This window comes from Manacus candei, unplaced genomic scaffold (assembly GCF_025592945.1).
Source record: "Manacus candei isolate 608988 ecotype Guabito, Panama unplaced genomic scaffold, ASM2559294v1 h1tg000073l, whole genome shotgun sequence".
NCBI lineage: Eukaryota > Metazoa > Chordata > Aves > Passeriformes > Pipridae > Manacus > Manacus candei.
Window position 1 is genome coordinate 3262140 of NW_026138121.1, and position 122884 is coordinate 3385023.

The 122884-nt window shown below is 50.7% G+C and overlaps 13 protein-coding genes across 22 annotated transcripts; 7 read left to right on the top strand and 6 right to left on the bottom strand.

The window, feature by feature from the left end:
- The first annotated feature begins 872 nt into the window (after positions 1–872).
- LOC127480462 (11-beta-hydroxysteroid dehydrogenase 1-like) lies at positions 873–6051 on the top strand. Its single transcript, XM_051808655.1, has 7 exons — positions 873–1004; positions 1124–1215; positions 1845–1975; positions 2535–2646; positions 3245–3430; positions 4039–4182; positions 5789–6051. Exons 2-7 carry the CDS (start codon positions 1128–1130, stop codon positions 6022–6024), a joined length of 897 nt encoding a protein of 298 aa, XP_051664615.1. The 5' UTR covers positions 873–1004; positions 1124–1127; the 3' UTR covers positions 6025–6051.
- Positions 6052–8120: 2069 nt separating this feature from the next.
- On the top strand, positions 8121–12035 carry LOC127480464 (11-beta-hydroxysteroid dehydrogenase 1-like). Its single transcript, XM_051808658.1, has 6 exons — positions 8121–8352; positions 9356–9486; positions 10027–10138; positions 10267–10452; positions 10855–10998; positions 11410–12035. Exons 1-6 carry the CDS (start codon positions 8265–8267, stop codon positions 11628–11630), a joined length of 882 nt encoding a protein of 293 aa, XP_051664618.1. The 5' UTR covers positions 8121–8264; the 3' UTR covers positions 11631–12035.
- Positions 12036–12166: 131 nt separating this feature from the next.
- Positions 12167–27350, top strand: TRAF3IP3 (TRAF3 interacting protein 3). The gene is made up of 18 exons (XM_051808579.1): positions 12167–12749; positions 12944–13073; positions 14711–15033; positions 16152–16263; positions 16955–17012; positions 17225–17249; positions 17881–17910; positions 18077–18172; positions 21167–21238; positions 21532–21672; positions 22988–23125; positions 23393–23528; positions 24400–24462; positions 24541–24594; positions 25132–25289; positions 26417–26497; positions 26594–26707; positions 27105–27350. The coding sequence occupies exons 3-18, from the start codon at positions 14752–14754 to the stop codon at positions 27186–27188; spliced, it is 1644 nt and encodes a 547-aa protein (XP_051664539.1). The 5' UTR covers positions 12167–12749; positions 12944–13073; positions 14711–14751; the 3' UTR covers positions 27189–27350.
- Positions 27351–27956: 606 nt separating this feature from the next.
- Positions 27957–29366, bottom strand: CUNH1orf74 (chromosome unknown C1orf74 homolog). Of its 4 annotated transcripts, none has more exons than XM_051808637.1 (2): positions 29258–29366; positions 27957–29185 (listed from the first exon to the last, which is right to left on the bottom strand). In XM_051808637.1, exons 1-2 carry the CDS (start codon positions 29338–29340, stop codon positions 28270–28272), a joined length of 999 nt encoding a protein of 332 aa, XP_051664597.1. In that variant the 5' UTR covers positions 29341–29366; the 3' UTR covers positions 27957–28269. The 4 variants fall into 4 exon arrangements, with proteins under 4 accessions (XP_051664597.1, XP_051664596.1, XP_051664595.1 ...); XM_051808636.1 differs by having other exon boundaries at positions 29240–29366; XM_051808635.1 differs by having other exon boundaries at positions 29222–29366.
- An 885-nt stretch (positions 29367–30251) lies between these two features.
- On the bottom strand, positions 30252–38401 carry IRF6 (interferon regulatory factor 6). 4 transcript variants are annotated; one of them, XM_051808613.1, is made up of 8 exons: positions 38229–38398; positions 34870–35046; positions 33792–33996; positions 33210–33332; positions 32951–33097; positions 31724–32116; positions 31222–31340; positions 30252–30841 (listed from the first exon to the last, which is right to left on the bottom strand). In XM_051808613.1, exons 2-8 carry the CDS (start codon positions 35041–35043, stop codon positions 30620–30622), a joined length of 1383 nt encoding a protein of 460 aa, XP_051664573.1. In that variant the 5' UTR covers positions 35044–35046; positions 38229–38398; the 3' UTR covers positions 30252–30619. The 4 variants fall into 4 exon arrangements, with proteins under 4 accessions (XP_051664573.1, XP_051664575.1, XP_051664576.1 ...); XM_051808615.1 differs by lacking the exon at positions 38229–38398 and adding an exon at positions 36719–37458; XM_051808616.1 differs by lacking the exon at positions 38229–38398 and adding an exon at positions 35501–35819.
- A 1599-nt stretch (positions 38402–40000) lies between these two features.
- Positions 40001–50964, top strand: GUCA1B (guanylate cyclase activator 1B). 2 transcript variants are annotated; one of them, XM_051808668.1, is made up of 6 exons: positions 40001–40141; positions 40523–40630; positions 43985–44176; positions 46302–46451; positions 48083–48197; positions 48789–50964. In XM_051808668.1, exons 2-6 carry the CDS (start codon positions 40523–40525, stop codon positions 48914–48916), a joined length of 693 nt encoding a protein of 230 aa, XP_051664628.1. In that variant the 5' UTR covers positions 40001–40141; the 3' UTR covers positions 48917–50964. The 2 variants fall into 2 exon arrangements, with proteins under 2 accessions (XP_051664628.1, XP_051664629.1); XM_051808669.1 differs by lacking the exons at positions 40001–40141; positions 40523–40630 and having other exon boundaries at positions 43137–44176.
- A 4658-nt stretch (positions 50965–55622) lies between these two features.
- On the bottom strand, positions 55623–59784 carry GUCA1A (guanylate cyclase activator 1A). Its single transcript, XM_051808678.1, has 4 exons — positions 59445–59784; positions 57219–57368; positions 56581–56671; positions 55623–56233 (listed from the first exon to the last, which is right to left on the bottom strand). The coding sequence occupies exons 1-4, from the start codon at positions 59640–59642 to the stop codon at positions 56076–56078; spliced, it is 597 nt and encodes a 198-aa protein (XP_051664638.1). The 5' UTR covers positions 59643–59784; the 3' UTR covers positions 55623–56075.
- Positions 59785–61972: 2188 nt separating this feature from the next.
- Positions 61973–62523, bottom strand: GUCA1ANB (GUCA1A neighbor). Its single transcript, XM_051808694.1, has one exon. It carries the CDS (start codon positions 62403–62405, stop codon positions 62091–62093), a length of 315 nt encoding a protein of 104 aa, XP_051664654.1. The 5' UTR covers positions 62406–62523; the 3' UTR covers positions 61973–62090.
- A 5203-nt stretch (positions 62524–67726) lies between these two features.
- CUNH6orf132 (chromosome unknown C6orf132 homolog) lies at positions 67727–86110 on the top strand. Of its 2 annotated transcripts, XM_051808538.1 has the most exons (5): positions 67728–68247; positions 72561–72676; positions 78087–78162; positions 78469–81331; positions 81678–86110. In XM_051808538.1, exons 1-5 carry the CDS (start codon positions 68097–68099, stop codon positions 81781–81783), a joined length of 3312 nt encoding a protein of 1103 aa, XP_051664498.1. In that variant the 5' UTR covers positions 67728–68096; the 3' UTR covers positions 81784–86110. The 2 variants fall into 2 exon arrangements, with proteins under 2 accessions (XP_051664497.1, XP_051664498.1); XM_051808537.1 differs by lacking the exon at positions 81678–86110 and having other exon boundaries at positions 67727–68247; positions 78469–81666.
- A 1567-nt stretch (positions 86111–87677) lies between these two features.
- WDR77 (WD repeat domain 77) lies at positions 87678–92386 on the bottom strand. Its single transcript, XM_051808633.1, has 10 exons — positions 92142–92386; positions 91853–92038; positions 91116–91257; positions 90975–91024; positions 89961–90031; positions 89543–89597; positions 89212–89283; positions 89013–89121; positions 88498–88566; positions 87678–88143 (listed from the first exon to the last, which is right to left on the bottom strand). The coding sequence occupies exons 1-10, from the start codon at positions 92329–92331 to the stop codon at positions 87984–87986; spliced, it is 1104 nt and encodes a 367-aa protein (XP_051664593.1). The 5' UTR covers positions 92332–92386; the 3' UTR covers positions 87678–87983.
- Positions 92387–92440: 54 nt separating this feature from the next.
- Positions 92441–96228, top strand: ATP5PB (ATP synthase peripheral stalk-membrane subunit b). The gene is made up of 7 exons (XM_051808663.1): positions 92441–92596; positions 92686–92731; positions 93216–93361; positions 93883–94046; positions 94522–94647; positions 95172–95351; positions 96073–96228. Exons 1-7 carry the CDS (start codon positions 92569–92571, stop codon positions 96142–96144), a joined length of 762 nt encoding a protein of 253 aa, XP_051664623.1. The 5' UTR covers positions 92441–92568; the 3' UTR covers positions 96145–96228.
- Positions 96229–98122: 1894 nt separating this feature from the next.
- LOC127480484 (transmembrane protein C1orf162 homolog) lies at positions 98123–100200 on the top strand. Of its 2 annotated transcripts, XM_051808684.1 has the most exons (5): positions 98123–98170; positions 98484–98616; positions 98898–98986; positions 99391–99473; positions 100025–100200. In XM_051808684.1, exons 1-5 carry the CDS (start codon positions 98146–98148, stop codon positions 100082–100084), a joined length of 390 nt encoding a protein of 129 aa, XP_051664644.1. In that variant the 5' UTR covers positions 98123–98145; the 3' UTR covers positions 100085–100200. The 2 variants fall into 2 exon arrangements, with proteins under 2 accessions (XP_051664644.1, XP_051664643.1); XM_051808683.1 differs by lacking the exon at positions 98123–98170 and having other exon boundaries at positions 98223–98616.
- Positions 100201–103123: 2923 nt separating this feature from the next.
- On the bottom strand, positions 103124–105356 carry ADORA3 (adenosine A3 receptor). Its single transcript, XM_051808651.1, has 2 exons — positions 104715–105356; positions 103124–103802 (listed from the first exon to the last, which is right to left on the bottom strand). The coding sequence occupies exons 1-2, from the start codon at positions 105062–105064 to the stop codon at positions 103205–103207; spliced, it is 948 nt and encodes a 315-aa protein (XP_051664611.1). The 5' UTR covers positions 105065–105356; the 3' UTR covers positions 103124–103204.
- Positions 105357–122884: the final 17528 nt, after the last annotated feature.

Consider the following 122884-nt stretch of genomic DNA (forward strand, 5'->3'; position numbering starts at 1 on the left):
ATCAAGTCCAACCTTTAAGTGATTTCCACCAAGAAATCAGGTGAGGCTCTTGCCCCAGCAAACACATCCTTCCCCTGGCAGAGAAGGCTGAGGCTCCAGCGAGGCAATTCCAGGAGCACAGGGAGCTCCCACATCATGTCCTCATCCCACAGCAGGTGCTGGGACTCTGCAGTGAAGATCCCAGCAGAAGACCAAAGCTGGAACATGGTTTATCCCTATTGCACAAGATCCATGGCGTTGAATTTGCTGCTACTGAGGCTCAGGGAGTTAAGAGGGTGCTTAGTGGGTTTTTCTCGAGGTTATATTCATCTAAAGTCAGAGCAGAGCTTGTACAAAACTCAAAGCAGGAACCACAGCAGAGAGGCCCCTTATTTCTGTGCAGAAAACACACACAGTGTTTCACTGCAAACCTCTCTGTGCTCACAGAACCCCTTGGAGCCAGGCTGGCTGCACCCTGGTGATGGGTTCTGCTCAGCCCCTGATCCCTCATCTGCTCCCAGAGGGAACAAAAAACGAGATGGAAATCTAAACCCTGCCCCAGCAAAGCACTTCTGGAGCTGTTTTGGAGCGTGACGTGCTGCTGGGCCCCTGCTGCCCAGCTTTGGGCACAGAGCAGTGGCACCCTGGGGAGCACAGGGACATTCTCTGGGTGTCCCCCCATGGCACAGCAGCCCCCCAGTCGCTCTCCCAGGGCCAGACCCGGGTCACATCCATGCACAGTGCCTGCAGGAATAAAGGAGGATGTTTAACCACCTGCACTGGGCTCCCTCTGATGTTCTCCAAGTGAAACTTGATGCTGCTCAGCAAAGACACACCTCTTCCAGGGTGTTGTGCAAAATTCTGCATTTTAACGTAGGACAGGAAATATGAAAAGAGCCGGGCAGAACCCAAACAGCCCCGCTGGCCAGGCCGAGCAGCGGGGAGCAAATCAAAGCCTTGGCTCCTCTCATCCAGCCACCCGTGATTTTCCAGGGCTTTGGAAGTCGCAGCTCCTCCGCTGACAGGTTTTTAAGGATTCTCATCGCTGCTTCCCTCTGGAGCAGCTCTCTGCAGAGAGCTTTTTCTTTTTTTTTTTTTTTTGGTTCCTTCCTTCTCTCTCATGCTGTATCTCCTCGCTCCACAGTGGCATGGGTCGGTTGCAAAAGATTCTCATTCCCTTGCTGGGATTGGTTTTGGCCTTCTGGTTTTATTCTGCGAGGGAGAATTTCAAACCGGGTGAGTATCCAAAGTGACTCTGCCTTTAAAGCAAAAATATGAAAAGCCACATTTGAATGCTTTGCGTGGAAACCATTCAGAGCTTGGACCAAGCCAAGCCCGAGCCTTTGTGTGGTGGCTGGTAGCAGAAAAAGTTGTTTTAATGAAGATTTGAAATCCAACCGAGCGAGGAATATGCAGAAATACTTCCCGGGGGGGAGCAGGTGAGGCAGGGGGCTGAGGGGGAGAGGGCTCTGAACGCTCCGTTTTCCAGCGTGCAACAACAGAGTTTATAAACATGACTTTTAAATAATGGATTTTAAGTTCAGAGAATGCACTTAGTGGGTGATTTTTACTACAGAATAGTTGGGGTGTTGGTAAGTTTTGTCCCGACTCGTGGAAAAAGCTGCTGAAAGAGTCAAGCGCTGTCCCTGTGTCGCTGCATTCCATGAGGAGCTGCAGCAACTCCATGGCTTTTTCCATGAGATGGGAGGCATGTCCTGGTGCTGGATGCTTTGCACTCACAGGCTCATTTACTTTCCAATTAAGTGCTTATTCTGTAGGGTGTTACGGGATTTTTTTGAGTTTTAGGGTTGTTTTTTCTTCTAGCAGCATTTGGATAAATTAAATGCCTGTGCCTCGGTCCCCAGAGATGCTGAAGGGGAAGCGGGTGATCGTGACTGGAGCCAGCACTGGGATTGGGGAGCAGATTGCCTATCACCTGGCACGGATGGGATCCCACATCCTCATCACGGCACGGACAGAGGCCAAGCTCCAGAAAGTAAATGGCAAACCGGGCATCCCCACATGCACCTCCACAGCAGGGCACACACAGGAAGGCCAATCTCACCCCACAGGTACACCCACCACGCAGGAATATCCCCACAGGTAATTCCCACAGCACAGATCCCAGCTGGGAACGGTGGTACTCACAGGCAGACACCCCTGTGCTGCCCTGTGCGTGCACAGAAACCCCCCTCTCCTGCAGACACACACACCCTGCAGAACACGTTATAGGATTTGAACTTATGTACACACATCCCCACGGACACAGGCTGCCTCAGCACACACACACACACACCCTCATTCCACTGCAGTGATAGCCAAGCCCCTGCTCTCCCCACACACACACACGTGCGATTCCAGACCGCACGGAGAAAGAGCCAGACCGCCTGGGGTGCAGGAATAACTTCCCGGGCTCCCTTTGAAGCTTAGAAGGCTCCAAACAGGCTCCCAACCCGCTGTTTTAAGGTGGGAGCACATCCCAGAGGGAGCACAGACCCCCCTTTTGGTCCCCCCCCGGGGAGGGGTGCGCTCCTGACGGGCTGTGTCGGTGGCAGGTGGTGCGGCGGTGCCTGGAGCTGGGAGCGGCCTCGGCGCGGTACGTCGGCGGCACCATGGAGGACATGGCCTTCGCCCAGCACGTGGTGAGCGAGGCACAGGCCTCGCTGGGTATGTCTACACATTGCTCTCCACGAGTGACAGCAGAGCAGGGCATCTCATCCTGGCCAGGCTTATTGCAAAAAAAAAAACAAAACCAAAAGACCAAACAGTGGGAGAAGCGGCGCGAGACGGGAGAAGTTTCCCCCTGGTTCTGCCCCCTGCCTGGCTTCACCACTGCCCCTCCAACTGAACTGCGCTCTCGTTTTCAGCCCCGTGCCCTCACGACATCCTGTTGCAGTGCCACGGTCCTGGATTTCATCACCCAGGGGCTGGAGCGGCCGGCGGCCCCTCGGCAGCGCCGGTATCGCGGTCACGGGTCACGGCTGTGGAAATGCACAGTCCCTTCTCCCTCACAGGGCCCACACGCAGCTGGGGGTGATCTCCCTTGTGCCATGGCATTTGTGTTTCGAACCAAAAAGCAGTATATCACAACGGAGTTTTTACTGGCAGCCACCATCTGCAGTATATCCCTACCCCAGAGATAACGGGCCACAGCTCTGACCCAAAAACCTGATTTCTTCTGATTACACTTCCCAAGAAAGGCTGTTTTGCTGGTTGTAGCCCTCTCCCTCCCCCCCAGCACTAACACCCTTTCCTCTGCTTGCAGGAGGCCTGGACATGCTCATTCTTAACCACGTTGGTGCCTCGTACTTTGGTTTTTTCGATGGGGACGTTGAGCACGTACGAAAGCTCCTGGAAATCAACTTCCTCAGCTACGTGGCCATGACCACGGCAGCCCTGCCCATGCTGAAGGAGAGTGAGGGCAGCATTGTCGTGGTTTCATCCATGGCAGGTGAGTGGGGAGCGAGGTGGGTGACATGAGATTCACCCAAAAGACACCGTGGGCTGATTTTCGTAAGTAGCACAGAGGCATCCTAAAAGAGCCACAACTGCTTAACACTCACAAAAAACCAAACCAAACCAACCAAACAAACAAAACCAAACACCAGAAACAACCCCAGCACCCAAATCCAGATTGTTTTGGGATTTTCTTGATGGAATTTGTTTTCTGCTCAATCCAATCACCTCAATTTGCTTTTTGACCAGCCCTGCAACTAAACCCCAGAGCTGGTGTGCTGGGCAGTGCTCTGGGCATCAGTTTAGCTCAGGATCCAGGGTCAGGAGTTTAAACTTTGCTCCACCTCTCCCCACTGAGGGTTTTGTGGTTACTTTGGGTTGCTCATACCCTCAGCAGAGGTACGAGCCATGGTGTTGGCCATAAGACCTTAAAAGAGCTAGAAGCCAACAGGAATATTTGTAATGCTGCTGTTCAGGTGCCAGGATGACAGTTCACTAACAGTGAAGTCCCCTTGGGGAAAATCCTCTCTCTGATGAAGGGCAAAACAGAGGTTCAGGCAGAGCAGCTTCCTGTGCTGTAACAGAACTTCACTCTGTGTCCAGGTAAAGTCGGGTTTCCCTTTACTGTTCCCTACTCTGCGACCAAGTTCGCCCTGGATGGATTTTTCAGCTCCCTGAGGCAGGAATTCAGCATTCAGAACATTAATGTTTCCATCACACTCTGCATCCTTGGCTTCATTGACACTGGTAAGAGTTGTGCTGTTGGATGCACTTGTCAGGAGCTGAGCAACACCATCCTGCTCCTCAACTCCCTCTGCCACCAACTCCTCCTCTCCCCTCCGCTGCTGCTCCTCCTCCAGCACCTCTGGGGTATCTCTGGGGGATTCCACCTCTCTGCCACCAAAACCAGTCTCAAAACTAATTTATTTTCCCCGTGTCATGTGAAACCAACCACTGCTTACAGGCTGGCACAGCCAAACATCCAGTTAATACAAATACCAGCCACCTCCCTCTCATCAATCCCACCTATTGATACAGGAGCAAAGAAGGGGAATGCAGTGCATGTGTTTTGCATTTTCTGGGTGGAATTTGTTTTGATACAACCCACTCACTGCAGTTTGCTTTTTGAGCAGCCCTGCCATTATACCCCAACTCTGCTGTCAGGCTCAGCTGAGACAAAGAGCTCACCTACTCCCAGTACGTTCTGTAGGGCAGCAGATCTGAGTCTTATCAATTTATTTATGCTTTGACATGCACACTGTCCAATTTTAGGAAACATTTTGTAAGCCCCACTCTCTGTTTCACATCAACAAAGTGGCCTTCCTCAGCTGCCCCCACGTGCTCCTTATCCCCTGTGTACCCTCTTCAGCCCCTCCATGTACTCCTTGACCCCCTGCTCCCCTTTCAGCCCCTCAGGTATCCCACTCGCCCTTCTATGTGTCCCTTGGACATTTTCTCATCCCTCTGTCTGCCCCTCAGCCCTGGGTGCTCCCCCACTTGCTCCTGTGTCCTCCTCAACTGTCCTGTGTGTCCCTCAAGGTCCTAACTTGCCCCTCAGCCCCTGCATGTTCTCCTCTGTGGACCCCTTGACCCCTGGCTCTCCCTGTAGCCCTCTGTGTGTCCCTTGGGGTCCCCACTCACCTCTCTATGTGCCCCTCAAGTCCTCTCCATGTGTACCCATCATCCCCTCTCTGTGTTCCCCCACTCTCCCCTCATCCCCCCCGTGTGCCCCACATGTCCCTACACACCCCTCTCTGTGCCCCCCGAGCCTCTCCCCACCCACCTCTCTGAACCCTTCTCTGTGCTCCCCCACTCTCCTCTCATCCCCTCTCTGAGACCCTTGGGTTCCACACTCACCCACTCCCCCCTCCTCCTCCCATGTCCCCCCTCGGGGTCCCCACCCACCCCTAAGCCTCCATGTGCCCCCTGGGGGTCCCCAGTCGCCCATCTCTGTGCCCCTCGAGCCCCACTCACCCCTTTATGCACCCCTCATCCCCTCTGCGTGCTCCCCCACTCTCCCCTCATCCCCCCCGTGTCTCCCACGGGTCCCCCCTCTCCCGTCATCGCCCCGGGTCCCCCTTTGTCTCTGAGCCCCTCGTGGTCCTCACTCTCACGTCATCCCCTCGGGTTCCACACTCACCCACTCGCCCCTCCTCCTCCCATGTCCCCCTCGGGGTCCCCCCCCACCCCTAAGCCTCCGTGTGCCCCCCGGGGGTCCCCACTCGCCCCTCTCTGTACCGCTCATCCCCTCTGCGTGCTCCCCCACTCTCCCCTCATCCCCCCCGTGTCTCCCACGGGTGTCCCCTCTCCCATCATCGCCCCGGCTGCCCCTTTGTGCCCCCCATGCCCGCAGACCGCGCCGTGCGCGCCGCCGCGGAGGTTCTGCGGGAGGTGCCGGCTCCGCGGGACGAGTGCGCGCTGGAGATCCTCAAAGGGGCCGCGCTGCGCCGCCGGGAGCTCTACTACCGCTACAGCTCCACCCGCCTGCCCCTGCTGCTCCGGGACTGCGCCGCGGACCTCCTCGACTACCTGGTGAGGAGCCGCTACCGCCTGCCCGCCGCCCCCGGCACCCCCCGGCCGGCCCTCTGAGCCGCGGGGCACCGGGGAGGGCTGGCCCGGGGACCCCCGCCCTGTGCCCGGGGAGGGCTGGCCCGGGTACCCCCGCCCCGTGCCCGGGGAGGGCTGGCCCGGGGACCCCCGCCCCGTGCCCGGGGAGGGCTGGCCCGGGGACCCCCGCCCCGTGCCCGGGGAGGGCTGGCCCGGGGACCCCCGCCCCGTGCCCGGGGAGGGCTGGCCCGGGGACCCCCGCCCCGTGCCCGGGGAGGGCTGGCCCGGGGACCCCCGCCCCGTGCCCGGGGAGGGCTGGCCCGGGGACCCCCGCCCCGTGCCCGGGGAGGGCTGGCCCGGGGACCCCCGCCCCGTGCCCGGGGAGGGCTGGCCCGGGGACCCCCGCCCCGTGCCCGGGGAGGGCTGGCCCGGGGACCCCCGCCCCGTGCCCGGGGAGGGCTGGCCCGGGGACCCCCGCCCCGTGCCCGGGGAGGGCTGGCCCGGGGACCCCCGCCCCGTGCCCGGGGAGGGCTGGCCCGGGGACCCCCGCCCCGTGCCGGGCATCGCCGCCGCTCCGTTCGCGATGCGCTGGCGGCACCCGGAGGGGCGAGGGAGGTCTCGCAGCCCTGCCTGTCCCCGCCCCCCCCCCGGCTCGCGGAAAAAAACCTAATTATTGAAGCTAATTGTTAAATAAAATGTACTAACAGGACGGCTTTGTGCGTTGTCGCTTTTCTCTGCTAAAAAGCTGGCGCGGCTCTCTGCCGGCTTGGCTCTCACAGGGAGGCTGAAATTGGGGCAATAATCCTTCATTGTTTCGTTTTTGGGAATATTTCAGCCTATTTGTTACTTTAATAGCCAAATTCATAGAATTATAAAATCACAGAATGGTTTGGGTTGGAAGGGACCTTAAAGATGAGATAGTTTCATCCCCCTGCCACAGGCAGGGACACCTTCCACCATCCCAGGTTGCTCCAAGCCCTGTCCAACCTATCCTTGGACACTTCCAGGGATGGGGCAGTCACAGCTTCTCTGGACAACCTGTGCCAGGGCCTCCCCACCCTCACAGGGAAGGATTTCTTCCTAATACCCAATCCAAATCTACCCTTCTTCGGCTTAAAGCCATTCGCTCCCCATTCCCCATCAAATGCAAGCTTTTACTCCAAGCAAAACTTCCCAAACTCCCAGGCAGTTTCCTATACAAACATTCTAACTGGAAAACACCTTCTAGATGTGGGACAGTGGGAACACATTCAGCACATGCTGAATGCAAACCCAAGCCCACAGCGAGCTCTACACCACTTCCCCAGCTTGATCCATTTACTCCTCCAATGGTTCTGGCCATTCCTGCACCAGCTGTTCCATGTCCTGGGACAAAACCTCCCCAGACTCTTCCCACTGAAGCACTCTTTGCTTCTATAAAGGAAATTAGGAACTGCCATTTCTCTTGTCCTTACCTCAAGATCTCCTACACAAACCAGCTCACACAGAGCAGGTTTTGCCCTTTAAACTTCCTCTTTCAGACAGTTACTTGCAAACCCATTTTCCATGTGCCCAGGTAGATGCTGAGCAGCGAGATTCACAAAGTTGTGAAAGCTGAGGGTCTTTCTTATTCATCCACTTAGCTCTTTTACTGCCTTTTACAATCCATGCATTCCTCAAGAGTGCAATTTTTTAGGTGTAAGGGCCACCCAACAAACTGTCAGCATTGCACCAATGGTGATATTATGGAGGATAAGCCAGAAACATCATAACTGATTGGAAAAGGCAAATTTGCCAGCCCTGCTCTCTCCAGATATTTCTGTGAACCTGTACCACAGTGATACCACTGATAAATAAATCCTTGTGGCAGCCAATGAGGAAGGGAAGTGTTGCTTCTGTTTTAGAAGTGCAGCGGAGGGAGAAGGATGTCCATCCATCCCCCCTCTGCTCTGGGGGGACACAGGTGTCCCAGCCCCAAAAGTAACCACCAGACAACACACCCACCACTCCATGGAGTGAGAAAATATTCAGTGCCTTCCCTTGAACGCTCTCAAAAAGCACACCTGAAACTCCTGGCAGGCCAAGGGTGTAAAGGGACAGCCTAAAGTCCAAAGCCACACTCTCCATTAGGTTAATGTTTGCTAAATCACTGGCAGAGCAACGAAAAGATCCAACAGATACCAGCAAACTTACGCAAGACAAGAACCAGCTCAAACCTTCCCAGCCCCATCTGCAGCCACCTCCACCTCCAGTGGCCAGAGCTGTGGGGTTTGTCTCACTCCTGCCTGTATTTTTGCAGAGGGATGGGTTTGCTCCTGAAGATTTTCATCCCCTTGCTGGGAGCAGCACTGGCCTTTTATTTTTATTCGGCACCTCCGAGTTTCAACGAAGGTAAGTCATGGGGAAAAAACAACCACAGGGAGGCTGTGCCAGCGTGGCAGAGCGTGCCATGCAGAGGGGCACAGGCCACTTGAAGGGCCTTTTGGAGCACAGCCAGGGAAGCCAGAGTGTGGGAGGGCTGAGGGTTGGGAGGGGAGGGCAGGCAGCCCCCGTGCAAGGGGTCAGAGCACAGGAATCACAGAATCAGCTGGGTTGGAAGGGACCTCTGAGAACAAGTCCAACCCTTGATCCACTACTGCTGTGGTTACTAGACCATGGCACTGATGCCACATCCAGTTTTATCTTAAAAACCTCCAGGGATGGAGAATCCACCCCTTCCCTGGGTAGCCCATTCCAATGGCTGAGCACCCTCTCTGGAAAGAAATTCTTCCTAATATCCAACCTAAACCTCCCCTGGCACAGCTTAAGACTGAGTCCTCTTGTCTTGCTGAGAGTTGCCTGGGAGAAGAGACCAACCCCTCCCCCCGGCTCCCCCCTCCTGTCAGGGAGTTGCAGAGAGTGAGGAGGTCTCCCCTGAGCCTCCTCTTCTCCAGGCTGACCAGCCCCAGCTCCCTCAGCCTCTCCTCACAGCACTTGTGCTCCAGTCCCTTCCCCAGCCTCGTTGCTCTTCTCTGGACCTGCTCCAGGACCTCAATATCCTTCCTGAGCTGAGGGGAAGAACTGCCGGGATTACACCGGCTCTGCTGGGACACGCAGCGTGCGACCTCTGTAAATGACTGACTTGGGAAATGCGCGCTTTTCTGCTTTAATCCTTTTATTAGCCGGCTCTCCCTGCTCCCAGGCCAGGCTGGGTGCAGAGCTCGAGCCTCGCACGGTCTCCCCACCGAGCCGGGATTAAGGATCGGGCTCCAGCGGGGGTCTGGAGAGGGGTGCCCGCAGCTCCCGCACCCGAAGGTGAGGGGCGGCAGGGCCAGAGAGGAGGCACAGTGCCCACGTGCGGATGGAGAGACAACAGGGGCTGTGCCGGCTCTGAGCTCCGCGCCCTCCCCTCCAGAGATGCTCCGGGGGAAGCGGGTGATCGTGACGGGAGCCAGCAGCGGCATCGGGGAGCAGATGGCCTATCACCTGGCACGCATGGAGACACACCTCCTGCTCACGGCACGGACTGAGGCCAAGCTGAACAAAGTAAATGGCGAGCAGAGCCAGGCTGGATGAGGATACCCACATGGGAACACCACAGACACCTTCCAGACCCACCCCAGTGTATCCCCAGCACGAGCCTGTTCTAACACACACACACACACACACACAACCCCCACTACAAAAATTGCATTTTCAATGCTGGCAGCACAGCATTTCCTTCTCTGCAGCCTCCAGCTGTGAATTCTGACCTCCACCAGCACAGACAAGGCCTGCTCAAGTCCTCGTCTGATCAACCCTTGCCCTTTCTCCAGTTCTGAACTGGTTTTGTATCCTGTATAAAACGGAATCAAAACACTAACATTAAGCAATCACATCCCTATTTATAAACACTAAATATTTGGCTCAGATGTGCTGTCATTCAACCCTGCAGACAGAATCAGTTTTCCAAGCAACATGTCTCGTCCCATAAAGGGAGCAGGGTTTCCAGCAGGACAGGGAGATGCCCTGAGACAGCAACAGCCTGGGATGGGGGTGCTCCGTGAAGGTGAGTCCATGTCAACACCATTCCCCCCGTCCCCACAGGTGGTGGAGCAATGCCTGGAGCTGGGAGCTGCCTCTGCCCGCTACATCAGCGGCTCCATGGAGGACCCCTCGTTCCCCGAGGTGGTGGTGAGGGAGGCTGAGAACACCTGGGGTAGGTGCTGTGGAGCTGCCCCTCCTCGCTGCCCAGCACATCCCCTGCCCCACTTTGGGGGTCATTTCAACCCCCAGGAAGCTGCTTTGCTCAGCCTGTTGCTAACAGCAAACGTGCTCTGCTTGCAGGTGGCCTGGATATGCTCATCCTAAACCACATCGGTCACTCCGCCTTCAACTACTTCGATGGGAACGTCGGGCACATACGAAAGCTCATGGAGACCAACTTCCTGAGCTACGTGGCCATGACCACGGCAGCCCTGCCCATGCTGAGGGAGAGCGAGGGCAGCATCGTGGTGGTCTCATCCCTGGCAGGTCAGCACACAAGGGAGTCAGGGTCAGCAAGACCTGGATCCTGGATACCCAATTCAAGTCCTCTGGGAGATTTATAGCTTATATTTTGTCCTTCTAGTCACCCACTAATCACCTTCAGGCATAGCACTGCAGTTGTTTTACGTGCATGGCCACATATTAAACATGGTTTGCTATCTGTGGGTCTCTCTTCCTGAATGCAGGAACAGTATCACCCCCAACAGAAGGTGTTTCGTGCCATATGTTACATTTTAAACATTCCTGCACTTGTTTATTTCCCTCAAGCATTCATGACAGTTTACTCCATCATCTAAATCACAATACTGCAGCTCCTTGAAGGGCAGGAGGAAGGGAGAGCTGGTGCCTGCCCAGCACATGAACCCCAATGTTGTGTCTCTGCTCCAGGTAAAGTTGGCTCCCCGTTTATTGCTCCCTATTCCGCAACCAAGTTCGCCTTGGATGGCTTTTTCAGCTCCTTGCGACACGAATTCATCATGGACAAGGTCAATGTTTCCATCACACTCTGCATCCTGGGCTACATCAACACAGGTAAGCTCAGCACTACCAGGGCCTCGGGACTCGGACCATTCCCAGGCAGAGCCAAGCTGGGCCCACCCTCTGGCTCCAGGCTGCTCTGCCACCACTGCTGGACCCTCTGCCTGCAGTGTCTGTCCAATGGTGGAAACAGGACCCCAACTCTTTAAAAAGAGTGGCCTGGGACTTTTAACTCTGCTACCCTTGCAGGGGAGGTGGGGATTCCACCCCGTGGTCACTCAAGAGCTGGAAAGGAACAGGAAGGGCATAGCTGTAATTGTTATTGTAACTGTTCCAAGCCTCCTTAAGCAGGTCTGATCCCCAGAATTTGTCAGTTTGAGAATTCTCCAGACACCCTGGCTGGTGCCTGTGGCAGCCCCTCCATCTGACACCACTCCTTCCCTCCCTGTGCTCCCCCCTTCCCAGAGAGCGCCGTGCGAGCGATCTCGCACGTTATCCGGGACAAACCGGCTCCAAAGGAGGAGTGTGCCCTGGAGATCATCAGGGCTGGATTCCTGCGCCAGCGGGAGCTGCACTACCCGCCCTGGGTGGTGGGCACTGCCGTCCTCCTCCGGGACATCGCCCCCGAATTCCTTGACTCCTCCATCAGGAGCAGCTACCGCGTGGAAAACCTCAAAAGAACGTAGTCAGCGAGACAGCCAGTGTGCCAGGACCCCTTGGGCCAGGCAGCAGAGGTTTGGGGGTTAACCCAGCTGCTTCCACACCTCCCGTGCTGACACATCCTGGCAACTCAAGACAGGATGCTCTAGAAGTGTGTAACATGGCAGGAGAACACCCTTTTTAGAAATGAACTCTTGCAACTGGCTTTTTCCACCCAAGAGGCACTTCAGAGAAGTCCTGCAGCAGGATCTGCTGCCACCATCCTGCTCAACCTCCAGAAACTGTTCCTCCATGGAAAGCCACCAAGGCAGAGGTACCAAGTACCACAGGACACAAGCTAGAACAGGGATTTGGGCCAAGCAGCACAAACCACCCAAAGCCACAAGAACCAGCAAACTTTTTCTATCCCTTCTAGGCTGGCCTTTGTAAAAATAAATCCTACATTACTACGAGATCTCTACGTTTCATTGTGTTCTTTTTCCACGTGCACAAGCACAGAGCCCTTATCAGGGCACAGAACCCTTACCAGGGCACTGAGCCCTTATCAGCAGCCAGCTGGCTAAACCCACCTCCTCTCAATTTGCATTAACAAAGCTTTCGCTTCTCTAAAGACCTTAATAAATTTCTGCCATTCCTGAGCTCTCCTCAGCTGCCAAAACACGTTTTTCCCCCCCTCTCCCTCCTTTCCAATCCGCAAAAAGCCCTTAAAATAATAGCATTACTGTGCTTCCCTAAGTCTGGATTTCTCTACCCCAAAGCAGCTTTGGGGAAACCCAGTCACCGAGTGCCACGAGCAGTTCCATGAGCCAGCACTCGACCTCTGCATGGTGGAGACCAGTAGATGGCCCAAAAGATAATTGTTAGGTCTGCTTAGAGAGAAGCTGGAGAGAGTTTGGGCTCCCAAGATAACCCAAGTGCCCGTGAGCCGGGGCCCTGTGTCCCACACCCGGGGCTGTGAGCAGAGACAGGAACCGGGGCTCGGCTGCAGCTGCAACGTTTCCTGTTTGACAGAGCGAGGAAGAAAAGAGAGTGAGAGCAGAAAACGAGGGGGTTGGCACGAAGATGGCAGTGGGAGCGTGTTCATGCCTGATAACACCCTGCTCCTGCACAGCAGTCCAGGGGTAGGACAGGACCTCTGGGGCCAGGTAAGTGCTGGAGCACCCACAGCACCGGGGCCAGTGAGGACTGGGGGGGAGCAGAGACTAAAAACAGCAACGTGCACCTTCTTTCCTCTTTTTTCACCCCACTTTCAGCCTACACAAAACTTGCACCGGGAAGCTGTAACATGAACCAGCAAGAAGCACTGTTGGTTTTTTTTTTTTTCTTGTTTCCCTTGAAGCAAGAAGTGTAACAGCTTGGAAAGCACAGATAAAGGACATGTTTAAGTAGAGAGGGTGATTTGGGGTAACAGAAGGAGGAAATAGAGTGTTAGCCTCTCAAGAAGGCCTCAACAGTTTGCTCAGCTCAGGGTGAGTAATGGACTGTGTGTTTCTTTAAGCTTTACCTTGCTTTAAAGTGCATTTTTGGTTAACTGGGGCTATTCCAGCCCTGGGACAGCGCAGGTGGGAGAGGGGCTGAGCTATTCCTGATGGGAGTGGATGGATGAGCACAGACTGGGCGGGACATTTAATGGGACCTTGTCTAAAACTCAGCAAAATCAGTTGAAAAACGCTCAGCATTCGGAGCAGTGCCCTGGCTGGGGCTTGTGGGCACCTGACCACCCAAAAAACACTGTGCTCCTTGCAAAGGGTGCCCCTACAGTGAAAGATGGCACCAGGAACGAGCTTTGAGCACTCCACAGCGAACACAAGGCTAATAAAAAGAATTACAGAGCAGATTTTAATGCAGACTCAAAGCATGGAAGTATTTCACGTGTAAATGAGACTTACTTGTTCCCATTTTTTTTTCCCATTAGACTCAATAACTTCCTAATTGCCTGAGACAGAATGAGACCAATGAAGTTTTGGTGGTTTTTGTTTCACACTGAAGAACATTTAACCTGAATTTTCAGAGACTAAAATTCCTCTTTTCCCCCCCCCCCCCCCTCCTTCCTACATTAACATGATTTACTGGATACAAGGAAATCTCACACCAGGCATGGCCACAGCAGCTCCCTGGCTGAGCCCCTCTGAGCAACATTTATGGGATGTAAATAGGGATGATGAGCTCTGCCACTGCTGATGGGGCCAGGGGACCAGAGAGGGGGAGGAATGAAAAGCAGTTTGGGTAGTTCTTGCTCAGCTTTCCCTTTAACTGATGCATAGGCAAAGGCTCAAATACACTTGATACCACTGAAATCCAGTAAGGAATAACACAGTGGTGACTTGCAACTGTGCAGAGAAGTCATGAGGAGGGAGGAGGTTCCATCCCTGCACCCTGTGCACACCTGTAGACAGTGCAACAGTGCTGGAATGGAGGATCTCCTCCTTTGGCCACGCCACTGCCTGGTTTGGGCCCCAAATTCCCAAGACATGGGGCAGAATTCACGCCTGAGGCAAACTAAGAGCCTGTGCCCCCAGTCCTAGAGCACAACTTAACAATTAATCAATCCCAAGGAATAATAATTGGTCTCTACACTAGTATGTGCAATGAAAGAAAGCCAGAGCTTGGCTAATCCCAGGTCAGGACCCACCCAACAGAGCAAGATCAGCAGGGTGTGTTTTAGACTTCATGGACAATGGATTTACAGGATCAACAAGGTTGGAAAAGCCCTCTGACATCACTGAGTCCAACCTCTGACCTAGCACCACCTTGTCTACCAGACTGTGGCACTGATGCCACATCCAGCCTCTTCCTAAACCCCTCCAGGGACAGTGACTCCACCACCTCCCTGGGCAGCCCCTTCCAGGGTCTGATCCCTCTCTCTGAAAATAATTTCTTCCTAATGTCCAACCCAAAGCACCCCTGGCAGAGCTTAGGACTGTGCCCTCTTGTCCTGCTGCTGGTTGCCTGGGAGGAGAGGCCGACCCTCCCCTGGCTACACCCTCCTGTCGGGGATCCCTGCAACATTTACACCCCCCGCCTGAGGACTCCAGGACCGAACACCTCACACTCACTAAACCTTAGAAACCATTAGTTCTGACCCAAACGGTGTCTTTTCCCTCAGTTCCACCAGGCCAGAGGAGCTCGGGGAGGTCACAGCCCAGGATGATCAGCCAGCCCGGGGTGGGGTCCCGGCCCCGGCGCTCGGGCGAGAGCTACGAGGAGAAGTGCGAGCGGCGGCAGGAGGGCAGGGAGAACCTGCGCAGGAGGAACAACGCGACCACCTGCCGGCACCTCCCGAGGGCAGCGGGGCAGCCACCCCACAGCCCGCGCCAGAGGGAGTTCCTGAGGAGGAGAAACCTGGCGGGCCAGGCGGGAAGGGCATCCCCGAGGCGGGAGCCGGAGGCGCGAACCCCACCGGGCTCCTCACCGACCGTCCTGCTCCAGGTAACCCCTGCCCCCGGGGCACAGCTCAGCACCCACCAGAACACCGGGATCCACGTCACAGCGCAGCCAAAACGTGGGATTTGCACAGACAAAAACACGTGTTCTCCTCACGCCCTGCAGAGTCAGGTGCAGGCACACACATTGTCACCCCCCCGAGTGCTCCTCTCCTGTTTTCCGAACCCTGAGCCAGGCATTTTCTGCCATTCCTCCAAGCACAACGCCACATCTCAGCTGCCAGGCTACAGGTTTGCACTTACACAGGTTATTTTAGCCTTGCTAAGCGAGCTCTGAGCACCTGGGTTCCCTCCAGCCACCTTTGCTGTTCGCAGGAAGGGTGGAGGGATCAGGAGACTCCCTGGCACCCACTGCCAGCCCTGTGCTGCACAGCTGACAGGAACCCAGAGGGCTTTCTGCCTTGAATAACATCTGTGGCAGGCTGCAAAACACCCCAGTCAGAACCAAAGAGATTTCCTCCTAAACTTCTACCTGTGTAAAATGAACCATTCCCTGAGTTCATCCTTGGGGCTTCACAAACTTGTGTGAGCACAGACAATCAGACATGAGGTGACTTACCCGGGCACACCCTCAAACTCCCTTTGCAGCACAAGACCGAGCAGAGCAATTACCAACCTCCTGCTGCCGTTTGGTTCACCAGGGTTAGTCACAGGAATCTGGAACAGGCATTTACACGCTCACAGGGCCTTCTCTATTTACTCCTGCAGAGATATGAAGGCTCCAGCCCCGGGGGAAGCCAGTGCAGAACTGGCACCTCTGCTCCAAGGCAGCCAAATGGCAGCAGAGACCTAAACCAGGACCTATTTCCCTGCCACTCAAAGTCCTCATCTTTCCCAAAAAGATGTCAAGACACTTAGAGGGGATTCCTTGACCTCTTCTGGTGTTGCCATTCCTCCCACCCCAGCAGCCAGCTGGTTTTTCCTCCACTTTCCCAAAAAAGCTCTGGAGCTGCTGCAGCCAAAGCAGCAGATCCTTGTGGACTTGCCATGGTTTCTTCAGGCTCTTCACCCAGTCACCACAGCTACCAAGCCTGACCAGGCCTTAACCCCTTTCCCTCAGCCTATTTTGGAGAGACACTGACTCAAGCTGCCCTCTCATTCCAGGACTTGTGGAGCAGCCCCAAATCACCCCCTGCACAGCCCCTGCTCTGCCTCAGCCCCCTTGGCATTCCAGCAGAAACCATTCCTGGGCAGAGTGACTCTGTGAACACCCAAGGTAGGTGAGGGATGCTCTGGTTTCCCAGCACAGCAGCATCCACAGCACCACTTTCTCACCTCCCTGTCTCCATCACCAAACTCTTTGGGATGAGCTGGTGGCTCCCCTCCAACCCCAGCTCCCCAGCCAGCTTTGACCAGCCCAGTCTGAGTTTCTCCTGAACACTGCAGGAATTAGGAATACTTTTTCCTGTGGAGGGATAAACCAGCCCACAGCTTCACCCCCAGTGCTGCCAAGCAGATGCTCTGCCCTACAGCTTCCCTGTCACTATCCCAGCATTATCCAGAGCTCTGGGGGCTTTTTGTTTTTCCCCCCTTCCTACATTAATATGATTTACTGGATACAAGGAAGTCTCACACCAGTCACAGCCACAGCAGCTCCCTGGCTGAGCCCTCCCAGGCTGGGACCCTCTGAGGGTGGGATGTAAATAGGGATGATGAGCTCTGACAGTGCTGGTGGAGCCAGGGGACAGGAGAGGGGGATCTCTGCAGGATTATTCAGCTTCTACTTCTCTGTCCATCAGAACAGGATATTTCTTTGTCTCTTGCCCCTATTAGTTGTCACTGGACACTAATTAAACTGCTGCCCATCCTAGGGGCCATCTGGGAGTGGAGATGGACACCCTAAAAGACAAAGTTCATGGTCCCTCAGGCAGGGGGATCATTCACATCCTTCCACTTTGCCTTCACAGGAACACAAACCCTCACAAATCCAAGAGAAGGAGTGAAAGACTCGAGCCAGCAGACAGAGTGAGTTGGTCCTGCCCTCCCTCCCTGGGCTGGGAATTCAGATCCCCCAGAGCAGCAGCTTCCCAAGCCCAAAATGTTCCCCCTCAAAAAGGCCCAAGCTTTTGCTGTACAAAACCTCCTCTTGGGGGGGGTGGCAGAGGGTGTCCAGCAGCACAGATAGTTGCAGACCCCCCATCACACACCTCACTAACACACTTTGGTTTTTATTTCAGCTGTGGAACAGCACTTTTTAATAAGGTAAGCAAAACACTGGGAACGACCAGCCTGGAATTCCTACAAATTAAATCAGTTTTTCAAGTGGCTTTCAGCTGAAGGAGAACAGATTTAGAGTGGATATGAGGAAGAAATTTTCTCCTTTAAGGGTGGGGAGGCCCTGGCACAGGTTGCCCAGAGAAGCTGTGGCTGCCCCATCCCTGGAAATGTCCAAGGCCAGGTTGGAAGGGGCTTGGAGCCACCTGGGCTGGTGGAAGGGGTGGAATTACATCATCTTTGAGGTCCTTTCCAACCTAAATCATCCCATGAATTTCTGACTGGGACACTGAGTGGTGCTAAATTGCTGTATTTTCCAAAGTTATGACACTCCTGCTATAGGAAAGGCACTGATTTCTTCTCACTCAGCACCTGCCCTGATGTCACACATTGCACGGCAAAAACACCCCAACTCCAACACAGTCAGTTGCTGTAAAAATATTTTCATTTCCCCGGAAAAAAACCCACCCAAACAAACCCCAGCAGGCTCTCCCCGACCATGCAAATATAGGCTGTTAATTCACTTTTATTTCAAAACATTCAGATGTTGTAGCCAGTTCGTTAAATGTTTATAAACTGACATAATCCTGTTTTTAAACATTTGCCCTTTCCCCTGCAGGAAATGATGCAGCTGTCCAACTACCTGAAGGTAGGTACCAAAACATTCTGAGCACCCACTGGGAAAGCTGGTTTTCATCAGGAATAATGCTTTAAAAATATTATTATTAAATAATAATTTGATATTTAAATATTTAAAATAATTAATAATAATAATAATGGTGTTACATGCCCAATTTTATCTCCCTTCCCCACAGGAGGCCCTGCACCGGGAGCTGCTGCTCAAGCAGAAGATGGTGATTTTGCAGGAGCTTTTCTCCACACTGCTGGAAGCCTCAGAGAAATCCTGGCAGGTACCAGAACACCCCAAAAGATTGTTATAAAAAATGTGCTTTGCTTTCCCCATCAACAGGAAGTCTAAAAATCCTTCCTTCTTTAAGGTTTTGGAGGTTTTTATACTTGTCTTTCCCATTTTTTCTTAAATATAAGCCAACAGCTGGGTGTAAATGAGGAAAAAATTGGAATAAACCCGAACAATAATCTTCCACCAAGTTATCTCTTCTAGTCAAAACAAGTTTCCAGCATTTTGAACCTCATTTTAATTTTTTTTTGCAAAAATAAATATTTTAGGGGTACCCAAGTCCTGGCAAACCCTGGACTGAAAATCCTCTGGGCATCACTGAACCCAGGCCCTTTTTTTTTTTCTTTTTGCTATCAAGACACAAAATTAAGGTGATTCATCTTGTGTAATACATCAAGCTTTTCTCTAGGATTATTAAATCAATTTATAGTTCATTGTGCCACTAAAAAAAAAAAAAAAGGGCTTTGAAAGTTCTGTCAGGGCAGAAAAACGAGCGATTATTGGGCGAGAAACCTTGTGTTAGACACATCCTGTGGTTTGAAACTTCCTCCTCCATTTGCTTCTTCAAATCTAATATGAGAAGAAAAAAACACCCTCTGCCACACTCTGCAGGAAGCAGCCATGAAACCTCAGACTAGAAACAGGTGGGTGCTCTTTGCTGCTCCTCTGTCTCTGCTGCTGCCTCTTGCATCCAACCTTTCAGCAGCCTAAAAAATTAACTGGGGGCTGGGGCCAGTGGTGCTGCTGGGAGGGGAATTCCTGGAGCCACAGGAGGTGCTGGCAAAGGGAGGGAGGGACAGGACAAGCTGAGGGTTGGCTGCCTTTTCCCGGGCCCAGGTGAGATGCCAAGTGCTTGTTGCGGCAGCTTTTTAATCTTTGCCGGTATTTTGAGTTTCAAGAACCTGCTGTTGAACACACATGGGTGATATTGGAGCTCCAGAAACCACTCTGTGCCCATTCCAGAGGTGCTGCTGGTGTTCCTGGCTCCATGGAGCAGGTGAACACTCTGCAGGAGGATGGGGGTGCCAAAGTGAAGGGATAAAGCATTTGGTGCCTCCTTCCCCCTCCCACGATTTCTCTTTTAGCTCAGAGAGCTCTTCCCACCCCAGCTCTGTGCCTTAAATCCCCCATCTGCTGCAAAACTCAACGCTGCCAGATGAGGGATGCTGAGAGAGCCTTGGTTATGATTATCAAGAGTAATTAATTTTAAGCTATTCTCCTCTTAAAGAAAATTGCTGCTTTAGTGTATTTTTCTCCTCTTCCTGGCATTTGAAGCTGAGCCTGATTTTTGGAAATACTTCAAACTGCTCTGCAGAGTTTAAGCTCTTTGCCATTTCCAGCACATCACTGCTGCTATATGGACTTATTTTTCTAGCACAAGCATCATGCTTGGGCAAACTGGAAGCTTTCCAGAAATGGCATTTATTATTATAACCCTACACCAGCTCTCTAAAATGACTAAGGGAGGCAGTATCAGAGAATTCCCCAATCACAGGACAACCAAAACACCGCAGCTGTCAGCCAAAAGCAGTTTAAAAGACTTACATGGCACTTAAATGACAGCAGTGAAAAAATGCAGGAGAGTTTGAGATTTGGAGCTGCTTGTTCAGGTCACCTCAGACTCTGAAAAACAGGGCTGTGGAAATGTAAAAAAATATGGTATTTGCCACAGGGGGTGTATTTTGAGCATATTAGCCCTAATCCTCACCCCTGCCTGGCTTATAGGAGGTGACTTGGGGCTCTCTTGATGATGGTGGCTGTAGGGTTTGGGGGGTTTTTTGCTGCTGTATTTATTTGTGTGTGTGTTTTTTGTTTGGTTGGACTTGAGGAGTTGTTTTGGGGTTTTTTTTTCCTCTGAAACAGCCCCTTTCACGTAGTTAATCTTCAACATAAGGGCTTGACCAAGGTTTGCTCACATCACTTTTCTGGGGAAAGCTTATTCCCTTTAGGGAATTTACATCTTTAAGGTCCCTTCCAACCCAAACCATTCTTTGATTCCATGATTTCTGCTCCAAAGTGTAGTTGCCTTGTCCACAGCACAGTCACATCTGTGCACAACAGCTGGAACAGCACCACCCTCCAACATGAACCTCTGCAGGCAAAGTAAGATAAACCACTGAGGAAAACTAGGCATAACATTTCACATCTGAAACTGCTTTTCAAAATTCCACTTACTTCCTGAGCCTTTAGCTCTTTGCACCAACAACTGAACTGGGGAGATTTAGTCTTTGGGGCTCTAAACGTGCTTCTGTGCAAATTTAAACAGTGCTAAGGCACGGGGGAATCTGCTTTTGCTTGGGTCTAACAGCTATTCCTGGAACATCAAGGAGTTTCTTCTCAGAGGTGTGACTTCAAACAGCAGTGAGCAGAGAGGGTACTGGTGTTCTCAGCACTGGTGGTGGAAAAAACAGCCTGTGTGAACTCTCTGCTGGAAATTTTATCTGAATTTGCAGCTCTCTGGTTTCACAGAGCCCAAGCAGCCTGACTAACACCGAGATGATGATAACAAGCAAAATGAATCATCACTGCTGCCCTCTGTCCCCCTGCCCAACTGCAAGACGTTGCAACACAGACCCGACCTATTTCCTAAGGAAACCAGCGAGTCAGGGCTGTCACACCAGAGGGAGCTTTAGGCAGGGAGGGACCACGAGCCAGGGAACAGGGCTGTGCTCAGGGACCCTTCCAGACTCAAACCCCCTGCCTCTTAACTCATAATTTCACTGCCAGCACCTGCACTCAGCAACCAGTGAAACTGCCTCAGCACAGTTTCTCAGTCCATAAAACTTTTGCTTCCCCCATATTCCACTTATCCAAAGTTCACAAAGGTTTACCTGAATTCAGCACTGAAGAGACTTTGATCCAATTTAGCCACAATATTACAGATGAAGGGAGAAAATGAATCAAAACACAAACTAACAAACCATTGGGGGCATATTGGGTGGTTCCTGGTTTCACACATCAGTTCAATTGGTTTTTTTCCCCCCAGGGTCAGCTGAACGAAGACAAACTGAAGTGCAAACTAAGGGCCCTTGAAAATCAGCTGCAGGCTTGCACCAAGGTAATGTCTGAGCCCCTGAGAAACACAGGGGGGCAAAAAAAAAGGCATGAAAAAACACCAAACCACATCATTGGGTCGGGTCTCAGTTTCCAGATCAAACCACATCATTGGGTCGGGTCTCAGTTTCCAGATCAATCCAGATTAGATACATATCCAAAAAGGATTTTTCCTCTCTGCTCCACAGCAAATAGGCAGCAGCATTTACACACTCTGGATTTGCTAATATTCAGGTTTAACAAGGTTAGGAATCTGTCAGGGAAGACCCTTCAAGCACTTCATTTCTCCCTTTAAAGAGTTACTCAAAGGAGTGTGTGAAGAAGATCCTGATAGAGATGGAGGACCAGAAGCAGACCTATGAGCAGAAGGCAAAAGAGGCCCTTCAGAAGATGCTGGAGGACAAGCTCCAAACAGAGCAGCAGCTGCAAAACTCTCAGGTGAGGAACATGTTTGACACCTGCCTTGGCTTCAGTTCAGTCCAATCGTGACAAACAAAACACATGTCAGGGGAAAGGTGATGACAGGCAACAAAGATACAAAAATATGACTTTTTTAAGCCACTGAGTAAAGCCCAAAGCAGCTTAATGCAACCTGTGCTCATGGTGGGAGCTGCACACCAAGTTATTAAAGCCAGCTTGCAGCTGGGGAAACGTGCTGCTCCTTGTCAGCTTAAATTGTAATCCCTTCTCCTCCACCCTCCCTTGGTCCCATTCTCTGCTCTGCACACTCAGGGAGCAACAAGCCACACACAGGGACATCCTGGGCACAAGGAGATGCTTTTTCTGGAGTTGCTCTTTTGTATGAAAATAGATGATTTTTTTTTCCCCTCAAGAGGCAGCAGTTTGCTTTAACCCACAGGATAACTGGTATCTGCAGAAAAACAAGTAAATCTTAGCCCAAGTTACTATCAGGCTTCTCAAGCCTGCTGGGAGCATGGGAATTAGTGTTCCACAGGGAACACTCTGCCCATGTTTGCTCTGTCCATCAGAGGGCATCAGCCCCACACGGGTTATCGTGTGTGTGTGTGTGTATATACATATATTAAAAATATATATATATTAAAAATATATATATATTAAAAATATATATATATTAAAAATATATATATATTAAAAATATATATATATTAAAAATATATATATATTAAAAATATATATATATTAAAAATATATATATATTAAAAATATATATATATTAAATATATATATATTAAATATATATATATTAAATATATATATATTAAAAATATATATATATTAAAAATATATATATTAAAAATATATATATTAAAAATATATATATATTAAATATATATATATTAAAAAATATATATTAAATATATATATATTAAAAATATATATTAAAAATATATATATTGAAAAATATATATTAAAAATATATATATTAAAATATATATTAAAATATATATTAAAATATATATTAAAATATATATTAAAATATATATTAAAATATATATATTAAAATATATATATTAAAAATGTATATATTAAAAATATGTGTAAATACACATATAAAATATAAGTATATAAAATATATAAATATATATAAATACATATGTATATAAAATATATATAAATACATATATAAATATATATACACACACACACACCCATCTCTGGTGCTGCAGGAGGCAGCAGTGCCCCAGCCCAGCCCAGCTGATGGTCTCCAGGCCAGCCTGCCATGGTCTCAGCAGGCTGTGGGTCCCAACCCACCCCTTGCTCTCTCCCCCAGAGAAGCCTGGCAGCCACGAGAGAGGACCTCGCCTTCTGGAAAGAGCACGACACTGCCCTCAAAGCCGAACTCACCAAGGTGACCACGGCCCACAGCGAGCTCAAAAACAGCTTCCACACTTTACAGAGTGAGCTGCAGGTAGGTTGGTTCCCCGCAGGAATGTTCATTCCCTGTAGGAATGTCGGTTCCCTGCAGGAACAGCCTCCACACAGGAGTTCACCCAGGGGAGCTGGGGCTGCCCCATCCCTGGAGTGCTCAAGGCCAGGTTGGATGGGGGTTGGAGCAACCTGGGCTAGTGGAAGGTGGCAGGGGGGTGGAACAAGATGAGGTTTAAGGTCTCTCCATCCCAACCCACCCGTGGTTCTCTCCATCCCAACCCACCCCGTGGTTCTCTCCTGGCCCCAGAGAGCAGAGGCACAGAACGAGGAGCTGCACCAGGCGCTGCAGAGCCTGCGGAGGGAACACGCCGTGCTCCACCTGAGAGCCACTGCCCTGAGCCAGGACATCGACCTCAAGGCCCAGCACATCACTGCCATCGAAGGTATTGTGTGCAGGGAAGTAGTGCCAGAGGATATAAGGGAAGTACTCTTGAAATTCTGGTCCTTGAAGCCACACACACACAAAAGACCCGCTGGCTTTCAGTGCGCTGCACACCTCAGCTTCTGATTTCCAAAGGGCCCCCAAAAGCCATTTCCAACTAGATTAAAGGACTTCAGAGAAGTCAGGTGACTTTCCTAGAAGAAAGCATGGCCTGGGAGACCTGAACAACAAAAGAAATAATAAATCAAAGCGGAGTCCTCAGCTTTGATGAGGGCTTTGCATCCTTCCAGACCCATCAAACACAGCAATGCAGTGCCTATAGAATCATAGAATAAATTGGGTTGGAAAAGACCTCCAAGATCATCAAGTCCAACCCTTGATCCAACTCCAATTACTATATCATGGCAGTAAGGGCCACATCCAATCTCTTTTTAAAAACCTCCAGGGATGCTGAATCCACCACCTGTTAATGTCTGAGGTGCTGCTTGTGGTGGGAATTACCAGCCTATAAATATGAGCTAATAGTGTCCTAGACCACTGCTTTGGATAGAGACAAGCAAACTTCATGTGGTTATTTTAAAACATGACTAAGGAACAGCAAATGGGTGGCAGTTCTAATTTCATAATAAGTCTCGCACAAACAGCTTTAAAATAAACCATAAATTAGTAGAACGTAAGGCACGCTGGAAAAAGCTGCCAAAACCAAAAGGGCAATGAACAGCTTAAAAATCACATCCCTTCAGAGAAGAAAGTCTGGTGTAGGCAACAATATCTGCTCCACTTTACACCTGTGGAGAAGGGGAAAGTTGCCATCCTTGCATAAAGATACAGAGATCTACACCAACCTTGATTTCCTTCTGTCGTTATTTCAGACAAACTGCAAAAAGAGCAAAAGCAGAGGGTAATGCTGGAGGCAACAGTCAGCCATTTGCACAGTGAGTACCACAGAGATGCACAAGGTAAGAGGCCTCTGTAGGTGCTGTGGACAATAATGTGCCTTTCTGGGTTCACAGACTTGATCCAGAACAACCAACAGAAGAGCCAGGAGGTGGCAGTGCAAAGGAAAGGTCAGCAAACTTTGTAACCCCCACTTAGCACTCCCTGGACACAAGAATGTTAGTCCTGACTCTAGGAGAAGTCTACACTGGTTTAGAATAAAGGATTATTTTAGAGCTGCACAAAACGAGTTATTACATTTTGCTAGTTAACATTAAAACAGAAATGTATTTATGATGGCAAACACTTTAAAAATAAATGGATTTCATTACAAATTCTACTTCAGTGGCTATGCCATTTTTTTTCCCCCAAACGAAACACATTCCAGTTTATAATTGCAATTACAGCTGTACTTGAAAAAAAAAAGGAATAAAATGCATTTTAAATCTCCCTCCCCTCCATTTCTGGCAACTACTGAGAAAGATTGCTCTAAATATGATTAACATGTAGGTACAGCAGAGACAGGCCTGTGATAATGAACTGAGCTCCTGTGCCTTCTGCTGTGTGTGTAACATGTAAATATTATCCTTAAACTCCTGAGTAAACAAGATCTAAAGCAAACCCAGAGCCTGGACCTGTTTCTCATCAGCAGCCTGACTGTTTTCTAGACCAGGTTTTCACCACCCAGACCCCACCTCTCATTCCTGCCAAGGAAAACCAAAACACTCTGTTAGAGCACCCTGAGGAGGAGGAGGAGGAGGGAGAAGAAAGTCGGAAGGATGAGATGCAGAAAAAGACATCCCAGCTCACAGCAAAGGAGAACGAGGTGAGGAAGCCACTGAATTGTTGCTGGTTTAAGAGCTCCAGCAGCAGCACAACACACCAAAGGTCCTGGAGGTAACTCAAACTTGGTGTCCCCTGTAAGGATTCTCTCTGCTGAATTTTTATCCTGATACCAGCCTTGCCTAAATCTCCAGTAAAGCACCTCCATGGAAGGACAAGGTACCAGCAGCCCTTGGCTGTAGCAGCAGAGCCCTCTCCACACAAACCCATTTCTGTTGGCACAGACAAGAGTCTCAAGAGCCTCACAGGGAAAAGCCACATTAAGAACCAAAACCCTGAGCACAAAGGAGAGAGAGAAGGGAAAAAAAGGCTTGCAATAATAACAGTAATATGAATAACAGGCAGAGTTTGCTAACAAAAGCACTGCCCTTGCCACTGGGCTGCAAAAAAAAAATCCAAGCCTTTCCAGCCTTTTACACATTCCTTTCCATCAATTTATCCTTCTGCCAACTAACAGCCCCACAAGCAGTGTTCAGACAGCAAGGATTTATCAAAAAAGGACTTATAAAAATGATTTATAACTTACTGTAGGAGAGCTGAGAGCCACACAGGAGAAGAGCTTGTCATGTTAATCCAAAAAAGAGAGAACAGCACCAACAGGTCTTACCCAGCACCCCCTGGGGGAGGGTTTATAAAGCACAATCACAGCAAGAGGGAACAGCTGGGGAGGGGGCCCAGCTGCCCCCTCTTTGGCTCCTGAAGCCTCTGGGCACAGGCAGCTCCTTCCACAGCTGCTGCCAATGATCTGCTCATCAGAATGGCAGCAGGGTCTTGTGCCCTTCATGGAAGGGCCCTCCCTGGGTTTTGGGGTTGTGCAGCACAACCAAGCTGCCTGTCCCATGTGTCCCATGCCTCAGAGGGTTTAAGGGACTCTGGGATTCCTGTCAGGGTCAGTGAAATGGAGGATGAATTTCAGAATGAGAGGCAAACCCTGACGGGAGTTTGCATTGCACGTCTTCTTCCCAGTCATAAAAATCGCTATCCCTCCTTTCTCCGGTGGGATGTGAAGGTTGGCAGCAAAGCCAGGCAGGCCATGGGGTGGTGACAGATTGGGCACTGCCTCCACCACCACATTCCCAGTAACCCCGAGATCTGCTCTGTTCCCTGCAGGCACATGTGGACACACAGGCACACGTGGACACCGGGGCAGCAGGAGCGAGACCCCCCGGTCCGGGCGGTGCCCGCGCGCGGGTGAAGCTCTGCGGCCTCTGCGGGGGCCCTGCCAGGCTGCCCGGGTACCAAAGGGAGGGGACCCCCCCCGGTAACCCCCCCTTGCTGTGCTTGCAGTGCTGGGAGCTGCGCTCGGAGCTGGAGGCCCTGAGCGAGGAGTACCGCTCGTGCCTGAGCAGGCTGCGCCAGTGCCGCGACGAGCTCAACCGCTCCCACAGCCAGCGGGCCAAGGTGGGAGTCCCAACCCCAAACCTGTGCTGCACATCGGCCTGGGAAAACCCCCCAGTGTGGAAAGATCAGTGACATGTCTGCTAGGGATGAGATGAGGAGTTTCTTCCCCAGCAAGGGGACCTGAGGGAATGGCCTGGAGTTGTGTCAGGGGAGGGGTAGGTTGGGTATTAGAAAAAGGTTCTTCCCCCAGAGGGTGGTTGGGCACTGAACAGGCTCCCCAGGGAAGTGGGCACAGCTCCAAGCCTGACAGAGCTCAAGGAGCATTTGGATGATACTCTCGGGCTCATGGTGTGACTCTTGGGGATGGTCCTGTGCAGGGCCAGGAGTTGGACTTGACGATCCCTGTGGTCCCTTCCAACTCTGTGAAATTCCCACTAACAATTGCTTCTCCCCCCAGAGGCAGCGAGGTCACTGGATCCCCCTCCTGGTGGCACTCACAGCAGTGGCCATTGCCACCTTCCTGGCAAGTTACAGGCCATGAAGGACCTCCCTGATGACTGACTTCACTGCAGGAACTGACTGTGTTTCCCCAAAAGTCCGTGACCTCGCCGCAGTGCACCCTCTGCTGTTTTGTACCTGCGTGTTTGGTTCACATCCTGAGCTGGTCTCACTCCAGACAAACTCCCAATAAATGCTGGAATATCACCCCTTCCCTCAGCTGCTTTGGTTACTCTGTTCCAGTGGAAGGTTGCACTGCCCTGTCCCCTGTGGCATTGAAGGACAAAGCCACTCTGGTCATCACTGACAGGTCTCACACAGGGAGGGAGGGACAGGGCATCCCTTGGGATCCTTGGGATCCAGCCTCCCTGGGTTTTTTGCCCCCCAGATTCCCTTCCTTTATTTACTGCCTCCCTCTATGGGACGTTTTTGACCTGCACCATCTCTACTTGTACCTGACAAAGAAACCTGGCTCAGGGAGGCTCTTTAGCACAGTCCCCTTGTTTTCCCCTCGTGCCTGTTCTGAGCAATTTTTCCACCTCCCATCTACCAGGCCTTGTTCTATCCTGCTTTTCTAGCCTGTCTTGTGGCCAAGCATTCCCTCAGCCACACCTGCTTCCCTTTCACTGCCAGCACCACATTAATCTGAGAGAGGCAGAGGTTTTAAGCCCCTTTTGAGCTGCACTGTGCAGGTTTTACAGAACTTGCCCCTCATTCATGCAGAGGCTCAGCTACGACCCAGTGCAAGACACCACCTCGTATGAGCAGTAAATACAACACAGAGCCTCCAACAAACTTCACAAATTCAAAGTACCGTGGTGTTCAAAGTTTTTATTCACCCTCAGCTGCTCACAGCAAATAAATACACCCTTACAGGGCACAATCTGCAGGCAGGACTGAGGCTGCAGAGCAGTTGTGAGCACACACATCCACATGCTTGTCTTCTTTAAAGCACATATATTTGTTGTGCCACTGGCCCGTGAGGTCAGGAGCATGAGACTGTCACAATTCAGCCTTTGGTGCTCAGGGGCCAAGAGATGCAGTGGGTCACACACAGGGGAACTGGATCTTTTGCCTCGGTCCTCGATGTAAGAAAGGCCAAAAAGTCCAAGTTTGCTCATGTTTTACAAGGCAACTGCTGGAAGAGACACGACCTCGCTGGAAATGCAGAGATCCACAAAGTCACTCTGTGCACTGAATGCCTCCTTCAGCTCGTCACGCCAGGCATCCAGCACCTCTCCCAGCTCCATGTGGAGGCTCTCCGGGATGCTGAAGGAGTAAATCTGGACCCTGAGACCGTCCTTTATCCTGGGGCAGGAGGCCTGGACCGTGAACACCCTCAGTGGTGTCAGTGCCAGGCAGTTTTCAGCGCCCTCCTCCCCGGAGAAGGTGTACACCGCGGGGTACCCCAGCAGCACCCCCACCACGGTGCACAGGTTCCAGTCTTCGGGCTCAACCTCGCTGCAGGACACCGGCCCGGCGCCGGCGGCCTCGGCATCCCGCAGGTGGTCCAGCAGGGAGGCGAGGTGGCCCTTGATGGCCTCGGCCTCCGGCTCCCCGCAGAGCGCGGGGCATCCCCTCCGGGCGGAGACATCCACGAAGGGCGCGGGGCGGGCGCGGAGCATCCCCTCCACCCTGCCGCGGGCCAGCCGCGGGTGCAGGAGCAGCGCCGAGCCCCCCATGCCCAGCACGTGGAGGTGGCTCGGGGCCAGCCCCGCGGCCCGCAGCCCGCGCAGGTACCGCCGCAGCTCGGCGGGTCCCGCGGCCCCGCAGTCCCAGAGCAGCGCCGGCTTCAGCCCCGCCGACACCGCCAGCACCTCCCCGGCAGCGTGCAGGGCACGGGCAGCCGGCAGCCGCCGCCTTGTCCTGCTCCCTGTGCCCTGAGCGTCCCGAAACCCCAGAGCATCCCGAGAGCCCAGAGCATCCCGGGACCCCAGAGCATCCCGGGACCCCAGAGCATCCCGGGACCCCAGAGCATCCCGAGAGCCCAGAGCATCCCGAGACCCCAGAGCATCCCGAGAGCCCAGAGCATCCCGAGTCCTCAGAGCATCCGGAGACCCCAGAGCATCCCGAGACCCCAGAGCATCCCGGGACCCCAGAGCATCCCGGGACCCCAGAGCATCCCGAGAGCCCAGAGCATCCCGAGCCGCCGCCACCAGCAGCGCAGGGGACAAGGCGCTGCCCCCGAGGGCCATGGACCTGGAGACACCGCAAGGCCCGCGGTTCCGGGGCGGATCTAACTAAGCACGGCCCCGATCCCGGGGCGGGTCTAACCAAGCACGGCCCCGATCCCGGGGCGGATCTAACCAAGCACGGCCCCGATCCCGGGGCGGGTCTAAGCAAGCACGGCCCCGGGCGGAGCGACCTTCCCGGGCGGAGCCGTGGATAAGGAAAAGGCTGTTTGGGAGCAGAAGTAGGGAGAAACCTCAGAGCTCGGGGAGGGAAGGGATGGGGGCACGGCCAGGGGCAGCGCCCAGCGCGCAGAGCTGTGATGTGACGTGACAGCTTCACAGAGTCGCAGAGTGGGTTGGGTTGGAAGGGATTTTAAGTATCATCCTCTCCTCACATCTCCCACTAGACCAAGTTGCTCCAAGCCCTGTCCAACCTGGCCTTGGACACTTCCAGGGATGGGGCAGCCACAGCTTCTCTGGGCAACCTATGCCACCGTCCTCAGAAAGCAGAATTTCTTCCCAATATCCAACCTAAATCTTCCCTCTTTTAGTTTAAAACCATTCCCCCTTGTCCTAACGCTCCATACTCTTGCAAAAAAATCCCTCTGCAGTTCTGTTGAAGCCCCTTTATGTACTGAAAGGTGCTCTACGTTCTTCCCAGAGTCTTCTCTTCTCCAGGTGGCTTCTCTGAGTTTGCAGAGCTGGTTTTTTTTAAAGACAAATTCCTGTGTCACCTGCTCCAGGTAACCCTGCCCTGGCAGGAGGGTTGGACTAGATGAGCTCCAGAGGTCCCTTCCAACCCCAGAAATTCTGTGATATATGCATTTACAGTGCCTGTGTATACACACCCCTATAAAAAAAGCACAGTAGAAGAAGCATCAGCATCCCAGCTTGCTGCTACAGCCCAGTTAAAGAGAAAAAACTAGACAAGGTGATATTCTCCAGGCAGTTTTAATAGAGCAGATTATTTTCTTTTTCCCCCTCTAATGATCAAGTGCTTATATACAATGTATCAATAGCAGATTAAAAAAAAATATTACAGAATCGAAAATCTGATTTATACACAGGGGTTGCTTAAGCAAACAGCTGAAAAAAATGAAGGAGTCAGAAGCATTCCTGTAATCCCCTCTGCTTTGAGGGCTTCCAAAACAAAAGCACCTATGAAATTATGGAATCGAGATGACCAGATTTACAGATTTTGTTTATTCAGGTGTAGGCAAGGCACTGGTGAAGAAACACTTTTCTATATGTACAACAGAAAGAAAACCCCCGGGGCAGGGGAGGAGGCAAAGCCGGGGGTCTGTCACTGCGCCGGGAGCGGCTGTGCCATGTGCAGGGGGGGGGCCTGCATGGGCCACCCCTCCTGGTGGTTCTGCAGCAGCCTGTAGAGCTGCTTCAGGTGGGCCACAATGTTGTCCTTGATGTCGGGGGTGGAGATCTGCAGCCTCACGCTGCCGCTGTCGAAGGAGCGCGTGAAGTCACCCGAGAACATCTCGTAGATCATCCGGGCCACGACTGGGATGACCTGTTTGAGAGGAAGGCATTTGTTTTAGGCCAGTGGCACACAGAATAGCCCCGTTATTTTGCAGGAATCCCCCGCTCTGGATGTTGGGGGTGGTTTCCACAATAATCTAAAGAGCACTCCCAGACTGATTCTATCCAACACGTGTAATGTTTGTATTTGCTCTCCCCAAACTCACCAGCCCTACTGGGGTTTTCCCAGTGTCAGAAGCCACAAGTCTCTGCTATCCTTGGGCACTCATCCAGAGACAACACACCAAACCCAACAAGGCTGGCACAGAATCACAGAATCAACTAGGCTGGAAGAGATCCTCTGAGATCCTCAAGTCCAACCTGTGACCAAACACCACCCTGTACGTGTCACCTCAGAGCCTCAGCTCCTACCTGCACCACAATCAGCTTCCTCTCCCTGGGCTTTCCATCGGGCCACTCTTCTCCAAAACAGAAGTAGATCTCATAGGGTGGCTGTTTCTCAATTTGTCCTTTCTGATGGGCAATCAGCTCTAGGAAGAAAAGCAGAATGATGCAGGGTTGTCCTCTGTCAGTCAGAAACACCCCACCCCACCTCACTGTATCATCCCAGGTCTTGCCTACACACTGTCCTTTGCCACCTCTGACACATGCACAATTACATATTTTTTCTTGCACCCAAAGAGCTTTTCTTCTAAAAGCAAGGCCCTCCAATGTCTTTCAGAGCATTAAATGAGCATTAAATGAGCATTAAATGAGCATTATGCCACACATCTGCTCCATGGAAGTCAGGAAAATGGTGGCCCCAACCCACACTCCACACACAAGCAAAATAAACAGTGCCCCCAGACCAACCCTTTCCAACAGTGCCCAGACCAGCACCCAAAGCTGTTTCCCAGAAGCAGCAGTTACCTACCGCTCAGGAATGTTTCCAGACAGAAGAGTTTGACTTTCTTCTGCCTCTCAATCAGGTTTGGTGTGGTGGAGGAAGGCGCACAGGGCCCGGACCAGTAGACCTTGCACTGGCAGAGCCGCACGGCGTAGATGGCGTGGCCGCTGACCTCCAGGATCAGCCCCCTGTCCATAACGTCCAGCAGCCGACTCGTGAAGATCTTCTGCTTCTCGTTGGTGATTTGCTCCGTTCCTGGGAACTTCACTTGCTCCAAACTGATGGGCCCAAAGAGCTCCTCCTGGTCTGGCATGGGGCCTAGCTCTCCGTAGAACAGTCTGCACCCCTGCGGGTTGCTCACGGTCGTCGTGGGTCCGGTCTCCTTCCCTCGGTACTCAAACTTGATTTCCAGGTCTGTCACTGAGAGAGAAACTGTCACTGTGGCAGAAACCGTCACTGTGGCTTTTCCTACGTGTTCAGCATCAGCAGCAGAGACACCCCATGGAACCATGGAATCACAGAAATCCTCAAATGGTTTGGGTTGGAAGGGACCTTAAAGCTCATCTTGTTCCACTCCCTGCCATGGGCAGGGACACCTTCCACTAGCCCAGGTTGCTCCAAGCCCTGTCCAACCTGGCCTTGGACACTTCCAGGGATGGGGCAGCCACAGCTTCTCTGGGCAACCTGTGCCACGGCCTCACCACCCTCATAGGGAAGAATTTCTTCCTAATATCCAATCTAAACCTACTCTGTGAGTTTGAAGCCATTCCCCTTGTCCTGCCACTCCATGTCCTTATGAAAAGTCCCTCTCTTTCTTGCAGGCTTCCTTCAGGTACTGGAAGGGCAAAATTAGTTCACCCCAAAGCCTTCTCTTCTCCAGGCTGAACCACCCCAATTCTCTCAGCCTCTCCTCACAGCAGAGCTGCTCCACCATCCCTCTCATCAACTTGGTGTCTCCTCTGGGCTCGCTCCAGCAGCTCCATGTCCTTGCTGTGCTGTTGTTCCCCAGAGTTGGAGGCAGCTCTGCAGGTGAGGTCTCACCTGAGGGGGCAGAGGGGCTGAATCCCCTCCTCCCCTGCTGCCCAGGACAGGGTTGGCTTTCTGGACTGCAGCAACCCACTCTACAGTCACAGGGACATTCAAACTCTACACAGTTGTTGCAAACAAGCAAACAGCCACAGGACAAAAAGTGAAAACACTGGGGGTTTTTTAAAGTACAAGGGCAGAAGCACTATTACAAACCCACACACATACTTGGCAGAGAGCTGATCCAGAGCTCAGGGCTGCTGAAGAAGTCGTGCTGCAGTGCAGTTGGGGGCATTTCCATATCCAGAGGTTCATTCTTTGGCCACACAGCTTCAGGGCTGCAGTTCTCTGCACTGCCTGGAGCCATTGGAGATTCTAAAAAAAAAAAAAAAAGGCAACAGTTCTTCAATAAACCAAGATCTTACTTCAAGCATGCACCAATTTACAAATAAATAGCCCCAACAGTACATTAGTCTGTGCCACCAACCATTGATATTAAGAAATGGAAATGTCTCCTGAATAGGGACATGCTGAGATTGATTCAATTCCTCCTCCTCTTCATCATCAAGATCATTATCCTTTTCATCCCACGGAGCTGAGCCAGTGGAACCTGAAAACAAGCACACTCTTGTGGGTGGATGGTCAGCGTGAAACACTGTGATGCATTTCTTGAAAAAAACCCAATAAAATCTTCATAGTGGTTGTGCACAGTATTGGATCATTATTTGTGTATTCTTCAAGTATAAGTAAAAGGATAAATGTGATCTGTACAACACAATATTTTCAGTTTAATAAGTAGTTCTAGAGAGCTAACGATAAAGTAAGACACAGATAAAGTAAGATACAGTATTGCCAATATGAGACTGTTGAGCAGAGAGCACACAACTGTGTGCACCTTTATTCATCTTAGTACTGCTATTAAAATATGGTTCAAGGTCCTCTTAGTTTAAGCCCAGGCTTACACATGGCAGCTGCTCTCTGCTGCACACCAAGGCAGCTCGAGAGTTAATGCACAGAGGGAAAGGAATTGTTGGACAAATGCCTGCTCAGGAAGCAGCAGGGCCCTCACCTGGATTAATGATTGATCCCTGGGACTGCGGGATGTCGCACACCTCATAAATTTTAATGGGGTTCATGGGCACCTCCTTGGTGCCATCGTACATCAAATTGAATTCCCGGCTTTTGTTGAGTGCACATCGGAGCTGGGCTTTCCACTTGGCAGGGTCTGGCTCATCCACTCCTTCCTGGTACTTCCCTGTTTCCACGGCCCATGCCTGGGGACAAAGTACACCGAGCTCAGGCCGCAGCCATCTGCACAGAGCAGCTTTTATCAGGCACCAGGGCTTCCAAACAAATCCACTGCAAAACCCTTCTCCTGCAGAAGCCTTAACCAGAGCTCCTCTGATAACCACAACAGAAATTCCTCCCCTTTAGTAGCTCTTCCCCGTTAAAAGAAGGGGAAAGAAAACAAAAAAAAAGGATGGAAACCAGAATTTCAGAAAATCATTAGCAATTCTGAACATGCAAAGTACAAACTGTAGAGGGTCATGCACAGAGTTTTTCTAGGTCTCTCAGGTTCAATAGCAGAAGTCATTTGGAGCCATACCAAGGAGGAAGGGACTTGGTTAAAATGGAGGGAAAGGGCAGCCACAGATGTCCAGTGGCTCTCTCACCTCAAAAAATCAGACTATCAGCCCAAGATGCCTCCAAGATAGAGGCCAGAAATTCCTCCAAGGAGTGCAGGGAGTTATAATCAATCCCTTGGGATAAGAATATTAGTGGCAGCAGCGATGAGTGCTTGTGATGAGCTTGTGGTGGGACCTCTTCAGATTTACGTAACAGCATTTACTGGTCTGGTGCCAAGAGCAAGGCAGCTCCCACATCCTAAACCCAGCAGATGAAACAAGGAGCAGCAATCTTCCAGAGCCCAGGCCTCAGACACCATCTGGCCTTTGGTGGTTGGAAAGGGTTAAAGACTCAGGCAGTGAGTGATGCCAACCTTGGCATCCAGGTGCACAAAGTGGCTTTTCTGAGGTCAGATAAATAGGACAAAATGTGCCTGGAAGCAGCTGCTGAGATGCCTGTCCAGCTCCTGGGCCAACAATCCAGCCCTCTGTCCCTGTCCCCCGAGCTCTGCCCTGCCTCACCTTGAAGATGGTGTTCTCCTCCTCGTGCTGGGGGCTGTGCCTGGTCGCGTGTTTCCAGGGGATCTGGAACCGCTTCGCTTCCCGGTTCAGCCAGATGAGCCCGGGATACATCCCACTGTCCACCTGGGCCACCAGCCACGGCTTCAGGCGAACCCTGCGCGGGTGCAACGCCATGGTCTGCAGGAGACAGGGATCGACAGCCACTCACCCACCGCTCCAGGTCAGTCGGGACCCCAAAGCTCTAAAAATACCTGAACTCGTTTAGTGAAAAACGAGCTTTTAATCGCTGGATTGCCGCTGTTATTTCTCGTGCTGCTGCACACTGAAACCACTCATTGGGACTCAGCTGGGCGACTCCTCTGCCAGCAGGAGTTACTCACACATCACTGAGCGGGGACCAGGACTGTTACAAGGACAACAACTCGCTGTTAAACCTCCCAGAGCGTTATTTGCCTCCGCCGAGCGCGCGGAGGGCGAGCCCCGAGCGAACCCGAGCTGCAGATAAAGCCACGGACAAGCCACAGCAAGAACAGGCAGTAGAGTTTCCAAAGCCTCAGCAAAGGGGCCGAGCCGGTCTCGTGCTCCTTTTCAGTCCTGTCAGACCTGCCATCGAGGAGGAGGAAAAACTCACACGTGCTTTAGCCCAGCTGGGGTGGAAGGGGCTGTTTTATCCCGGAGACAGACCTGCCTCCCAAAGTCATTTTATGGCTTTTTCACGAATGCCCTGAAAGCAGCGTAATCGTTGGCAAACACCACTGACCTGTAATAACCAGGATGTTTATCCAGAAGGACATGAACTGCAAGTCTGCCCTGCACTCCTGCTAAAAAATCGAGTGCTGTTTACTTAATGTTTTCGTTTAAGTAGCCCCGTGTTGCCGACACAGTTGCAGCCAACCAACAATATTTTCCTTGTGTAGAACAAAGCCAAACAAACAAAATTAACGCCCGTCCCTCTGCAAGGCCAGGAAACATTCAGTGTCTTTGAATTTTAGCAGGGGACTTCTACACGTGCTTAGAAGCTGCATCCCCCATATTCCTTTGTAAGTCTTGAAACAGAGGTGAGAAATTACAAATATTCCCATTATAAAGCAGCTACAGGTTAAGTAAAACCTTTGCCATAAGCCCTGAATACTGCTGCAGGAGTTGCAAAATATGTCTAGCAGCAGAGATGGAGAAGATTAAAAAAATCCTATCCAAGAACTAGTCTAGGAACAGGTTTTATTTGTTCAAATACCTGTAGATCCCATTCAGATGCAAGTGCTCACACAAAATTAATCCAAACACAATTTAGTCTATCTGTTAAACAAAGAAAATATTCAGCTTCAACTGCAAATCATCTTTAAATAATAGTTTGAAAATGTGTGGGCACATTAGCAGAGTGTTTCCCAGGAGTTGCAAAGGATCAGGAAGCAATCATCAAAATTATTCTGTGCTCCTGAAACTCTGCTGTGTTAGTTCTCCATGTCAGAAATGCCCTCAGAGTTAAACTTTGCAGCGTGTTTGCAAAGACACAAAGTCCAGGTTAATCCTGGACTCGGAATCAAAAGCAAAAGCACGTATGGATTTCTCTTGGAAAGGAAAAAAAAAAAAAAAGTGGCATTTTAACAAAAAAATCCTTCCCAAGGCTAGTTTCCACCGCCTCTTTTACACTTCACTTTACAAGCAGTCCCTCCTAACAACAAACACTGCATTTGCAAGGCCAGCAGTGAATTCAAACCCACAGAACGAGGAGAGAAATTAGTGCCCCTCTCACAGCAGACGAGTGGGGTGCCGCGGGCTGGGCTCGGCTCGGCTCGGCCCGGCCCGCAGACAGCGCCTGTCAATGCCCGGCATTACAATGCTTTATGACCTTTTATCGCCGACGACTTGTTGACACAATAACCGAGAGCAAATCAACTTGAATCCCACTGCTGGGCTCAGACGGTGAGTCAGCCTCTTACAAACTTCAACTTCGATCCGGGGGGGCTGGGGGGGGTCCAGTAATGCCGGAGACTCCGGGAATGTCTTCTCACTACTCCTGGGATTTGCCAAGGGAGGGCTGGCCCTCACTCCCGACCCAGGGATCCTCCAGTTCGCTTCATTCCCACTCGATCTGGATGGTGTGTGGGGATAATTAGCACATCCCTGTGCTGCTGATGCACGGTCAGCGATGTAATTATTCCCTGTACCCTAATTATTATTTAATAAGTCTGACACTTCTCCTCGGAGAGGAGACGGTCACCCCGACGAGAACGACTTGAACAAACTCGGGAAGGGAGCAAACATCCTGCAGCCACTTCCCAGGACAGCAGAGCAGTGACCAAGGTCAGGGACAGCCTGTGGTGACTCTCGGGGCCCTGGAGTGGTGCCAGAGAGCCCAAAAACACACGGTGCACCAGGAAAACGCGGCTTTGCTGCACAGATGCTTTCACTCTCCGCCTGCACTCCCAAATATATTCAGTGTTCCTGCTCCACCTTGTCCATTAAGCCTCTGAAGAAGGAAGGGTCTTCTCTGGGTTCGACACCACAGACCCCGTTCCTTGCTTGTTACCTTTGATTACATCACCCTGTATCTCATGGATCTGTATCCGTTTTTACAAAGACAAACGTTCCCACGGAGAAACTGAATTTCCATCTGACACTTAATCACCTCCCTACACCGGGAACCCAGAGCTCCCACATTTCAGGGATCTCTACATCTCTCTTCTCCCATCCACCGGCACCCCCCCTCCACAACACATCTGAACACGGTGAACTCTCCCAATTCCCACTCACGGTGAACTCTCGTCACGACTGACTCTCAATTCCCAGTCACGATTGACTCTCCCGATTCCCAGTCACGGTGAACTCTCCCGATTCCCAGACCCTGCAGCCCAACCTGGAAACCCCAGCCCTCTACCGCGGGCCCGGCAGCCCATAAAGTTGGAAGGGGCACGAGTTGTTCCAGTGTTGGTTTTTGGGGTGACAACAGCAGCGACCAAAGCGGGTGGGGGGCAAACACCACCCTCGCCCTAACTTTAGGCCTCGCTTTACCCCAACTCGAAAGGCGTAGCCCGGGGCTAGGACAGATGGGGAAGGGAGCCATAAAGTGCCATTTTCAGCGGGCTCTGCCCTCCCGGCTGCCCGCGGAGCCGCACGAACCCCCCTGGCACCACCACCACCACCACCACCACCACCACCACCACCATCACCAGCACCCCTCCGCCCATCCCACCGGGACCGGGGCGCTCCCGCCGAGCCGCCGCCCTTCCACCCACCGAGCCCCGCGCGTCCTGCCGGCTGTTCCCCCCTCCCCGGGTCCCCGCTCCGCCCGGGCGCTGCGCGAAGGGCGGATCCCGCTCCCGTCCCGTCCCGTCGCATCCCATCCCCGCGCCGCTCACCCGCTCCGTCCGTCCGTCCGTCCGTCCGTCCGTCCGTCCGTCCGTCCGTCGGTGCCGCCGGCGGGTCGGGGAGCGGCTCCGCGCCCGCGGGGGCTCTGGGGCCGCCCCGCGGGGCCCGCGCGTGGGCTCGGGGAGCGCCGCGGCCGCGCACACTCAGCGCCCGCCCCGCCCCGCCCTCACCTGCCCAGGTGAGCCCGGCGCAGCCGCAGCGCCCGCCCCGCCCACGGGCACCGCGGGGGGACAGGGGAGGGGTCCTTTGCTTGCCCCCCCCCCTCCCAAAAAAACCCTGGAAGGAGCATCCGAACCCCCCCTCCTTCTAGAGAGACCCCTTTAGCTTCAAAACGAGATGTTTAGGGGAAAAAAAATTCATTTTAGGCTGGTTTCTCCTCCCCCTTTTAAATGGAATATTTGGGAAAATTAGTTTCCTTTTAAACGGGATTCCCCCCCCCGCACCTCAAATGGAATATCTAGGAAGTAAAATTTCCCTTTAAAACTCCCCCCCCTTTTAAAATGGAACATCTAGGAAGTAAAATTTCCCTTTAAAACTCCCCCCCCCTCATTTTAAATGGAATATCTAGGAAGTAAAATTTCCTTTTAAAACTCTCCCCCCCCCCCTTTTTAAATGGAATATGTAGGAAGTAAATTTTTCCTTTAAAACTTCCCCCCACCCTCCTTTTAAATGGAATATCTAGGAAGTAAAATTTCTTTTTAAAACTTCCCTCCCTCTCCATTTTAAATGGAATATCTAGGAAGTAAAATTTCCTTTTAAATGGGATATATGTATATTTTTCCCCCCTTTTAAATTGAATATCTAGCAAATCAAATTTCTTTTTAGATGGGAAATATTTCTTTCCTTTTAAAATGAATATTTAGGATATAAAATTTCCCTTTAAATGAGGTATATTTTTGCCTTGTAGGTTGGATATTTAGGAATTAAAATTACCTTGTAAATGGGATTTTTTTTCCTTTTAAATGGAATATTTAGGAAAGAAAATTTCCTTTTAAATTTGACGCTTTTTTTTCTGGTTTAAATGGAATATTTTGGAAAGAAAACAAAACATTCCTGTTTGGGTTTTTTGGTTGTTTTTTTGCCATTCGAAGCATATTTTGCCGAGTTACAGAATCACAGAATCATTAAAGGTGGAAAAGCCCTCTAAGATCATCCAGTCCAACCATTAACCAGCACTAAACCACGTCCCACAGCGCCACATCCACGTGTTTCTGGAACTCTTCCAGGGGCTGTGACTCCACCACTCCTCTGGCTCTCCCATTCCAGAGCTTGACCATCCTCTCAGTGAAGGAATTTTCCCTGTTATCCAACCTAAACCCCTTCCCAGCACAACCTGGGGCCATTTCCTCTTGTCCTAAATGAATCCATAAAAATCCATATACGGGATGAAGTAAAAACTAAAGTCACCTCTGATGAACACAAAGCCACGGGAATGCAGTTTTTTTCTCTGGAAAACATAAAAAATATTCCTCTTTCTCACCTCCATCCCTGCTCTGGGATCACACCTACCCCTGGGAAGGGGCTCAGCAGCATCTCCCCCCTGGTCCCTGCTCAGTCTCCCACCCTCCAGCCTCACATCTTATTTATTTTCCTCGTAGGTGGAGAGCTGTGACTCAGTGGTGAATCTTGGTTTCAAGGATCACACAACACTTTACCAGCCAGTTTCAATGAACCAGAAATAAAAATTATTAAAAAAAACCAAATAAAAAAAATTGGGAATTTCCCTTCTCCTTCCCATCTGTGATGACTATGGAGAGTGCAGAGTCCTGCCTTTGGAAAGGCTGACTGACACCCACAGCTCAGGGCTTGGAGCTGTGCAGGATTTTGGAAACCTTCACCCACACAGAGAAGGCAATTCAACGTTTTTCTTGGAAAGTTTGCCTTGCAGGATGCCAAGTGCAAGGTAAATATCTCAGGCTTCATTCACTCAGCACGGAGTGCCACTCAGGGATAACATTAGCAGGAGTTTGTCAGCATATAATACAATCTTCCTGCCAATAAACAGGAAACAAAAGGTGACACTCCAAGGTCAGCGTGTTGGGTGACAGTGAAAATGGGGGGTGAGATGGGTTTGGTTGGTTGTACTTTAACATGTAAACCAAGGGACAGCTGCTCCTGCAGTGCAGTGTAATAATACATATATTACATCCCCCCTGGTGTTGTTCCTGCTGTATAAAAGCCTGCAACGGGATGGACAATCTTGGGAGCAACTGGGAAGAGACACAGGGAGGTGCTGGGCTGAACTCCCAGCCCAACTATAAAAGGATCTTTGATCTCTCCTCAGATGGCTCAGCACAAAAGCTGCCGTTCATCCTCCCCACATTCCTGCTGTCCACGCCTCCCTCCCGCCGGGAGACAACGGGGCCATTTAAGGATGCTTCAGGTTCGCTTTGTTTGTGGTTGGATGCTCGGGGAGCTTTGGGGGTGACCCAGCAGTGATGCTGCTCCCTGTCCTGCACTCCCTGGCTGGCTGTGACCGAGCAGTGGGAGCTGCCCTGGGCACAGTTTTGCTCTTTCTGGGCCCACTGGAAGGAGAGTTGAGATGCTCAACCCACAGGAGGGGGCTCGGGGCAGGCCAGGGCTGAGGGATTTAAAATAAGGGAGCAACGTGGCAAAACAACCAGGGGAGGGCTCCTCGGGTCTCGTTCTGCCTCCAGTTTGAATGAAGTTGGTCCCCTCAGCCCTGCCAGCACCCTGCTGCCTCTGTCCCAGCCTCCACTGCCTCCAGATGCCAAACAAATGAGTCTTCCCAGCTCTCTGCAGGGTTTGGTGGTTTTTTTTTTTCCCCTCTTGAGTTTCTCCCAGGCTCTGCTGGAGCGTGTGGCAGCATGTTTGGGACTGAGCTGACAGGAAATAAGCTGTCTTTTTTCCATGCTCTTGGCTGGGAAACTCCACAGCTTTGGAGCTGTATAGGTAATAATTCTGGGATAACTCATTAGGCAGGACATGTAATCAGATGTTGCCTGTTGGTAACTAATCATCCAAAGTGTTCATTCTGACAGAACATACACAGCATTGATGCTGCTCCTTCAGGCAGCCAAAAAGGACCAACCTCTTCATGGTAGCGTTTTCTAGAAAGAATTATTTTTATTTTTACTTCTCTCTGCCTATATTTACCTCTGCCTGCACTGTTTTTTCGAATCAAATTAAGAAATCCTTTGGCTGATGAACTGTCCCTGATAAAGTGACACTGTGCTGGCTGAAGAGACTCCTCCAGTGCAGTCTGCAGAGCACACACCACCACAAGAGGATGTGCAGAGGAATTTTCATACCAGGAGCTATAGGATTTACTTTATTTCACTGCCAAATTAGTATCACTGCTTTTATCAACGCGATTGTGTGTCATGATACCTGCAAGAGCAGCAGCCAGGCTTTGTAACCCGGGCCTCTTGCAGCCCTTTGTTCCTGGCTGGAGAAGATTGCAGCCATCAAAACAAAAGAGGAACCATTTTCTCTCCTGGGAACAGATCACCGAGTTCCCATTAAGGCAAAACAAAATTATGCAATGAGTCAAGGCAACAGTGCTGGGCATGTGGAGTCTTGTTGTGTGCTCTGAGCACTCACATTCCAGCAGGCAGCCTCCCCGTGCAGGAGAGCAGCACGAAATGGTGGGAGGCTCCAAAGGGCACATCCAAAACTCCCCAGGTGTGCAGGAAAAGAGAGATGAGTCCTCAGGTGTGCAGGAAAAGAGAGATGAGTCCTCCCCACCCCTGTCCTGGCAGCACCTCTGTGGCCTGGGAGCTGTTTGTGACCCTGAGAGAACTCGTGTCCTCACCAGATACTGCACAAGATGACTCGAAAAATTACATAAAATAATTTGTAAACACCACTGTGGCTGCCACAGGCTTCTTTCCAGTGGGTTTAGTTGAGAGGAAAACACTGGGGGATGGATTTGCTGTTATTTTTCCTGATGAGCCAGAACCTCAAGCTGCTCTGCTGTGGAAAAGAGATCTCAGAGTCAGGGGCTGAAGTTTGGCTGAAGCATTTACAAAAGGAAGGATTAAGTTCACTGAATGTGTTGAATTCCTCTAGGCACGAGGATAGAAAACACGATTCCCCTACATTATTGATAAAAATATTTTAATTAAAATAGAATTGTCTTTCTGGCAACTTCTTTGGCCCTTCCCATCCATGGGATGCTTCTGCTCAACTGTCTATATCCTCTTATTGCTTTTCTCTTGAGTGAAACCATCATTGCTTGGGTTCACTTAAATGTAAAAATGTAGAAGCATAAAGTTATACTATACATGTAAAAGTGTAAAGTTATACTGTACTCCTGCAAATCTCTGGATTTTGCAGGAATATCCCTGATGGAATACACGTGGAATATCACTGATGGGTTACTCAGAGGTGTGAGTGGACTCAGAGCAAACCCTGTTCCTCCAGTGCAGCATGAATTGCTCTACTGTTCTCGCAATATCAAATTTTAGCCTGATTTTTAGCCAGTGTTCTTCCTTGTGAGAGACTCTTATTACAAAACCAAGCCAAAAAAAAAAAAAAAAAAAGGAAGATCCAAAAAAAGTGAGCAGCTTAAATCCTTCAGGGCCTCAGCATTAGAATAAGGGAGTCCATTGTTTCCTATTAATGCTGCTCCAATCCTCTTAATAAAGATAACAGGCTGGCTTGGGCACATTTATAGCTACAGGTCATTCTTTCCAGCTGACACAGATAATGGCTGGACTCAGAACAATTGGTCTGATGTGGGTAAAAGCTGGTGGGCTCCTGGAAGAGAAGGAATGAGGGATGGGTGGTGTAAAGAGAGAGGAGGGTCTGAGCTGTGGCTGTTGCTGAGCAGGCAGAGGTCAGGGGGTATCTGTAATAAAAGCAATAAGCAAAGTTCAGTGGGAAGGGGGAACTGCAGTGTTTCCATGGATAAAGGCACTGAAGAGGGAAAAGGGGATAAAGGGGAACTCTTTTAAAAATAAGGAAATAAACTGTTCCTGTTATTTTTAACTTAAGGTTCTAAGACTGAAATGTGGAAATAAGAGGGAAATGTGTGTTTGTACCTATTTACTGGTTCTCTCACCCATTTTGTATAGAGCACAGCCTATAGCAGGTATTCAATTAAATTAATGCATTAGCAGGTTTTTTTCACGGGAGCGCTTGGGTTTTTTTCAGGATTTCCTCCCTGCAATTGTTGTTTGTTCTTATGCCTCATCTCACTAAAGCAGTTGAGTCACACCCCCCCAAGCCAGCATTGAAAAAAACTAATGTTATTTCCCTTAAAATCCTCTTTTTTTTCCCCTTTGAAAATCTCCAGTTCAGCGAGTGTGTAAAAAGGGACCCTCAGCTCTCAAATTCTTTGCCACGAAGGCATTAATGCATAGAAAGCCTCTGACCCTCTGGAGTTTGTTTCTAAATAGGGCACAGCTCAGAACATCTGAAGGTCTCTGGGGCTCACAGGAGGGAATCTCCTAATGATCTTAGTTACTTTTATACCTGCCTGAGACCAGAGTGCTCCAGTGCAGAGAGGCAACCCTGAGATCACCCAGTGAGCACCAGGAACTGGAGCAGTGAGAACTCGGGAGAGAAGGGGGCAAGAAGAAGATATACACCAAGAAAAGAAGGTGAAATAACCACACGCAGAATTAACATCGAATAAAGGCACAAGGCAGCCAGAAGAAAAAGAGCAAGGAGACAGCAACTAAAGGATATTACAAGCAAAGGAATTTGGGAAGGTTTTCCTTCTTTTCCTTCTGTTTTTGTTGGTTTGTTTGTTTTTTTAACCTGTAAAATGGGACAGCAGTTTACCAACGCTGAGGGGGAGCAAGGAGAGATCGACGTGGCAGAACTGCAGGAGTGGTACAAGAAGTTCGTGGTGGAATGTCCCAGTGGGACCCTCTTCATGCACGAGTTCAAGAGGTTCTTCGGGGTCCAGAACAACCAGGAGGCAGCAGAGTACGTGGAAAACATGTTCAGAGCTTTTGACAAGAACGGGGTAAGTGGTGAGGGGTTTTTACAGTTGTTTGTGTCATGATTTGTGTGTCTTTTCCCGGGATTTGCAGGTGTTTCAGGGCAGTGCTCACCCTTCCTGGCACTGAGGCATGAGGAGGAGCACAGGCTGCACTGGCCTGGGAGGGACTTATCTTCTCCTAAATCTCTACCCAAATTAAGATCAGAGTGTCCCCTTAAAGGACTAAGGCTGGATTAAAAGGTTGAATTTTAGCAGTGTCACATTTTGAGACAGTGTTGTTGAAAGATCCTCAAACAGCCAAAGTTGCTACATGGAAAAATTATTTATCTGCTGTGATAAAGGGGGATTTACAGTGGAGGAAATTCCTGCTCAGGCTTGCTATATGTTGGAGGAAGTGTTTCTATATGTATAGATATATATTGCATGAACAGGTGGTATATAACAAAATATTGATTTTAGCTTGGCTTTCCAAAAGCAAAGGAATGCTGAACAATTCTGACATTCTGGTTTTGATTCCCTTTTTGCTGTATTTGTCATCAGGCACCTGGAAAAAAGTGGGCTTTCTGGTTTAGTCACAGTTCAGAGATACCCAGGCTCTGCTGCCAAAGGCAGCCTAACACTGGCCTGGGATATTTTAAGTACTTAAAATAATGTCACACAGTTGCTTTTCTCATCTAGACATGGGTAAGCAATGCTTGCCAAGTGGTTCAATTCTTTTTTCCTGAATCTTTTGATCCTATACCAGCTGTGGGGGTGTTTGTTGCTGTGTATTAATGCAGGAGGAGGGGAGACAAGTCAGTCATCTCTGACAAACTGATTTCCCTCATGCTCCCTTTGAAACCAGTGGCAAAATCACAGTGAGGTGGCAACAAAAGTCAGTTTGTGAGAAAGGATCAAAAAAAACCCTATGGAATATGTGGGCAGGTCAGACTTGTCTCAGAATCTGAAGCTGGAAAAACCCACATTCCAGAAAAAAAAAAAAAAAAAAAGAAAAAAGAAAGAAAGAAAAGTTCAGGTCCCAAATTTTGTTATGAAAGTTATGCAGAGCAAACAATGTGCACAACAGATGAAGTCCCATTCCTAGTTTATAGGAGCTTTCCTAACAAGACAAACCCCCCTGTCTTTAAGGGATGCTGATATATAAAGAGCACTAAATTTAGGCAGGGAGTTTGTTTGAATATCCTGAGGGTATCTAATCAGTTGATCAGGACCTAACGACCCAAAGGATTATTGGTAATACAATAAGAAGATGGAAACAACTTCTCAATTGTCTTTTCCTGCTCTCTGGGCAGCACAAGCAGTTGTTGCTCCCAGGGGCTGTGGAGCATTTTGGTGCCTGTGGGGAGAGGGGCTCACCCAGCCCAAAATCTCCCAGGGGTTTGCTGAGGGTGGGGAGGGCTGGGAGGTGCCAAAGGGGCCCTGGGGAGGGTGTGGATCTTTATGAGGACCATATTCCAGAGTGCCCTGAATCCCTTCAGGGTGAGGTTTTTAGGAGGATGAATATCCTGCTGTAAATCCTTTATTGGGGGTGTTCTTGCTGCCTTCTTCAGATTGGTGACATGTCCATTGTTGAATCCTTCCTCAGCTCAATCGAGATAAAACCAGACAGAAGGATGGGGGAAAGGGGTAATGGTTGGGTGCTCAGCAGTGAGGCAGCTGAGGTCATTGAGAATCTCTTCCCCAAAAAGCAAATGTCTCCTGCACTGATCCCCATCCTCAAGGCCAGGTTGGACAGTTTGGAGCAACTTGGGCTAGTGGAAGGTGTCCCTGCCCATGGCAGGGGGTGGAATGAGAATGAGCTTTAACATCCCTTCCAACCCAAATCATTCTGTGATTCCCTGATCAGGTCATTTTGTGGGGCATTTAAATCTCTAATTTCTGCAGTTTGACAGGTGTGTGTCCCCCCTTATTGCACTGCTCTGCAGGAGAATTGCTTTGCTCCCCACTGTCACACTCAGAGGGGCCTGGCTGTGCCTACTGGTGGTGCTGAGCTGGCACAAACCTCCTTTGAAGTGCCAAATAAACAGCTGTCCCATTGGAATACCTTTTTGGCAACTTCAATCCAGCTTTTCTAGAGCTTTCAAAGCAGTTTCCTATCAACCTGTACCCAGTTAAGTGTCATCCAGCTGCTGCTTTTCTGTCTCCCCAGGATAACACCATTGATTTTCTGGAATATGTAGCTGCCTTGAATCTTGTTTTGCGAGGCAAACTGGAGCACAAGCTGAGGTGGACATTCAAAGTGTATGACAAGGATGGGAATGGCTGCATAGATAAACCTGAGCTGCTGGAAATCGTTGATGTAAGTAGGCATTGCTCCATCTCTTCTTTAAGCAATCACTGCTCTTTGGCAATGTAATGATGTGTGATAATCAGGTTTCAAGGATGGTGATAGAGGGAAAATGCCTGACCTTTGGTGAAAGGGTTCTGTGCTCAGTGGTTTGGAGCCTGGTGGGGTGTCTGAGGGGTCTGTTATACCCCCTGTGGTCCAGGGATCCTGTCTCTCTGCCCTGCCTTTCCTTTCAACCCCTTCACACTAAGATTCATTGCACTGGAAGAGGGTTTCACCCCATGCCCCTTGTAGGAGCTGTTTTCTGCCTGAGAAGGTGGTGAGAACACACTGAGAGGCACAAATTAGTACAGAAATCCATTTTTAATGGTTCCTCTCTGGGTTTCTGCAGTTCTGCACTTAGATTTGATCAGTGACTGTGTGAAGGTCTGACAGGAGGCACTTGGGTGATTCTGTGATTTGGTTAGCAAGGTGGGAGCTGGTCTCTTCTCCCAGGTAGCAAATGATAGAGCAGGAAGAACTCACCTCAAGCTGCACCAGGGGAGACTTATTAGATTGGTTATTAGAGACAATTTATTCACTGAAAGGGTTCTCCAGAGGTGAAGTCACCATCCCTGGAGGGATTTAAAAGCCATGTAGATGTGGCACTTGGGGACATGGTTTAGTGGTGAACAGTGCTGGGCTAACAGTTGGACTGAGTGATCTGGAAGGTCTTTTCCAACCTGAACCATCTCTGGGGCTCAGCAGACAGTCAGACACAGGGGGCCTGTGCTCTTACTTGATGTGAATTCCTTGGTGCTTGTGCTGGAGCACCTCAGGTGCTGCTCCCCCTGCACAGCAGGGCCTGGGAGGCTCAACCAGTGGTTACCACACATTCTAAGATCTCAGGGGAAATGCAATATCAAGAACACACCAGGAATTGAAGGTGTGGAAAGCAGATTTTGGCTGGGAAGCGTGAGCAGGTCGTTACCTGCAGCCCCAGGTGTGGGGGAATCGGGTCAGCCTGTCTGGGGCATATCCCATTTTAGTCTTGAGGTCAGCTAAGAACTGCAAGAACTGTGTAAGGCCACTGCTAATCCCCTCTCTGGGGTGACTTTAGACAAAACCCTTCAGCCTAAGGAGTAAAGGTGACAGTGAACAGGTGGCTGTCAAGGGAGGAGTAGATAAAATCTGACCCTTTCCCGTGGCAAAGTGGAACAGAAGCTGTGGGTCAAAACACGTGCTAATTAATACAGGCTTGATTTTGCAGCTTGGGCACAAGTTCCCTGGGAGAGAGAGGGCTGGGTAAGTCCAGCTGTGCCTGGCTTTGGATGTTAGCAAAAAAATCCTGGTAGAGTCAGATGACTCTCCCCTCTGTGAAACTCTCACTTTGTTCTTTGCAAAGGAACCCCCCGAGGTGTGACCAATACATGTGAGGAAAACAGGAGGGCAGCAGTTTCAAAGAGCAGATGAGGTAAATCTGCAGCCTGTGTGGGTGTAAGGTCAGAGGTTTCATTCCAGATCTGAGGCTGCTGAGTGGCAGAGCCTTCCAGAGAGGTCAAACCCACAGCCTTTGAAAAAGACCTTCACAGCGTTGGGATGAGAATGGAGTTCACTGCTTTTCACTTTGCAGTTCTTCTCTTAATTTGTGAACATCTTTTCAGTCTATCTACAGGCTGAAGAGGGCGTGTTGGTCGGACACAGAGGACAGGACCCCACTGCTCACCCCAGAGGAGGTTGTAGACAGGATATTTGAGTTAGTGGATGAGAATGGGGATGGTAAGTGATCAGTGGCACAAATTGCATTCATGTCTAATGAGAGGTACCTGTGCTGGGCAGGCTGGCTCTGACTGTGGCTCTCCAGAAATCCCTTGGGACTATTGTGTTACTCAGACACCCCAGGTTTGGGTTCTGCTCTGTTTGATAGAATCAAAAGTAACTTGGTGGAGGAGGGTGAAATAATTATTGTTATTTTAATACAGAGGAGTCACTGTTTTGTGTGGATTTTGATGCCACACAGATCTCATCCTCTGAAAGCCCCAAGAGCCAGAGGGCAGGTCCCGGTCCCAGCACAAATAACCTGAATAAAGACAATGGTTCCAAACTGGGGCTTGCAGGATCAGACTTGCAGTCCTGGAGGAGCCTGGGGGAGCTACTGAGACATTTCATGTCTCTTGTTCTGATGGGGCAGGTGAAGGCACTGGCCACAGTTTGTCTGTCAGAGCCCTGGCCTGAACCAGGTGGGGGAATGAAGCAAGCTCTTGTCTGATTAGCATATTATCTGGAACAGGGATGGTATTTGCTTCCTGCCTTCTTCTTCTCTTATCTCTCCCCTTTTGACTCTGCATCTTGTGTCCCCCTCATTCACAGGGCAGTTGTCTCTTGATGAGTTCATTGACGGAGCCAGGAAAGACAAGTGGGTGATGAAGATGTTGCAAATGGATGTGAACCCCGGGGGTTGGATCACTGAGCAGAGGAGAAAGAGTGCTGCACTTTGAGAAAATTCAGCTTTGGTACAGCTGAAAGTGTGATGCTGACTCCAAGTGTGACTCTTCCTCTAGGGTGGTAGGGACTTTCCCTTGTAATCCAATCTCAGCATCCAGATGAAAACTTGGATGGTTTAAGAAGCCTGTATCTCAACCTAAAACCCATGTGCTGCTGGTACCCAGAGACTATTTTTGGCCCATGAATAAGTCTTTCTGTGTGCACAGTACTGTGTTTGCCAGCTCTGGTTTTTGATTACACCCCAAGGAGCAAACTTTTTTTTGTGGCTTCCTGCAGCAGATCCTGAGCAGGGTTTTAGTCTGAGGACAGACAGGATGGGGAGGTAGGAAAGCCAGGCAGTGGTCCTGGTGTTTGCATCACTCAGAGATACAACACATCAAACCACCAGTGGCACCAACAGAGGGGCTCTGGCAGGTGTCAGACATCCAGGATGTCTGGGGGTGTATTTTGTAGCCTATAATGTCAAATTAGTGAAGACCAGCAGATTGCTGAGTCCAAAAATGAGAGTTGGACTAGAGCAGTAGCCAAGGCACCACACAGAGCTGAGGGAAACAATGCATGGGCTGGAGAGGGGGAGCAGCAACTCCTTCCCCTCCCTCCTGTGCACCAGAGTCTGCTCCTTCTACCTGTCCAGAGGGTCTCTGAGGGGCTGGATAAATGTTGTTCTGAACACTGAGCAGCACAGGAATTGCTCCTCTTCAGGGCCCCATTTAGAGGACAGAAGGGCACAAGTGGGACTGGGCTCCTTTTGAGCTCTTGGTTTTTAGGGAATCATCACTCTGGAACAGCTTCTGCTCTGTGAAGGGTGGGTGAGCTCCAGGGCTTTCACTGCACTGGGGAGAGTTTTGTGTGGAAGCAGAGATAAAGGGGAGAGCAGAGTTTTGGTTGGCAGTGTCTCTGCTGTGAGAGGGTTTGTGTTGCTTTATTGGCAGGACCACCCAATCCTAAATCACAGGATGGTTTGGGTTGGAAGGGACCTTAAAACTCCTCCAGTTCCAACCCCTTGTCACGGACAGGGATGCCACTCTCTAGATCAGGTTTCTCCAAGCCTTGTCCAGCCTGGCCTTGAAAAGAATAGGAAAAAGTGACAAAAATCCGAGTTATGAAGCAGTACAGTGGTTTTACACTGGACTTAATTTAGCCACAGATACAAAATTCACACACATTGCAGGCTGAGCTCTGCTGTTCTAACCCATATTTCTACATGTATGTATGTGGAAAAAGAATTTGGGTTGAATCAATATTTTGGGTCACCTTTATTGGATTTACTGGCTCATTTACAAGAAAAAATTAATCAGGAAAAAATAACATGAGTTTGCCTGTTTTATTTTAATTTTCCCCTGGGGTCAGTGGACCAGGTCATACCAATGAAACGATTTACAACCCCTTTTTTGTGGCCTTTAATTAGGAGTGTACTATCTGTCATTAGTTGATTAGTTTGCTGGTTTGTGGTCTTGTCAGTTTAGCCAGTGTTTAAATTCAGGGACATGAGGAAGTGTTCAGGATAAGGCACAATCAGTGCTAGAGTTCAAATCATAGAGATTTCCACTTCAAAATAGCCTTTCTAAGAGTTCTCTGTAAATACACACTAGTCTGTGCTGTGCTTACTTATCAGAGCTGATTAGACTCCTGGTTTATGCTGCTCTTTCAGGCTCTTTCAAGTCAATAGTTTATCAGCCAAAGATCTGACAGAAAAATCTCACTTCTGACTCCAGAGCCTGCATGAAAACATTCACTTCTGTGAAATGTGAATGAAAACATTCAACTTGTGGAGAAATGTTTTCATTAGAGGATCCAAACCTCTAATTCCTTGAATTTCAGCATCTCAACCGACGTAACAGACTCTGCTTCTTGCCCAGTTTTGAAGTGGCTCTTTAGTTACTGTAGTTGCTGGGTGACTTCAATGCTTTAAATTCTCTAATTCTGCTCAGCCCCAGGCACTGGAGGGGCTGTTTGGTGGGCTCATGCCAGCACCCCTCTCCTGGGGTGCAGAGGGCACCCAGCACTGAGCACTCGTACAGCCCTTGGTAGGAATTTTCTAACACACGACTTGAATAAAGAAATATTTATTAAAACCCTTTGTTTCGTAGCGTTTCTTTCTTTGCTGAGCATGGAAGTGAAGACCTGTGTAAGCACCCAAGCCTCTGAGTGAAACTGTAGCCTGTGAGGCTGAAATATTGAATTTAGGGGAGGTGCTGGTGTGAGAGCTGGGTAAGACACAGATAAGGCAGAGATGACGACGCTGCTGCAGAGGCAGAGCAGGGAATGAGTCTCCACTGTTTAACTTTCATGTGATGACAGCAAAAAGGACAACAATATGAGTAAAAAAATGATATTTCTCAATGGAATTTGAAATGGGTGCTTAAAATAAAGTGAGCTGCCAGTGCTGCAGATGCCCCCACTGTGACCCTGCCAGGGCTGAAGCAGGAACCCTGAGGAATTTAGGGCTCAGGAGCTGGATGTTTCCACCTCCTCTGGCCTGGGCAGATCTGGGATGGACACAGTGGATATAGTTGTGTCAGTGCTGGCATAACCCAGTGGAAAATTGTCCCTCTTCCTGGTTGTGTAATCTTTTGTCAAGGAATCACACAGGCTGCTTTGGTCTTAGTCCTATTTTTAAACCCATAGGTATAAACACCCTGATCTCTTCCCAAACTCAACTCAACGTTTGCAGCAAGCTGTTGATGTCAGGCATTCTGCATAATCCGTTTTCCAGACTTACAGCCCGGCTAGAATTGGATTTGGCTGATCGGATTTCTTTCGGGGCTAAATTTGGCAGCGGGATGGCTTGGAAAAGGCAAATGCCATGTGATTTTTCTGGGCTACCATCTGCTCCCAATGCTTGATGCCCCTGAAGCTGGGCAGGATTCAAGGTGGAACAGTCAGGGTAGAAAGTTGGAAGATGCATTCCTGGAGAAACTGCTGAGCAGCAGAAATAAAAGGCTGAGAGGGAAAGAGGATCACTGCACCCAGCTCTGTGCTTAGGCTGGCTCTGGGTCCCTAAAATGATGTTCAGAGAGGGGAGGCTCATCCCTGGGCAGCTGGGGCTCAGTGGCTGCCCAGAGGGAAGGTTTGTGTCCAGGTCATTCCCAAAGCACCTGTGTGCAGCTCTGCCAGTATGGAAAAATTCCTTAAAATTAATTTCTTACTTTCTTTTCTTTCTTTCTTTCTTTCTTTCTTTCTTTCTTTCTTTCTTTCTTTCTTTCTTTCTCGCTTTCTTTCTCACTTTCTCTCTTTCTTTCTCTTTCTTTCTTTTTCTCTTTCTTTCCTTCCTTCTTTCTTTCTTTTTTCCTTCCTTCCTACCTTCCTTCCTTCCTTCCTTTCCTTCCTCTTTCTTTCTCTCTCCTTCTTCCTTCTTTCCTTTTCTTTCTCTTTCTCTTCTCTTCTCTTCTCTTCTCTTCTCTTCTCTTCTCTTCTCTTCTCTTCTCTTCTCTTCTCTTCTCTTCTCTTCTCTTCTCTTCTCTTCTCTTCTCTTCTCTTCTCTTCTCTTCTCTTCTCTTCTCTTCTCTTCTCTTCTCTTCTCTTCTCTTCTCTTCTCTTCTCTTCTCTTCTCTTCTCTTCTCTTCTCTTCTCTTCTCTTCTCTTCTCTTCTCCCTTCCTTCCCTTTCCCTACTATCCTCTCTTCTCCTTTCCTTTCTCTTCTTTCTGTTCTTCCTTTTCTTCAAAGGAAAAAGCACCTCAGAACTTTAGGAAGTATCTCAAACGCATCACCCTCAGATATCCTGTATTTAAGGCAGCCTGCTGGTGTTCTGGGATCAGGGCTGTGCTGCAGGAACACGGGATCAGCGATGTGCCATGGAAAAAAGGACCTTTGGCAGTCTGAGAGCGAGTTTTGTGCCATTTCTTTGCCTTTTAGGTCTCTTGCCCCACCTCCCGGGGATACACGAGGGGATGTTTCTGCCGTTTCAGCTCATCATGGACTTTCCCTCTGATTTTGGGACGGGTCGGGCCCATCCCGGCGGATTCCCGGGATTCCCGATGGGGCCGGCAGGGGGCGCTGCCGGACGCGGGAGCGGGACCTCGGGGAGTGTCCAAAGGGCTCCCAAAATCCCAAAAACCAGGGACGGGGGGGTTCGCTCGGGCAGGCAGGGACGGGACAGGCGGGAACGGCTGCGAACTGACACGGGGGAGACTCCGAGGAGATATCAGGGAGGAATTCTTTGCTGTTCACTGGCATGGGCTGCCCCGGGAGCTGCCCCGTCCCTGGGAGTGTCCAAGGCCGGGTTGGACGGGGCTTGGAGCAACCTGGGCTGGTGGAAGGTGTTTTTCAAGCGTTGCAAGGGGCTGCCCAGGGAGGTGGTGGTGTCCCCATCCCTGGAGGTGTCCAAGGAAAGCCTGGATGTGGCACTCAGAGCTCTGGGCTGGGGCACAAGGTGGGCATCGGGCACAGGGTGGAGCTGATGATCCCAGACACCTTTTCTAACCTTAATGATTCCATCATTCTGTGCCCACCTCATCACAGGGGAGTTGGACTAGGTGACCTTTAAACGTCCCTTCCAACCCAAACTGTTCTATAACTCTATAATTTTGGTGCAGCTACAGCTCTTCTGAGCAAACCTGGCTCCAGGGGTTGGTCCCAGGTCACCCCAAAGCAGAGGCAGAGCTGGGACCTTGGGTCAGACCTGCAGTGTGGCCGTGCAGCCTCCCAGGCCCAACCCTCCCCAAAAATCCTCCCCCACACTCCCCAGGGAGGCTGTGCTGCCTCCCAGCACCAGGGACATTGTCACAGGGGTGAGCAATGTGCCTGTGGCACCTCAACAGCCGCCACTATTTGGAAATAAATTAATTATGCATGAGCTGGGGCCAGGAGAGTCACAACATTAGTTTCTAATTATTTCTTATTTGCTTTCTTAGAGGCTGAAAAAACATCCTTTGGAACAGAGACACTGAGGTTTGAAAGGTGTCTTTGGCCTGCTGGCAGTCCTGACACAGCCTTTTTAGAATAACTTTGTCTTTATAAATAGAATTTGGGCTTGTCAGAGCTGCTTTTTGGGTGCAGAGGAGGGGCTGAAGGAAGCACAGGAGGGACTGGAGCTCAGCTCAGCTCCCTCCTTGTGCTGTAAAGCCAAAGTGCTGTAAGTTTTGTGCTGGTCATTTGTGGGGGAGTTAATTGTGCTGCAAGAAGGAGTGTTACACACTGAGTAAACAGCTCAGCCCACCTTTAATAAGCAGTTGCAGCTTCTCTCTCTTGCACTGGTGTGAGTGGACAGGTTGGCCCATCAAAGGGGTTCCTTTCCATGGTGTGTTTCTGTGCCTGACAACAACCCCAGAGCCTGAACCTGCTGGTCTGTGGAAAACAGGCCAGGAGGGACTTGTGGGGCTGCAATGAAGGGAGGAAAACAGGATGTGCCTGGAAATGTGGGTGGGTAAAGCAGAGCTCTGGAAGAAACAGTTGTAGGACTACCCAGGGGGTGGTAGTTTTACTAAAGGTTTTACTAAGGGTTTTACTAAAGGTAAAACTGCCTGACTTGATGCAGATGAGGTACAGAAGAGCAGGCAGCACCCATGGGATGCAAGAACCTGGGAGCAGCTCCTTTTCTACATTGATCCTGAAGAAATCAGACCTCTCCCCACAGCTTGTACCTGTTCTTGTAAAAGAACTATTTTAATAAAGTCAAAACAAAGGGTTTTGCACTTGCATGAGCCAGTTAATCCGTCCCACTGGAAACAGAAGGATTGATTGAAAGACAGAAGCAGCCCAACCTGGAATAGTGTTGTAAAGCATCTTTATTAGTTCACTACAAGACTGGAAGTACAAAAGCTTCCAGGCAAAGCACTGCCCAGTGAACAAGACGCACAGGAAAAATGCTCAGGAAGTTGCAAACACCCAGTGCTAAATAACAAGACTTTCAGCTGGGCAAGAAACCCTTCCTGGTGTCCTGTATTGCCTCACCATGCCTGGAACTTGCTCCCATCAGACAGGGAAGCTCCTGTCCAGGAGCAGCCAAGGCTCAGCCCCGGCTCAGGGAGGGGGGTGGGCTGGGGTGAGGCCATCACTCCCACAGCCACCCTTGTGCGTGTGCAGGGTCCTGGGGCAGCCCCTGCTCGTGGCACGAGGCTGCTGGGCCCCAGGGGCGCTCTGAGAAGGGGTTATTTTACTCCGTGGGGGACTGTGTGTGATGCCATGTCAGAGGTGATGGGACCCAGGCTCGGGCACTCCGGATGCTCGTGGCGCGGGCGCGGCGCTCGCCCGCCTCTAGCAGCTCACCCACCCCTCCAAAATGCACGCAGGCTTTGGAGTTAAAACCACCTTGATGCTCTAGTCTAACTCACAGGGCAGTCTGATTTTGCTGTCCAGGTGGTAAAACGTGCAGGAATATTCCTACAAATGTGCAAAGCTTCTCCTTCTCAGGTTACTGCTGTTGCAGTACTTATGTCTGGTTCTACCTGCCTGGAAGTACTTAATACTTCCAGATACTTCGAGGAGAAAAATGCCCTTAAAGTCCAGGTGGTTGTTTAAAAAAGGCACCATTCGATGTTTTTAATGCTTTTAAACAAAGAAAAGCCACTGCATTCACCCCTCCCCTTTTTCTAGCTCGTAAATGTTTTTACCTTACATTATCACTAATCATTGCTAATAATAAATCAAAGAACAGGTGACCAAAAACGGTGACTGCTTACTCTGGAAATATAAACGGGAGGGGAAGGTTTAGTTTTGCTTTTCTAGGACCCCTCTCACTGGGGCCAAGTGCAGGGCAGCCCTGGGGTTTGTCCCCTGCCAAGGCTGCAGAGGCTGGTGTTGGCCACAGCCGAAATTTCGAGGCGCTGTCTGTGTGTTCTCAGGCTGCACAGCCTCGTGCTGCTCCCCTGCCTGGGGAGGTGACATTGTCCCCCCACTCTGCTCGACAGCAACATCCAGAGGGCCCTGCACAGCTCAGGGCCCGTGGCAATCCGGGGTGGGGGGTGTGTTTTCCATGTGTCCACATCCCCTCCTTGCAGCGGCTTTTCCTCTAGCGCCGGGCAGGGCCCCCGGGCTCCCCCAACCCATCTGCCGGGGGAGCGGCACCTTCAGAGCAGGTCCTGGTGCCTGCACTAACAGGGTAGCCTGTGGCCACGCTGGCACTGGGACAGTTCACCAGCTCCCACAACCACGACACGAGTTAATGATGCAAGGGGGGAACAGTGGAGGCGCAGGGAGAGCGTCCCGGGGGGTTACTTGTCAGCCGCTGCCTCCTCCAGCTCGTGCGGGTTCTTCCCGTCGTTCTGGATCAACCGGACGATGTGTGTCAGGTCCAGGCTGCGGGTGAGGATGTCCAGCAGCATTTCATCCTTCTGCACGCCCTCCATGAACTCTTCCAGGGACAGCTCACCTGCGGGAGCACGTTCAGGAAGGGGCTGTCAGATCCTGCAGCCTCTCTGACGGTGTCACAGCAGCCCCCCCCCAGGAGTTGTACAGACTCTAAGTTTGGGGTCTTAAATATGTGAGTTGTGCACCCCAAACCCCGCCACAGATCCCCCCCCCTGCCAGTAGGACAAGGGGCAGTTTGCAGCGTCCCCTGCAGCCCACAGAGGGCACAGGGAGCTCAACCTTCACAGAGAGCCACCCTCTGCCAGCTCTCCCCATATCCTGGTGTTTTGGGACGCCCAGCACCTGGAATTGCTCTGGTAGGTAAGGGGGAAGGTGGGAGCATTGGAATTGCTTAGGGGAGTCCCTCACCATCTCCATTTATATCGATTTTGTCAAACACCATGTCTGTGAACTCCTCAGCCGACATCGTTTCGTTGCAGCGGTTGATGGCTCGGATGGCCTGGAGGGAACGAAGGACACAAGGGAATTACTGAGTGCTCTGCAGGTTGTGCATCCATCAGCACAAGTGGCCAAGGGACCTGAGACACCAGAGACCATGAGAGGCTAAACTATTTTGCAGGCAGTTAGGTTTTGAAAGCAATAAGTCTTGTCTAAAAAAACCTGGAGTTTAAAATCACTTCCAAAGGCAGCCAATGCTTTACAAGATTTAGTGGCCATGCTGGGATAAACCAGGAGCTGCTCACCTCTGAAAACCCTTAGTTTAAATTCAAGTGCTTATCTCAGTCCAAGTTTCAGTGGATGGGGTTAAACAGGCAGGAGAAGACCAGGGGCTGCTGTGTGTCAGAGTGTGCAGATGCCATGGGAGGTGTGGGATGTTGGAGACAGGTCCACCAGGGAGGACTGGCAGAGGACAAGTAGCAGCTTTGGCCAGTGCCTACTAATTTACCATGGAATTAGCTGGGTTGGAATGTTCCTCTTACAACCTCTCTGTCTACCTGCCTGTAATGACCACCTGTGATAGAAATGGAAAAGCTGAGCCCACTCACTTTGATGATGTTCAGCAGCTCTCCCCGGTCAATGCAGCCGTTCCCGTCCACATCATAGAGCTTGAAGTACCACCTCAGCTTCTGGTCCACCTTCCCTTTCAGGACCAGGCTCAGAGCTGCCACGTATTCCATAAAATCTATGTAGCCATCCTGAAAGCAGAAGGTTAGAAGCTAAGATGAGATTAAAAGCAGAGAGTCAGGCAGTGTGTGATTTTCCTGGTCACTTCTGGAGGTCCCTGCTGGAACTGGTCCCCACTGGTGGCCTCCACCTTGAGACAGGGGCTTGTGGAGCACAGCAGAGGGCAGGGGGGTGTGGGTCCCCTGCATGCCCCATGGTTAAAGCCAGGGCTCCATGTTAATCTGTGCAGAGCCATTACAGAATTAGAGAATCACTGAAGTTAGAAAAGGCCTCCGAGATCATCAAATCCAACCTCAGACCGTTATTTGTTGGGAAGGAATGAACTCGGTGGGTGTTCCTGGCTTGGGCACTAAGGAAGCCTCCAAAGCCTGTGCTCAGGGAATCTCTTTATGCAAAGCAGTGGTAATTCAGAGGTCAAAGAGGCACAGGCTTATGCAGATGAGTCCTGATGGATTACACAACCTCATCCTGCCTGCACACACCTACAGCTCTTTCCTGCTGCAAGGGGGTCTTGGATGAAAAAATGCCAGAGAGGAATAACATGAGGAGTCACCCCAGCATGCTGGTGACATCTGGGCCTAGATGCTGCTCTGTCCCTGTGCCATTTCTGTATTTGCTTCACGTTTGGTCACGTCAAAAGCACAAACACTTTTATCTTTGACTTTCCTCCGAGGTGTTTGCCCACCTCCAGCTCCTGCCAGACCTTCAGCTGGACCCACAGAGGGCTCGCTCCCAGGGCTGTAGATCACTGCAGAGCTGCTGGGATGAGCTCCCAGGCCACCAGCCTGCCTCCAGACACTGCCCATGATGTTCACAGCTCCTGTAAGCTTTGCTGAAGTGCCTCCTGCCCACCACAGAGCATTGCCATGGCCCTTGGAAGGAAAATGGCATGTGGGACGTGGCACCCTGGAAGTGCTCAAAAGGATGTGGCACCTGGGGATGTGGGTTAGTGGTGAACATGGAGGAGCTGGGTGAAGGCTTGCACTTGATAATCTTAGAGAGGTCTTTTCCAAGCCTAATGATTCCATCATTCTGTACTACCAACCAGGGACAGGTCATTAGAGCACAAGCCAGGGGTTTGTCAATGAACAAAGCCAGGGCTCCGCCGGGTGGTTCAGGAGGAGATCATCTGCTTTATCCCACTGCTGCAGGAGCCAGATTAGGTATAAATAGCTGCTAATCCCCATTCCCAGCAGGATTTCCAGTGCATCAATTCCCTTTTCAGGCATGCATTGAAACATGGGGCAGTGAGCAAGGTAAAGGCCAAGGCTCAAGCAAACACCTGAAGGATTTGGGGCCTGATTTGCATTTTTTTCAATGGGATTAGGGCCATTAAAGCCTTTGAGTTGCAATAAAGCATATTCCTCATCTCACAGGAGGTGCAATTTCAAATCATTTGCAAGTAAAGGAGGATGTTGTTTCCTCTCAGAGACTCAGCATCCAGCTGCTCTTCTGGCAGCACTCCCAAACGTTTCCAGGTGCTCCAGGACTGCCCCGTTCTGGGGGTCCAGCACAGCAACAGCCCAAGGAGCAAAGCCTCCCTCCCCACAGGGAACAAAGGACCTGAGCTCCTTATCACAGGGGACAGAGCACATGGCAAAAAAAAAATCAATGAAACTAATCCATTTATAATTTAAAGCAATGCAAAACAGACCCAATCTGTTCTGTAAACTGTGGCTCGTGGCTTGGGAACTCGCTGTCTCTGCATGAATGCAGCCCTTGTTCTCACACCACTTGTTCCTTACTGTCACAACATTTGATACTTAAGGATTAAAGGGCACTTCATTTTAAAGGGATCACAGCCTGCCAGATAAAACCCCACTGTTTTAATCACTTAAAACCAAAAGGAAAATATCAGCTCTGGGAGAAGTCTGCTTTCTCACAGAACAGGCAGCGGGTGAAGGGTTTTTTTGCTGGCATTTTTCACCTCCCAGAACTGATTTTGCAATTTATGAGGCCACAGAAAATCAGGCTGTGCATACTCAGGACGTTTTCAATATCACACACACCCAAACACACCGCGGGGGATCACAGGGAGCAGAGCACAGCCCATCCCAGCGCAGCTGAGCGGGAAGGACAATATTTACCTTATTGAAGTCAAACGTCTCAAACATTTGCTCAACGTATTTGTTCGCTGAAGGACTCAGGTTTTTCAAGCCAAAAAACTGTTTGAACTCGTAGAGGGTGAGCTGGCCAGAAGGACACTCTGTCATGAACTTCTTATACCACTGGTGGCACTCGGTGGTGCTGAGCTCCTCCACGGTTTTCCCGTCCATGTTCCCCATCTCCACACCAAGCACTGGTGGCTTTGCAGCCAAAAAAAAAAAAAAAAAGGAGGTTTTGTGAAGCCTGAGAATAAAAATTCTCAAAGTTCTGCTTCTTGCCTTCAAAGTTCAGGTGCTCCCAGCACTCTGCAGGGGTCACAGTGTCAGGGAGAACCAGCTGCCTGGTGCGAGGGCTGTACCAATTCCGTGGTGGATGCAGAAGACACGTCCTCCTCCCGGGAAAACTCAAAAGCACAAAACCCTCTTTGGGCAAGAGGGTGACATTTAAGTACCCAGCAAATCCCTGCCCAGCCAATGAGGCTCAGGGGGGTGACGGGCTCCTGCCAGGCATTAAGAGTTCAGGGTTAAAATAGAAAAGAGGTAAAATGGGGAAGTCTTGCAGATTACAGGTCCAGCAGGAGATTAGGAGGTGGAATTTTCTCCTTGATGATCTAATCTCTTAATCCACTTCATTTATCATTGGGGGGGCGGGGGGGCAGACATCACATGAAAAATAAGTTTTACACCAAAATCGGAGTAAGAAGAAAGAGAGAAAACCACTCAGAATTCTCTGTGCTGTTACTGCCTTTTTGGTTTCCTTTCAGCTTGATCTGCCAGAGGATTCCAAACAGGGCTCTAGAGCCTGAAATTCAGGGAGGGGGAAGTACCACGTGAGCTCCTAGAAGAGATGCTTCTGAGGGTAAATTTGGTGTGCTGAGATAAATATAGAAACATAATTGCTTTAAATGGTAAAGCTTTAAGTGCTTTCATTGCCAGCACCAGGAAGGTGAAGGTGCCTCTCCCCCCCAGTTGCAGGGTCCCAGTGTTCAGTCTCCCTGGTTCTGATAGTTGGGTGTTTTCTCCTCAGAATTGTCCCACACTCTGCTCATCCCGGGAGTGTGTCCTGGTTGGTGCATTACCAGAACTTGGCTGACACCAGTGGAGTTAAATGCAGCTCCAGTTTTCATTTGTGATGAATTACCACGAAAAAATTCTCCGTGTAAATATGAGTAAAAACAACCCAGAGGAGAAGGACGGGGGGACAAAACACAGAACACAGCACGAGCCAAATCCTCCACTAGGATGTGACTGCTGGGTCTCTGCCCACAGGGAGTTCATCCCATAACACACATTTTTTTATATCTAGCAAGTTTAAAGACTTATCTGATGACTGAAAGAGCCCAGCTCTTGCGTGGTTCAGAGCTCAGCGTTGCGTACGCGCGGAAGCGAAGTAGGAATAACTCTGCTAAAACAGGCAGGATTACACAAGCGTAAAACAGTTATGAAAAGGGAATTAGGCTGAGGAAGATAATTGGATGTGCTAATTCTGCACTCACCGCCAGGTCCCCATCGTGCAAGAGGAACCTGGGCTCTGATCCAGCACCACAGGGGACACGGCTGGAATAGCCCCGGAGCACGGAGAGGGGCTGCAGGACTGAGGTGTTCAGCAGCAGCAGGAATGTTGTGCATTAAAAGTGCATACAGGCTCACCGAGTGTTTCAAGAAGCACTTGATGATGGTGTGTCCGCTTCTCTAGAGCGGGCAGTGCAAAAGCTGAACTGCTTTTGCTGCCTTCTGGGATGTGTGCCACAAACAGGACGTGCTTTTCCAGAGAACACCACTTTGCCTGAGCCCGGGAAAGCCGAGTGAAAGAAAATGGCCTTTCAAAGAAGGAGTAGAATTTAGACTCAGACAGAGGAGCTGGTGAAATGAGAAGCTGGCTTCAAGCTGAGAGAGCTGTGGAGGTAGAGCAGCCTTCCAGTATCTGAAGGGGCTGCAAGGAAGCTGGAGAGGGACTGTTCATCAGGAGCTGGAGTGACAGGACAGGGACTAGTGGGTTCAAACTGAAAGATGGGAAATTTATGTCAGATATTAGAAAGAAATTCTTCCCTGTGAGGGGGTGGTGAGGCCCTGGCACAGGTTGCCCAGAGAAGCTGTGGCTGCTCCATCCCTGGAAGTGTCCAAGGTCAGGTTGGACGGGGCTTGGAAGGTGTCCCTGCACATGGCAGGGAGTGAAACTAGATTGGCTTTAAGGACCCTTCCAACCCAAACCATTCTGTGATTCTATGAAACCTTCCCAGGTTTTGCAGCCTGTGCTGGGGCCGGGCTACTGCAGATGAGCTTGGCTGGGTGGCCACTCACCCAGTGCCCTGTGCTGCTGACACCCAGTGCCTCTGCACGAGCAGCTGCCAGTAAATGACAGGACAAGTTGGACCGGGTTTTTAGAGCAAAATCCACACTGCATATTTTTCTGGGGAGCAGTGACACAGCCTCAGCACCCACCCCTTGGCTCACGTGTTCGCTGCTTGTCATAACTCAGACACCAGTGGAAAACTGAAGTCACACCGGTTGCTGGTTTCATTGTTTGGGCTTTACTGCTTGGGTTTTATTACTTGGGCTTTATTGCTTGGGCTTTATTACTTGGGCTTTATTGCTTGGGCTTTATTCCTTGGGCTTCCCTGGTCCCGACTACAGCTTTTTGCTACGGAAGGGTCTCCATTTGCGAACGTCGGCAGGTTCCAGGTCCGTTTGTATCTTGCCATGGGTGGTGTCCTCTCGGAACTGGTACCCACAGTAGGGCCTCTGCACGGTGTAGAAGGGGCAGTACGAGTTGGAGAGTGTCCGTCGGTAGAAGACAAAGTTGAAGGAGCTGAGGGGACGTCCCCCAGTGTGGACAACAACTGGAACGAAGCGACTGGCCAAAGGCTGCTCCTGCTGCTGGTGTGCTGCAGGGGGCTTGTTCTTTGGGCTGGAGAGCTCCTGCCTTGCTTTGGTCTTCTCCATTCCCTTGGATCTCGTGTGGTCTTTGCCGGGGGCTTCTGGTGTTTCAGCCGCCTGTGGCTGAGCCCTGGAGATTCCTGCTTATCCTCTGGGGCACCTGAGGCTTTGCAGAAACATCCTCCCTGTGGAGCAAAAGAGCCAGACAAAGGCATTGCAATATTGCCCCCATGCTTTGCCATCCTCATCAGTGCTTAAGGCCCCAGTGCAAGAGTTGTGTAGTGGTGGCCAAAACCAGCAAGTTAAACAGACAAGGAGGGCTTTTTACATTACAGTGCAAATGATGAGAAGTCAAGTATTTACATTTCTTTGGCTAAAAATCTAAGGTGGTGCTGCATAAAGAGAAAGGGAGTTAAAAATCCTGTGATGTTCTGGAAATATAAAAGCAAATTACTGGAAATAAATGCTGAGGGGATGCACATGATGAGACAGGAAGGACTTGATTCTCTTGACTGGCATTTCAGCTGGTTATTTGTAACTGTGTAGGGCGAATATAAGGTGCTTCACAGTTTCTGATGTTCCTGCTCTCAGTCTGACCTGGCTCACCCCTTCATCACTTTTAGGGGACACTGTTTTCCAACAGAGCCCCAGACCCAGATCAGAGCCTCAGCTGTAACAGCTGTACCTGACAGCAGCACACACTCCTTGGAAAGCCTTCACCAAACCCCAGCCACGGCAAACGAGGCAGGAAAATGGTTCAACACAATCTGACCCACCAGGGAACGGGACACAGCAGTGATGGCAGAAACCTGACACTGCCCTTTAGAGCCTGAGCATCAGCTCAGCAGCTCCGGGGGCCTCTGCAGGGACCTCCCACCACCCAGCTGGGTGAACGGCTCTCGCTGAACCTTTACGAAGGTTTTCCCCCCTGAAACACAAAGGCACAGCATGGGGGACAAGGACAGCACAAACAGCCTGTTTTGCCCAAGCATTTGTAAGAGCCCTTTGCAGAGGAGGGGGTGTGGACGTGCCCCAAGACACACATGGGGCTGAGTTGTGACCCACTGCTGCTCCAAGGCTGTGCTTGACTGCCAGGATATTTCTGCTGTTACCTAAGCATGACTCAGTTGTCTTGCTTTCATTGACGACACCTCTGTGCGAATGGAAACTGGTTCTTCCCTCAGCAATTAGCCACTTTACTCCTGGCTGTTCTAAATAAACACTCTGCTTTCTGCTTATTTTTAACCTTGTAAAGAGGTTTCCCAGTTTCCGTGACGTACTCGGTGCTCTATTTCCGTTCCCTGGCTCCTAAACCTATTAGCAGGGGAATGCCCACAACTCTGCAGATTGTTTAGGAATCTCCTTCAAGTCTTAGAGGGGAATCACCAGACCCCTACAGGTTCACCACCTCTTCTTGCCATTCCTTTCTCCAGGGTCATTCATTTCTCCAGCACCCGCAAGGCTGGAGCTCAGGCCACGGGTTATTTCAGCAGTTGCTGTCACAAGGAAACCTCAGGGAATAAAATAAGAGCAGATTTTGTACCACTGCAGTCATTTCAGTGTGGTTTGTGTACCCCTGCACTTAGATTTGTTCAGCAATGATGTTATATTCACACACATGCACACTGATAGCTCGTGGACATTCTCTCTTTGGAAGGGACAAGTACACACACGACTGTGCTGCTGCTGCTGCACCCACCCAGTGGGGAGCACTAATGTCATTAATCCCACGTACTTGGGGTGTGGAGGGGAGGCTGTAGCTGCTGTGACAACCCAATTGCTAAGTCATGTAGATGCCTTCAAGATGGGCAAGCCTTGCTGGGCGATGGAGACCTGACAGTCATTTCCAGTGACGGGCAGATACCGAGCCTGGGAGTGCTGAGCTTTGGGCTTTGCTCTTGTGGTGGGGCTCATCTGCCCTGGAGGTTCCTGCTTATCCTCTGGAGCACCTGAAGCTCTGCAGAAACATCCTCCCTGCCCATGTGAATGCACCTGCTTACGTGATCACTGCCTTGGAGGGGAAGCACCATCTTAATGCCCACAGCACTATTTACGGCACTGCCAGCGCTCCGTGCCTGAATGAAGAGTCCCACGTAATCCTGCTGCACCCACTCATGCATTTAATCCCTCCCAAACTGTCTGTTGTCTATCAAAGAAAATCCCACGGGAGGGGTCACAGGGAGAAGGTTGGTTCAGCACCCAAGGAAGCTCAGAGGGCTCAGCCAGGCAGGCGAAGCATTCCCTGGGCGGCTGCCGGAGCCCTGCCTGGATGCCAGCGCTGCCTGTCTCCTGCAGTTCCTCTCCTGTCCCCCTGGAGCCACCCCAGGAGCCACCCCAGGAGCCACCCCAGGGCTGTGACGTGCGGTTTGCTCTGAGCTCTCAGCCCCACGGGGGCAAAGCCGTCTGACGGCAGCAGCGGGATTTGCGCAGCGGGGAAGGGATGAGGCACCACACTGACATCAGCGGGACCTTTTCGCCCTGGTCACCCTCAGGGCAAGGACCTTCCAGACCCCTGCCCTCAGGATGGGGACATGGTGAGAGCTCTGAGCCTGGAGCACCCACCTGTGAGGTTCTCTCCCCGGTGGGGACCCCGGAATGTGGGGCTGTCTGGGGGGGAGGCAGGAGGCAGCACTGGCAGAGTGGGCAGTGCTGGTTGTCAGGGCTGTCAGGGCCATTGTGACCACAGGGCCATTGTGACCACAGGGGCCATTGTGACCACAGGGACCATTGTGCCCACAGGGGTGTCACCAGGGTGGTGGATGTCACAGGGGTGCCCAGGTTGAGCAGGGCTGCTCAGGCAGAGGGTGCAGAGGAGGGGCTCAGCCACGGGGATTAGGATTTACACCCGATGGGAACCACCCAGTCAGAGCACAGGGTGCCCTGCTGGCCCTGCCACCCCCACTGAAACGTGGCCCTGGCAGCAGGGACCCCCTGCCTCCATTGACAGAAGTTGGTTCTCTTTCCACAGGTGCTGCTCTGCAGCTACACATGGGAGTTTCTCTTCCCATCCCTCCCTCCCTCCCTCCTCCAGGTCCCTCTGGAGCCACACTCGCTGCACAATCCCTTCGCCCACCTGCGAGTGCGGCAGGGAACGATCCACATCTGCAGCTCCTCACCCTTGATGCAAAAGCAGATTGTTCTGGGGTGTTTACCCGTGTTGGGATCAAAGGCAGCCTCACACCACGGCGTGTTACATCAGAGCAGTGCTCACATGGCCATTTCTATGCTATAAAATCTGCTGGAGATCTTCCAAGTGCTTGCCCGAGCTTCATGCCCAGCCCAGTCCCTTTAGCTGTGTGGCCTCAGTCCCTGAGTGGCAGTTGTCCTTCCTTAAAAATACAACCAAACTGGGCAACTTTCCCATGTGCATGCACTTCACAGAAGTCCCCCTGCCCAGCAGCACACCCAGCATGCCCTTCATGCTGGTCCAGGGCTCTTTTCTGGACTTCTGAGGGGAGGTCTGTGCTCTTCTGGGAGGTGGAAGGCAAAGAACAAACACCTTTCATCTGGAACAAATAAATGGGAGTGTGCACATGAACCCTGGCAGAATTGTTTAGCAGCTGGTGTTCCCTGGGATAATAAATTCACCTCAAAACACCCATCCCTTCATGTTGTGAGGGTGATTTTTTCCTACGCTCACCGCCCAGGGTGAGGCACAGGCATCGTTGGTGGGGTGGCACGGGCAGGGCTCTGGCATCCCCCCACCCCTGGGGCTCAGGAACACCTCGGAGCAGTGTCAGGGAGCTGAATCACACCTTCCTGCTCCCACAGAGCACCTCTGCAGCCCTGTAGACACTTTGAAGTCTCTTTGCTCTAATGAGACTTCGTGGGACACCTTTGTGCACGAGCCCAGGCTTTTTCATTCCACGGAATTTTATTGGCTTCGCTTCTTCAAACAGTTCCTCTTCTCCTTCCCCTTTTCCATGACTGTGTCTCTGTATTTCCTGTTTAATTTGCTCACTTGAGGCCTGTGGATATCAGTGAGCACTTATGCCTTGCCTACCTTGCAGAGATATCACATCCTTTGTGGGCGGGTCCCTCATTTCCCCTGATTTCTGCTTTTGAGACGTGCCAGTGAATTTTCTGAAAACACCAGAGGTTGGATCCAACGACCTCAGAGGTCTTTTCCAACCTAATTGATTCTGTGACTCTGTCTGGAGCTCAGCAGGATCTGGTTCCAGCACTGCTGTTTCCCAGTTTCCATCCTATCACCCCTCTTCCCTGCAGGCAGGACTATCCCTTTTCCTGCCATCCTGGCTAAAACAGGTCCCCGTGGTGTGTCCCAGGGCAGGTGTTTGAGGAGCTGTTTCCCTGCCCTGTCTCACACAGAGAGCAGTTAAGATAACTGTCACAAAGGGTGCCAGTCCCACTAATTGCAGGCCTCCTGCTCGGCACAAAGCCACCCCTTCGGCGTCACCTGCCGCTCCTCCAGCGGATTTTGGGAGCAGCAGGAGCAGGCTGACCCCTCCCAGCCAGGAAGATCCCCCTCCATGGAGCTGCACATCTGCAGCCCAGGTTAAATTCCCTGGAAAATCCCCGAAATTGTTATAGCCCCTATACCACAACCAAAGCATTGAGTTCTAACTTTTTAACTCTCCTTTTCCTTCTCCATTTGCCATTCACGTTTATTCACTTAATATTTAAGTGCTGCCTGGCAATTTGTGCCATGATTTTCCTTTTGTGCCAGGATTTTCCTTTTAGAATATCACAACAGTGCTGATTTTTCGCTGTTCATGGGGGATTTAATATGTTGCCCTAATTTGTACTTTAAGGCAAAAAAAAAAAAAAAGATGCTTTTCACAAGAAAAGCGTAATTCCAAAGTGATTAAAGAAATTATATTTATCACTGAAAAAAAAAGAAATCTGTATCATTTTGACTCTAAAATGTGGTGGAAATAGAAATAGATACAAGATGACCTGAGCCTGAAGCTGGGAGCTGTGTTTCAGAGTTAATGTTTCCACAGCTATTTTGGGTTTAAAGTTCTCCAGAATCCCCTGCATTTGTTAATAGCCAGTGTTACTCATTAACTCTCGATTTTTGCTTGCCTGACTCAAAAAATCATGAGCAATGCTAGAAATTTGCTTTTGTACCTGAAACAAGAAATGATTTGGGGGAACGGCTGGAGCTGTGTCAGGGAGGTTTGGGTTGGATCTCAGGAAATGTTCTTCCCCCAGAGGGTGGTTGGCACTGCCCAGGCTCCCCAGGGCAGTGGGCACAGCCCCAAGGCTGCCAGAGCTCCAGGAGGGTTTGGACAACGCTCTCAGGGACAGGGTGGGATTTTGGGGTGTCCTGTGCAGGGCCAGGAGCTGGGCTGGATGATCCTTGTGTGTCCCTTCCAGCTCAGGATACTTTATGGTTCTGTTATTCCTTTCCCTTCTGCCTGATGCCAACACGTGGGTAATAAGCATTTACTACAGCCAAGGTCCTTTTCCTACGGTATTAAATGTCTGGTTTCCTACAGGATGTGTCCCCAGGAACGTGGCTCTCAGGCACACGGTGGGATTTTGGGGCTGTCCCGTGCAGGCACAGGAGCTGGACTTCGATGATCCTTGTGCGTCCCCTTCCAACTCAGGTTATTCCCCGACTCTCAAACCCAACCGCTCGGCGTGTGACTGATCGGAAAACACTCCAGGGGCACCTGGCGAGGGCGGGTCCGGGGGTGGGACCATCCCCGCCCCTCCCGCCGCCGCTGTGGCCCCGCTCCCGTCCCGGCTCGGCGCGGGGATGCCCGGCTGGGAGCGCCCGGCTCCGCCAGGATGAAGAAGCACCATCACCACTCGGTGCAGGGCACCTTCAGCCGCCTCTTCGGGAAGCGCCACTCCAGCCCCACCGCCACCTCCCTGTTCGCCACCAACCCGCCCTGGATCTTCACGCAGGAGGTGACCTCGGACAGCGCGGGTGGCACCGGTCAGTGTCCCCAAACCGTCGGTGTCCCCAAACCCGCCCTCCCCGGGGCTCGGGGGCTGTGCTGTGCCTGGCCAAGGGGTGGTGCGGGCCGGGAACGGGTGGGAAAAGGGTGGGATGGGGACGGGGAGCGGCGGCGGCTCATCCACCGCCCCGTCGGGAAGCTCCGCGGCGCGCTCGGCGGGCCCGGGATGCGCAAACCGGGAGGGTCCTTCCCGGCGGGCTCGCCACTCTCCGGGAGGTTAAACCCGACTAAAACAGGCTGCGAAGTCGTTGTGGATCTGTTTGATTGCTTCCCCGTCGCTCTTTCCCACGCCATGTTTGATCCGCGCCTTCCCCAGCTTTTAGTTATTTACTCATAAACCTGTTTTCTCGCAGCGCTGGGGGGAGCTGAGGGTTGCATATTCCTCGGGATTTATTTGTGTTTCTTTGTGGTTTTAATTGCAATACGGTGCCCTGGAGGCTCACGGAGGAGGGAGCCAAATTAATAGTAATGGAGCCAGGTAGATAGAAGATAGCAGTTTGTGGATGGAGTTTGGTGGCTGCAAGAGCCCAACAAAGTCTTCCAAGATTAAAAAAAAAAAAAAAAAAAAAGTGGAAGCGCTGCCTGCTGAGCTGTGCAGGGTGAAGTATTGTCTGTGAAAGCAACTGCAAGGTGGTTACACCCCAAAGGCCAAGCTGCTGAAACCAAGATAAAATGAAAATGTGACAGGGAGTTTCATGCAGCTCTGCAACGCAGGAGGAAAATTGCTGATTTCTAACTGTCGTAAATCTGAGGAGGATTCCAGCTTCTCTCTGATGTGGTTTGGATTTAAAAAAAAAAAAAAAAAAAGAAAGAAAGAAAGTTGCTGTGTCTGCTTATTACAAGCCTGATTTCCGTGGCTGCAGTTCTGCAGTACAAAAGCATTCCGTTCAGGTGTGGGTCAGATTGCAAAGGAAAAGCTGGGAGTGCTGAAATCTGAGCCTAAATAGGAGCTGTTGAATCAATCCTGAGCATCCTCTTGGTGCTTCTGTCCTTAGTTTAGTTTGTGGAGGGTGGTGTGACACCCCAAGGCTGGGTGACCACGTTTGGAGTGCTGTGAGTCGGTGTGAGGAATGGTGAGCTCACAGCTCAGTCCAAGGGGCAGGTTTTATTGCACCTGGGTATCCACAGCTCCACAGTCCTACCCGGGGAAGCCCCATCCCTGGCCCTGTTTCTGGAATATTTCCTGCATAGCTTCACGCCACCACCGCTGCTGCTGCTGCCAAGAGGAGTCCACTGCTCCTGCTAATCCCCACCTTAGTTTCTCATACAAAGTAAACACAAGTTGAGCAATGTGAAATGGGTGTAGGTTTGCATGTCCCTGACTCAGAGATTCCTGAATATAGTGACTGATGCCTCCTCCTCCTCCTCCTCCTCTCTGGGAGCTGTGGATACCCCGGTGCCAAACCTGGGGCCAAACCTGCTGCGCCTACTCCAGGTGATGCAACCCCCAAGGAGGAAGAGGTTCCATTGCATGCTTTGCAAATTGTTTATTGAATTTCCCGTGGCTGAGCGGACACAAATGTCTCCAGGACAGGCTGAATGTCAAAAAGTGGCCAGAGCAGGGCCAGTCATTTGAGGGCAGCCGCTTCCGACAGCCTCCCAGGCTGCTTTTCCTGATCCCTCCTTCCAGGAAAGGAGGCTGGCAGAGCACAGGTCTTACTGGTGACAGCCTCTCAGCAGGCAAGTCCTGTTTATCTAGCAAAGAAAACACAACTACAAGCACTTCATTTTACTTTAATTAAAAGCATTCAGGTTAGAGATGCTTAGTAATCTAGGATCAAAGTCCTTGTGATCTTTAATCCAGTTTCTCACTGAGTTTACCCAGTGACTTGTTTAATATAAAACTCTCATCGTTTCAAGTCTCAGAGCTGTTCTATCACTGCTCCACAAAGCTGGCTGAGTCCAAACTCTTGTAGTGCATTGGCCTTAATTCTTGCTGCTTACTCACTGAATGTGGGGTCACCCATAAAATTAATCATCACAGAATCACAGAGTGGTTTGGGTTGAAGGGACCTTAAAGATCGTCTTGTTCCACCCCCTTGCCGTGGGCAGGGACACCTTCCACTATCCCAGCTTGCTCCAAGCTCTGTCCAACCTGGCCTTGGACACTTCCAGGTTCATTGCTGGGTTCTCTGCCCTCCCTGGGGCTCCAGCAGCTCCTCCTGTGTGCTCGGGCCCCTCCCAGGCAGGGAAGTGTTAAACCCTTGGGAGAACCACACTGACTGAAGTCCAGGCTGATTAGTAGTTTGAAAGCTGCTGTAAAGAATCCCTTGTAGTGGGAGAAGTTGGGGATAAGGGAGAGGAAGTTGTGAGGACAGTGGTAGCATGATGGACACTCCTGGGTGTATCCCAGCCTAACCTGTGGTGTAGTGGGTGGGTGAAAGGAAAAGCTTACGTGCTTGCTGGACTCCGTGGCATGTTCCAAGGCTGTGTGGAATTCATCTGCCTCCAAACCTGTAAGTTCAGCAGAGGCTGTGCTTGCTCATGCCCAGCCCCTGGTGTGGTCAGGTTCTTCATTCCAGGTGTTCATGCAAGTGCTTTCCTTTCCGTGGGATGCTCACAGAAGCGTTTGCCCTCCTCTTGTTTTCCACTAGACTTGGTGTAAAGCTGTTTCCTTGGGAGCTCCCTCCTGATGTCTGCCCGTCCCAGGAGGGAAGAGCCTTGGTGAGGAGCTCAGCTGTGTGCCATGGCAGCCTGGGGTGGGGTGGGGACACTTGACAGAAACTGTTTGTGTGCCTCACACTTCAGCAGGGGGAGCAGCTTTGAGGACTCTGCCCCCAGACTTTTTAGGGGGGCAAAAAAAAAACAACAAGCTGTTTACTTGTTGGTGTCTGCCTTTTGGGGTGGAGGGGGAGGTTGGTTGTTTTTTCCTTCTCCTACACCTCCCTTCTTCCTTCTTCACTATCAGACTCTGCTGGGAGGGAACCCTCCTGCAGAGTTTTCTCTCCAATCACAGCCATTTTGTTCCTTTCCCCCTCCTTCCTCAAACCCTCATATTTTCTTTAATGTCTGTCTCCTTGGCTACGAGTTATTTGTGTATCTCCTTCCAGCCAAGGTGGGGTTTACATGCTTCAATATTTCTGCCTGTTAATTCATGCTGTTAATCAGACACAAAGAACGTAATTAAATTAATTTTATGAGCTTTATTCACTGTCAGAAATAAACCAGGCCCAGAAAGGTGTGGTTCAAGGTGAAAGCACAGGGCTGGGAACCAGGAGCACCCGATGGCTTCTCCTGCTTGTAGCACTGGGGATCTGGGGCTGTCAGCTGCAGTGTCTCCATCCAGAGTAGTATTTTGGGGGAAGTCATTTGGAGCATTTCCCTGTAAGGCAGGATGGGGTGTGGAAGTCTGATGAGCACCATCTGGCCCCCAGTGCCAATTGCATCAGGGTCAGAAACAAATGGCTCCAGCAGCATCCCCAGGGATGGAGCTGCAGCCTCCTTGGGAAGCCCCTGCGTGTCCTGTTCCCATCACTGTGTCCCAGTGGTGCAGGAAGGGGTTTCCCTCTCTCATCCTGGTCCTGCTTGGCACGAGCCAGGGCAGCCAGTGCCCAGGGACACCTCTGCTGTCCCTCTCCACTAAGTGACAGGGGTGAGTGAAGCTCCTGGAATTAATTCTGTGCCTCAGTGCAAGCGCTCTGCCCACAGAGCAGAGTGAGGAAGGGCAGGAGCTCTCCCTCCTTCTATTCAGCTCTCCTGCCTCCTTCTACTCTGCCTCCCTCCTCAATTCCAGCTGCTGACAGATCAGCCAAGGTTGGATCCTGCTTCTGAGCTGGTTTGTGTCACCTCTGTGCACACCTGCCCTGCTCTCCTGGGGGTTGGATCCTCCCAGTACTGCAAAGGGATGATCCAATTGCTCCTGAAGCATTTTCCTTCCCTAAATGTAATCTGGGAGGGGAGTGAGTTGAGTGCTTGTGCTAACTTTTGACCCCCCCCCGGGGTAGATTTAAGTTATCTGCTACTTGGAATCAGCCCTTCAGAATTGATTTTGGCACCTGGGCTCACTCAGTTCCATCATCCAGAGCTCTGGGAAGGCTCTCTGTGCCGTGCAGGTGTGTGACAGGATTGTCAGGGCCTGTCCTGCACACCTGGGACCTTTCTCCCTCTGTCTTCAACTCACCCCCCCAAAAAAACCCCAGGTTCTGCTCAGAATCTGGTGGGTTCTGCACGTTCCTGGGAGCTGATGCAGCAAATTCTCCGCAGCGCTTTTTAAAATCCGGTGCTGTCCAGCGTTGTTTTCCCTGTTTCCCAATCCCAGTGCTGGCTGCTAACAGTCCTCTCTTCCCCTCAGGTGATGTGATCGAGGTGTATTACGGTGACAATCGCTTTGGGACGGTGACAGACTCTGGCACAGCAACACTGAAACCTCGTCCCAGGGTCCGGCCGCTGCTGACTTTCCTCCCCCTGGTGAGTACCCAGCTCGCTGCTGGGGTTCATTGCAACACCGTGGTGGAACTGGTGCCCAGAACCAGCTGGGCTGGCTGCTGCTCTCATCCTCTACCCCAGGGGAGAGAATAAATGAAAAGCAAAACCACTCTGTAATAACACTGGAGAGGAGGGATGAAGAGGTGATGTGAGTTCAGGGCTGGTGTTGGACACAGGCGAGGTACTCGAGGGAGAGGCGTGAGCATCGTCAGACTTGCATTTTCAATTAAAAACAAAAAATTGCTGAGCATGTAGATGATAGATCAGGCTTGCACTGCAGTTTATCCAACCACTACTGGCAGTATCTCTCCTGGAATCAGGCATCTTGCTGGAGACAGCAATAGCAGAGCTGTGTCCTGTTGCAGCAGAGGAACAAGGAGGTGATGCTGCAGGTGTGCAGGGAGTGATTTTTTTCAATCTCTGTATGAACAAACCCATTCCCTGGAGAGCTCCCAGTGCTCCAGCAGCAGCTGGATGCAGGGACTGGAACAGCAAAGGGCCAACACAGCCAGACCAGAGGGCCTGGGGGTGGCTTTAACTCCAGAAACCACACTGGCTTGTGGCTGGCTTTGAGGTTCCCCTGCTGTGTGTGCTGAGCAAGCTCTCCTCCCCCATGCACCACACCTTTCCAGGGGTCTTATTCCCTGAAGAGCACAGTGAGGAGCAGGATTCATAGAATCATGGAATGGTTTGGGCTGGAAGGAACCTAAAACCACTAGACCAGGTTGCTCAGAGAGATTCTAGAGGTGGCAGGAGCTGAATCTGAATTGAAACCCTCAGTCAGTGGAGACAGTATAACAGTTAAAAGCCTTTAGTCTTGATGGGGAGATCCTCTCTGAGAGCAAGGAGTGGTTTTCCCTGTGCATGCCTGTCCTTCAGAGCAACCATCACCTTCAGCAGAAAATGGGCTGGTCTGGTGACACAATCAGGTGTTCGTGGGGTTTTGCTGGTGTTATCTGAAGGACAAAGCAGGAGGGGAGTTTATTTATCTATTTGAAAGCGTAATTGGGAAGTTGTGGGGTTACAAAGGGGTTGTTCCCTCTGTGATACCTTGGAAAAGACTCCCAGCAGGTGAAAAACCTCATCTGGGATCCAGGACAAGTAACCATAGGACTGTGCCTGAAAACCTCCTCTGCAGCAGCACAGGTTTGGAGGTGTGACTGTATCAGCAGGATTTTAAGGTGCAGCTGCCTTTTGCATTTTTTTAGAGCTTTCAAATGCTTTGCTAGTGGAAGTGTGTGTGGTAGAGGAATGAACAGCTGGAATGCCCCTGGGATAAATCCTGAGGGCAGTCACCCAAGCCTTGGTGCCTACAGGGGCACAGCCAACCCTGGGGCTCTTTTGCCCTTGTTTGTCCCTCACAAACCTGAGCTTCTCTTCTGACAGTGACAGGTTTAACTGAAGAAATTAGCAGGAATAAGCCATATTTTTAAGGACCAGCCTGTGCTGGGTGGTTTTTGCACTATTTTGACGAGGTTTGATTATGATTTGATCTGGCACAGAGGCTTCTGCTGCCACGTCCATACCTGCACTGGGCTGTTCTGCAGCTCCTGCCTTAACCCTTTCCTCCCACCCCCCCTCTGAGGAGCAGCTCAGTGAGTCAGGAGGATGAACACACCCTGCCCTGCAGCTCCCTGTGCCTCTGCACCTGGCAGCTCTTCCCACGTGGAGCACTTTCCTTCCCTGTGGATCACCTTTGGCTGTCCCACGCCAGGGATTGCAGGAGGAGGGGGTCCCACCACATCCCCCTGACCTGCTGCCTTCCCCAGCACTGCATGTGCAGGCAGGGCTTTGGCATCCTGGGGGAATAAATTCCTCCAGCTCACCACCAAACTCCCCTGGCTCAGAAACAAGGAGTTCATTTCTGGAGGAATCTGGAGGAATCCTCGGCCTCCCTGAGAGCCCAGAGTGCTCAGCAGTTGTTATTTTGGGGTGGTCTTTTTAACAGGCAACCTCAAACCTTGTTCATTTAATGGGTGGGAAGAGTCCTGAGAGAGCAGGGACCACGAGGACGGGCAGGCTCCCTTCACTGTGTGGGAAAAAAATTCTCTGTTAAATTTAGAAAGATGGCATAAACTCATGGAACAAAGAAACTGTATCAACAAGGAAGAATTTATTCAGCGTGCTGGGTCTTCTTTTCACCAAGTTTCTGGGGTGAAAGACCCCTTGGGTTTAAATCTCATGCATTTTATAGTTTTACAAAATCTCACCCTTTTTCAGATAAGTTTAATATATTCAGTTTTGCCTAAAAAGGTTTCTTTTTCTCCAAAAAGGGGCTTTCCCTTCCTTCCAGTTGGCTGTGAGGAGTCCTCTGTGAAAAATAATGGATTTCCTTTGTTCTTAGCCCAGAGAGGAAAAAGAAACCCCTATGTTCAGAATTTGCCAAGTGGCCCAGAAAGATTTTAAGTTTTAGGAACTTTATATTTAAAAAGACCCAGTTTGGAACTTGGATACCTTACAACTTCACATATAAAAAACCCTTATTTTATTTCCCACAACTGGGGACATCTTACTGTGTTCCAAGGATGAAAAGTGATTCCTGGTGGTTCCAGTGAAAGCTTCCCCTGCACAAATCTGATGTGGGTACCACGAACTGGAAATGCAGGTTCCTGGCCCAGCACCCTGAGCCTGCTCTGAATCAGCTGGAGGTTTGCAGGGCTGGCCACACCCCGAGCAAAGGCAGGGAACAATCTTCCCAGCCATCTCTGGAGGCTCTGGCAGGGTACTGGGGATGCTTTCCATTTCAGGAGCCAGCTCATGACGTGGGGATGGGTGTTTTTTTCAGAGAGATGCTGAGCATTAGCAACTGCTAACAGAAGTTTTTGGTGTGAAACAGGCTTGCCCAGTTTGAAATGACATGTCCAAAATTACCACTTCATTTATGAAGTGCAGACTGTTTCCTCCAGCTTTGCATACCTCTCTTCCGACTGTCAGTCCCTTTCCATTCCTCTCCAAACATGTGATGCATATTCTGCTTTGAATTCAGTGCCCAGACATCTTTGTTGCCCTGTAAATGAGCAGGTATCCTCGGTGTGCTCTGGCAGCAATGGATTTCCATAGCAAATGGGAGCTGCTGGGGTTTTTTTTCTTTGTAGTTTTTGATATCTCATTACTCTGGACAGTGTCATTATTGGCTCTTAAAATACCTCTGTTGTCCTTGGCCTTCCCTCTGGCTTTCAGTTGAAGTTAAGGATCTTTCTTCTACCTTGTCCTGTATCTTTAGGACCAATAAAGAGTTCTCAGATTTTATACATATATAAAAATATATAAGTATATATAAAAGGATATATATATATATATAAAGATAGATATATAGCTAGATATTAAAGATACAAGGCCCACCTAGCCTGGTGTTTTGCCACTAACAGATCTGTCCTGATGCCTTAGCAGACCTTGGCTTCTCCATCAGCAAAATGTTGTCTGATCCATCCTGCAATCCTAGGAATGTGAATTCCCACTCACTCACTCCTGGCTCACCAGTAACTGGCTCATTCCCGTGTGGTTGTAGAGGATCCTTGGTCATCTGCAGGGTGATGGACCTAGCAAGTGAAATATGTGTATTTTCTTATTGTTTTGTCCAAAGCTGGAGCATTCCAGGGCTCTTCTGCAGGAGCCCAGGCTGCTGCTGTTAAATCAGCTCTGCCCATCAGGCATCTCCTGAGCTCTCCACACCAGGGCTGTGTGAAACCTTAACGTGCTGTCTGAGCCTGGAAGGGGCTGGATGAATAAACCCAACTTGACCTTTGCTCAAGGAGACTTTGGAATTCCGTGGCAGCCTGATGTAAAAATGGTGATAGTGGCAGTGAAAGGCAAAGGGCAGGGGCTCAGTCATTATCCGGGCTTTTGTGTGCAGGAAACCACTCCGGGAGAGGGGCAGGCTGATGGCAGGATAATGTTTCCTTTGTAAAGGGCTGTTAACAGTGCAAACAGCTTTGCTGCCTGGGGGGAGCAGGAGTGCGACAGGGTGGACCTGGAGCCTGGGAATGGGATGGGATGTCCCTGACCACTGCCTGGGGCATCTGCGAGTTTGCTGCTCACAGAGTGTCATTGCATGGAATCAGAGAATATCCTGAGCTGGAAGGGACTCACAGGGATCATCCAGTCCAGCTCCTGGCCCTGCACAGGACACCCCAAAATCCCACCCTGTGCCTGAGAGTGTTGTCCAAACACCCCTGGAGCTCTGGCAGGTTTGGTGCTGTGCCCACTGCCCTGGGGAGCCTGTTCAGTGCCCAACCAGCCTCTGGAGGAAGAACCTTTCCCTGATATCCAACCTGACCCTGCCCTGACACAGATCCAGCCATTCCCTTGGGTCCTGTCACTGCTCACAAAGAGTAGGGATTGGAGCTGCCCCTTGTGAGGAGCTGCAGCCTCCAGTGAGTCTCCCCTCAGTCTCTTCTTCTCCAGCTGAACAGACCAAGTGCCCTGAGCTGCTCCTTGTATGGCCTCTCCAGACCCTGCACCATTTTTGTGTCCCTGCTTTGGACACTCTAATAATTTCATATCTTTGTAGCACCCAAAATTGTCCCCAGGACTCGGTCTCTCCCAGTGCTGCTGTGTGACAGTCCAGCCACTGCCTCACTTGTGCCTGTGCCTGACCCAGCACCAGTTTGGGTTTGCACATGGGAGCATTAATGGACATTCCTGAGCCACTGCAGGCCCCTCAGAGCAGTCCCAGCAGTGAGTCACTGGGGGAAGGAGAGGCTTTCTGCTCCTGGCAGGTGTGTGAGGTGGAGCCCTGATCAGCTCTCGGGTGAGTCAGCCTGGATCTCTCTCTCTGGGTGGCTGTAATTACCCAAAGTGCCCTCACTGGAGGCATCCCCACGGATGTGTGGGCTGTTGAATTGCATGGTCCTGTGCCAGCTAAAGGCACTGCTGAGTTTTCAGCATGAATGTGAAGGGAGTAATTGAGAGTGGAACACAAACCACACAAGGAGCAGTTTTCCCCGGGGTGTTCAGATATGCTGGTGCCGGTCTCCCAGAAAGCTGGAGGTCTGTCTGTGACTCCAGGGTGGTGTGTGTGTGTGTGTAGCTGTGGTGTGAGCTGGCAGTGCTTGCTGGAGAGAAGACCCACAGAACCCATGGGAGCTGTTCAGTGTGCTTGGTACATGGATGGTGAGAAGCCAGTGCTGCTGCTGGTGGGCTGGGGAGCTCTGAGGAGGGATGTAAATAGCCATGCTCCTGTCCAGCCCCTCTGCACCTGACCACAGGGAACTGTGGCCATGGCTCATGCAGCCCTCATCACTTGACTCACCTGTCAACAGCAGCTTCCACAGAGACCTCCATGTCTTGAGAAGATCCATCAGGCCCCTGTTTGTGTGGACAAATAACCAGCTGCTTCTCTCTGATACCCTGGGCGTAAAACTAACAGCTCTCTTTTTTTTAACTCTTACAGAATGCCCAAGAATCCCATGGGGTGGCTGTGCCAACGCCCTCAGTGCCAGAAGACTTTGAGGAAAAAGCAGCTCTTGGTAAGGGATCTTCTCTGCTGAGTCCTGGCCAGCACAAAGTGCTCAGCAGGGCTGTGCCCTCAGGGCAGGAAGTGTGTGTGGCTGGAACTCTGGAGCAGACAGTCTGCTCCTGAGAGTTCCCTGCCAAAATAGAGCCTACTATTAATTATTTTTTGAAGCCATTGGAAATGAATTAATTTCCAAGGGGTGAGGCATAGTGACTTTGAACAAGCTGAGCAAGAGGCTGGCTCTCTGGGGGGACCACTGGCCACGGCAAGGCTGGTGGAGAAGGTGCTCACACTGCTGTGCTCTTGCTCCTTTTTCCAGGCTCTGGCTCCCGGATCAATGGCAACTACCGGATGTACAGCTCCGTGGGGGACCTGCGCCCACAGGCTCTGGAGGGGGATGACCTGGATGAAGACATCCCCCCACCACCATCAGTGCCCCCACCGCCCCCTCCAACAGCACCGGCGCCTGTGCCACCCCCTCCGGCCTCGCCGGTCCCTCCACCCCCCGAAGTGCTGCAGCCACCGCCGCCTCCGCCACCCGAGCTGGTGCCACCCCCTCCTGCCGTGGCAGCTCCGCCACCCCCAGCCTCTGCCCTGTCCTCCCCCAGCACGCCAGCTCCTCCAGACTTCATCCCCCCAGCCCCACCGGGTGCCTCGCTGCTCATCCAGGACCCCGCGCCCTTCACCTCCGGCATCTCCAAGTGGAAATCCGAGACGGTGCTGAACACGAGGCAGGCGGATGCCGAGGGGCCTCTCCGCCCTGCCGAGCCCAGAGTGCCCGCTGCCCCCAGTCCCAAGGAGAGCCTGCAGCCCAAGCACTGCCCCGAGCCCCACCTCACGTTCCCCAGGTCCTTCAAGGTGCCCCCGCCGGCCCCGGCCCGCTCCTCCTCCATCCCCGTGCAGGAGAACCAGCCGGTCCGGCAGGAGCCCTTCCCGAGGCAGCCGCACACCCGGCCCCCCCTCCCGCCCTGCTTCACCATCAGACCCGCGGCCAAGGCTCGTGGGGGGGGAGAAGCCGAGCAAAGGAGACCTGCCACGAAGCCAGCTGTGCTGACACCCCCGCCCCTGAGCCCCAAGCCGGGCCCAGGGCTCAGCCAAGGGGCGAGTCCTGCCGGCCGCCGGTCCCCTCTGCCCGAGGTGGAGAAGATTCCCCCGCTGAAAACAGCCGGGAGAGACTCCCCTCCAAAACCTGAGCCTCTCACTGCCAACGACCTGGATCTGCCCCCTCCGGACTACCCGACCTGCGAGGATGACTGGAAGGACGCCAACAACCTGAACCAGCTGCGGCACGAGCTGTCGGCCCTGCTGCGCTCCCCGCGCAGGGAGGAGAGGCCCGTGGAGAAGCCGCCTGCTTCCCAGCCCACCGACAGCAGGACCAGCCGTGCTGGCAGCCGGGAGCCCGCTGTCAGTGAGCCCCAACCTGCTGGGAAGGACATGGCCTTACCTAAGGGAGGGGACAGCGAGAAGAAAGAGGTGCCCAGCAGCCCCCCCAGCACCAACGGGGGCTCTCCCAGCGCGACGGTCACTGCTCCAGAGAGCAGCCCTGCCACGCACACCCGCAGCGTGATGACGATCAGGAACGAGCTGGAGGCTGTGCTGTCCCTGAAGAAAGAGGGGAAACCTGCCCCAGGGCTCGGGGGCCAGAAGCAGGGCACTGAGAATGGCATCAGCACCCCACATGAGAGGAAGAGCCCCCCTGACCTGAAGAAGGGTCTCCCTGAAGCAGGTGACCCGCTGCTGCCAAAGCCAGTCCTGAGCCCGCTTCCAGAGCCAGTGGCTGCTGTGGAGAAGGATGGGACAGATCATGAGGACCATCCCACTCCTACCACTGGCAAGGCCACAGAGGACTTGACCCCTGCTCCTGGGTCCCTCAAGAGCAACCTGAGCCCCCCAGACCCACCTCAGGGACCAGCGAAGGAGCCCCCTGCTCCCACCTACCCCTCGCCCCCCGTCTCCCCCGCAGAGAGCCCGGCAGCACAGCCCAGCACGGCCGTGTTCCAGTACAAAGTGCACCGGGCTGGGGCCAGCTCAGCCGAGCCTCTCTGTGCCCCAGGCTCAGCTGAACCGCCCGGCCCCGGGAGCTCGGCCAGGAGCCCCCCGGGCGCCTCTGGAGCAGGGCAGGAGGAGGTGCTGATCCACCCGGTGACGGGGGAGCGGGTGGAGCGGGGGTCCCCCATGGCCCTGCTCCTGGCAGCCCGGCAGCGCGCCCAGCGGGGCCGCCAGGGCGGGGACGTGGGGTCTGCACTGCGGGCGAAGCCACCCCTGAAACTCAGCAGTGCCTCGTCGGACACCACCTCCACCAGCTTCTTCCGCCACGAGTCCAAGCCCTACTCCTTCACCGTGGTGCCCCGGCCGTGTGCAGCAGGTTCAGCAGGGTCTGGATGGAGCAAAGCTCCCTCCTTCTCCAGCTCCTCGGACCAGGGCCGGGACGTGCGGGCGGTGGGTGAGGCACAGCCCCCCGGCCTGCCCGGGCACCGACGAGCCGCTGCCTCCAGCCTGCTCCGGGGCCTCCTGGACTCCGGGCAGCCCAACCAGCCCAGCCCATCCCGTCACGCCGTGCCCAGGGAGGAGGAGAACGGGGAGACGGCGCTGGACTACGGGATTATCCCCCCACCCCCCGAATTCAGCAACGAGGCGGACGAGGGTCCCCTCCCGAGCCGGGAGGAGACCCGTAAGTGCCCCAGCTTCCCCGACTGCAGCCGGGGCGCAGAGGAGCCGCGGTATTTCAGGTGGCCTGGCTACGGGGGCCGCTACGGGGGCAACCATGAGGCGCCAGCCCCACTGCCCTCGGAGAAGAGCCGGAGGAACGGCGATTTAACACCCCAGTTCCCGGATTACAGCAGCTCCAGCGGCTACTCCGGCCGCGATCCGAACCCCCGCCCGCTGATCAAGAAGCGCCTGTATGTGTCCGAGCCCGACAGCTCCTACCCCCGGGCGGCCGCAGCCCCCCGGGCCACGGGCACCCTCTCCTCCTACGGCCCCGGGGGGTTCAACGCCGTGGCTGGGGAGGGGTCCCGCCGCCTGGGCCCTGCCCTCAGGAACGGCCCCTCGGGGGTGCAGGGCAGGCGGCCGTCCGTGGATGCTGCTGGGAAGGCCGCGGTGTACGGGAGCGCCGGGGCCGACGCCAAGTACAAGGGGCAGAACGGGGATTTCTCGCCCGCCGGCGTGCTGGCAGCCAGCAGGTACGTGTGTCCCCCTCAGCTGACCCTTCCCTGTCCTCGCTGTCCCTTGGATTTGGCTCCAGAGAAGTCGTTGCCCCTTGGCTCATGCGCTCGCTGCCAGCTGGGATCTCCTCCCGCCACCTCACGACCGTCCATGGCTCCTCTCTAGTCCCAGCTGTGACCTTGCTCCCAGATGGTCCCAGTGGGTGCCCATCTCCCCCTCCTCCCCACATCACTGGCTGGAGACGCGAAGCCACAAAAATCACCCTGCTCCCCTAGGACAAGAATAAAGTACATAATCGCAATCCTGATTAAAACCAAAGGGTTTCCTTGGCTTTCAGTGACTTTCCCTCTGTTTTCCCTGCAGACCTGCCCACGGCAGCCCCCAGTACGGCGGACCCACCAACACCTTCACGGTCAGGCCCGGAACACGCCAGCCCATCTCCTACGCCTACCAGAGCAGCCACCGGTAGGCTCGTCCCCGGGGCTGCTCTGCCACCTGCCCCCGGCTGGGAAGGGAGGAGAAGGTGCCTGGCATGGTCCTTTCCTTCTCCATGGGCCCCAGGGACGGTCCCAACCCAGCCAGCAAACGTGCTGCTTGAAACTACTGCTGGAGAAGGTGGGGGATGACCCTGGGACTCGGACTTTTGTCTCAAAAGACTGTCATGGAGAGTAAGTTACTGCAGACAGGCCGCTGCCTTGTTACCTGAGCAAACGTGGTTTGCCTTTTTCCCCATTTTCCCCTTGGATTATTTTCAGAATTGCAGCCTGATAGGTTGTCTTAAGAAAGCCAAAGAGTGTCCTTAGTTCTCTTTGAAGAGCATCACCACTGGAAAAGTTGGTTTGGGATTGTTTTTTTTTGAGTTGGTTTAACTCCAACGTGCTTGGGAGTAGGGAGAAACCATCTGGGAGATGTGCATTATGGAAGAAAACCAGTGTATAGCTCAGGGTAGGGGGATTAAAATAAGAGTGTGAGGCCAATGGGATAGAAAGAGAGTTTAGGATGTCCAGATCCTGACCTCTTCCATCCCCACCTCCTTCAACAGCCTGGAGCAAATCAATTATGCTGATGCCTTAAAACAGCTCCTGGCTGTCGGGGCCTGTCCTCCTCTTCCAGGGAGCAGCTTTGGGAGCAGGGGCCTTGCTTTGCTGTGCCTTTTGGTCACTGGAAATGTCTCTGTTGGTAATTATTCCTCGTGGAAGGAGGCTGTGAGGCCTGGATGGACGGCTCTGAAGCCCTTTGGAGACTTAGGACGTGGAGCAATCCTTCTTTTCTTTTCAGCTGGTGGGTGCCAGTGACTTGCCAAGGTGCTGTGCTGGTGGTGCTTCCCCTGAGGGGTCTCTTGCCACTTCACACCCATGTAACCCCCACCCCTGACAGTTCAGCCACAGGATCCTTATAAACTGCTCTGCTGAGACTTGGCTTTAGTTTGCTTGATTTGGGGACTAAGCAGCCAAATTTCAGTGTGACTATAGGCAGTTACAGTCCTGGTGTGGGGTGGCTGCAGTGACATCCCTGAGGGAGCTGGCTCCCGCTGCTTCCATAGGTGCTGGATGTGCCTGTGCCTGCTTCCTGCTGCTGCCTCTGAAGGAGCTGGTTGTGGCTGTGCAGTGGGGGGGAGATACAAGAAGCCTTAAAGATAAAAGGTATTTTATACTCCAGAGTGAGCAGTGCGGTCTCACAATAGCTGACCAAAGCTTTGAATAACCAGCTTCCTGAAACTAGAAATAAAAGCTCTTCCTCGTAGGTAAACTTGCTGAAAATCTCTGTAAGATAACTGTAAAAACTTGTAGAGAATGTTGTCTAATCACTGACAAACTAAAAGCACTTTGAGACATTAGTCTATTTTTATGGAAAGCACTTTCTATTTTCAATGCTATAAATTAGTTCCACTCCAGCTTATCCTGCCTGGCACACACCTCTACATGTGCCTGTAAGCAGATTTTGCTCTACAATTCAACTGGAATTCAGTGATAAATATTCCTTCATGGTGGAATTCTCAAAAAGTTATCTTGATATTCATGTCATGTCATTGGCATTCTATGTTATTTCCAGTTTTACCCAGTAATTTAACAGCCCTTTCAGATACTGCAGCAGCTTCAAAGTATTCTGAACTTTACTTTGCTGTGAATAAAATGAAAATGCAAATACCATAATCAGTCTAATAGCTAATTTAAAGGGCATTTTTATGCCAGTAAGTCGCAGTGACTTGGAAGATTTCCAATGCTCACCGCAGCCAATATTGAAATAATTGGCTTTAAATATCTGGGTGTTGGTTTAAAAAAAAAATGTTTATGGAGAAAAGTGATTATGGAGTAACTCTGTGATGTTGAAGTGTGCCAGGTGTCACGTGGAATAACCCCCACCTCAAAACATAGAAGTTTCTCCATGCAAGGAGCATCTTGAGGATTCTTACTGATCTGTGGAGGTAAAGCTGTGGTCCTGCTTGAGTGGCTTCAGGGTCATGTTTTAGTGTTGGATGAAGCTTCACCAGTTAAACTTGGAAGAAAACAAAGAAGCTTCTCTGATAATATTGCAACTTAATTTTTTCCTTCCTGATAATTTATTGTTTTGAAAAAAGTATAACTGCAAAGTTAGTTCTCAAAAGCAGTTTTAAATTTAAATGTTCTTTGGGAGACTTTGGCCCTCCAAGATTGATTTTTGCCCACTGCAGGTCTGGAGAAGTGTGGGGTGTGTGCACTTTTCCACCTCACAAATTCTAAACTTGAGCATATCCTCAAGTTTTTAGAGCAAAACGTGACACTCCAATGTCACATTTACTATTTCAACCCAGACACACAATTCAGATGGAGTTGTTAGATGATGTCACAGAGCATGGAGTGTCTCATTTCTAGCAGACATATTCATATAAATTAACTATTAGAAGCCTTATAGAACAGCCATTATTCACAGAACACCCATTCTGGGAATGCACAGTGGACTGAGCTGTCACTAACTCAGGCTGGACTCTGCTCCCAGTTGTAAAACTGGTTAGCACACATTTTAAGCAGTGGAACTCTCCTGTCCTTCAGACACTTTGGGCTATCCCTGCTTCTTTTGAATGCATTTTCAATGCATGCAGCATTCTAGTGTTTCAGTAACAACCAAGACATTTCTGTCGGGGCGCTGGGAACTGTGTGACAAAGGAGCCACTGTCAGAGCTGTTGGCAGCCACAGCACTTGGGGACAAAGGGAGGTCTCTGATGAAGAGCAAGGGCTGCAGGGACGGGGAAGAGCTCCCCCCTCCTGGGGCAGGTGACTCTGTCAGGTACGTGGATAAAAAATGGTACTTGGATTCCTGTCCCTGCTCCTCCCCAGCTGGTTCCCTGTGTAAATTCAGCAACAGGAGATGAAGAAGCAAAAAAAAAACTAAGGGGTAGTAATGGAGCAAAGCTGCCTCACAGCCCAGGCAGTGCTGAGAGCAACCCTGAAGCCTGGCAGTGGAATTACTCTCACTTCAACCCTCTCTGATGCAGTTTGGTCATTCGAGTCATGATACAACTGAAATTATCCCCTGCAGCTGCCTCTTCCCCAAAAGCACCAGCTAATGGAGTATAACAGAGCTTTAGCTGTAAAGTGTTGAACAAAGTCTCTTATTTATGAGTGCCATTGAACACCAACCTTCTTGCATTAAATGTTTCTGGACGTGTTGTTTTATCACACGTGTGGTCTGACTTTTTTCCAGCGTTGTTTAAGTGGGGTGTGTGCTGTGAGATTGAGATCTTTGCACGTCAGATTAAAAGGACAGGAAAACGTAGCTCAGCAACAATTTGAATTCCAGCTTAGCCAGGGCTTGGTCCAATTTCTCCTGAGCAGCTGATATAAACCCTGTGGCCATTTTGGTGTTTTTAGAAGCCCAGCCAAGGCATGAATGGGCAGCTAAGCCCCAAGAGCCCTGTCACTCACATCCAGCTGGCTGGGCAGGCTGGCAGAGAGAGGAGTTTGTGCAGCTTCTATAAATAGTTCTTGGGTTTGAGCTTTTCATTAGGAACGAAACTCACATACTTGTAACAAGTCCCAACTGGAATGTTGTGCTTCAAATTGAAAGCACGGTGAGCAACGCAAGCAGCAGCATAAAGGCTCGTCTTCAGAGTGTGGCTTGTTCTCTCCACTCCTCAAAATTAAACTTATTTGCATGCTCCTCTCTTTCATCCAGCCCTGGCTGCAGAGCCAGGCTCCCCATGAAGTGTGCCATGTGTACATTGAAGCCTTTACTTGAGCCACAACCTCTTTAGACGAGCATCCCCAAACCTGACGGGTGGGGAGTGTGGGGACAGCTGAGCAAACCACAAACCCCAGAGAATTCCCTCTAATTCCTTTGCAGAAAGCTGCAAAGTCTGCAGGGATTGATGTGGGATTGCTGGTGTTTGTGCCCTGCTGCCTATGTGTCTATGTGACTGTTTACTCCAGCCTTGCTTGCAGCAGTACAATCGACTCCAAGCCAAGCTGCATAACATGAGTGACTCTTAAACTGTTGCTCTTCTGTGTTTTTCTTATGATAGTGAAAAAACCCAAATATAAATGGTAAAAAAACTGAAAGGAGATACTCTTTAATGCAACGTGCAGAGTTAGGGAGGTGCTGCCTTGTCCCTTGTCAAGGGCAGCTGCTGCCATCCTGTGGCACAACAAACATCTGCCAGCTGCTAAAAGCACTTTCTTTTGGTCTTTAATTCTAAATCCAGAATTAATATATCAGTAATGACCTGCTGTCCATATAGATTTCACCATCCACCACGGCTCTTTTTTGTTGTGTTTTGCTTGTGTGTGGCAATAGGAGGAACTGGATGTTTGACATCTAAACTTTTCTTTTTAGCTATGCACAGTGGAAACCCAAGGTAGAGTTTTGGGAAGAAAAGCTTCCTGAAAACAGGCAGGACACAGAGCCTGCCTTGACCTAGTGCTGAAGAACTGTAGTACCCTGGCATTAAACAGGAATACAGTGATCATTTATTTAAGAACAGTTTTAATATCAGGGACTGAAACCACAACTTCAACAGTGTGAATGATCTCAGCTGGCTCTTCAGTGCTACAGAACTGGCCCAGTGAAACTTTAAACCCAGTTACAAATGGAAAACTATGATTTATTTAAAAACCATCTGCCAAGACAACTTCTTCAGAACCAGCACAAGACCTGTTTCAGTACAGCATCAGAGGTCCCCAAGAGGGGACTTTGTGGTTCAAAGGGGATTTTTTGAGGAAACGTGTCAGTTTTTATCGTCATTTACCTTCTCCTTGTCATACACTGCTCTAGAACAGGAGGTTTGCTCTGTGAACACCTGTATGACAGGGGAGTTAAAGAAGCAGCAGGTGAGGTTTACAAAGACTATGAGAAAAGTCCAGAGCCTGGGAAAGCTTAGTCTGCCTAAAAATTAAGTGTGGGCTTTGCACAACTAAACCTATGTGTATGCAGGGATAAACACTGGAAGCAGTGTACATTTAGGTGTTGCTATCATGCTAAAGAACCAGTGGTAACATTCATTTCAACAGTATTTTTGTTTCATTAGCCAAGACTTGCTTAATTCTGTCTAGGAGATACTAGGCCAGACCAAGCCATATCTAGAGCAGCAGCAATTCATGCAGAGCAATGACTTTTTTTTTCAGTTAAATATGTTCCAGGGAAACAGTTTAGTTAGAAATGGATGTGATATATGACAAAAAAACACCTCTAGGGATTATGTGGAGTCTGTTTTGGGGATTATGGGAGTGTTCTGTCCCCTCAGTCGCTGGCACAAGAGTCACTCATCACAAGTGCACGAGGAGTCTGGTTTATCACTAAGCAGAGCCTGTTACAGGAGCAAGCAAATGACAACTGAAGTCCTTAGTCCAGTTTTTCCCTTACAGAAACCTTTTGTTCACAGGTCTTATCTTTGAGTAAGTTGCCTTCAGCCCAGAGGAGATGAAATATGGTGTCAAACAGCACAGCAACTGCTCACTTCTGGCTTTCAGTCCCTTTAACTGGCCCTGGGGCTGAGCATCACAGGTCCCAGGATTTCAGCACCATCACAAAGGTGTTTAATTACAGGGCTACAGCTGGGAGCCTCATTATACAGTGTACAGGACTCCTCTCACCAAGCACAGGTGTTGATAGCAGTGCACAAGCAGTGCTCAGCACAGGATCCACACTGGCACTGAAGCCCAGTGCTCTAAACCAAGTGCTGCATTAAGGACAACACTGGAACCCTTCTAGTCTTTGAATTAGAACATGTCTTCCCATTCCACTGGAAGAATTACATTTCAGAGCAAAGAACTTTGCTCAAGGGCAAGGCTCTCACACCCACCTGAGAGGAGGTGTGTTGTTAAACCCCCTCAGAAAATGTTTCTATTAATGCCATGGGTGGTTTGGAGAACTGAGGGAGGAATCCAATCTTTTTGACTAAGTTTATTTTTCATTACACCTAATTCCCCATCTCTCCAAGTCTCCTCTGTACCTGAAGCAAATTTTTTTTTTTCCTCTGGGTAAAACTGAAGTCATATTACAGAAGCACTCCCGAGGAGAGGGCAAAGCTTGGTTTGTAACTAACTCAGGCCTAATTCAAAATTACTACAGGAACCTTCTGAGCCACGAGCCTCAAGGCAGACAACAGACCATCCCCGCTCCAGTTCACACACACCTTTGACTTCAGCAGAATCAAAGTGATGCCAGGAAGGAACTTGGACCATGAGTTTATAAAACTATTCTTTTACACAGTTGACTCCAGAAGCTTCACCAGTTGGTACAGGGACAGTGTGATGTAAAACCTGATGATCCCATCCAACTGTAGTGAGCAAGGCATCGTCTGAAGGAGACCAGGATAAGCCTTTAACAAAGTCTCGGTGAGAACGGTTTCTGAACCTGGAAAACACCAACATTCCATTAGCCAGGAAACACTGAGAGCTTATGGGCTTCTGCAATTCCTAACTGCTAGGTTTTTTATGGATGATGCTCCCCCATTTAGGAATATCTTCACCTCCAGGTTGCCCAGAGAAGTTGTGGACTCCCCACTCCTGGAAGTGTTCAAGGCCAGGTTGGACAGGGCTTGGAGCAACCTGGGCTAGTGGAAGGTGTCCCTGCCCATGGCAGGGGTTGAATGAAGACATTTTTAAGGTCCCTTCCAACCCAAATCACTCTGGGATTCTACAGATAAATAATTAACTTGAGAAGACAGTAAGACAGCCACAAGAGTGAACGTGTTCTGCCTGTACTTACACCTCTGAGAGGTCTGAGTCAAGAACAGCAACTGAACAGTCTTCACTGATGGAAGCCAGTAAGGGTGAACTGGAGGACAGAGATGAAACCATGCTCAGAACAATCAAATACACGAATTGTTAGGGATAAACTTATGAAAAGTAGGATTCCTAGTGATCCTCACCCAGGTACAGTGAATTAAGAGGCACAAAATCTTACAAAAATGTTTTCACTGTTGTTTGGCAGTTGCCAGTGCACTGAGAATATTTTATTAGAGTCAGAAAACAAGTGATCCTTCTTCAATCAGAGGTGGCTTTAATTAGAAAAATCCCCACAGCAAGTGGGTCAGTAATTCTGAAACTGCAGAATTGTTCTCACAGGTAATCACACATGTCAAAAGTGAGATGTTGTTTGGTTTACTCTACTCTTTGCTACAATCTTCTTGATAAGAAGACAACTAGTACTTTGTTTTTTAAAATAATAAGGTTTTCAAGGGGATGCAGTCCCATGTTCCACAGCAGTGTATCAGACTGTACCTGTGTGCAGAGAATGCAAAGCCCGTGATGCTCCGGGCGTGCACGGTGGCACTGAGGGCAGAGTCAGGATTCTTTGTGTCTACTAGTGCAACTGTTCCACTTTCATCACCTGGAGCAGAGGGAGAAGGAAGTTAGGAGCAAAATGGTCAGTATGAAAACAAAAGAGCTTGGCCTGCCTGGTGAAAGCAAAGGTTCTTACCCAAAACAAAGATGTCACTTTTCTGTGGATGCCACATGATTGAGGTAGGGAGGTAATTACAGGCACTGCAAACTGCAAGGGAAGAAATTGGGATGAGTGTGGAAAGAGTCAGAGTAAGAATATCTTTGTACTATCTCATTTAGCACTGCTACAGCACTAAGGCAAGTATTTTAAGCTTATCATACTTCTGTTTTAACCTCCTTAGGTTTTAACAGGCTTTTCTAGGATCACATCACTAGATTGGGAGTTAGACACAGAAGTCAGGCATAAAATAATTTATTTCTTCCAACCCAAACTCACGCACAAGCAGTGGCTGTGTACAGAGACATACCAATTCGGGTAGCTGGTTTAGGGCATCTGGTGTCCCAGAGTAAAGTTCTGTTGTCCTATAAATCCAAAGGGAATAAAAAGGGTTTTACAATGTCTTTGTGGCATAAACTCACATTCAGTACAGAGCTGCTGCTGACCTCCAGTCAAAACCACCCCCTCCTCTTCCTTTGGGTTAAAATGATGCTGCCCTTAACTGCAGCCTTCAATCACACCCAGGACAGAACTAGGAGCTCCCAAAATTCAATACAGACCTCTAGGAATCGGACTGGTAAACTGATTATCAACTTATCAAACTGGAATACTCTACTAACTCAGGTATGCAGCTTGTAACACAAGAGCTGGTTTCTAAGTGCATTAAACTGTAAATAACTAAAATCTCATTTTTATCAGGCAGATTTAGACAACAGAGTGAGCTTTACCTCAGCACAGGACAGGAACACAGTGTCCTTACCAGGACAGGAAGCCACACATGTCACTGCTGCCGAGTGAGCTACCAAAGCACAAAAGGATAAAGAGCCTCAGAGATTGTATCCAACTTTCCTGCGTATTCCCAAGGACCTCTGAAGGGTCAGCAGAGTAACTAAGAACAGTTTATGCCCAGACACCCAGTAACTTCCACTCAGCAACAGCCAACTGCTTCCTACCAAAGCAATGAGCTGCCAAACCCAACCACAAGTGCCTGTGACACAGCTGAGCTTGAGGGAACCTCTCCAGACAGGATCAAACAAAGTGGGATGGAAGGGGGCTTGGAAAAAGAAGGGAGAGGGACATTTTCTATGGGCAGACAGTGACAGGACAAGGGGCAATGGTTTCAAACTAACAGAGGGAAGGGTTAGATGTGATAGGTGGAAGAAATTCTTCCCTGGGAGGGTGGTGAGGCCCTGGCACAGGTTGCCCAGAGAAGCTGTGGCTGCCCCATCCCTGGAAGTGTCCCAGGCCAGGTTGGACAGGGCTTGGAGCAACCTGGGCTAGTGGAAGGTGTCCCTGCCCATGGCAGGGGGTGGAATGAGATGAGCTTTAAAGTCCCTTTCAACCCAAACCATCCTGTGATTCTATGATTCTGAAGTATGGTCTCTGCTGTTCCAGAGATGATATCACATCTCCAGAGATCAGCCTCTCAAATGGGCTGTTGTTCAAAACAAACATGGCTCAGTAGAAGAAAGATTTCAGTGCAGAAGAAATACTCTAAAATACACTTCAGGGATGCAAGGCAAACTAAACCTTACAGCATTTGTTCCGTGGGGAGAAATGAACAACAGACTACAAAATTAAACTATGGCAAAAACTTCACAAGACTGGCAAATATACAGTCACAGCCCTGAGTGAGGTTTGGCAGGTGGGAGGTCACTGGAGATGCTGCAGGAGGAAGCTCAGCCTGCAGCAGGAGGTGAGGGGCCAGGAGGAGCAGGGCAATGGGGTGGTTTGGAACTCACCTCTGTAGGAGTGCAGCACCGTCTGCTCTGGGATGTCCCAGACCTTCACACTGTAGACAAGAGCGAGCAGTCAGCACCCAGCACCAGCCCTGGGGCACTGGACACCAGGCTGGGGGCACTCACCAGGCTGGGGACACTCACCAGAAGTCCCTGCCCCCGCTGACAGCCTGGGTGCTGCCGGCCAGGACCGACACCGATGTCGCGATGTCGTCATGCTCGTATTTACAGAACTTGTTCACGATGAGGGTCTCGTTCTCCTCCAGCTCCCACAGCTCCACGGCACCTGGGGGGTGTGGGGGGACACTCACCTCAGTGAAAGGGGAAGGGATACCCACCTATGACACCCACTTCAGTGAAGGGGAAAGGAGGGGACACCCACCCCAGCGAAAGGGTAAGAGACACCCACTTCAGATAAGAGGAAGGGGACACCCACTGCAGTGAAAACATCCCCATGAGACAGGGAGAGGGTCACCCACCTCAGTGAACTGGGGATGTCACTCACCTCAGAGGAGGGGAAGGCAACACCCACCTCAAAGAAGGGGAAGCGAGGGGACACCCAGCTCGGGGGAGGAGGGATGTCACCCACCTCAGCGAAGGCAGTGGCAAGTGGTCAACCACCTCAGAGAAGGGGAAGGAGGGGACGCCTCAATGAAGGAGAAGGGAACACCCACCGCAGTGAAAAGGTAAGAAAAACCCACCCATGAGATGGGGAGAGGGTCACCCACTTCAGTGAAGTGGGGATGTCACCCATCTCTGCAAAGCAGGGATGTCACCCGCGTCCGTGGAGGGGCAGGTGACACCCACCTCAGCGGGAGAGGGGACACACCTCAGCAAAGGATGGGGAACAGGGGAGAAGAGGGAGTATCCCCGCTGCTTACCGGAGTCGGAGGCCACCAGGATGCCCCTGTCCGCCAGCCAGCACAGGTCGGCCACCCCCGCCTCCGTCTGCACGCCGGCCGTGCAGAAGCCCTCGCTCGGGGCGCGCCGGGGGTCGGCGAACACCCACAGCGACCCGGCCCAGCAGCGCCCGTTCAGCCCGGACGCGCCGAGCAGCAGGGCCCCGTCTGCGGGAGAGAGACAACGAGAGACACACCAGGGGAGCCATGAGGGGACCGTCTGGAACACCCCGGACACCCCTCACGCCGCTGCCTCCCCCCCTCCCGTTACCTGCGCGGTACCGCGCGCGCTCCAGGTGCCGCTCCATGCAGGCGGGCGCGTTGGGCGGGATGTTCCACTCGGGGCCGGCCGCGGGCGCGGGCTCGCCGTCTACGGGGGCCGGTGGAGCCGCCGCGTCCCCCGAGGGGGCCGTGGGGAGCTGCGGGAGCTGCGGGAGCTGCGGGAGCGGCGGCTCCTCCATGGCGGGAGCGGCAGCGGGAGCGGAGCCGGCGGCGCCCCCCACACGTGTCTCCCGCCGCCGCCTCCTCTCGCGAGAGCGCCCGCCTCCCCGCCCTGCCTCTGAGCGCAACTCTCGCGAGAGTTCCGCCGCCGCCATCTCAGCGCCGAGGCGGCCGGGCGGTCACCGGGACGAGGGGTCGCGTCCCGCCGCTCTTCCCGCTGCTTTCCCGGGGATTCCCGCTGCTTTCCCGCTCCGGCCATGCTCTCCCGCCTCGTCCTCCGCGCCGGTGAGTGGCCGGGGGTGGCGGGCGGGGGGTCGTTGCTGTGTTTGGCCGGGTTCTGCCCTGACGCGCTCTGTGCCCTCTTGTCCCCCCAGCCCCCGCCGCGCTGAGGGCGCTGCCGCCGCCGCCCGTGGCCGTGGGGTGAGTACTGTGGGAGCCTCTCGGAAACCAGCCTCTGTTTGTGCTTAAGCAACGTTATTCTGGGGGTTTGTCTTCATTTTTCTTATTAAGGCTCTGTGAGTGTAAAATAGGGACGGTGGGAAGGAACCTCTGGAGGTTATTTAGTCCCACCCACTTCCTGGAAGGAGGTGCGTCCAATGAATGGCAACTTCATCGAATCACAGAACGGTTTGGGTGGGCAGGGATTTTAAAGCTCATCTCATTCCACCCCCTGCCATGGGCAGGGACACCTTCCACTATCCAAGCCCCGTCCAACCTGACCTTGGACACTTCCAGGGATGGGGCAGCCTCAGCTTCTCTGGAGAACCTATTTTAGTGCCTCACCTGTTACCTGCTTATTTAATTGGAAATCTCTTTGAGCCTCATTTGAGAGTGGTTTTGGGGGTTATTTGTGTCTGGTTTTTTAATAAGAGCCATAATTGAAACTGTTTGTTGTTGTTTATAGTGTGCTGCACGCCACAAGACAAGTACACACAACTCAGCAGAGTTTGGCTCCTTTGCCACCTCTGCCTGAGAAAGGAGGAGAAGTTCGTCATGGTTTGATCCCCGAGGAGTTTTTCCAGTTTCTCTACCCTAAAACAGGAGTCACAGGTTAATATAGGCTATTTTACTGTTTACTAATACAGGTTTTAACTTTCCTACATTTTACCATTTTTAGTTATGTAGTTCTGTCCACCAGTTCTGGCTGCTGAAAAGGTAAAATATTAGTGAAAATTAGTTTTTTTGCATGTGCAGGTTGTGAAGGACAACCCAGTGCTGCATTCCTGGCTCTGAAGTCAGACACTTTAAATAAAGGCAAAAAATGCCATGAGCCTGATTTTGTAGGAAGATTTAGTTGCCTCTTGGTCCTCAAAACACTTGAACAGGGATTTTTGCCTGTTTCTGAGTGAGCAGAAGCAGCAGTGCCAGGTGCAAGTTGCTTCCATTTCTGATGAGATTCCTCCTGACACCTTTCCCTGAGTGGAACTGCGACTCTGCTTTTTGTCCTGGAAAAAGAGAACACTTCCTGATCTTCTTGTAAGCCTTAAACTGGCTCCCTCTCAGGTGTTTGAATTTACTGAGTTTCTTCATGCCTTTTACAAATAATGCTGCTTTATTTTTTTTTTCTTTAGGGCCCTACATGCTGGGAACTGGCCTCGTGCTTTACCTCCTTTCCAAGGAAATCTATGTTGTTAACCACGAGACAGTGGCAGCTGCTTGTATATTGTCAGTCATCATTTATGGCATCAAGAAATTCGGGCCTGATGTGGCAGCTTTTGCTGACAAACTTAACGAGGTAACAAAGAAACCAGAATCTGACTTTGTAGTAGTTAATAAGGAGTGGTTTTGTTAAAGTATAAATGGATTCAAACTGGCAGAGGGCAGGGATGGGTGGATATTAGGGAGAAATGTGAGGGTGGGGAGGCCCTGGCACAGGTTGCCCAGAGAGGCTGTGGCTGCCCCAGCCCTGGAAGTGTCCAAGGCCAGGTTGGACGGGGCCTGGAGCAACCTGGGCTAGTGGAAAGTGTCCCTGCCTGTGGCAGGGGGTGGAATGAGAGGAGCTTTAAGGTCCCTTTCAACCCAAACCATCCTGGGATTCTGTGATTTTGAACCCTAACTCTGCTTTGCCGCCCTGGAACCTCAGCCCTGGCGCAGGGCAGTTCACACAGACATTTCTCAAATCTTAATGCACCATTCCAGAAGTTAATTGCAGTTTGTTTTCCTTCAGCCTGACTTTCATTCTGAAGGGTGTTTCTTGCTGCTTCTTCCAGGAGAAAGTAGCCAAAGCTCTGGCTGTGAAGAACGAGGCCATCGAGGGGCTCCAGAAGGCCATTGAGGAGGAGAAGAAGGAGCAGTGGCGGGTCGAGGGCCGCTCTTACCTCTTTGATGCAAAGAGGGTAGGTGGTGCCAGCTCTGCTGCCCTCCCCCCTGCAGCCTGGCCTGCCCAATCTGGGAGCCTCTTGTACTCCCAGCAGGTTACAGGCTGTTTGCTGTCTGTGTGTTGCACACAGGGCCACTTCCACCACCTGACCCAGAGACTCAGAGGAGGGAGAAGGACTTTTTATATGGGCAGACAGTGACAGGACAGGGGCAATGGCTTCAAACCAAGGGAAGGGTGGGATTAGAGATTAGGAAGGAATTGTTTACTCAGGGGGTGGGGAGGCCCTGGCACAGGTTGCCCAGAGAGGTGGTGTCTGTCCCATCCCTGAAGTGTCCAAGGCCAGGTTGGACTGGACTTGAAGCACCCTGGGCCAGTGGAAGGTGTCCCTGCCCATGACAGGGGGGTAGAAGTGGATGATCTTTAAGGTGTCTTCCAGTCCAAACCATCCTGTGATTCTGTCCCTTTTGCTACAGAACATGTTCTGCTGCTGCTTTGTGTTCTTGCCAAACATTAACCTCCTGCCTTCATCTGCTTGTGCAGAATAACGTTGCCATGCTGCTGGAAGCCAACTACCGGGAGAGGATGATGATGGTGTACAACGAGGTGAAGAAGAGGCTGGACTACCAAGTGGCCCTGCAGACCCTAAAGAGGCAGAAGGAACAGGATTACATGATTCAGTGGGTGGAGAAGAACGTTATTCAGAGCATCACACCCCAACAGGTATTTGCTGGTTTTTATCTGCTTTACGGTTTAGTCTGTACAAAGATTTGCTACAAAGGATTCTAATTTAAGCCAGGAGATGATGGGTGTCCTTGGGTGACTTCCAGATGTGGCTGCAGCACATTCCTGCTGCTGAGGAAGAGCTAAGGAGCCCAGTTCCTGGGTACCAGGTGCTTATGTTGCTGGGATTTAAACTAGGATTGTGTGTAGCATTTGTTGCTGCAGCTCAGAGCTGAGCTGTGATGAGATGTGCAGCTCAGTGGGCAGGGGACTCAAAGTTCTCTGTGTAGGACCTTGGCAGATCAAGGCCTGCAGGTGGGCTCTGGATGTCCTTGCTTTTAAGGAAAGAAACAGAACAAAACCAAGTTCCCAGCACTGTGTGCTTTTGTTACCCAGAGCAGCTGTGGCTGCCCCATCCCTGGAAGTGTCCAAGGCCAGGTTGGATGGGGCTTGGAGCAACCTGGGCTGGTGGAAGGTGTTCCCTGCCCATGGCAGGGATGGAACTGGATGAACTTTAAGCTCCCTCTGAACCCAAACCATTCTGGGATTCCACGACTTCCATTCCTGCTTCAGTGCAGGTCCTTGTTTGGATGTAATCTCTGATTTCATTACATCCCTTTAAATCTGTAACTCAGGGGGGTGAAAAAGGATGATCTAAAATGCACTAAAAATCTATTTTGCCTGAGATGTGTGCTGACAGCTGTCTTCCCCTCTCTTGCAGCAGAAGGAGAGCATTGCCAAGTGCATCCTGGACCTGAAGGCGCTGTCCAAGGGCGCACACGCAGCAGTGTGACCTCATCCGAGCCCACTGCCATGTCTCAGTACATTGCTGGTGGAAACTATGAGTCTAAACCATCATTAAACAAACAAAACCCAACCCCTCTGCCGTGTTTCACTCCCAACAGTCGTCGTCTGGTTGTGTTTGGAGTCGCTGGATGGGTCACACCAAGCACTGCTGTTCAGAGGGGGGGATTAGTTGCAGCCACAGTGTGTGTTGGATTCCTGGTGTGGCCATGAACACTTGCAGAGATCAGATACACAACTTCACAGAGACAAATTCTGGTGCTCAGACTGATCTCTGGGTTAGAATTCTCTGTGATAACAACCCACAGATACCTGCTGTCATTGCAAACATGTTCTAAAATCAGTGATTTGTGCTGCCTTTGACCTGGTCCTGGGCTTGGAGTGCCTCAGAATGAATGTCCTTGTTCTCAAAATGAGCTGAAAACCCCTTTTTCACAACAGAGCTTTGTGTAGTGATGAAAGTGTTCTGGTTCTGGGAAAGGAGTGATCTGGCAGGAAATATGTCAAAAGCTACCGGAAAACATGACTTCAGATTAAGTTTAAAACAGGGAAATGGGTGAGTTTAGAGGGTGGGATTTTTCTGGATTTTCACAGGGAAAAAAAAAGCTGTTGGTTTGGTTTTTTCCTTGTGCATCAAGAGAAATAATTCCATGTCTGTTATGATAAAACACACAGAATAAACCCCTTCCATTTTCTTTCCAAAGGAAACTTTTCCCTGCAGGATTTTGTTATAACTCAAATATCTCAGCTGAGCAAAGCACTGACCTGTATAAGTTCATCCTTTGTGTGCTGGGCAGTGATTTATTTAGTACATGAACTGCAGTGAGCAGAGTGGGGTGTGCCCAGTACCCACTTCTTTAGGAATTGCTGCAATTCTCAGTGGGGGAAAAGTGAATTTTCTCCACTTTCCAATACAACAGCACAAAAAACCATATTTTTTGGGGGTCAGAACCTGACTTTTAAGCCAGTCTAAACTCAACCTGCCTTACTTTTTTTAGCTCAACAGTTCCAGAGAATGCAGGTGCATAATTTCCTGTCTTGTGATAATTTAAATAAGAAAAGTGAAGTTGCTCAACTTCCACATTTTTGTAACCCCACGTCCCAATGACATTGGAGCTTTTAGCTGGTGTGACAGATTCTTTGCACAAAGCCAAGTGGCTGAACTGGTGTGCTGGCACCCCTGGAGTTCTCCATGGTGGGAGGTAAGGTGGAGCTGTATCATTTCTTGTTCCTTTAGTTCTTGCAAACACAAACTGGGAGCTTTGGGGTTGGAAACTGGGAGCTCTTCATGGTTTGAGTCCTCTGCAATGTGGGCAACAACGGGGTGCAGTAGGAAAAGTGGCAGCAGCAGAGTTTATTGTCATGTTGTGATATTTTCATGTGATATTTTCATGTGATATTTTTCACATTATTCACAACACGCATATTGCAAATCCATGTGGTGAGAAATACCAGGGTAGGGATTTTGTAGAAGACTGTCTTTTCAGACTCCCTATCTTTTAGCCCTCTCTTCAAGATTCCACTCCCAAATTTGGGAAGAAACTTACTGTTCCTGCCTTGGTGGGAAAAGTCAATTTAACTTGAGAAAGGAAAACATCAAGAGGGGAATTTTTCAGAGCTGCTGATTATGAAAAGGTTCACAAAGTGGACTGGGTTTTAGCTCTTGCAAAAATAATCCTGTGGGTGCTTTTTAAGTCTTAAATATCCTCCATTTTTGGGGGAAGAAGGCAACGTGCCTATCAGGGCGTAGTGACCACGTGTGCCAGGAGCAAGACACTGGGAAGCAGGATTGATGCTGAGGAACTGCTGGGGTTGTGTGGCTTTGTGCCAGTTTTATAAGATTCCTAAAAAATGGATAAAAACTAAATCAAGTCTTCGAGTTAAAAGAGGGCGACAGATTTGTTTTGCTTACATACCTGTATATATAAATACAAATTTTTTCCCTCCCCTCCTTTCAGCTTCTCTTCCTGTCCATTAGTGCTTGGAGAGAATGGGAGGCCGTTCCTCACAACCAGGTATTTTAGTTTTTAGGCAGTTTTTTTTTTAGCTGCAGTGTTCTTGCCTGAGCTGCCGTTGTCCTGACCCAAGGGCTGCTGTGGGGGTGTGTGGAAGAACTGCATGGCTGCCAGAGGCTGCCCTGAGACAGTAATGACATGAACAACTGCATTTTCCTGTCTGGTGGTTCCACTTTCAGCCCCCTGATAGAGAGAATTATACACAAAATAACACTGCCCTGGGCAGACACGTGCCTGAATGTGGTTCTTGTTGTTTGGAGAAATTTATATGTTTTAAAACCAGTTTTTGATTATTTATTTTTTTCTGTTCCAGTTACACCTACTTCTACTACTCCCACTGTCCCCACCACTGTCCACACCACCATCCACACCACTGTCCCCACCACTGTCCACACCACTGTCCACACTGAATTAGAAGCTTCACAAGTTAAATGCTGGTTTGAGAGGTAAATGCTCCACCTTTATTTCCTGCCTCCAAACCCTGAGACTGCAGCCTCCTTCTGCAAGGGAGGGGGTTTATGTCAGATATTTGACGTCCTGGGGGTTTAAAAAGTTCATTGCAATTTCCTAGTCTGTGCACTTAAGGCAGATATGCACCTTTTCATCTCATGCTGCTTGGGATAACTGTGTTAACACTCCATAAAGTTTGGTGAATTTGAGCACTGCTGATGCTCCAACACCTCTGTTAAAACTGGGGCTTCTGACACGATTTTCTGTGTATGAACAGTCGTGAAATACTGTACATGTCACTGGCCTTCATCTCTGGCATCCTCCTGACTGTCCTGGTTTTTGCCATCATCTACCTCTCCAGAAAAAGTAAGTAGCACAGAGGAGGGAGTAACAGCAGAGTGGTGATAACTACAGAAGTTACTTTGAAATTTTAAAATTGTGTCTGCCTGGAGTAGCTCCTGCGTTGATGAACAGGTCACCCCTGCCAATAACTCCTCAGGGGCTGTTCTCGTGGGAGAATTAACTTGACCACTGATGAGCTGGGGAGGTTTCTGTTGGTCGTGGGTTTTTCTCATCCCAACCCTGACCACACTAAATTCTCAGTCCCTTTCATCCTGGCCACTTCCAGCAGGTGGGCAGGGACTTGGCAGCCCCAAATGCCCACTTTGCAGGGCAGGTCTGTGACAGATTTTACAGGTTATGTGTCTGTCACCCACCACCAAGCCTCTCCAAACACAGACAGCTGAGGCTGCTATCCCTCTCCTTCCCAGGTTGCAAGAAATCCCACCAAAATTTCCAAGGGGAAGTTTGCTTCCAGCAAACAGCACCTGGAGAATGTGCCAGGAACACCCAGGTAAAGGTCACAACTGTTATTTCTAACCCTTGATGCAGAGACTTCACATTCTTGACAGGGTGGTGAATATTAATTTGGGGGTGGGAGGGAGAAAAGTCACTTGCTTGAGAGACTTGAGTGTTAGTCAGGAGTTCTTTTGACTAAGGAAAAGGGCTTGTTTTGGGCATCCAAGGCTTCAGCCTGTGTTTATAGAAGTATAGGGATGTACTGAGGAGGTTCCTGGACAGTAGGAGGAAAAATACAGAGCTGAAACACCATATTATACTTTCCATGTATTTCAAGGGTTTAACTAAACCTCTGATTAGGCAGTTTAGGAGAAATCTTTTTAAAAGGCAAGGATTTCTGCAGTTTGCCTTTGTGATATTAATTCTTTGGTAAATTTGAGACTGACTAACCACTGGCACAAACCAGCCTAGTGTATATTAATTCCCCACGTGTAAGGACAGACTGTTTGTGGTGTGTGGTGTTGAGGACAAACTAAAAGTGGTAAATTCCTGCTGACAGGCAGTGCTTAAACACTGTAATGTTTGTGGCTTCTCTCCCATCCTCAGAACGAGGTTACCTACAGCACTCTGGTCTTCCAGCGGAGTCAGACACCACTGGCTGTGTGATGATGAAGTTCCAAGAGAAATAAAAATGGTTTTTTCCACTTTCTGAACATCAAAAACCACCAGAACGTTACACCAAGGCCTGCAGTGCCCTGAGGCTGCCAGCACTGCCATCTGTAACATCAACTCTTTTTATAGTTACAAGGGGAAATGCAGCTCTCCTGTTCCAAACCGATTGCCAAAGGTTGTGGGCAAATTGAAGGTGGTTTGGTTTGTTTTTTTTTTTAATACAGTATTTCCTCATCTGTAGAAATCTCCCTGCACTTGTAAAGTTTCTGTTACTGAGCCACCAAAGAGAACTGCATCTATCCACGTCTGGGCCCTTGTGTTTCCCTTTTCTGTCACCAGCCATGGCACTTGGCATATTTTTTTTGATTGCCAAGTGCTCTGATTAGTTATTTTCTGTTAATGAAGAGATGATAATGAAATATTTGTGTGCAAATGCTGCTTCCAGATCGAGTCCCGTAAAAGCAATGAACCATCACAGTGTGACAGCCAAAATCTCTCAGTCATGTGTTATTACTCACAATGTTCTAAACACGTTGTAAAGAGGGAAAAATCATCCCTTCATCGTCAACTGGGGAATAAGTTACCAGGAGTGACTCTGAGCAGCCACAGAGAAGCTCCTCTGCACGTTCCCACGGATGGGAGGTTTGTTGTCCCCGGGGAGTTCGGGGATCTCCAACTGCTCAAGGCTGAATGGGAGGGATGTTTCCTGCTGGCTCAGCCCTCGGGGCCTCAGAAACCTCCTTGTTTGTGGTCACCAGAGAGTGCCAGACTCTTGCAGGTACTTCTGTTTTCTGAGAACGCTGATATTTGCATGTGTGCTGTTCACACACTCCTCCAGAGGGATCTCCGGGGCAGGACAAGAGCCCTACAAACTCCTGTGAGCTGCGGCTGAAACATCTGAGAGGCTTCAGAGGAGCGATGCTGGATGTGCCACCTGATGGCAGCACCAAGCCGGGTTTAATTCCGCCTAAACGCGGGGCTCTGGTGCCTTTCCAGCCCCCCTCTGCCACCCTCGGTGGGTTGTCCTGTTTCCTCCTCCCAGCAGCTGCTGGAAGTCCAAGGGACCACGTGAAAAAGTGTGGCTAAAACACTTCTATGTTCTGAAATGTGGTGTGTGGGTCAGGCCGCAGACTGTTCCACGGTACAGCCCGTGGTCTTTGCTTTGCTGTTATCTGCTCTCCTCTCAGTCGTGGCAGTTTCTTTAAGTTCTACTTAAGAGAGAAAAATACCATATTGCTCCTTAGTATTTTTAGCTGTGAAGAGATTCATAAGGGATGGGTGTGGTTTGTGCACGGTGTTTTTTAATTTAGTTCAATTTTTGTTTAAAATTAATAACAGAGAGAAATAAGGTCTGAAGATTTACCTGGCTTGAACAAAGGTTACTCCCCCACACCAGTAAGTTAGAAAAATAAGGGAAGGTGGCTCACCACAGGCTTCCCCCTCCTCGAACCCAGCTCGGGGGTGTTGGGTTTTCATGCAGGTGTTTCCTCACTGAGACTCAGCACAACAATTCCATGTCCACTGTGAAACGCTGCCAACCCCAGCACAGCCCTTGTGGGTGTGTACCTGGGGGGCTGAGTGTGGCACAGCCCTTGGGAGGTGACACAGAATCTCTTTGTTGTGTGGCTGCTGCTGAGCCCCAAACTCATCCCAGGGTAGGGTCATGCACAGCTTGTAATGGCAGCCACCAGCAAACTCTTAAATAAAATTCCTGTAGCTCCAGGAACTTGTGACAAGTGCATCTGCTAATCAGAACAGAGGATTCTGTGTCCTCTGTTTCTGGCTCTCCCATTTTCACTGTTTCAGGAGGTTTCTGCTCAAAGTGTTTGCACTTTTCTCTCCCTCAGGACAAGCTTTCACATCAGGAATGTGTCTGAGTGTGTCTGTGTCCTGTATTAATTGTCCAGCTCTAGGAGGGTGAGTGGAAACAGCTCAGGGGTTAAATGGTGCTGTGAAGGATGCAGGGACAGCAGTGCCTGTGATATTCCCTGGCATTTTGGAGCTGACATCTGGTGGGACGTCAGAAGGGAGAGCAGGGCCAGGGAGCTTGTTCTCAGAAGGCAGAATGACTTCCCCTGCTCTCAGTCCCCTCTCTGTTCTTCCTCCAAATCCCTGTATACCTTGTTCCCTTGGAGTTTGGCAAGCAGCCTGCCAGGAATTTGGTGCAGTGTTGCTCCCTCTTTCCTCAGTTCACCAGAAACACATCAGCAAAGTCCCCCCGTGCATCGTTCTCATGAATAATTTCCTGCTCGTGAGGTGGGACCTGTTTTTCTGCTGAAAGCAATCGGTCCCATCACTGATCATTAGAGATCATGCACCAAACTCTGATGTACTTGTGCAGTGCCTTCCTTTGGCTTGTTTATCTATCGAGTTGAACTGTGTAAGGAGGCAGAGCTTTGGCCTGGGACAAGGGTTGCATCAGATAAGAAATGAGATGTCTGGTCTCAGGACAGATGCCAACACTCTCTAAGATATGTAACAGGATGATGCACTCCCTTTTCTGCTTTATCTGGACTACTTTTATTATTTAAAGATGGACAAGAAAGTAGCCTGGCCTTTAATGACCTATTTTCAGTTTGACCCATGTTCCTTAAAAGGGGGCTGTGTCAGCTGTGGTGTAATAATTAGTGCCATTTTTGTGCCATCCTAGGCAACTAAAACTCTGCAGGCTGGTTTGTTTTGATTGGCAGGGGAGGATTCAGCAGGCTGAATCAATGTAAAATCCATCTAATAGTTATTATTATTATTCATGACAATGTGACAACCCTGGCTGCAGCACAAGTTGACCAGACTCAAGTTTTAGTCTAAATGGACAGAGAAGACAAAAGGTGTGAAAACAGTCAGTGAGGTTGTGAGCTGCTGGATTACAAACAGCAAGGAACACATTTAGCCTGTTTTTCAGTCAACTCTTCCAACCCTTATGTTAAAAATAACAAAAAAAACCCTTGACACTAGACAGTATTTCCTTCTGTATTTTGAACTGATATAATACAAAGACATATATTCACATACAGCTTTAGGGTAACCTTCAGATCTACATGTTGCTTCATTTTCCCATGAGTTCCTTAGCAAAGCCAAGTGGTTTATCAGTTGCCTGGTCTATACAGACTTAATTTATGATGGTGGGTCTGTTGTTTGCTCTGTAAGAGCCGGGTCTGGTTTTTTGCACAGGATATAGGTCCTTAAAATCAAAAGGTACGTGCTTTTGAACTTCTTTATCTTGCAGGCGTAGACAATGGGGTTCATGGCAGAATTGGCGTGGGATAACAGGATTCCCAAGTACATCCAAAACTGGGGGATCTGAGCCTCAGGGTAAAAATAGGAAATGCAGTTTATAATGCACAGAGGCAACCAGGATATTGCAAACAGGAAGAGAACGAGCGCAAGAGACTTGGCCATCTTGAACTCCTGCCCATAAAAAGCTCCAGCCCCTCTCACGCTGGTTGTGCCCTGACTCAGCTTTGTCCTGATGATGTGGAAGATTTCAGCATACAGGGCACACATGATGAGCAGGGGGACAAGGATCCACGTGAAGAAGCCAAAATACACCATGTAATCCATGCTCATCACGGACATGAATCGGCACCGGGGGAAGTTGGAGTCTCTTGACTTGTTCCAGCCAAACATGGGGACAAGTGCAACCAGCAGGGACAGAGCCCAGCACAGCCCCAGTGCCCACCAAACTCTTCTCTCTGTAGTGATTCTTTTATACCTGTGGGGGAAGAAAACCCAGGCTGTGTTAAACGGGAGGGTTTAAAAGAGTAAAGGATGGTTTCAAGCACTCACACCTTCAGATACTAAAGTTTCATTATCAGAAAATGGAGCATTAGTTTTTTGGGTTTTTTTTTTCTTTAGGGGGTGAAAACAAATCTTATCTTGAGGCAAGACCCAACCCTACATTTGTAACAGTTACGTTGCAGCATCAGTAAGAATTGGCTTAACTTCCCCTGTTTATAACTGGATGTTTTCATCCATATTATTTATTGTTTCACTATGATTTTAGTGCTTCTCTTGCCAAGATACTGCTTTGCTGCCATTAGCAATTCCATCTTATTTCTCACCTTCTTTGGGTGTACCTTCGTCTTTATTTTTTTTATACCACTTGAAGGATTAAAACGTTGTTTTGCTCTTCAATTTCACAGACCCTTTCCCTTGAAATGATGATTTCTTTGATGCTTGAGGTTATGCTTTGCATTTTTAGTTTATGTGCTTTTCCACTCAAATATAAAGGGTGAATGACCTAAGCTAACCCTTAGTGTGTTTGTTACTACTTCTGTGTTTTCAGCAAACGCTAAACGGAATTTTATTTACAAGACCTGCCTCAGAAACCCTAATAATAACTATTAGATGGATTTTACATTGATTCAGCCTGCTGAATCCTTCCGTGACAATCAAAACAAACCAGCCTGCAGAGTTGTAGTTGCCTAGGACAGCACGAAAATGGCACTAATTATTACACCGCAGGCGACACAATAATTTGTGGTGTAATAATTTTTAAGGAACATTAAAGGCCAGGGTACTTTCTTGTCTATCTTTAAATAATATAAGTAGTCCAGATAAAGCAGAAAAGGGAGTGGCATCATCCTGTTACTCATCTCAGGGAGCGTGGAGGTGCAGCACTCACCTGGTCGGCAGCTTCACTCGCAGGTACCTGTCGATGGCGATGGCCAGGAGGGAGAGGATGGAGGCGTTGGTGAAAACCACCATGAGGCAGCACATGAAGAGGCAGGTGTAGAAGTGCAGGGGGATGCCCAGGCTCACCACGATGGCCAGGGGCACCACCAGCACCCCCACGGCGACGTCGGCCAGCGCCAGCGACGCGACGAAGTACAGGGTGGTGTTCTGGAAGGCCGAGCTCAGCCTCACCACCCAGATCACCAGGACGTTGCCCAGAGTGGCAAACAAAGCCACCAAGCACTCGGTGCCGATGTAAATGCCGTCCAGGCTGCTCAGTGCCAGGCTGTTGTTTGGCATGATGGTGCTCCCACCCTGGCCTGAGCTGCGGGAGGAGACCCGGGCATGGAGAACCCCGCGTGGGATTTGTCTTCAGTGGCTGCTGCTCAGTCGTTCCAGTGACTCCAAGGTGCAAACTTCTTTCAGTATCTCGCGTCCTTCGTGCTCGGGCAGCAAATCAAGTGTTGCCTTCCCACAGAGCTGCAAACTCCTCAGCACCCAGGAGCTGTTCTCCTCTCTGGAGACATCTCCTGAAGCTCACAGCTTCCCTTCAGCAGCATAGTGGCAGTGAACCGCTCTGGAAGGCTGTTTTGAAGGAAAAAAATGGAAAAGCTTCCACACTCCTGCTCACCAGCAACTCATAAATAAAGGCTTTAACTGCTTCCTCTTTCGAGCCACAGTTTTACAAGTCCGAGAAGGTCAACCCCAGTTGATGTGCAAAGCTGCCACTTATCACTGGAGATAATCACTCTGCAGTCACTGTGGCAAATGAGGCACCTCAGAGGATGTTGAAGAGCACTGCACTAAATTCCAACACCCAACTTAATCCAGGTTGCACCATTCCAGTTGAGGCCCTGAGGTGGCTGAAGAACACTTTTTACTTGGACCTTTCTCAGCCTGACAAGAACACTCATAGCACGGGTGATGTTTTCAGAGAGAACTGGAAATCGGTATGACAGCCAAGCTTGTCATGTTCAGAGGGTGCCATATTTTCCTGGAAAAAGCGAGGGAAGGTGTGGGAAGCAATGGGAAGTAGCAGGGAGAGGGTGTGAAAGCTGAGATGCACGAGGAGCCCTGCAGTTGTGATGCCCCACTCCTCTCAACGTGGGTCTGCAGTGAAAGAGCTGCTCCCATCCCAGATGGAACTGAGGAGAGAGGCAAACAGGAGCTCCCTGACATGAGCTGTAGAGTGACATGGCTCTTGGGCAAGTAGGAATGCTCCTTCTCCAGGGATGAGCAAGGAGCAAGGAAGTGATTAGGAGGATGGTGCCTCGTTAGCATAATGAATCCTGAAGCGACCAGGGGTGGTACTTTGGTTTCCCAGACACCAAGTCCTCCACTTCTGCCCCCCAACTTTCTGGAAACACTGAGGATGGGGAAGTGAAATCAGTCTGAGAGCAGACAGAGCCAGAAATAAATGAGACTTCTTTCTTCTCTGCTATCCAAAGAGTTGGACAAATTCAGATTCCTTGAAATCAGCTTGAGCACTTCTTGCTCCCTGACTGGAGGGTGTTTTGGTGGAATAACTGCTGGGAACATGGACAGTCCCAGCCTGCAACTGAACTTGGCTGTGCTGGCAAAAATCAGATTGAGGAACTTAATTTAAGGGAGATGAGGTTTCTAGAAGGTAGAATTCAGCACAATATTTCTTAATTTTGGACATAAACAGCCTCTGATATCCAAAATGTCAGTGGGCAGCCTGGATCAGATCTGTATCATGACAACCTGTGACTGTGGTGCCTGAGGAACTGGTTGGGTGGTGACATCCAGATGGCTCAGTGTCCTGGTGGACATCAGGGACAAGTGCTGTCCCTCAGGGGTCTGTACTGGGACCAGTGTCATTTAATGCCTTCATTGATGGCAGACAAAGGGATCGAGTGCTGGACAGGGGAGAGAAAATATAAGGAAAGCCTTTGGGTTAAAGTAAGGACAGGGAGAGGTCACTTGGCCTTTGCCAGGACGGGCAAAACTTGTGGAAAAATTAATTACCAATCAGATCAGAGTAGGATAATGAGAAATCAAACCAAACTGGCTGCTGGCAGCAGAGTGTTCACCATCTGAGGATGCTCTGACTGGGCTCTATGGGGCAGCAGCACCCACTGGTGGAAAGGTGCTTTGGGATGGGAGGAATCGAGTGCCTTCTGGGCGAGGTGATGTTTGCAGCAGCCCCTGAGGTTCCACAGCCCTGGATCTGCCCCTCCCTTTTCCTTCACAGGCAGGTGCTTTCCCATGGGGACACTGTCTGTGAGGGAGGTGCCACCAAACCCAGCAGAGCTGCACCCCCTGACTGGGGCTGAACTGGGCTGTTTCCACCCAGCACCCCCTGTTCCTGTTCCCACAGGTTCCTGCTGGGGACAGCACAAGGTGCACTGATATTCTTCAGATGTTTCCTCCACCAGGCAGCATCTGTTTCCTGTCCTAAACATGACAGAACCAGGGTGCTGGGCGGCTGTGACTCCTCTGTCACCAGAGCAGGATGAGCCTGTGTCCTTCTCCTGTCCCTGCCCCACATGAGCACGGCTTTCCCTCAGCCCTGGGGTGCTGTGGGTGCTGCATCCTCCTTCCCTGGGCACTCAGCTCTTCTCCCACTGCCTTCCTGCAGCCCCACTCTCAGGAAACACCGGGCTGGAGGTTTTAACAGCTTGCAAAGTGTTTAAACACTCCCTGCACAGAGGAGCCAAATGGGGCCGGGGGGTGGGATCAGGGAGCGTTTTGCTGTGGAAATCAGCTCTGCCCCCCCTTCTGGCTGCTTTTTACCGGCACCCAACCCCAGATCCCGGCTGGAGGGCTCTCTCCTCTACTTCTCTCCCCTTTAGTGCTCCACAAGCACGCACCGTGCTCCCACTGGGAGGCTTAGGGAAGCACATGCCAGTAAAGCTGGCAGCAGGAGGGACTGGCAGCGAGAAGGATCAGGCTCAGCCGTATGAGGGTCCGGGATTCACCTTTCCCTTCCTCAGTGGTATCAGCGGGGCATCAGCCATCGAGCAAAGGCACAGTCTGCTCTGGATAAGTGGGAGGATGATGCTGAGGTGGATGATACGGTTCTTCACCAGCCCCTGAGCTCCTGGCTGTCACTGGAACCTGCCCCTGTCCCCCAGCACAGCTCAGTCCTTCCCCTGGGCTGTGCTGCTGCCGAGAGCTGTAGTTCAGACCTGCGTCCAGGTGTGACCCACCCCGAGGTGGAGGAAAGGACCAGATGGAAGGAACTTTGTTCCCCACCACCTTTGGCTCCTATTCCTGCTGTGTGGCACCCACCCAGCTCTGCCCTCCCCTGCCCTGCCTGCCCAGGCTGCAGCCCGAGAGAAACCCAGCCCTGGGTTTGCTGCCCCCCAAACCTGCCCGGCTGTGAGTGGGGCTGCAGCTGGAGCAACGTTGTGAGCCTGCAGTTTAAGGCTTTGGTTTAGATTAGGATTCAGAGGTGTATTTTTAGCCCACATCATTTAGCTGAGCCTGTGGAGAAGGCGGCTCCAGGAGGAGCCCGTGCTGGGCAGGTTGGGATGAGAGCCGGGCGATTCCTGTGGGATGGAACCCAGGGATGTCACAGTGAGATGGGGTTAAACAGCATCTCGGATCCTGATCCCTGAGCACTTGATGGTTTTGCCATTTAAAGGCCGTGCTCAGCTTGCTGGATTCTTGGATGGCTCCAGCGAAAGGCTTCCAGCTATTCCCCAAGGATCCTCCTACATCCTGGTGAGATAAGGATCAGGAAGGGAAGGTCTCTCTGCAATCTCAGCTGTGGCTTTGAGCACAGATTCCCTTTTCACTTTGGGGGCGGAGGGGAGGAGAACGAATTTGCTCGAAAAAAAATTATTTCGAAGTGACACACAATAAAAAAATAAATCCCACAACAATGATGTTATCGTGTGAGTCAACAACAGCCACGGCTGCCTTTGTTCTGGTGGGGCTGTAAAACACTTGCAGGGAGGAGAAGGCAGCCTCCTTGAAGGCAACTTCCTTGGAATGCCCTGCCTGGGCCCCCAGCTGGGCTCTGGGAGTCCTGGTTGCCCCCCAAACCTGTGCTCACCCAGTGCTGGAGAGACATCAACGTCCCACACCTCATTCCTCTTTCCTCACATCCCAGCAGCTTCTGCCCTTGTGCCAGGAGCTGTGGAGGAGGGCTTTTTCTGGGATTTTAAAATTTAATCTTAACTATATAGGGGAAAAAAAAAAAAGCAGCTCATAAACCAAGAGACTGCGAGTGGTGAGAACTGTCCTGGCTCTTCCCTGCCCTGGGAAGGAAGTGAAAGCAAAGCAGAGGGAGGATGTGAATGTGGAACAGGATCACATCTGGTGTGACAGAGAGGGATTGTGTCTGCTGAATAACCAGCCAGAGTGAGAGGCTGGAGCCTGGTGTGGGTGACCGATGTCGTGTCACTCTGTGCCTCACTTTCCCCATCCATGGTAAGAGGAGGGTCAGTCTGATCTTGCCAGAGCTGGGAAGGGCTGGACAGGAGCAGGGCCCTTCTGGTTTCCCTCAAAACTCCCCATTTGGGATTGTTTCACCTGCCCCTGCATGCAGAGGCACAGGGGTGTCGGAAAAGCGCTGTCGGTGCTTCTCCCAGATGGGAAAACCTGAAGAAACCTCTCCCCTGGCACACACACAGCTGTGCTGGAAGGCAAAGTTCACTGCCCTCAGAATGCAGCTTTGGTTCCAAAGATGATTTCAACCACTGTCAAGAGCAAATTGTCAGCGGAGGATCAGATCTGGAAAGCTCTTCTTCCCTTCCACATCCCGTTCCCTGAGCTTGAACTGTGCTGGAAATCGGATTCTCCCGGTGACTCACCCCTGTGTTTGGAACAGCCAGAAAAGGTGCAGATGCCTGTTTGCTGCTGTCTGCTGACTGACTCTGGGGCAGAGCCTCGGCCTTGGCTGGTCCTGAATGTTATTTAAAGCAGGGAGTGTGTGGAGGCTGAGCTGGGTCAGCACCGCGGGGGCTGGAGCTGGCAGATGGTGCTGTGGGATGTGACCGTGTCTGGTGGTGGATGGAGCCCCAACCTCTGCTCCCACAGCCCCCTGACCCTCTGCATCCCTGCTCCAACCCCTGCACCAGCAGCACATGCAGCCCACGACACGTGTGAGCACACACAGCCCCTGGGACAGCCCGAGCTCGGGGGCTCCCAGCCGGAGAGATCAGGGTGGAAATAAAGCGTTAATGCCCCGAGGAGCAGGGATAACCTGCATGGCTGGCATTCCCTCGGGATTTTAATCCCTGCCAGACAGCAGTCTGTGGTTTTGCCCGGTTTCTCAAGCAGCACGTGTGGCGACCTCGGCATTCCCGGCAGGGACGGCCCATCCCTCCTCCCGGCTGTCTGGCACTGGGAGTGGAACAACCCAGGGCTCCCCAGGGCACTGAGCACACACCGACAGCCTGAGGACGGCAGGAAACACGGCCCCAAATTGTGTTCTGGCCGAGCAGGGGCACTGCCAGCAGTGGGTTTCACCTCTCCCGAACAGGCTCCCAGCTCCTGCCCCGCAGCTGCCTTCGGGAAGAGCTTGGCTCCTTTTAAGTCCAGGGGCCCGGTAAAGCTCCCTGCAGCAGCTGTCTCCATGTATGGGGATGGCATCCCTTCCCAGGACGGCATCCCTTCCCGGGAGGCTGCTCTGCGTGGGCACAGCCAGACATTCCCACTGCCCCGAGACGCTGCTCCAGACCCGAAACCTGCGCTCAGGGCACAGCAGGGACCGGAGCGACGCTCCCGCTCCCGACGGGCTTTTGCTCGGCTGGATTCTGTGGCTTTGGATTTTAAACCTCCCGAAACCCGGGAGTGAGTGCGTGTGTTTGCTCTTCTTGCTCAGCTCGTTCGGGAGTGCAGCTCCAGTGTAGGAGGGAGATGGGGCTGTCAAACCAGTACGGCTCGGTGGGTTTGCTGGGACAGGCTGGGATGCAGCTTTGAAACAGCTCCTGCTCGTCAGCCCCGGGAATCCCAAGCACAAGCAGGGCAGGAAGGCAGGGACAGGGGCTTGGACAAATGATATTTTTGCGTGTCTTCAAATCCATGGGAGTTTTTTGAGGCTTTCTGCGGGTGTGGCTGTGGAGTGGGTGAAGCTGCAGCCAGGGCAGAGCACTGACCCCGTGTGATGCCAGCTCCGCTCCCACACGTGGCAATGACCTTTCCCAACCCGTGGGAGCAGCGATTCCCCCCCCCTGGTTATCCAGCTCTCCTTGACCCACACTCTTGCTCTCTCTCAGAGCACCCAGGGCTGTGAATGAACCGTGTCACGCTGTGTTTTCTCTGCTGACTTGGGAAATGCAGCTTTTTGGAATGTTTTGCTCCCAGAGCTGCTTTTCCAGCTTGCTGCAGAGCACGCAGAGCTATTACCCAGCAGGCGATGGCAGCTTTGAGCAGTCACCTCCTGTGAATCACGAGAGGAAATCACCCCTCGGTTTCTGTTTCACAGCCTTTCTGCCCGGCTTTGTCACCCCCGGCAGGTGACAGCAGACCCAGGAGCCCGCTGGAGCTCCGTGGTGCCCCACACCCACCACCTCCGAGGGCTCAGAACTTTCCATCCTCGCTCTTCATCAGAGATTGTTTTAAAATCCCACAAAAAAAACCAGCATAAAATAAATCCTGGGGAGATGAAAGAGAGTTCTGAGCTGGCAAGAGGTTCTTTAAAGGGGCTCTATTTACACGAATTCTCTGGCTGACAGGAGAGAAACTGTTTTGACATTTTATAAACTCTTCCGCTGATAATTCTGCCTCTCAGCCTGGCAAGGCTGGGGGAGGCAGGACGGGGTGGAACACCAAAGCCAAGGCCCTGAGCTCTCTTCCCAGCTCTTGTTTCTGATCACCAGCAAGTCATTTAACTGCAAGGGACTGCAAAAGCAGCCTTTCTCTGGGAAGAGAGAGGGAGGGAAGAGCTGTTGTGGAGAGCAGCCATGGGAGGGGACAAGTCACCTGGCACAGGCAGCACCCAGCGCTGCCACTGCCCCCCTGGCCCCAGGGGTTGAGGACAGGGGGTGTAAACCCCATTCAGCAGCTTCTCCATATCAGTTTGGCTCCAGCCAGGGATGAGTGGACACTGCCAGAAATGTGTGGCTCTAACATCAGCTACAGTAACTGTATGTGCTTGATGTGGAGTCACTGAATTACTCTTAATTTTGAATGTTTAGTGGCATCTCAGGCCACAGATTTCATGGATTAAATGAATATTACCAAGGCATTTCCTAAGATTCCTATGAACATTTGGGGTTGTCCCGTGCAGAGCCAGGAGCTGGACCTTGAGGATCCTTGTAGGTCCCTTCCAGCTCAGGATATTCTATGATTCTATGAATATCTTGCTCTAACTTATTTATGAAACATGACTCATTCTCTGACTGGCATTCATGGACAAATTCATCATTGTCAGCATAACTACTTGTAGGGGGGGAGCTTATATTTCCTCTGCCTATCTTATAAGTGTTTTTTTCCTGCCTTTCTTTCCCTAATCAAACCAAGATCTTATTTATAGCCCTGCCATTTCTGTCTGGGTAAGCCCAGAGTGGCCCCAATGGCTTAACAGGATTTATTTACTCCAGATTTACAGGGGTGTAAGGAACAGAGGGATTTGGTCCTGTGGCCCCAGTAATCCTCTTGGAGGTGGAAGCAGAGGCTTTCCCCTGAGGAACAGGAATTCCAGAGGAACAAATGAACCCCCCCAGGCCCTTCTGGAGGGGGAAGGAGCTGATGGCTCCCAAGCAGAGAGTTGGGTGGGGTGTCCCCAATCCCTCAGGGATCCCACTCAGGCTTCCACACCTTGCTGGTCCCTCCAGCTCGAGCTCTGCAGGGAAATTCGGTCCTGTTTGATAATCCAACATGTTTTTGGGCCTCAGAGCAGAGAAGGAATGAGGGAGGCTCAGTGCCCATCTCACACCCTCCCACAGCAACAGCCTCCCAGGACACAGAGCCAAGGAAAGCCTTTGGGCTTTTATTTGACCAAAGATGCTGCTGAAAACAGACCATTTTTCCAAGGAAATGGTCCTGAGAGGTGCCTGGAGTCTCCCTGGGGGCTCAGCTCCACATCAGAGCAGCCTCCACCAACAGGAAGATGAGCTGGAGGCAGCCAGGCTCCAGCAGGGTCCAGGTTTACCAGGGAAGCTCTTAAGGAAGGAAGCATTGTTTATACCTTTTTATTTTTAATGTATGTATATTTGGATCCAACCTTTTCCATGATGGATGGCAGAAATTGAGGTCTCTTTTGTTCTACAATTAACTCTGAGATCTTATTTGGTTCCTCAGTAAAAAAAAAAAAAAAAAAAGGGATTTATTTTTCTTTACAGCAAAACACACCCATCTCTTATTGCAGTAGAAAAGTCAGTTTTGTTCATGACACTCACTGCCAAGGCTGCTGCCCCGATTTGGGGGAAATAAATCGTTCCTAACCCCTTGCTTTAAGTTTTGGAACCTCATAATGATGCATCTGGAGTTTGCCCACGAGATGTGTCAGCGCTGGAGGAATCACAACTCACTTACTCAAGAGTGGAAGGGAATTTCAACCGGCTAAATAACAGCACAGCACTCCTGACTGGTGTGAGAATGAGATTTAGTTCCTATTTTGTGCAGCTTTACAGCCCCTCAGAGCCCAGCAGGAGCTGGGAGGTGATGGGGTGGCTGCATTTCTGTGTGAGCAGGGCATGGAGGGGGCACAGGAGCCAAGAGCTGTGCTGGACACAGATACAGACAGAAAGACATATATATCTTATATATAAGATATATAAGAAAAAAAAATATATATGGTCCCTTCCAACACATATCTTTCTATGATTTTAATATATTTATTTATTTATATATCTTTATATAAAAATATGTTTCTATACATTATAATTTATTATTATATTATGATAATTTATTATTATATTATAATACAGATTATATATGTATTATAATATAATATATCATAATAGACTATTATTCTACATATAATAATTTGTTGTATATAAATACCTATAAACATATATAAATTTATTATTGGTAAATAATATAAATTATATAATGTACAATAATAGAGTTATATATTTTTCTATATTATATATTATTTACTATATTATAATAATATATCTTATGCATATATACTATATGCATATATTATATAATAAAAATTATGTATTCATATATTCTTATGTAGTTTTATATATATATAAATATTTATTATATATATATAAAACTACATATATATACATATATACACATATATAAATATATACATATATACTATATTCTATATACTATATTCTATATACTCTCTCTCTCTCCCTCCATACATATATATATATACACATATAAAAATATATCAAATCACTGTTATTAGGTATCAGGATGGAGTCCAGGCAGTGTGGGCCTGGCATCCCCCCAGCCCCAGAGCCCGTGCCAGCTCCAGCAGGGACAGCTGCCCATCCCTCACCCCCAAACCCCAGGGGTGGGCTGTGGGGCCGAGCAGGCACAAGGGCAACACCCAGACCCATCTGCAAGCCCTGCCCATGCACACCAGTGTGTTTGCTTTCCTTATCTCCTGGGAGTTCAGTCTGGGGAGGAAATCCTGTCCCCTCGTGCCCGCCTGGCACAGGCACAGCCTCCTCCACAGTCACCAGGGCAGGAAGGATCTCCAGGGCAGCCCCGTTACCACCAGCCTGACCCTGGCCAAGGGGCAGATAAACCCCAGCGCTGCAGGTTCCCTGGTTACCCGGGGCAAACACTGTAATCAGCTCTCAGAGCAGCCAGGCCGCTGACAAATGGGCCATTTATGGCCAGCCTGGTGTGCCAACCCCTCGCCCACACGGTGCCATTTCCCCAGGTGGATGTTTCAAAGCTTGCACTCAACGACCCTTCCAGCTCAGGATGTGTTATGACTCTGCGATTCAACAGCTCATTTTTGAGAGTCCCAGAATCCCGGGATGGAGAGGAGAGGATGAGCACAGGAGGTGCTGTCGGGGCTGGCGAGCCCCGGTCCCTCCCCGGTCCCTCCCGGGGACGTGCCCCGGCAGCAGCAGCCGGTGGTGACAGGACCCGTCAGCCCGGAATGCAGCACCTCACCACAACACACGGCACAGGCAGTCGAACAAGTGATTAAATGCCCTGATATCTCTGCGGTTTCTGCAACTCTGGAAACGCAAGTGCAGTTTTCTGTTATTAAGGTAACCTTAGGAGCTGCCCCCCTCACCCCACGAGCTCAGCACCCATCCTGGTTTATCACACGGAGCAGGTGGTTCTTGGCAGACTTTTTGGCTGTTTGGAGTAAAAGTGAGATGTGGCAGATAAATACCCTCATCCCTGGCATGTTTGTTCCTTGAGAAAACAGCCCTGGGAGCACAGCTTCTTCCCAGCCCTCCCCACCCAGCAGGTACAATGCTGGGGACTTGCTCCTTGCTGGCTGATGGCTGGAGCTGGGCTCAATCCAGCATCCACCCACCTATTTTTAGTGGGAAGCCAGGAGAACAGGTGCCCCAAACCCCTGCTGTTTGCCCCCACACTGCTCATGTCACTGCTGGACTGTGTGCTGTGGGGTCAGTGGCTCAGTTTTTTTCCCAATACCTGGCTAAATGCTGATACAACTTTAGCCCATGACATCTCAATCTTCCCCACTGTCAGGGCTACACCCACACCCTCATCAGTCACGTCCAGGAGTTTGTCACTTCCAAGTGGACACGCCTTTGGAAAGCTGGAGGGTTTGGTGACCAGTGGAGAGGGAAATGAAAGCGCTGGGTGTGAGAACAAATGGCTGCACGGGGTTTGAAGGTCCGTGAGCTGAAGGAAAAGATCTTGAGGGTTTTGGATGGAAGGAAGGAGAGGAGCTGCTGCTCAGTGCAGTTGGTCACAGAGCAGTGCCAGCTGTAGCCTGTCCCAGGGTAAAGCTTCCTTCTCAGAGACAGACACTGAACCAGTCCTGCTGTGGGAGTTCAGAGTCACTCCTTGCAATATGGAAATTGTTACCAAGCTGCTTGTAGGCAATAAACCATTTCCCACCTTCGGGGCTCAGTTATTAGTCCTCTGAGGGGACAGGGGGAGGCTGCAGCTCCCTGGCCTGGCTGTGCTTTGCTCAGAGGGCTCAGGATGGAGAACAGCACTCACCAGGCAGTGCAACAAAGGGATCTCCAGGGCTGGCCCGGGGGGAGGCAGCGCCAGAGAAGGGGCTGGATGGAGCTGGATGGAGCCAGCACCTCAAGCAGGGACATTCTCTAATGCCTGAAAAAAGCGGGCAAATGAACCAAGCAGCACTTCGAGGATGTTCCTGCTGGTGCCGAGCCCCGGGAGGGAGCTGGGGCTGCCCCGGGTGCCTCAGTCTGCGCGGGCAGCGAGCGCCGGCAGCGGCAGCGGCTCCTGCAAACCATCTGCCGGCTTTCTCACTTCAGATGCGACTGTTTCCCCCTCGCTCATTTCTATTGCTAAACACGGGCTGGGAGACTGGGCTATTTGCGAACGCGTCTGCTGTTATTTATGCGAACGCTTTCCTTCCAAAGGGCAGCAGAGGGAAGGTGTTGAAAAGCAAAGCACCCCAAAATGTTTTGAGGATGTAATTGGGATTTTCCACTGGGGATGCTGCTCGTGAGCTGCAGACACCACGAGTTTACCCCTTCCCGTGATCTTTAGCTCAGAAAGGCAGATCAGGGTGTGCTGCTGAGGGCCTCTGAGCACTGCTGGGTGACCTGCCCGGCCCTCGGTGGCAGGGGCAGCACTGACCCCCTGCCCCAGGGGCTCCAGGGGGAGAAACCTCAGGAGAAACATGAGCAAGACATTCAGCCCTTACTCAGGCAAAGTTTCCAGTCAACTGAGTCATAACTGGAGTGGAAATGACTCACGATCCGCTGAGGAGGCAACAGCTGACTCCAGGGATGAATCCACGGCGGCGTTGCCGCTTGGATGGGGACTGGGACACGCTGCCTCTGCCCAAAAGGACCCGGGATGACTGTGCTGAGATGTTCTCCTGGTGCCTTGTGTTCCCTTCTATTCACCATTTGCTTTACTGCTACCACTCCATAACAGCCTTTCTGCAGGAAAGCTCCTGCTCCTCCCCAGGAAGCAGCGTAAAGCCGGGATTATTCACCGGTGTTCAGGAAGCAATCAGAAAACAAAGAGTGCTTTCAAAAGTCTAAGTGTTATTGTAATTGTAATTATAGTGGAGCAACTAATAAAAGAGCTGGGGAACAGCCTCTCCTGAAACAGCTGGTTTAAGACAAGCTCCCGCTAACACCTGACAGCAGGAGGAGTGAGATGCTGGAGCTGCTGGAGGGTCTCCAAGGCCATGGGATGATTAAGTCCACTTAGGACAACACAGCAGCACTAATTAGAGACACACATCTCTTATCCAGGTCCAGGTGAGTTCATTATTACCTCGCTGATGCCTTTATAAAGCCTGTCCTGCAGCCCTAGGCCTGGGTGTGCTGCTGGCCTGGGGCTTGGCTGAGGGCAGGAGGAGTGTCTGGAGAGTTGTGGTTCCTGCCATATCCAATCCCTGGATACTGGCAGTCACTAAGTCCCACACTGGATGGGACCAGCTAGCCCCTGGGAAAGGTCAGGAACAGGTAATGAAGGAATTCCATGGATCTTAAAGGGCTTCCAGCCCCTGGCAGACAAATACCTGGATTGCTGCTTTTACCTGCTAATCAAAAATTACCCCTTGGCTACAACACAGTCATTGTGTGACCATGTTTAAAGAAAACAAGTGTTTAAACCCCATGAAAGGAAAGAGGGGAGCAAGTACTTATAGAATTAGACATTCTCTCATTTCAATACATATGACATTTAATTTCAAGGCAATGTTTGTCTCATTGTGTGGCTACCAGCAAGCCTACAGAGCCAAAGGGATGTCCCTGACTTCCTCTAGCTGCTAAAACATTAAAATTAGTTTTTATTTTATGTCTATCTTTCTTCCTCCCCCCACCCCCCCATGCTTCCCTATAGTATATCACCTGAATTTTACAAAATAAAAGTAGAAAAATGGAAGCTGCATCTTGCCCTAGAAAGGGGCGAGCCCAGCTGGCAGGACAAGGTTTTGGCACCAGGGTGACACACTGAGGCACCACCCAGCCACGGGGTGGGCGAGTGCCTGGCTCCCAAGAGCTGCACAGGAAGAAGTTGGGTAAGAGCAGAAAATATGTGGTTGCAGCTGCCTTCGAGCAGAGAGAGCCCAGTTTGTCAGCTGAAAGAATAACACTTGTTATTGCTCATGTTGAGCTCTGTTGTCCCAGTTTTTCCTGCTGGAGACTGTGCCTCGATCAGGGAGCTCCAGTCCCCTCTCATGTCTCTTTGTCTCCTGCAAATCCAGCAGCTTTGATCAAGTCACTGCAAATTGTGGCCCTGGGCTGGGCTGTGTTAAGGATTTGTCAAGTATCCTACAAAACCCTGTCCCAATATGCTCCATTCCCATCAGTAATGATGCTGTGAGTGAATCCTGGCTTGTTCTGCGTGGCCTTGTAGGGCCCTTGCCTGGGGTAACTCACTTTTCTTTCCATGGATGAGTAAAATCTTTTGTTGTTGTTGTCCTTTTCTCTTTGGCTGGCTGGCACAAGCAAGAGGGAGGTGACTTTCTGCTTGGCCATGGGGTAGTTCTGCTCTGGTGTTTCCCTTCTGCATGTTCACAAGTGGGCTGGGAGGAGGGATAAAACACCCTGGAGATGCATGGATACCAGATTTCTGGGAAGGCTAATTCAAGCATAGTTCCAGCACCAACACCTGTGATTAAAGGCAGGAGAGATGCACAGGCTCCTGTCTCTGCTCCTGGTTTAGCTCTCCAAGGGTCATTTCCTTGCCAACAGGCCCCTCTGGTAGTAAATGCCAGGCTGCTACAGCTTTGGACAAGCTAATTCTTGCTTGCAGAAAGCAAATATTAAAGGCAGCCCATTATGTTGTTGTTAGACTGAAAAATGGGAATCCCTGTGTATGATAATAAGCAGTTCCCTGCCAGAGCTGAGCAGCGGGAAGTGGGATTTGCACTTCCTTCCCCAGAGAGTTTCACAGCCTCCTATGATATTTATAAAATCCTTGAACCAGAAACCCCAATCAGGGCCTGCCTTTCTCCTGACTCTGCAGAATTGCAGGCACCAGACTGACTCCAGGCTTTTCTGGCCTCCTTGCAGGGTAGGAAGTGTTTGGGAAGCTGCCTAAGAAGCCTCCATCCTATGTCCCTTCCAGAGTGACAGTCACAAAGGAGGAGAGCCCAGGCTTGCTGGTGGTTTTGATAAAGGGAGCCCTGTTCCTGCCTGCTCCCCCTTTCTGCTGTCCCTGTGCTCCCAAATGGGACATCTTTGGGGCTCAACCTGGAAAGCACCTCCATGTTTGCAGCTCCCAGTTGGGATTCAGCCTTTCCTATGTTTTTCAGGCAACTTTAACCATCCTGGCTGAGCTGGGAGAGGAGAACGGCCCCAGGGTTGGAGCTCATGGAAAAGCCAGTCCAGCCTTTCCCTTTGGAAACCTGTTGGACCTTTTTGTGGAGAACTGCCTTGGGACCAGCCACCCCTCCCCAGATTCCACCCCTCCCACCTCATCTGCCTAATTACCCGGTAGCTTCACCCGGGAGACAGCAGGGATGGAAAAACCCCGGGCGTGCTGCAGTCTGAGGAGGGATGGGGCTTTCAGCAGGGGAGATCTGGTCCTGTCTGCTCCGGGAACAGGCTCTGGAGCTCCCCTGCCTCCCCAGGACCGGGATGCTGGCGCGTGGTGAACGATCCGTCACGGTCACATCCCTGGCAAGGACGCGGCACCCTCTGGAATGTGGGATCGGGGCTGGAGGTGGGACGGGAGGGGTGTGCTCGGTGACCCTGCACCCACGGCCCCAGCCCAGGGAGGTGCTGGCAGCGATGTGGGTGCTCACTGTTAATTACACCATTAAGTCATTACTCCTAATGAGACACTGCAATCTCATCTGTAAAGAAAATATTATGTTTGCACTTCAAAAGATTGTGCTGAGGTCTTTATAATGAGCGTTCCCCCCCCCCCCCCCCCCGATTCTTCCACGATTATAGTTTAAAAAACTATTATTTTAAGCTTAGAGAGGACCAGTTCCTTTTTTTTTTTTGTGCAGACACTCAGAACAGGACCATCATGCAGTCACTACCTTTATTCTAACAGCTAGAGCAATAAAATAATGTGTTATTAGCCTGCATGGTGTCAAATACACTTTCATTTACTCTCCAGCCCTCTGATTCTATCAGCCAGGAATCCAAGGTCATTATGCAATCACAAATTGTTTCTGAATTTCATTAAATCAGCAAATGGGCCTTAGCTAGATATTTACATCAGCTGAACTTGTGATAATTTATCCAATTGGGCAATTATTATTTTGGAATCAAAGTAGTCCTGAGGGATTATGCTTCATTTTAATTTGTCTGCAGAAGTCTCAGTGCAACCCCTGCAACTTGGCTGCAAAATCAGGTGAAAAACTGCAATCCTGCTGCAGGTTTTGGGGATAAATTACATTTTTCCTTCAGTCTTTCACTGTTGCAACACACCAGGAAAAGGGGAGTGAAATGCTGGTATAATTTAATATCAATGAATTGGAATTGGAAAGCTTAGAAAAGACATTAATGTGGAAACTCATGTTTTATAATAACAGAAGGGTTGTGATAAAGTACAATATTTTTTTATAACACTGCAGTGTGAAGGGTCACTGGATTTCTTGGGCTGTGTCCAGGACATTACAGGTTGTATCCTGTGTGTGACAGGATGTAGAGAATCAATTCTCTTTGCTTTATAACCTTGTGCTGCTGTTGAGATGGTGTGGAGCAGAAATCCACGCTCTGGGGATGTCAGAAGGTTTTACACCCCCCAAGCAGGTGTAAGTTGATGTCAGTAACACTCTGGATGTCCCAGAAATGATGGGAGTTGTTATAAATTGGGAAATGCACCGAGGGAGAATCAAGGTGTGGACAAAGGATTTAACAAACCCTGTTGACAGCCTGGATTTGCTGACGAGCAATCAACTGTTGTACAAGAGATAAAATGTTAGAGATAAAGTGCAGCAGCTCAGGAGTGAAAGAGGCTCTGTGGGACTGCACTGTCCTGCTGAAGGAGGGCAGGATTTGGGGCTGGGACAAATGAAGATCCACTTTTATTCCCTGTTGGACTCGTTAGGAAAAGTGCCTCTGATTGCAGCTGAACTTGGACCTCTTTCTCCTTCCCTTCTAATCGTTTCATAACCAGGTTCAGACTCATCCAGATCTAATTTCATGTACTTGCAAAGTCTGACTCAGCAATAAATGTTATCAGCTTCCACTCAAACCTGCAGAAAATGGGGAAAAAAGTCAACCTTCCCACAAAAGACATCAAATGGGAGCTCTGTCTTGCTGAGTCAGGCCCTGAGCGTGCTTGGACCCTCATTGTTTTGAAACTTAGAAGACAGTCCACAAGCCTTGCAATAGATAAGCGTGTGGTTCATTGGATACAATAAAACTTCAGACAGTGCTGAGTGGGAAAAAACTGCAAATGTGTTGATATTTGGGGCAAAGTTTATTAAACGTTTAATTTCAAAGGAAATTTAAAGTAAAGCCTTGCAGAATGCTCAAATATTTCCATGCACTCCGAGCCCCTCAAAGGAATTGAGTGTCCTTGTTCAGTTTCTGTCAGTGGAAATGATGTTTTTACTGACTGGCGGCTTTCAAAACACAAGTTATTGCAAATATTTTGTCTCTGCATGTTTTCCAGAAACAACCTCATGTTTTTAAACATCGAGCTTGTAACTTCCTAAGTTCACAGATTTCACGATAAGGTTTGTACTCGGAGGAAACAAGTTGCTCCACCACCAGTGCTGAGCATCCTTCAAGGCAGATGATTTTGCCACACCGACTGTCCCTCTCTGAGGGGAGCAACTGAGCCTCTGCTGAGGCTGCCAAGTCCTGCAGAGACAGAAAATGTGGAAATCCCTCTGCTGACACTGCCCTGCCTCCAGCAACACAAATTAAACAGTGATTCACCTGCTCGCTCCCAGCACGGTGGTCCCCGGGGAAGGAGGCACCTTGCTAGGACTTAAGCCATAAAAACAGGGATTTACAGATCAGTATCAGCAGCCACGAGTTGTACCTGGAAGCAAAATTCTCAGCTATTTATTCCTGCTGCACACACAAAGCTGTGAGAGGGAGAACCAGAGCAGTTTCCTCTCAGTTAGAGAGGATGAGCGGGGACTCTGAGCTCTGTGTGTCTCCTGGCCACGCACTTGCTGGGGATTTTGGTAAATCATTCAGTCTTTGCCTTAGTTTTCCCATCTGTAGAGCCACACAAGTACTATTTAGCATTTTGTTCTGGATGGAGGGCGGCGTGAGAGCTAAAATATTGTTGCTTTTGCCTCAGACTTCAACAAATCTGCTCGTGTCCCTGAAGGCTTTGCAAGTGAGGATGGAGGAGTGTGGGGAGGGCAGCGGGTGCATCGCTGCTGCCTCGGGCACAGTGCTCTGCAGGAGAGTCCCCGGGGATGGTGGCTGCAGTCCTCATCCTGTCCCTGGTTATGTAAGGAGGTGACACTGCTTGGAAACACGAGCTGTCCCTCTGCATTTCAGGTAATGTCCATGGAGAGCTGGGCATTGAAGTCATGGACACAACCACAGCTCTTCCTGGGGTATTTATACACTTTTCACCAGAAACAAAAAAGCCCTGAAATTTATTAACTGTTGACATTAGCTTTTCTTGAGTGTGTATTTTACAGCTGAATTATGGTTGAAGATGGGGCTGAGGAAACCATCTAACAGATCACGAGACCTCGTGCAGTGTGACTGCACTGAACTTCTGACCTGCTCCTCTCTGTGTGGCTGCTGTCACTCCCAATCCCTCAGCCACACAAACCCACCACTGGCACATACATGTGCTATTTCCTCCTCCTGCACTTTGCCTGTTTCTTCTTGGTTACAGATGTATTTCATGTCAATGTTACAGTTCTTTATTCTCTATGGTTTTTTAATCGCACTATTAAATGCTGTGTTTCAAGAAACGCTTTTTAAGGGGCGAAGGTGATGTGATGCTGGTCCTGAGCCCCACAGCAGTGATGTGTTAGTGCTTGGTGACCTCAAAGCTGCTGCTACTCTTGTCTTGTCCCCTCTGTGCCCTGTGCAGCATCATCCTCTCCATATGGGAACACTCTCAGCCCAGTGATCCGCTCGGTCCCTGCTCTGTTTGCCGTCACCTGGTGACACTCTTGTCTCCATCTGTCCCTCGGTTGGGTGG

Excerpts from the sequence above, each read along its gene's own strand:
- WDR77 (XM_051808633.1), bottom strand. The coding sequence starts at position 92,331 with ATGGAGGAGCCGCCGCTCCCGCAGCTCCCGCAGCTCCCGCAGCTCCCC. Across the intron at positions 90,032-90,974 it reads GGTGCTGCACTCCTACAGAG|CTCACTCGGCAGCAGTGACA; the intron begins GTGAGTTCCAAA and ends GTGCTTTGGTAG. Across the intron at positions 88,567-89,012 it reads TTTGCATTCTCTGCACACAG|TTCACCCTTACTGGCTTCCA; the intron begins GTACAGTCTGAT and ends TCTGTCCTCCAG.
- ADORA3 (XM_051808651.1), bottom strand. The coding sequence starts at position 105,064 with ATGCCAAACAACAGCCTGGCACTGAGCAGCCTGGACGGCATTTACATC. Across the intron at positions 103,803-104,714 it reads CGAGTGAAGCTGCCGACCAG|GTATAAAAGAATCACTACAG; the intron begins GTGAGTGCTGCA and ends CTTCCCCCACAG.
- CUNH1orf74 (XM_051808634.1), bottom strand. The coding sequence starts at position 29,340 with ATGGCCCTCGGGGGCAGCGCCTTGTCCCCTGCGCTGCTGGTGGCGGCG.
- TRAF3IP3 (XM_051808579.1), top strand. The coding sequence starts at position 14,752 with ATGATCAGCCAGCCCGGGGTGGGGTCCCGGCCCCGGCGCTCGGGCGAG. Across the intron at positions 15,034-16,151 it reads CACCGACCGTCCTGCTCCAG|GACTTGTGGAGCAGCCCCAA; the intron begins GTAACCCCTGCC and ends CTCTCATTCCAG. Across the intron at positions 23,529-24,399 it reads GCACATCACTGCCATCGAAG|ACAAACTGCAAAAAGAGCAA; the intron begins GTATTGTGTGCA and ends TCGTTATTTCAG.
- CUNH6orf132 (XM_051808537.1), top strand. The coding sequence starts at position 68,097 with ATGAAGAAGCACCATCACCACTCGGTGCAGGGCACCTTCAGCCGCCTC. Across the intron at positions 68,248-72,560 it reads GGACAGCGCGGGTGGCACCG|GTGATGTGATCGAGGTGTAT; the intron begins GTCAGTGTCCCC and ends TCTTCCCCTCAG. Across the intron at positions 72,677-78,086 it reads TGCTGACTTTCCTCCCCCTG|AATGCCCAAGAATCCCATGG; the intron begins GTGAGTACCCAG and ends TAACTCTTACAG.
- ATP5PB (XM_051808663.1), top strand. The coding sequence starts at position 92,569 with ATGCTCTCCCGCCTCGTCCTCCGCGCCG. Across the intron at positions 94,648-95,171 it reads ACCTCTTTGATGCAAAGAGG|AATAACGTTGCCATGCTGCT; the intron begins GTAGGTGGTGCC and ends CTGCTTGTGCAG. Across the intron at positions 95,352-96,072 it reads AGAGCATCACACCCCAACAG|CAGAAGGAGAGCATTGCCAA; the intron begins GTATTTGCTGGT and ends CCTCTCTTGCAG.
- LOC127480462 (XM_051808655.1), top strand. The coding sequence starts at position 1,128 with ATGGGTCGGTTGCAAAAGATTCTCATTCCCTTGCTGGGATTGGTTTTG. Across the intron at positions 3,431-4,038 it reads CGTGGTTTCATCCATGGCAG|GTAAAGTCGGGTTTCCCTTT; the intron begins GTGAGTGGGGAG and ends CTCTGTGTCCAG. Across the intron at positions 4,183-5,788 it reads CCTTGGCTTCATTGACACTG|ACCGCGCCGTGCGCGCCGCC; the intron begins GTAAGAGTTGTG and ends CCATGCCCGCAG.
- LOC127480484 (XM_051808683.1), top strand. The coding sequence starts at position 98,309 with ATGAACAACTGCATTTTCCTGTCTGGTGGTTCCACTTTCAGCCCCCTG. Across the intron at positions 98,617-98,897 it reads GTTAAATGCTGGTTTGAGAG|TCGTGAAATACTGTACATGT; the intron begins GTAAATGCTCCA and ends GTGTATGAACAG. Across the intron at positions 99,474-100,024 it reads AATGTGCCAGGAACACCCAG|AACGAGGTTACCTACAGCAC; the intron begins GTAAAGGTCACA and ends TCCCATCCTCAG.
- GUCA1B (XM_051808668.1), top strand. The coding sequence starts at position 40,523 with ATGGCTCAGCACAAAAGCTGCCGTTCATCCTCCCCACATTCCTGCTGT. Across the intron at positions 40,631-43,984 it reads GGATGCTTCAGGTTCGCTTT|TTTACCAACGCTGAGGGGGA; the intron begins GTTTGTGGTTGG and ends ATGGGACAGCAG. Across the intron at positions 44,177-46,301 it reads GAGCTTTTGACAAGAACGGG|GATAACACCATTGATTTTCT; the intron begins GTAAGTGGTGAG and ends CTGTCTCCCCAG.
- GUCA1ANB (XM_051808694.1), bottom strand. The coding sequence starts at position 62,405 with ATGGAGAAGACCAAAGCAAGGCAGGAGCTCTCCAGCCCAAAGAACAAG.
- GUCA1A (XM_051808678.1), bottom strand. The coding sequence starts at position 59,642 with ATGGGGAACATGGACGGGAAAACCGTGGAGGAGCTCAGCACCACCGAG. Across the intron at positions 56,672-57,218 it reads AGCTGCTGAACATCATCAAA|GCCATCCGAGCCATCAACCG; the intron begins GTGAGTGGGCTC and ends CGTTCCCTCCAG. Across the intron at positions 56,234-56,580 it reads AATCGATATAAATGGAGATG|GTGAGCTGTCCCTGGAAGAG; the intron begins GTGAGGGACTCC and ends GTGCTCCCGCAG.
- LOC127480464 (XM_051808658.1), top strand. The coding sequence starts at position 8,265 with ATGGGTTTGCTCCTGAAGATTTTCATCCCCTTGCTGGGAGCAGCACTG. Across the intron at positions 9,487-10,026 it reads CTGAGGCCAAGCTGAACAAA|GTGGTGGAGCAATGCCTGGA; the intron begins GTAAATGGCGAG and ends CCGTCCCCACAG. Across the intron at positions 10,999-11,409 it reads CCTGGGCTACATCAACACAG|AGAGCGCCGTGCGAGCGATC; the intron begins GTAAGCTCAGCA and ends CCCCCTTCCCAG.
- IRF6 (XM_051808613.1), bottom strand. The coding sequence starts at position 35,043 with ATGGCGTTGCACCCGCGCAGGGTTCGCCTGAAGCCGTGGCTGGTGGCC. Across the intron at positions 33,997-34,869 it reads AGGAGAACACCATCTTCAAG|GCATGGGCCGTGGAAACAGG; the intron begins GTGAGGCAGGGC and ends CTTTGTCCCCAG. Across the intron at positions 33,098-33,209 it reads TCCATTTCTTAATATCAATG|AATCTCCAATGGCTCCAGGC; the intron begins GTTGGTGGCACA and ends TTTTTTTTTTAG.